The sequence below is a fragment of the Gossypium hirsutum genome, chromosome A10 (assembly GCF_007990345.1).
Source record: "Gossypium hirsutum isolate 1008001.06 chromosome A10, Gossypium_hirsutum_v2.1, whole genome shotgun sequence".
NCBI classification, from domain to species: Eukaryota; Viridiplantae; Streptophyta; class Magnoliopsida; order Malvales; family Malvaceae; genus Gossypium; species Gossypium hirsutum.
The window spans coordinates 95082720-95226898 of NC_053433.1; the positions used below are offsets into that span (position 1 = coordinate 95082720).

Genomic DNA, 144179 nt, shown 5'->3' on the forward strand with positions numbered 1-144179 from the left:
GCTTTCTTCCCATGTTCATTGTCTGGAGTGAAAATGAGATTATAAAAGTAGCAAAGGAGAAACAACAGTGCTTGTAACAACCCGTTTTTCAGTAGTGTCAAAAATAGTGGTTTCAAGGCCACAAATTCGACAAGTGAATTCGTAAATATTATTATTTAATATTTTTTATTAAATATTTTGAAGTGGTTATATAGTTGTATTAAGATTTTGGTTAAGAAATGTTAGCGTTTAAATAGTTAATTAGGTAAAAAAGACTAATTTAAAAAATATGTAAAAGTTCATTTCTATTAGTAAAAAGGATCAAATGATATGAAATCTCAAATTAATGGACTTAACGAGTAATAATACCATATCTTAAGTTGGTGAATGTCTATGGATTGGTTTTTTGTGTAATTTTGGTGTTTTTAAAACGTTAAAATTGTAAATAGGTAAATAGAAAAATTAAAATTAAAATAAAAGATGATAAAATAATATCATAATCTTTTTCCTTTTATTTTTGTTGCAAAACCGAATAGCGATGGGTAAGGGAGAAGCAAGTTTGGTCCAAGCTTAAATTCATAGCATGTATGGTATATTTCTCCGTTTTTAGTAATTTTTATGTTTTTGAACTCGTATTAGCTTAATTTAGCTAGTTCAGAGATCAATTTGTAAAGTTGTTAAAATTTTAGGGACTTGCCATGAATGATTTTAACGTGTTTTTGAATTTAGTTGGTGAACTATTAAAGTTAGTAACTAGATATATAATGACCCTATAGTCAGGGGTGTTGGAAAGTACATTCTCGGGACTCTATTCCCGTGAATTGGACTCGTAAATATTTATATCGTAAATATTTTTAATAAATATTTACGAAAAATATTTACGAAGTTAGTTGTGTAGTTAATTAGATCTTGGTTAAATGAATTTGCATGAATTAAAAGTTAATAAGTATAAGGACTAAATCGCGTATAAGGTAAAAGTTGAATTATGATTTAAAAATAATTAAAGGGATTAAAGAATCAATTATACATTTGTTTCTTTAAGTGTAATGATGATTATATATATTTATATGTTAACTTATTATTATATGTACATGTTATATGTTTTAATTAAATGAAATAAAATTTATATGTATTAGTTATAAAATAATAATTATAATTATAATAATAGAATAGTAAGTGGAAGCATGCAAAATTAAGAGAAAAAGAAGAAAGAAAAAAATAAAGAAAGAAATGAAGGCGAACGCACGAACATAAAGGTTCAAAACTTTTCAAGTTTAATTGGTTAGTCAATTTAGTCTCCTTTCTTGTCATTTTTATATTTTTGGAATCCAAGTGTTTAGTATTACTCGACCCATGTTGAAATTTTAGCATTGATTAAGATTTTAAATGTTATTAATGTTGAATAGTTTTAGTATTAGGGATTAAATTGATAAATTTGTAAGCTAGAAATAGAAAAGGATTAAATTGTAGAATAAATTGTAAATTTTGGGTAATATGGATAAATTGTGAAATTTTTGAAATTTAGGGGTTTAATTGAAAATAGGAAGCTAAATTTAGCTTAAAATGAAATTAGTATAAAATATAGGACTAAATATGAAGAATAAAATTAGTTTCGGTTTAGGGACTAAATTGGAATTTAAACCAATATTGAATAAAAATTAAAATATTCAATGTGAAATTGAATTGTATTGTATTGATGTATTTTAATTGTTTTAATTCCGTAGCTAACGTCGTACTGGAATCCTCGACTAAAAATGGGAAGGATAAAATCGACGTCAAATAGCTCGGAATCCACGGTTTGTATTCCTATAATCTGAACCTAGTTGTTAATTGTTGTATTTTGATTTAATGCATATGGTAAGTGATTGAGGTGAGTATTTTGGCACTTTGATAGTGAATTGAAATTATAGTTGATTAAAATGGATTGAATTGGTATATACATTATAAATGTATTGATTATTTGAATTGAAATGAATATATGTGTAAATGTGATAATGTGCAAATATGATAATTGGATATTGGTTATATTTGAAAAGTGAAATAACTGTATCAGGCTGAGTCGAATATAAATGGCATACCATAGGATAGGAAAAGTTTAGAGATTTCTTTGACTTCTAGTCGATGAGGAACTAGGTGCCAATTTGCTTTAGTTTAACTGATGAGACACTGGGTGTAACACCCTTAACCCGTATCCGTCGTCAGACTAGGGTTAAGAGGCATTACCGGACATATCGAAACGTTTAACGTTCATTTCACAGTCATCGTAGCATCATAGTCATACATCAATACAGAGTCTCTTACATAAGTCAACGAGACCTTAAACATGCTTTAGAAAGGGGTCGGGACTAAACCGAATGCATACAAAATTTTTCGAAACTTAGACATTTTTCAAAGTTATACAGGTCACACGCCCATGTGAACAGACCGTGTGCCTCACACGGCATTAGACACGTCCGTGTGTCTAGACCATGGCAAAACAGGGCATACATACTGACTTTACAACACGACCACAAGACACGCCCGTTTGCCTTGGCCATGGTCGAAACTGACGTGGGTTACTCGACCGATCACACGCCCATGTGTCTAGCTCGTGTACCCTTCGAAATGGCCACACATGCCCATGTGCCAAGGATGTGTACCTCAAATGGCCACCAGACACGCTTGTGTGTCTAGGTCGTGCTCAAGACTGACTTGTATAACTAAGTTACAGCAGACACATGATCGAGACATACGCCCATGTGCTCAACCGTGTGGGATGAAATTGGGCTTGGTTTAAGCCACATTTCCCACCTATCTCAAGCACATCAAAACCACAACATTTTTCATCATTTATAGGCAACCAATCAACCATTTCATACATAATCCATAACATCCAAATACTATCCAATTCACTACTCAATTCCACAACCTAAATATACCAAATCAATATACCAAAATCATTACAATTTATATGAGTTTCAAATGTATAAACTCATCATCTTATCACAATTTCATACCATAAAATTTATCATTTCAACATTTCATAATCAAACCATCACATAAGCAATACTTACATCATATAACCTATTTAACAAACACACCATTTAGGCCAACTTAAAAGGCCATACATATCAACTACTACAAGCTAAAACTCATGGCTAATATTCACATCACAAAACATACCAAAATGACACTAGCCTATACATGCCATATACCATATATACATCTCTCAGAATGGTACCAAAATAGATGTCCGATAGTGTGATTTATGTCGATGATGATCCCCAAATTTGAGCTAGCTCTATAACACTGTAAAACAGAGAACATTTCACACAGTAAGCTTTAAAAGCTTAGTAAGTTCGTACCAAATATAATCAACAGTTTATATAATATTAAACATCATCTAATAATTACTTAGTAGTTCACAAATCATCTCTCAATTCTATTCCATCACACTTAACATGTTCATACAAGTTTATCAAGCTCCATACACATAGTATCATCTACCACATAGATATTATACATACCTGATCTTTTCCGTATTTATTCATTTCATTCTCACCTCCCATTCAAATACATTAAGTTATTCGGAAGTCTTTCCATGTTTTAAGAATTCGCACACTTAGTGCAGTAATGATTAGCCAAGCTATAAAGATATCGCACACTTAGTGTCATCTCAACTAACTGAAATTATCTCAGTATTGCACACTTAGTGCCTCATATAGCCAAAGCTATTTCAACTCGCACACTTAATGCTATTTATAGCCGAAGCTGTTTGAATCGCACACTTAGTGCCGAACATAGTCGATTTTTCATCATGTCCAAACCAAGCTCAAATATAGACAATTAATTTATTATAAAAACATTAAAACATAAATTGTATTATCATTTATCACGTACGAACTTACCTTGTACTCAGTATTGACGATTAGGATCGTTTACTCGATAATCTTCGATTTTCCTCGATTTAAATTCGAATTCCTCTTTTCTTGATCTATATGTATTCAAAATTAACCCTTTTATTCAAAAAAAATCATTCAATTCAATCCATATACACATATTTAGGGAATTTTACCAATTAGCCCTCACATTTTCACATTTTAACACTTTAGTCCATTTTTCATAAAAACACAAATTACACCAAATTTCCATACACACTTGCTTTGCCGAATATACATGGTGTTCATGTAAGCCCACACATTTCATTTATTTCACATTTTAATCCCTCAAAATCTCATTTTTACAGTTTTGCCCAAATTACTCAAATTCATCAAAAATTCAAAGACAAAACATGTTAACCCAACATCAAACTTCCATATACTATCATCAAACTTCATAAAACTTATAATATCAACAATGACACAACTCAAAATCATCAAAAAAATCAGAAATTGAGACATGGGCTTGATAGTTTACTAAGCAACGATCACAAAAACGTAGAAATTATCAAAAATGGAGCAAAACTCATACCTTAATCAAAATGAACAAGGGTCGAATATCAAAACCTAGCTTTGGCTTCTTCTTCTTTTAATTTTCGGCATGGATGAACACAAAAATGACTAATTTCATGCTTTTTTTTTATTAAAAACATAATAATTCATCATTTACTAATTTGCCCTTTATTAATTAGCATACAATTCATGTTAATTAAGGCTATTAATGTCCATTAAACATGTAAATGGAATATTAACCATATAAGGGCCTCTCAATTAAAGAGACATAGAAATTAAGCACTTTAACAAACAACAGGCAACTTTTACATTTTACGCGATTAGGTCCTCTTATAAAATTAAGCATACAATTGATAAAATTAACACATGAAACTTTCACACATGCTTAAACACATACTGTAAACACGAAAAATAATATTAAAATATTTTTTTGACTCAGATTTGTGGTACCGAAATCACTATTTTGACTAGGGTCTAAAACGGGCTATTACAATTCTCCCTCTTAGGGATTTTCGTCCCCGAAAATCTTACCAGTGAATAGGTTTGGATATTGTTTTCTCATAGCATCCTCGGGTTCCCACGTGGCTTATTCAACCCCATGCTGATGTCACAATACTTTCACTAATGTAATTTTTTTATTTCTCAACTTTTTTATCTCACGAGCTAAGATCTGTATCAGTTCTTCATCATAAGACATATCATAATGAATTTCAACCTCAGTCAGGGAAATGACATGCGAAGCATCTAATATGTATCTTCGTAGCATCAATACATGAAATATATTATGTATCTTTTCTAACTCAGACGGCAATGCTAGTCGATAAGCTACTGGTCCAATTCACTCGATAATCTCATACGGCCCGAAGAATCTTGGACTCAATTTGCTTTTTCTGCCGAACCGAAATACTTTCTTCCACGGGGATACTTTCAAAAACACTTTCTCATTGATATCAAATTCAATGTCTTTTGTTTTCAAATCTGCATACGATTTCTGACGATCCGTGGTTGCTTTCAGACTATCACGTATTACTCACTTTTTTTTTCTGTTTCTCTGATCAGATCAACCCCGTGAATCTTATTCTCACTAAGCTTTGTCCAGTACAATGGTGTTCGACATTTTTGACTATTTAAAGCCTCGTAAGGGGCCATTTTGATACTCGATTGAAAGCTATTATTATATGCAAATTCAATCAATGGCAAGTATCGTTCCTACGTACCTTCAAACTCAAAAATACAACATCTCAACATATCCTCAAGCATCTGAATAATCCGTTCAGATTGACCATCCATTTGTGGGTGAAAAGTAGTGCTAAAATGTAGTTTCGTACCTAATGCATCTTGCAGTTTCTTCTAAAACTGTGATGTGAACCTCAGATCTCTATCCGAAACAACAAAAATAGGTACTCCGTGCAATCTCACAATCTGAGAAATATACAGCTCAGTAAGCTTATCAAGTGAATAATCTGTACGAACCGGAATAAAATGAGCCGATTTAGTCAATCTATGAACAACAAGCCATATTGCATCATTCTTACTCGATGTCAGAGGTAAACCCGATACAAAATCATTCGTGATTTGTCCAATTTCCATTCAAGAATCATAATTGGTTAAAGTAACCCAAACAGAATCTGATGCTCAGCTTTAACTTGCTGACAAATTAAACATTTCGAAACAAATTCTGAGATATCTCGTTTCATACCATGCTACCAATAAAGCTATTTCAGATCATTATACATTTTAGTACTTCTTGGATGAACAGATAGACGACTGCTATGAGCTTCATTTAAAATCATCTGAATTAACTCTGGAATTCTCGGAACACAAATCCGACCTCGGAATCTCAAACAATCATTATCATCAACTCGGAAGTCTAAATCAGTATTCAAATCACATTGAGCTCGTTTTGCTAATAATTCATTACCAACCTTCTGAGCTTCGTAAATCTGCTGAATAAATAACGGTCTCGCTTTCAATTCAGCTAAAACCAAACCATCAAATATACACAACTAAGCATTCATAGCACATAATGTAAACAATGATTTCCAACTTAAAGCAGTAGCAACCACATTTGCTTTTCCTGAATGATAATCAATAACAAGCTCGTAGTCTTTTAACAGTTCTAGCCATCTTCTCTGTCGTGGATTCAAATCTTTCTGAGTCATCAGATATTTCAAACTCTTACGATCTGAATATAGATGACATTTCTCACCAAACAGATAGTGGTGCCAAATCTTCAACGCGAACACAATAGCTGCCAATTCCAGATCATGTGTCGGATAGTTCTTTTCATGCGGCTTTAACTGTCTCGGTGCATAAGCTATGACTTTGTCTTCCTACATCAAAACACAACCTAAACCATTCAAAGATGCATCGTTATAGATCACAATTTTTTTACCCGATTTTGGTTGTACTAACATTAGAGCTTCTGTCAATAGAGCTTTCAACTGATCAAATCTTTTCTGACACTTTTTTGACCATTCAAATTTTCACATATTTCTAAAGCAATTTTGTCAACGGAGTCGCAATTATAGAAAAGCCTTTTACAAACCGTCGGTAATAACCAGCAAGTCCAAGAAAACTGCGGACTTCAGAAACATTTCTCAGAGGTTTCTAATCCAAAATAGCGGAAATCTTGCTCGGATCAACTCGTATACCAGATGTTGATACAATATGGCCCAGAAAACCAACTTTGTGTAACCAGAACTCACATTTACTAAACTTCGTAGATAACTGCTTATCACGCAAAGTCTGTAGCACTATTCTCAAATATTCGATATGTTCGGTTTCATTATGTGAATATATCAAAATGTCATCAATGAATACAACAAAAAATTGATCTAAATACGGTCTAAAAATTCTGTTCATCAAATCCATAAAAACAACAGGTGCATTTGTTAATCCGAAAGGCATAACTAAAAACTCATAGTGGTCATACCTCATTCGAAAAGTAATTTTCGGAATATCTGAATCTTTTACTTATAACTGATAATATCCCGATCTGAGATCTATCTTTGAAAACACGGTATCTCCTTTCAGCTGATCAAATAAATCATCAATTCGAGACAGTGGATATTTGTTCTTGATAGTCACTTTGCTCAACTGACGATAATTAATACATATTCTCACCATACCTCTTTCTTTTTCATACAGAACAAGAGCACCCTAAAGTGAGAAACTCAGTCATGCAAATCCTCTATTGGAAGCTTGTTGGATTGGAAGCTCAACGGAGATCACTCATACTATCCATCGGCCCATGTCGGTACAATATGGTAAATCAATTATGGTTGTAATGGCATGTAAATGTTATATTGGCCATATTGGCATGTAAATGTAAATGATGCTTGTAATCTAGCCATTGGAATGGCTAGTAATGATTTATTTTAATATACTTGTAATGTGATGCTATGGTAGCTATATATATATGTTAAGTAGTTGATCAAATCATGTTTAACACATGGATTGAACTAAGGTAAGATTGTAAACATGTATGCATGCAATGATATGCCATGTTAAATGATGGAAATTGATTAATTTGAATGCTTGAAATGGTTGGAATGTGTTTGGTATGACTTAGTGCAGGAAAATGGTAAATTTGGGTGACAAATGAGGCTAGGAAATGGCTTTATTTTGTCTACACGGGCAGACACACGAGCGTGTGTAATAGCCCAAATTTCAGTGATGTCAGAAATAGTGATTCGAGACCACCAAATCCTAAAAATGAACTCGTAGATTATATTATTTAATATTTATGAGCCAAATGTAGCTTTTAAAAGATTTTTGAAATAGTAAATTGTGTTTTATAAAGATTTATTTGGTCAAGAAATTGAGAAAAAAAGTATCGAGATCTTGGTGTTATAAACCGAGCCATAAATATTTTTATAAATATTTACGGAGTTTCAATAAGGTAGTATTAGAATTTCGTTAGAAAATTTTGATGTTTGGGTGATTAATTAAATAAAAAGGACTAAACTGAAAAAGGTGTAAAAGTTGCTTGAAGGATTAAATAGCTCAATAGTCAAATGAGGAAGGACCTAAAGTGAAAAGAAGCCCAAAGGAAATATTTTGGGCAGAAATAGCTGAGAAAAATCAGGAAATGGGTGAAATAAGGGAAAAATTAGAAAATTGCCAAAATTAGCTAAATAAAAATGGGACCAAATTGGAATATCTAGAATTCTCTTCATTTTCTCTTCATTTTCATCAACTGGAAAAAATCCATGGAAGAGAGTTCAATCTGGTTTTCACACTCTAGCTTCATGTAAGTTTAATTCTTGCTTTCTCCTTGAAATTTCTAAGATTTTGGACTTTTACAATTGGGTCCAACTTACTATGTCATTAGTTTATGATTCCATGGCTAATTTTTAAAGTTGCTATGGATGAGTGCTGGAAGAATATGATGAATAAATATAGAATTAAAGCTTTAATTTTGATATATGATGATTTTATCAAGTAAAATTGATGGAAATTGATTTTAGGACCTAATTATGAAAGCATTTGGAATTAAGGTCTAGTGCTAAATTTCTGGTTTTCAAGGGTTATGAAGTAGTTTAAAATGATAGAATAAAGTATTAATTGAGAAAAATTATCTCAATTGAGGGGTTAATTGAGCAAGGACTGAATTGTATGAACTGTGAAATTTGGGGTAAAATGAAAATCAACATTATGCATTAAAACTTTTTGGACAGCAGTAGTAGTCTAACTTTAAAAACTCACCAGAAATTGTAGAAATCGAATGAGAGGATGAATAAAATATGAAATTAAATCTTATTAAGTCTAGTTTCTTATAGAAAAAACGATGTAAGTAATGGAATTGTAAATCATGAGATATAATAAATTTCGTGAGACAAGGTCAGAATGATTTCGGGTTCCCCTATTCTGATTTTGGAAAATCATAAAAAATTTAAAAAAATAATTAGGGGCTTAAATTTATATGTTTAGAATCTTGAATGAGTCTATTTTTAAGAGAAATAAACAGAAACATTATTTGAATCCCGTACGAGGAGATAATTAATTTTTAGTTAAAAAAGGTCGGAATTGTCAGACAGCAGAATAGGGGTGACTTTAAAGAATAAACTGTACTTATTGACTAAACCAAAAATTCTGAAAATTTTATGGTAAAAATATATGTAAGTCTACTTTTAGGGAAAATTAGCGGATCTTAATTTGGAGCTCCATAGCTCAGGTTAAAAATAATTTAGTGACTATGACACGGATGAAAAACTTTGGAATATAAATATAAGTAAATAGTGAAATTATAGATAATGTTACGTATAAGCGTGTTATATACATTAAGGATGTGGAATGGAGAGGAGGAGGAGGAAAATATGTGAGTGACTTATGCATAAATTGATCACATGCTCGATTATATTTGGTAAATGTGAAACTTTGTTAAAATGAAAAATGTTATAAATTCATGTTTGAATTAAATGTCATATATGTTAAAGAATAATTTGAATATTTGATATTGCCTAATAAATGAATATCCGATATTGCTTAGTAAATGTCAAGCCAAATATAAAAAAAAATATGTTATAAGTGGAATATGTGTGAAAGAATGTGGTAAGTATTTTCATGGTTATTATTGAGCTCATTCACATGAATTTGTCATTTGAAATTGTGATACATAGGAAGAAATAGTGAATGACATGCTTATGTATGGAAATATGTATTTATCTGAAACACAAGAAAATGATGGTTATATATTTGATATATGGAGACATGAGACTATGATATATGAATATGGAATATATTTTATAATTGTGTTCGTTCATAATTATAGAATTGTGCAACTCAAGTGTACTATTTGTATAAAGATAGTATTTCAAATGATTTGATGAGTAAAGCTCCAATATGAGATAGTCTGAAATCAAGACAAATTGTTATGAAAGCATATTTAAAATACATAGATATGATTGTTATAAGTTATGTGAATAAATGATGTGTAAAAGTATATGCATATGAGAAATTTAATGAAAGTTGAGCCCGTACATGTTTCTTGATATTTATATAAATTATATGACTAACAATGTGATAAGAATAGGTATTAGGGCTCATGATCAATTCGAATAATTATGCTTTGCATAATTATGTTAAATATAGAGAAGCGGTAAGTTAATTACCATGTTATACGAATTTATTAAATATTACATGTTTACTTTATTTTACTTTTTCCCCTAATTAATAATGATTCGATAAGCACCGGTAATGCCTCTACCCTATTCCGATAACGGATACGGGTAGGGGGTGTTACACGTGTGTCTAGACCGTATGTGACACGACCTAGTACATGGGCATGTGGTTAGGCCGTTTGTCCCTTACACCTTAATTTTGAGAAACAGAATGCTCAAAATTGAGCACATGGGCAGAGACACAGGCGTGTGTCTCAGCTGTGTGTGCTACACAGTCTAGAACACGGGTGTGTGTCTTGGTCGTGTGAAACCTGCACCTAATTTCGAATTGAATTAATTAACCACATGGCCTAGCACACGGGCGTGTGGCATGGCCGTATGCACAAGTCAAAGAGGTACATGAGGTTGAACACCGCCTCCAGCATGGGCGTGTCCCTTGGACCACACGGGCATGTGAGCCCTGCACCTTGGAAAATTTTTGAAATTTCGTGAAAAATTCTTAGAGGTTCTGATTAAGTCCCAACTCGATTCTAATGCTCATAATAGACTTTGAGGGTCCATTTAAAAGACGTTATGAAAGATCTCAGAAAAATGAATAGTAACTTGCATGATTTATCTGTAAATGTTTCTGAAAGTTCTGGTAATACTCCAAAACCTTTTTTCGATGATGGATATGTGTTAGGGGCATTACAACCATCACACTATCCATTCGTCATATTGGTAATTTTGGTTTCTTTGGTTAACGATTATAAATGGCATATAATAGGAGTTTATTTTATACTATTTGCCAATGTGATGTGGTTTAAGTTTATTTGCCTATATGCCTTGATGTTGGCTTATAAATGTACATATGTAAGTATAGGTTTTGGTCACTTGTGAATGCCTTGTGATTTAGATGGCTTTTGGTTCATTGAAGTGTGAATGAAGTTATTAAATGGTAGATGCGTGATGAAGTTTAAAGTATGAATTTATGACATTGAGTTTGAGTTGATTTGGATATTAACTTGTGGTACCAATGAGGGTACACTGGATAGACATTTAGATTAAATGATATATGTGTGCTTTGGCATGTAATAGGGCTTGAATGTTGATTTGATAACTTGGTTTGTTTTGAGTTTTTGCCAAGCTTATATGTGTCTTAATGTCCTCAGTTGATAAACTGTAAATGCAAGTGAAAATATATGGATGTGACATTTATGTATGTTCATATGAAAGTAGGTAAAATATAGTTGAATGGTATGCTTTGAAATGGTTATTTGGTATATATGATTTATACTTAATGAATGAACTTGAAATGTTGAATTGAGTCAAGTTGATGTGTTAAATTGTGGTGTCATTTGAAGGTATATTGGTTAGGTGCCTAAGTTGATTGATTTTGGTATTTTTTTTGTATGTTTTAAAGTGTTTTGGTCATGGAAATGTTTGGAAATGGTATGGTTTGTTCTGCAAGAAAAGGTTATTGTTTTGACTTGTTTTAGGGGCAACTTATGTTGCACACGGTTTGGGACACGGGCTGTTACACAATCGTGTGTTTTACACGGTCATCCCACACGATCGTGTGATTCAAGTCATATACGACACGGTCCGGAACACGGCCATGTGCCCCTATTTCGAACATCCACAGGTTGACACACAGGCTGGGGCACGGTTGTGTGTCCAGACTTCGAATGTCCACACGGTTTGGTCTATATCACACGGTCATGTGACTCCTATTTTAAAGTTTTTCTAAAATTTTCAATTTTGTTTCAAAATGACCCCCAGAATGTTTTCAAACTATTCTTAGGACCCCGTCAACTCGATTTAAATTCTATGAGTGTATGTTTACTATAATTAAATTGTGTTATCGAATGTTATTTATTAAATTGCATGATTGTTTCTATTGTAAGATAGATGTTCTGATTTGTATTGTAATACTCTGTAACTTTAATCCGATGATAGAAATAGGTTAGGAGATGTTACATTTAGTGGTATCAAAGCTACGGTTTAGTCAGTTCTCGGGCTGAACGTAGCATGTATGGAGTCTAAAAATACATGTCATTTTATAACTTGTGATAGTGTGATGTTTCCTGAATTATGTGGATTTTGTTTTTTCACATGGATGTTTCCTGAATTATGTGGATTTTGTTTTTTCACATGGATAAAATATGTCTTCCAACTGAGCTAATTCCAATGAAGCTAAGAGCAATGCTCAAGCCTTCAGTCAAGTGACTATTTATTATGTGCTGAAATTTAAGAGTCCAAAAAAGAGGTTCATAGTATTTTTCTTAATAATGAACAATATGTTTAACGCGAATTTGAGAGTTAATCTCGTAGCTCAATGACCTCCATCCCCTCGTCCTCAAAGCTTCATATGACAGAATGTTCACAATCTTTTTATTGATAAAATTCGAAAATGCGAGACCGAAAAGCTTAAAGGTAAATTTAGTGATGATTTAGTCAGAGCCGAGTACTGGTTAGCAAACTTAGAGAATTTAAGATGAAATGTTATGTCTTTTCAAAGATTTTCTAAAGTGTGTTGTGTCACTGTTAAAAGAAGAGGCTATTTGCTAGTAATCGACTTTAGCTACTATGGTATCGAAAGAACAGATTAACTGAGATTTCTTCTGAATTGATTTATGAAAGAATTATGTTAACAAATGATATTTAAACAAGAAGAAAAAAATAATTTCTTGAGTTAAAGTGGGGAATCAGATCAGTTGCGAAATATGCGTGAGAGTTTGTTCAGATCAGAAAATACGTTTTTAAGATAGTACCAATTGAAGAGGAATTATGTACTTGTTTCAAAAATGGATCAAATAATGAGATTAAAATGTTTAGGAGTGTAATGAAATTTCAGGAGTTCATAATTTTATTTGAACGAGCTCAGAACATGGAAAAAATTAGTTATTATAAAAAACAGAGTGAGACAAAGTTCGAGACTTCAATAAACAAAATGTATCCAGAACATTTTCTACTTTCTCGCCAAAGAAAATGAAAGAATTGAGTAGCCATTTTCAATGCCATTAGGGTTTTACGTCAAAGATAGAATTTAACAGAATAGTATGAGATCACCGATGCATTAGTAGTTAGTGCGGTAGTGTTCGAAATGTAAATAGACTTGAATGCAACCATTGTGGCCGAAATCACTCGGGAGTGTGTAGTTTGAAAGATGAATTTTGTTCTACTCGTGGATTCCCCTATCATTTTAAAAAAGATTGCACGAATCAAACTGAGTTAAATAGAGATCAAAATGCAAAAACTTGTTGTTATTTTTTTCTAGAGGCAAACAACCAGGAAGTAGTGGTACGGAAGGAGTCAGTAGAAGTGAGACCAAGACATAGCAGTTCGATTTGAAGCTTAAGATCTTCACAGAACTTATACGATCCATACATACGAGGAGGCCTCAGCTCCTAATGATATTGTTGGTATCTTTTCTATCTTTGATATTACAGTATATGCATTAATTGATTCTGGGCTGAGATATTTGTATATACATGCACTATGTTAGTAGCAGAAAAAATTTATAGGTTGAATCATTGGATAAACAACCTGATTTAAAAATAGTGTCCATTGAAAATTCAAGGTTATGACTTTTCTATTAATTTGATGTTACTGTCATTTTATGAATTTGACGTTATTCTGGGAATGAGTTGGTTGACTGTCCATGATGTTATAGTGAATTGTTTTCAGAAATGGATTAATTTGAAATGCTAGAATGGTGAATTAATTTTCATTGAATATGTTATGTATGATTGTTTCGAATATGATTTTAGTGATATCCGCACAAAAATTTATACGAGAAGACTATGATATATTTTAACTTATATCCTGAATTCTGGAGAATCTGAAATGAAAGATGATCAGTTACTGATAGTTTGCGAGTTTACATATGTTTTCTTGCGGAATTGTCAAGTTTACTACCAAAGTGAGAATTTGAGTTTGTTATAGAATTTGTGTCACGGGCTGCTTCAATTGTGATTGTTCTGTATAGAATGACTCCAACAGATTTAAAGGAATTAAAAGTTCAATTGCAAGAATTAATTGATAAAGGTTTTATCCAATCGAGTGTATCACATTGAGGCGCACCTAATTTGTTTTTGAAAAAGAAAAATGGGGATAAAATTGTGCATAGATTATCAATAGTTGAATAAAATTATAGTAATGAACAAATATTTGTTGCCTCGTATTGATGATTTATTCAATCGACTATAAGATACTACAATGTTTATGGAGTTTGATATCAGATTTGGTTACTATCAGTTGCAAGTTAAAGATATTGATACATCGAAAATAGTGTTTAGAACTTGTTGCAGATACTAAGAGTTTATAGATATGTCTTTTGGATTGAATAATGTTCCAATGACATTAATGGATCGAATGAATCATGTTTTTCAACCACTTTTCGACAAATGAATTATTAAGAATTTCTCGATAATTATACTACTGATGATGAAGCTTTTATAGGGACACGTTGAATTTGTTTGATCAGTTAAGTGTTATTAGAGTTTTGATTAGTTGAAACTTTATTGACAAAAGCTTCGATACTGATTTAGTTTAAATCCAAAAAGGAATATATTATTTATAGTAATGTTCTAGGCTGAATGCTGATGAAATTTTGTTGCCAAAATTGCCTTTACATAGGCCTTATGTGATTAGTGCATCAAGTAGACAAAGACTACACTTATTGTCCAAGTTTGTCCCCCTCATGATATCAGTGTCACAATACCGAGAAAAGGATATGACAATACCCCAAGCAATTTTGAACTTCGGGGTCTTCTTTAAGAATGGATATTACAATATCAAAAGTGGATATCTCGATATCACTGAAGGGCAGTCTCTAATCTTCAAGCTTGTTAGAGCTATCGCGATTCCAAGGTATATATATCACAATACCCTTTCTTTTGGTGTTATTTTCGCTCATTTCAACCTCCAACATGTCCCTACGCCATTCAACCACACGTTAGGCCCCCCAATGGCACTGTTAACCAATTTGGGTCAAAATATGAGTAAAAACGAGAAATTTACACTTATTAACTTAAAATCTAAAAATTATGAAAAACTACAAAAAAAAAAACATTACTTTGCTTGAGAATAAGCTCCTTAAGTATACCGGGACAGCCTAATTTGCCATATCAAATTATGGCAAATCACTAGGCATGCAAACTATTTGTCACACCCGAATTTCTTTAAGGTCCTGAACTATTTGTCACTTATCTATTTATTCACCTAGAGTTGTCAATTCCAAGTTTATATGTTTATTCAATTTAGTCTGAAATATTCCAATTCAGTCTCTAACCTCTAAATTAATTAATTAACATTTCAATTAATCAACTACTATATGAATTTAATTCATGCCCATACTCAACAAACAACACCCAATCATTTTTATATTCATTAAAATAATTAAATCACACAAACTGATAGAGTTTAGAAATGCTCAGAATTTGTGATAAACTTCTTGATTTATTTGCTGAAATTGTGCATAAAAATAATCCATGACTCCAATCATGCAATTGCAAGATTGGATTAAGAAACCAATTAAAAATCTATTAAAGTTTTATGTAAGAACTCAAAGATACAACACAATCCTTGTACCTTTGAGTGGAAAAGACAAAATTGCAAGGAAAAAGATTATAAAAGCCACAACCACTAAACCTAAACTAACCTAATGATAAAGCTCTTCCAAAAAAATGTTTTAAAACTTATATAGGTTTAACCTAAAATGGAAAAAAATGCCCTTATTTAAGAGTTGGCTTGGCCTGTTTTGACTAAGAAATGCTCTTGTAGAATTTGTCCCATCAAGCTTCAATGTCGTGGCACCAAGACTTTGGTGTCGCAACACCCCCAACAACTTACTCCCAGGGCTATTGATGGCCTTGATGTCGTGACTCTAGTTCATGGTGTCGCAACTCTGACACCTTGGATGGCTGAAATTTCTCAACCTTGGTGATTGCCCTCGATGTCATGACCTTAGAAGCCTAATATCACAACCATAGAGCTCAATGTCGCGACTTAAACCCTTCAATGTCACGACTCCATCACCAACTCACTTTCAATTTTTTATTGTTGAAATTCATGTCCTCATGGTGATGGAATGCTTTGATGTATCGACACTAAAGATCTGATGTCAGAACCATGGGCATAGTATCGAGACTAAATATATTGGACTAATATATGTAACTTTTGCGTAGTTATGGTACCACCTTGGTCTAAAAAACCATAGGTACCAAATTAAAAAAATCGTCAAATTCATGTACTAACTTGTATGTTAAGCCTAAAATAAATTCAAAGTTGACTAATTAAAGTATAATCCCTTGCTTAAAGCACATAATTCTTTGAACCTAAATAAAAATATAAAAAAAAATTCTAAGGTAACCAAAATCCTTTTCAAAGTTGTATTTAAAAAAAAGGAGGGGTCAAAGTGCAAATTTGTCATCATACTATATTTGTTATTATATTTTGAAAAATATGAGTAAATTTAGCATTTGATTCTTATGTGATTGAATTTTACTACTAAGCTTTAAATTTTATTAAAATTTGCCACCAACTTTGAGTTTCAATTGAATTTCACCATTCAATATTAATTTTGATGATTTGAAAACATAATTTAATAAGAAAATTTCTTTCTAATAATTTATTTTAATAGTTAACAATAATTTAACTTATAAATATAAATAATTAATAATTTAAATTAGAATTTCTATTTAATGAAATATAAACTTCAAAAATAAAAAATACATATATCATATAAGAATAAGTTTATTTTATAAAATAATTGTTTTTATTTAATTTTAATAATGTATAAATTAAATTATTGTTGTTTAATATTAAAGTAAAGTATAGAAATTATTTTTATTAAAATTTATCTTCATATTATTTTAAATTAAAGTTGAATAACAAAATTCAATATAAAGTTAAAGTATAATGGTAAATTTATATTTAATTTATAAAAATAGTGCCATATCAATGAAAATAAATTTCACTATATAAACTATTTTGCTTATTTATCCAAAATCTTTTAAATTAATATCAACAATACACATTTTTTATTTTTTTTTCACGGTGTTGTTACTCGTTAATTAGGTGCGATTTATTATTTGGCTCAGGTTTATAACCCTAAATATATTTCTCCTTTAATATATTATTGGTTACATGAGTTTGACATTTTTTAATGTGATATTTGTGTTATTTTTTTCCAATTTAATATATGTATTTGGTAAAAGTTACCTACTTTGGTATCTAAATGTAGTAATATTAATTTTTTAGTGTTTAATTTTGATTTTAAGATTTTTTTAAAATTTAATTGCTAATATTATTATATTTTAATTTTTTTATGATTTTATTAATAAAATAAATTTAGTGTTATTTGTGAATTTATTTAATTTTACTTTTAATTTATCAAATACAATATAATAGATGTGATTTTATTCGAATTTTAAAGTTGTTAATTATAAATTTTTATCAAATCAACTCTAAAACTTAAATTAAATGCTAAAAATATATAAATTTTATCAATAAACAGATACAACATTAAAAATAAAAAACAACGCAAGTGTGACATTAAAAAAAGTATGAAACTAATTTACCAAATTATGCATTAAGCGCGTTTTCCTTTGATATTATTTTCTAGGGATTTCTAGTTGCAATGGATAAAGGGGAGCTCGATTTTTCGAACCAAGATGTGTTTTTCGGTGGCAATAGCATGGGCAAGATTCCAATCCGTGATTTTTCAATGATTCTCGTGCAACTAGTTGTTTTTAAGATTACGATATAAGTTAATAATTTAGTGACTGTAATAATTTTTTTATAAATTTTAATTTTTTGGAAAATTTTGAATTCAAGGGTTTTCTCAAATTGGGGAATAGGTTTGCATTTGAGGTGGTTTTTATTACGTAAAGTTGGGTTTGGAATTATTGTATTTTTAAAATATATATATAACTACTCTTTAATGTTATATCAATAAAATTTTAATAACATGTAATTTGAATTCAAATTGCAGTTGAGATAGTAAACCTCCTAATTATCATACTGAACAAAATTTTCGAATCTTAATGTGCGTAAATAGATTAAAAATATGGTTAGACAAATATGTGTATTAATAAAATTTTAATATAAAAAAGTTCACCTCTTTATTTATCATAATGGCCAGTACACGACACAGATGATATATAGCAGCTGTTATCAATGTGGGAAACAACAATACATGTAATGCCTGCCTTCATCTTTACCGCCGAACAATAAAAATAGTTTAAAGGTTGGAGGAGTGGATTGGGGGTGTTAAATACAATGATTATTAATTTTAAAAAGTTATCTCAAAAATAGATTGAGTGTTAGTTCGATTAACATGGGTATTATTGTTAATGCAAGAAAACGTGAATTTGAGTGTGTTAAAGCACATTGTCCTCCTATTTATGAGTTCAGGAGGGACTATATCTAGTCTTAGATATTATGTTAAAAAAGATAGATATAATCAAAGCCTATAATTAAATTATTAAAAAAGTCTCTAAAAATATGTTATAAGTCCTTGTGCTCTTTGTAAATTTAGAATTTAATTATTATATTTTTTATTTTTAAGAATTTAGTTGCTCTACTTTTTAGATTTCAAAATCTAGATTCAACTGTTAAAGTTATTTTATTAAATTCAAATTCATTACAATATCATTCTTTTAGTTATATTGCTAAAAACTATTTTTTTTTATTTTAAAATGTCACACCAACAAATTTAACAAAAAAATTAAAAATGTTAACAATTTGATGTAAATTTTAAAATTTAAAAAGTAAATTGACTAAATTTTAAATTTGTAAAGAGTATGGGGACCTATAGCAATTTTAACCAAAAAATTATCTTTGAAAAGGTAATATTTAAATGAAAAGACAAAATTTACCATTTATAATTTCTGTTATTCAATTTACTTCTTTTTTTTTTTGAATTTTTTAAAGAAAAAGTGTTTTGATAATAAATAAAAAAGCACTTACAAAACATTATATTTTAAATAATAAAAATCTAATTAGTTTTTTAAATTATTAAATTGAATTATGATCAAATTATATTCTAATATAAACATAGGTTAAATATGATGTGTTTTCAAGTTAATATATATACAAATTTATTTTAATATATTTTTAATGATAATTAATTTTATTTTTTTGTGTTCTTTATTCTTTATTCTTTATTTTTTTATTCAATTTTTATATAAATACATTTTATATTTTTAAGCTTAATTTTAATTCAAGTATTCATTAAATTTTTTAATTTAAAATAAAATAGTTAAATATCTTTAAAATTTTAATGTAAAGAGGAAAATAATTAAATAATATGTCTATAATTAAAGTAAATTTGAATAATTATTAGTTCGATTATTAAAGTTTACTTTCAATAAAATGTTATCTGTTATAATTGCAATTTCATTTTTTATTTTTCTCGTTTATTTTATTTTTTATTTTTCTCGTTTATTTTATTTATCATCATTAAATTCTTTTACATACTAACTACATGAATTAAGTGAGAAGACAAAGATCTCTCTTATCTTAACCAGTGGTTGAGGGTTCAATCTTCAACTTGGGTATGTAACAGTTTTAAAACTCGTGACCAGTACCTTCTTCCATAATGGACCTATAGATTATAAAAAATTAGTTATTGAGCTCGCTTCGATAAATATTTTGAGAAATAAAAAAAAACTACATACTAATAATTATTTTAATAAAAATAGTTTAAAGGATTCACCTCCAATTTAATATATCATAAAATAAAATTTAAATTTAACTTAAAACACAATTTAATTCGAATTTTACTTTATAATACTTCGATGAAATATTATTTTTAATTAAAATAAAGAAAAGAATAAATATAAATTGCATGATTAATAAAAAAAACGAAGGTATAAATGTCTTTTTATTAAAAAAATTATTTAGTGTGTGTTTGATAAACCATTGAAATTTTTTAATAAAAAGGTGTTGAAATAAATAGATAGGTCACTGTTTATCACTTAATGTAAAAAATATTAGATTAAATTGATTTTATTTTATTTTATTTTATTTTATTAAAAATTAAAATAAACTACCCTTTTTAAAAAAATGACATTTAAATTATTATATTATCCAAATAATATAAACTATTATATTAATAAGGTTAAAACTAAAAAATAATATTCTTTTAGAAATCAATATTTACTTTAGTCAAACAACATAACTATATTCAGTATTTATATTTACTAATTCACCAAACAAAATTTTAATATAAATTCAATACTTATAAAATTTAACAATAAAAATTCAGTACTTAATTTTTCAACACTTAAATTTCCAGTTTATCAAATATACCCTTAGGTAGTGTTTATTATGATAGAAAATAGTCACTTTCCTATAAATTCAATTCGTTGGAAAGTGATTCTAACGTTTAATAAGTTAAGTTTTATTTACTTTCGCTTGAAATCTAACTTTTTATTGGGAGTTACTTTCCATTAAATATGATAATGTGATTCCCATGATAAAATGTGATAAATTTACTTTTCCACATAGATTGAAAAGTTAAAAAAATTGAGACAAATTTAACCCTATTTTATATTGATTTAGGATATTAGTCTATTAAATTTAAAAAAAATCAGCATAAATAAATTTTTATTTATAACATTATAAGTTGATTATATTCTCTTGACCTTTTCTTTAAAAAAAATCACTTTTTGATATCTACTCGAACAAAAACGACAATTCTTTTATGAGAATTAGATCATAGGTTTAATTCATTGTAAAATCGAGACTTCTTTGAAACATCTTCATTCTTTTTTAAATTTAACCACCTTCAATTTTGAAGAAAGAACAATAAGAATCCAAAAGAGGCCAACCAACTCTTCTCACCTACAAAATTGATTTAATACTTGTATTTGTATGAATACTTTTATATATATATATAAAATATGGGTATAATTGTTCTATTTAGGTTGTGCAAGCCACCTATGATTTTACATTCGTACAATTTAATTATTTGTAACTTTACTCACACTAATACCTAGAATCAACTATTTTTTTATATATTCCTATTAGTTAGCCTTTAATTAAAACAAAACATGATTCTAAGTAATTTTTTTAATATATGCAAAATAAATTTGAAACAATTTTGCTTTCAATTAAATTTATAAATTAAAAAATAATTTAGAAAATAATCAATTAAAATTTATTATTAAATATTTAATCCAAAAATCTTTTAAGAATAAAGTTTATCATAAAAATTAAATATATAAAAATTATCTTTTATTCAATAAGGGTAAATTCGTAAATTATCATTACACCCTTAGAAAAGTATTTAGTTAACCAAATATAATAATGTAACTTTGGATTTTAATCTATACCTTCCAATGTATGCCAAATGTTGTAAAGTAAATGTCTCAACAATCACATTCCTAACAATCATATTCCATTAAAATCAACATGAGAAAATACCAAACGCTACCTTAATAAATAAACGTAAAAAGAATTTGATTTAAGTTTCGTCAACCTTAGGGGCAAATGGATATTTCTCAAACTATAAAGGTAAATGTTTTTAATGAAACCTTACCTTAAGGGGGTTTAGTGATTTTTACCCTAATTTGCACTATATTTTTGTACTTATATAGTTGACATAAATATTATATATATAGAGAGAAATATAACATGTATATACTTATTAGGATAAAACATTGACCATAGACAAACATTAGCCTATGAACTAAATACAGACATAATCCAATGATTTCATGCAATCGTAACTCATTAAAACTGGTATCAAATACCATGTGTTGCCATAATTCTCTATTTGCTTTTTATCAATCTGCATTTTCAGTCCAAGCATTGGAGATCAAATATAGAATAGAGTCAGATAATACAAATTTCGGCTAGACCATTACTGCTTTACTCTTTTTCGTTTTCCGGACAATCCAAGTATAGGAGAAAGGTTGTAGGAGTTGTGATTCGAATCTCAAACTAACTGACAATCACCTATTAAAGGTAAGTGTATTAACCAAATGAGCTAAGCTCCGTGTTTTAGTATTAATGTCAAGAAATTCAAGCAGCTGGCTTGGCTATTGCCTAGGAAAAAAAAAAGCCCGGAGCATTATCCTTGTAGGCATACCAAGATTCAAAGAATCAAAAACTGAGGCAAAACAAGAAAGGTAGCTTAATGAAGTAAGCATGGTGCAGAGTTTTACCTCCCCATCTCTTTACATATAATTTTGAAGATAACTATAAACTACTATAGGTTTCATGCTCCCTGCAGATAATGGCATCTACATTGATTGACAAATGGGTTTAATACTGAGAATAAAATGAGCAAGGAGGAGATGAACCAATTTCAGAAACAAACAGAATCTTCGTAAATTACATCCTCTTTCTTTGGCCTAAAATTCTAAAAAGCAGGCAACAAAGCAAGAGGCTAATCGAATTGTTGAATGAGATTCGACGATCATTGGTTTTTAAATATTGCAGTCTCTTTGAAACATTAGGGGCAGGGTATGGTGCCCACAAGAAATGGGAGTCCAATGCAAAAAAACTGCTTCTAGATAAAAGTTATCTGCAATTACTTCTAACTAACCAAGCAAGAACCTGAAAACATCCGTAAGCGACACGACGCCTTCTACACGGTTACTGCCGGCTTCCACAATGACAAGCCGTCGAACACCTGATGGGGAAAATATTATAATGTCATACAGTGATATATATTCAAAATTATAGTACATGATTTATAGGACTTGAAGGCCAATACGTGTCCATATATATTTCAGTGCTACATTTAAAAAAAGACCCATCCATAAAATCATCATCCTTCTTTTTTAAATGGAGTTTAGAATAAATAAAAAAATGAGAGAAAGTCACCAGGGTTTGCCAATTGTTCCATCACTTTAAGCAATGTATCAGTGCGCAAACACATTTGACATCTTTGACTTCTCATCTCATAAGGAGTGTTAGAATCTTGTCCCAATTGCAATGCCTAATGAGTACATAGAGAAGAAAAGTTAGGAAACAAGTTTTCTGCAAAATCAGAAGATAATGGTTTTGAACCAAATAAGATCATCTGAATTTGAGTAGATCTAATGTACGTTACTTAAGAAATGACAAATATTCTTACTTTTCATTTTTGTAAGAAAGTGAAATGGATTCATATAATCAGAGAAAATCTTAACCTTCGCTTGGTAGGGTGGCTAGCCAAAAACATAAAGATAAAAAAATGTTGGAAGAGAAAAGTGAAAAGATAGAATATACATATTTCCATAGGAGTGCAAGATGAAAAAGTTAATATTTACTTTCCATCTATTGCTTGGCAGGTTGAAAATTGAAAAGAAAAAAAACAAAAACTTGTATGATTTTAAGCACGGAAAAGGTCAATTTTAAACATGATGGACAATCTTGTAGATATGCAAAAACTTGACTCACTACTCTACCATTTTCTCTCCTCATATGTTCCACTTTCGAATAATTTGTTTTCCGAAAAAGAGAGAAAAACGGTCATCTTCTTTATTTTCTTTCCTCTAACTATTCTCTCACACTGAGCAAACTCAAAATGACCCAAACAAGTAATCCAAAAGATCAAACTTAAATTATGTATAATTCTTTTAAAAAAATAATTGATTAAACGCAATACTTACAACCTAAATTATTAATTTGTTTTATATTTTTATTATTTAATTTGTAACTTGAAATTGTATTATCATTATTTATTGTCATAAAATAGACTTGTCCATGGGTCAGGCTGTGCAGCAGCTCAGCTCCAAAAAAATTTCTAAGCCAAAGGCTTGAATTCGGCCCAGCCCTACAATACATTTTTATAAGCAATTACACTGCAAGACTTTAGTCCAAGACTACAGATAGAAATTGGGGTAAGAAGTCTTAAAATTTCTACCTCTCTAAGGATTATCAGCTTCAAAGCATCCTTGACACATCCAACCTTGTTTTGGTAGCCAAATGCATAAAACAGATACCAGGAAGAAGACAGAACCTTACCTGATAAACGGTCATTTCGTTTAGATTATGCGTATAAGCTCTGCCTTTTGCCAAAGCCGTTATGTCACTGAAAATAAGACAACAAAACTGAGAACAATTACCACCCTCAATCCAAGATCACAGTAAGTTCTGCTTGCGAGAAAGAAAATCAATCGAGAATGACGCCTTACCTCCGACTATATATGTCCAGTAACGAGTCATTGTCATCAACTATAGGTATTGAACTTACTCGAGCTGTGAAGACAAAGGGAAAAACCTTATTATACTACATATAAAACATAAGCACATTATTATCTCTTATCTTTTTAGGTTGAATCTCAAGGTATTAAGCTTAACCTTGTCCACAACTTCAAACAAAACCAGAAATATCTTCTCTTTCATACCTTGAACTAGCATATTTAATGCTGAACTAAGAGAAGCAGTAGGTCTCAGCATTGCAAATGGCCGACTGCTGGATTCGCCGATTCTTGGAACCCATGTACCCAGAGGCATTGCATAAATAGGTAATTGCAGTACGGGCAAAGAATCAGAACAATGTTTAAAATACCTGCATAAGCCTAGAAAATCAAATTCCATTGGTTAGGAAAATCATTTACTTCCCAACAAATAAGTAAAAAAACATATATATTATTAATAGAAAAATAATAAAAGCCTCACATTTTAGTATTCCAGAAAGAGAAGCAAGATGTAATAATTGGGGAAATGAACCATCTTCTGAGGGTGAATGGATAACAGGAACTATAGCTACTCCACTTTGCAAAATTTTCAAAGTTACATCCTTCAAATTATCACATGACCCAGCCTGTATGATCAACAAGGGCCCTCGTAAACACAACTATTAAAAAATATGCTTTTTCTCAAATGGCACAGAACAAGGGAAACAAGAGATGAAGCAGAAAGCCATGAAATTAGAACATATAACAGAAGGGAACCCAAAGAGGCAGCCTTCTCAAAACACCAACCAAAAGGGAGCATAGCATGCAATAAATAGGCATTGGCAACCAAAGATGGGAAAAAAAGAAAGGAAATGATAGGGTGTTCTTTTTCCTAATGAAGACCATTTTACTTGCACACAGTTGTCATATGAGGAGCATGATCATTGATTCTTTTCCATTGTCATTATTACATAGAATAATCATTACTCAAATGGTTATTGATTCATTGTTATCATTACATAGAACAAGGTTGCCTCGGGAGGAGCATCGCTGCATGGAATTACTCCAACCTTGCCCTAATTCTTTCAACAGTCTCATTATATACTTCAGGCTGAAATTTTCTTTCTTGACATGATTGCCAGATAATGTTCCAAGGAGCACTTTACTTATGTTTTGGCCAGCTTTGTTAACTCATAATGAAATGTGCTTTCCATGTCACTAGAATTCTTGCAGCTATATAATTTCCATTCCCAGAATATGACTGTAAACTTGTTTTCTCACTTAATATAATTCTTAAAATGCAGTATAACCGCATTGGTAGTTGAGCCAAAACAAGAATCAGGAAAACATAATAGCAGAATAAATATCTAGTTAGGCCGGTCACCATCCATACCTCACACTACACCTAGATGATGTATGCATGTCTATACTAAAACATAAACATACAAACATGAATGGAGAAACAGCTCCGCTCATTTGTACAAACAAACAGAAAATGCATCTGCATGAGCATAAAAATAACATCTTTCGTGATTTATCATCCAAGGCAAATCACCATATTAAACACTAACATAGATGAGATGTTTTGGAATTGGTCTCCCATGCCCATCAACTTGCCGGTTCATGTATGCCTTTCCCTCTTTCCAAGCAGAAATAGTGTGTGTTTCAAGCTCTTCCTCTGTCAGATTTGATCCATGATTTCCAAGCTGCATAATTAAAATTTTTAGCATTAAGAGAAATATACAGGACAGAAGATCCATCTACCAGACTATCTAATATTAATATCCTGAAACTTTCTAGTTATTTGGAATTAGAGTAAAAGGAAAATTCTTGCTAAATTTTTGAAAACTTGATAGTACCAAAACATTTATTTCTGCATTGGAAACATACCTCTCTCAGAATCAATATAAAATCCGAAGCACTCAGAACTCCAACAAACTTCCCCTTGCAATTGTCCCAAAGCGGAGCCAAAGCAATACCCTAATAACAGCTAGACTCAGAAATACTATGTATCCAAACTATTAATAAGCAACAAGCAAATATGCATGAATGTTACCAAAAACATACATGATGTCAATATCGAGAGTAAACACATCTATGGCTGGAAAAGGCTCTAAGAAGCATTAGCAAAAGAAAATTACAGAGGTTTCTGCTTCTTTCTTTCTTTCTTTATTTGTTTTTCTATGGTGGCTAAGTATAAGGCTATGCAGAACATGTATCTCATCCAGAAAAAAATTCAGGAAGCATTAAATGAAAATAACCATATTCATTCCTCAGACATCCCATAACTGATACCTGCTCAGACAGAATATGAAATGCTTGCTTTACAGGCAAATTAACATCCAAGGCAACAACCTGTAAGGCAAATCTGTCTAAATTAGCAAAGTGGATTAACATGCACTGATCAGAATCAAACATGCAGGGAATGTGTAAATTGTGAAGGAGGGTCAGTAGGAATGCATCCAAACCTTGCCTGACTCGGGGAGTAGCTCATAAGCAGTATGCGCTGCCAAGAATACAGAGATGCGATGACGGCAGGCCTGGACATCCTCTTCTGAAATCCTTGGCATTGCTTGATTCAATGTAACTGCAGAGATTCGATGCTGCATTGCAGAAAGGTATCAAAATCCACTTGCACGAGAAAGTTAAAGGAAATAAAAACGCATTAGTGAATGAAAAATATACAAGGTAATAAAAAGGCATTAGTGAATGAAAAATATACAAGGTAATAAAGAGGCATTAGTGAATGAAAAAGTATACAAGCTGCATGATGAGCATGCATTAAGAACAAAAATGCAGCAAGCACCAATCATAAGCAGACTACAGAGTTTGCACAGGCAACTAGATTTGTGACAACTTAAACTAATATAAAAAAAGTCCAAATCATTAGACTCCATTTGGTATTTCTATTGGAACTGCATTTGTCTGCAAATGCAATGTCAAAGTCAAACAAGGTCACATTTTCAGTAAAAAAAGAACCTCAATTGCAATGAGCTGTTAGCAATCACAAAAAGCAACTTCCTACCTGCTTTTGCAATCTACTTTTGCCAGTATTATGAGTTTTCATTTTATACCAATTTTTAAACTCAATCACAAACCTAAACTAGGCCTTAAAACTAAAAATATTTTCAGTAAGTCATGTACACAATTATGGAATATAACTAGCGCTTACTGTGAGACCGGTATCCACTTCCATGCTATTCAGTACATCCAAACGAGGTTGCACCTGAGCAACCTCTACAGGTACAGGTAAAGCTTCGAAAGTATTAACTATTCCATATTCACCATTCTTGTGAGGTTGCCGTTCATCATGTCGCCATTCACCATCAACGAGAAACTTGTACTGCAAGGGAGAACCAACACAAACCTAAAATACTAGGATTGACACGTTCCATAATAGCTTGACAACAAAGCCATCCTAAACTAAATCTTATCAACAATAGTACTTGACATGCTGAACTGATAAAACTTACCACTGAGCGAAATAGAAATTACCCATATAATATTTCTAAAAATTTTAGAATTTCCAGTTCCTATAGAGCAAACTAACTAACCTCATGGCAACCATGTGATACGGCACAAACGGCTTGAAAGACATTGGGGGCACCTTCAACCTGAGACATTGGCACCAACTCGGCCCACCTTAATTTTCAAACCATTAATCATTAATCTAAATACTAATCATAAACCTAAACATTATAGTTTTCATATCAATAACAATAACATTTTTTTTAAAAAAAAAGGTCTCACCTATTGAAAGAACCAGAAATGAAGACACTTCTTCCACCATATGGCCATGTAAATTGAATTGGAAACAGCATCATACCGGCAGTGGTTACTCTGCTGGCCTCCCGGACTGAATTCATATCCGAAGCAAACATTTGACAGCTGTATATATAATTCTATAAAAAAAGTTCCTAGCAATCAGTGTTTTTGAAACTTTTCTTTTCCTTTAACCACCGCAGAAAAACCTATTAAAAAAAAACTATCATAAGATCAAAACCTTGGCTTTTTAGTACACGCAAAACCTAACTTTAAAAGATTTTGTATTTTGAAAAAAAGAAGAAGCGAATTTGACACTCACCAAAACAAACGAATTTGCAAGTCACCAAAACAATGGAGACAAAAAAAAAACTTTGAATTTGGTATGACAAATTCAGTTAAATGTCGAATCCCTAAAAATGGAATTGGAAAATAAAAAAGAAAAGAAAATTACTTGAATGTATAGAACATAGGTTTAAAGATCGTAGGGTTTTTCCGATATGATCGAATCTGTTTTTCTTTTTTAATAATTTCTTTTTAATTTTGAGAACCCTAATTAGAAAATAGATAAATAAGTCTCTGAAAGGGACGTTGAACGGTAATTATCGTCTTTGTGTCGGCGTAAAATAAATAATAAGGAGATTTGGAAGCTGAAGGGCATTTTTTTACCGTGGAGTTTGGGGGTAAGTTAACGGTGTTTTCAACTGTCTAACCTGTAAATTGCTTCGGTTAATGTCTCATGTTTGTTTTTGGGCTGCTAACCACGTGCGGTTACTTGGTAGGACCCATTATTCATAAACACCAATCAAATTTAGTACATTATTATTATTATTATTATTATTATTACAAGAATATAACACACTTATGATGCTCCGTTAACATACTTATAAAAATGTTATAAGGATAAAATTGAGATAGTAAAAATCATCATATTTAAATTTATTATTTTAGTTTTTATATAAAAAGATAAAATAATATTTTCAAATTTGTATTTATGAATTTTTTTAATTTAACAATTAGACTAAATTCGATTAATAGTGATATTAATTTTATAAAAAATTTAAATAAAAGTACAGATATAATTTTTAATTTTTTTAAAATATTAAGAAAATAAATAATACTTAATTTATAACCTATACCATATATATTAAAACTGTCCCTAAATGGATGAGGGATTGACACCTGGATAGAAATATATGGTTTGAGCTGATGAGTTGTTTACTATTTAATTGAGTTTGGTATCTTTTCATCGTCGGTTCTTTTATGAGTGTTTCTTTTGAGTTTTTTGATGTATTGAAAAACTTTAAAAAAAAATTAGAAAAATTAAGTTTGCGTTTGATTCAATGAAATTAACTTGATTTTTTGAAAAAGTTTTCAATATGTGGTTTTTTCATAAAATATTTTTTACGCCTAATATAAATATATTTGTTACAAAATATTATAGTAACATTTCTTTTTAATAATTAAAATTTATTTGATAATAAAATAATATTTCATCATAATTAATATCATATATATACATTCTTTTGGTTATCATATATAAACTAAATAATAAACAATGTTTAATTAAAATTTAATTTAAAATGACATGTATTACATATATGAGCGTGGATAGTGACACATTAGAGTTGGAAGAGATAAATAAAGATAAGCATGATTTAAATAGATACTCATATTTATATAATTAAAATCTTCATATTTTATACTAATATTTATAAATTTTAATATATATTTATTATTAATATATTAATATTTTTTTAAGAATACCATTTAAATTTTATTAATTCTTTTTCATTAAAAAACTATTCAATAGTATAATGTTTTAATATATTAAAAACAAAAATAAAAATATTTATAAGAAAAAGAGACGTTGAATTTTGAAATTAAGAGGAGAAAGTAAAATGCAAAAAGACATATTTTGGAGTTGAGAAAAACGCATATTTCTGAAACAAATGTGAAATGGGTAGGAAAAAAGGAGAAATAAAAAGAGGTAAACCACGACTATCATGCAACTCATTTGCTTTAGTTTAGAGGACACATGTCTTTTTGCCATCTTTTAGGATTTCATGATTTATTTTCTATTTGATATGTTTGTTTGAAAATAGTAATAGAGAATTGCTCTTCATGTGGGTATTATGGGTTCACTCTACTTTTTATTCTTCTTTTTTCCTTTCTATTCTATGTATTATGAGCTTTTTTATCCTTTATTTTTATTGAACTTGTGCTTCTTTCTACTCGGGTTTGGTTCTTCTTCTGCTTCATGCTCATATGTCCTGACAGTCTAGGAATCTAATGGGAAGGGTACATTTAACTTAGACAAAAGCAAGTGCTCTTATGGATACTACCCATAGTTACGGAGCTCTTTATGTTTGCGAGTCCCATAGTTATGAAACTTTTTAAATGAAGCATTATTGCTTTTCATTATTACACATTTTTGTTTTTGTCTTTAATCAATCTCGCAAAGAAAAAGTTCAATCTACCAAAACAAGCTTTACCTATTTGTTAACTAGATGCCCACTAAACCTATAGAACCTTTCGGAATGTCATTCAAGTGGATATAATTTAACTATACCTCATTGCTTTTTATCTCCATTGTTGCTTGCTTTAATGCAAGTATCTGTCTTTTCTACATCATGTTCTTTCTTTAGGGGTTGTTCATGCAGTGAAAGAAGGTACGAAGCATTGTAAATGCTCTCATTACATAAATCATCCCTCCTAAAAGTCTATTACTTTTCTTTATTGTTAGATGAAAATACAGTGTGAGTGGTACTTGGTAGTGCCCATTATTATTCATCACTGCGAAAATAAAGTAAAATTTCTCGTATTGGTAATATTGTGAAACAAAATCTTTGAGCTATTTAACTTTGATGATATTTTGAATAAATAAAAGTGAAAATTAAATCATTGCTATGTGAAAATTGGATTGGATTAAAAATTTATAACCTTTGTAATACGGAGAATCATTCGAGATCGAATTGTTGTTTACCTTGAATATTGAATTTCCATTAGATTAGGTTTTATTGGACTCTATTACTATTTTATTTTTGCTATCTTATAATGGTTGATTTTAAAGGATTGAATTGTATTCAATCACTAATATATTAGTAAGTCCATATTGATATATATTTTCAAGGCTTGTATAGTTTATGCAAGAGAACATATTGAGAGAATTTTATTTGTTCATAGTGGAATTAATTGTGCGAGTGTAACGGAAGTGTAAACTTTTAGTGTTTACCATCTAAATTTTTAAGTGTATGATTTGGAGGTGAGTCTTCTACTATTTACGTATAAAAATAATGAAATTACACACTAAACTAAAAAAATTAAACTAGGAAGAATTTGTTATTTTATTTACTCAATTTTTGCAGAGTTATGTCGTAACAATCACTGCAATCAAACATGTATATTTGAGCAGTTGACAACTTAAGGTTACAACATTTACCTTTATACAAATAAGCTTTTGTCTTATGCCTTTATGAGCAGCCAAAAAGAAATCATTGTAAACTTCTATTAAGTGACAGAATATTTAATTGTATTCTATTGATTGACATACAATTTGATTTATAATTTTAATTGAAGTGATGTCATATTGGATGCTTCAATTATGTTTGGGGGTACATTTTGGATTTTTTTTTCCATCAAAAGGTAATATATTCGATTAAAAAAAACTTACAAATATCAGAACAAAGAAACCTCATAAAAGAACCTAAGTATGAACACTGAAACAAAAGGCTTCATCTCCTAAACAACTTAGGAACAAAGTTCAACAAGGAGTAGGAAGTCCATCCTTATCCAAAATGTGGACTAGAAAAGATGGCAAAACTTTCATCCAATTCAAGTTGATCATCCCATTTTTATACCGAGTAGCAACCCAGTCTGCAGCCATATTGGCAAATTTTTTCACAGCCTGCATTCGAACCTATGGCATTTCTTTCAGAACAAATCCAATTTATAAAGAAGAGGCTTCAATTTCCATATTTTCCTTCTGTCTTTTTGCAGTGCTTCCTTAACAACTATTTGTGAATCAGTTTCCAGGATACCTTATTGATACTTTTTTTTCAATATCCAGCTTCCTCCATAAGAAAAGCCATTGCTTCAGCCTTCAGCCATTTAAGGAGAATCAGCATAGAATCTTCTCCCCATCCCACAAACCCTGCTCATTCTTCACGACAATACCAACACCAACCATTCTTTCCTTCTGATCCCAAGCTACATCACAAATAATTTTAAACCAATTTTCCTCATGTTTGCTCCAAGTTACCTCTGCTGGAAAACAAGAATGAAAACCTTTGTTTTTATCTCCTAAAGCCTCTTTACTATTAATGAACTCCTTGGAAGCAGATTTGATCTTGCAAACAACTTTAATGTCAATCTGAGTTCCATTCATGACAACTTTATAGCGCATCTTCCATATATACCACATAGTATATATCACTCAAATGCCAATTGTCTCCGTTTCGCCCATTTCTCCAATATCTTGAAATTTTTCAAACAACCAGTCTGCAACAGTTCTAACTTGTTTTCTAAAAATTCTTATTCCAAAGCATGCTTCGAATCAAACCCCTCTAACCCAATCATAGCCAAATAAGATATGTTCTACCGATTCCTTAACTTTATGGCACAGATTACAAATAGGATCAAGCAAACACTTCTTTTCTAAAGACGTACTCTTGAAGGAATAGCATTTGTACAATATTTCCAAACAAAGATTTTATTCTTACTTGGTGGATTCATGCTCTATGTAATCTTCCATATTTTTTCATTTATCACATTCAAAGATGATGGCCTGTTGCTTAGAAAATTTTCCCAAAGTACTTTGAGGCCAAATCCGTTTATCTTCATCATCACCATCCAACAGCGAAATACTAAGAATTGCAATTCTGGTATCCTATTTTACTTTATTTCTTACTTGGATCCCATATTATTTTAACTAGTATCAACTTGAATTTTTAATAAAAAAATTAAATTAAACAAATGTTTAATGTTTAATTTAACCTTGCTATTTAAGAAATTAAATAAATCTTTGAAGATTAAATTGATAGTGTTATTTTACGAAATTAATTAAAAAACTTATTTTTTTTTTAGTTTCTTTTAGATCTTTGCTTTAGTTAAGCGAGCTTGCCTATGAGTGTGGATTAAAGATTGTTGCAACAAGGCCAATGTATCAAAAGTGAGAATTTGGATATATATATATATATACACTGCAAAATTGGCATGCTTCATTAATATTGCAAAAAGTACCGGTCCGATACAAAGATAATTATAGTTGTCGGGCAACCAAAAGAGTAGAATAATAAATAAATCAGACCTTCCTCTTCCCAGCCTTAAAAACCTCAACATGCCAGTAAACGTTTCAGATTGATGAAAAAATCGATGAACCGCTCTTAATCTGAATATTTCATACCTCTTCTAGCTTCTTACTGCCCCGTGAACCTAAGTTGGGGTGATGCCTGGTCTGTCTTTCCAGTGCCACCAGTTCTTGAATCGTGGTCGGAGCTTCCTCCACCCACCAGGCATCCCGTTTTCGACTGAATCTTTCTCTAGCCAATAGGTGAGCTATTCAATTTCCCCCTTTTTATGTGTTGAAACTTAATCATTTCGGGCCCTATTGAGAATTGTTTCACATCCCGAAGAAAATTGCTAATCTCTGATCTGTCGGTGCATGTCGCCTTCAGCTTCTTTATCACCACCGTGGAGTCACCTTCGACCTCCATAGACTAGAAGCCTGTTTCTTGAGCAAATCTGAGGGCTTGGATGCTCGCCAAGGCCTCTGCTATCAACACAATTACTGCATCCCCAGCGTACCAACATCGGAAGTGAAAATACTACACTAAATATATGAATTAAGGTAATGTCCGCAAGCAGTATATATATGTTAGGTTGTAATATAGTTTGTTTACAACGAAATATTTAGTAAGTATTTTGAGGATCGTTCCTTAAGGATTGTAATTTGAGAAAAACTACTATTAAGTCAATTACAAAAAATAATTACTAGTCTACTTGAGTCACGAGTTAATAGTGTTAATCTGGAACCAAGATGATAATAATAGTAATAATAAACTAAATGAATTGAACTAAACCTAAATCTCCTCCTAAGTTCATGGATCGACTTCTCCTATCTTTTGTTTCGACTATGCGAGTTCCTTTAGTTTAGATACAATTGTTTTACCTGTTTAATTATTAATGTAGGATTCTAAATAGTTGGTTACTAATTAACCTAATAGGGTTTTTCAGCCTTCTACTAACTTAATTAGTCGGAAAGAACTACTTACCTCTCAATGACACAGTTCAGGTTGGGGCAGGGTAAGGTTTCCACAGATAGACAATGTCGATTTCGGGTTAATTCCCACCTATATGACTTCTTAAGGTCGGTAAGTTTAGGGTTTAATTTTTTCCTTTCCTAACTACTGATCTGCTGAGTGATGCTTGGTAGGAATATCGATTTCAGGTTCATTCCTACCTAAATGACTTCCAAGGATCATCAATCCTAGCATTTAATTGCACTCAACTATATCTAACCAATCTACATTGAACTCTACCTGTCAATCAATTAATTAGATTAGTACAATTAAAACATGCGAAATATGTATAAAGTATAAATTGATTCTAATTTTTACACAAACATCCATTTAACAATGTTAAAGAAAAAAATATAAAGAATAGAATAAAGGAAAGAGATGCTCATGGATTTATCGATGAAAGCATAACTCCAGAACAATATCCGCTTGTAAAAGTCTCACTTCGAAATAGGATCTTCAGATTACAAGAACATAATGTAAACTAAGTAAAAATTAAGAACGAGAATAAAAACCTAAGAATCGTCATTTCAAGTAAGGACGGCTAAGCATGTTAATTTAGGTTGTGTAGACGAAAACATCTTTGATTATTAAATTGGCCTCATCGTAGCAATGTCATGACACCCTCAAGCTTGTGTCGTGACACTGTCTCGCCTGTGACGCTACATCCTCGGTAGACTGCTCTTTCGGTATTTTGCTTATTGTGTTACAATATCCCAGCTCCGTGTTGCAACATCGGGAGCAGTCTATGATCTTTTTGCCCTCGAATGATATGTTGCACACTTAATCAACATGTTAGTATCCCTTTTATGCCCAAATTGGCCTAGAAGGTCATAAAACACATAAAAATGCTTCTTTTGTTCACTAGGTCCTAAAAAGGGATACTTAATAAAAATTATATTAATTTGCTATAAGACTGGCACATTAAGTATAGAATTGGGCCTAATCTGCTACAACGAATTGTGACAAATCAAACCCTACCACATTTAAGTCATTGCTTGTCCTCAAGTAATGTAATCATATACTTAAAAGTAAATAAAAAAAGACAAAAGAAAAATAACATGATGACAAAAAGGAAAAAAAATTAGTTGCAAATAAAAATATACAAAAAGAAAAAAAAATAAAAAAAATAAAAGTTAGTAAAGATGGATGTAAATAAGAACCTCAGACCTAAAGTCCCCTACACTTAACTTTTTACTTGTCCTCAAGCAAACCAATTCTAAACATAGTATGTAATAAGAAAACGCCCATTGGATTTTATTACTACTAAGAACATGATTGTCAAATATTAAAGGTATAATGATTCTTATCGCACATGCAGCTTAATCTTGATAGTTCAATGCCTTGAAAACTTTTTAAAGTAAAATTAAATTAGTTTACAAATTTACATTGCTAACAACTTAGAAATAATTTCATGACTAAATGTGTAACAATATCACCATTAATATAAATCAAACACATATGTAGCAGACACAATCATGTGAATAATAAAAATATTCATTAAAGTATAATTGTTAGTAATTCCAGAAAGTTATGCACAAAGAACATTTAAGTCACATTGGTCTTCTAGACTTCTAATGTTCTGAGGCATAGGACAATATGAGTTTAAAGGAAGACATGGTTCAAACACTAGAAATAGTTAGGCACATGAAATTGTTCCCTCTCTTCCCCCTAAGTGTCCCTTCCAAGCTCACACATTTTATCTTCTTCTCCCACCTTCCTTATCACTCCATGTAGGAAGGCACAATACAATACTAGCAACTATGGCAAGCTAAACGAGTTTTGGTGCACTGATGACTTATTTTTTTCTCAGTCTTGTGAATTTTTTTTTGTCACATGACTTTTTACTCTTTTCTCACTCACAATTCTTTTGTTTATGTTCTAAACTTTTTCTTCTCATTTTTACTTTTGACTTTTTATAGATTTTTTTTTTGCACATTTTTTCTTGTCCTATAATTACTGTATCACATTGTTTCTTCCTTTTTTGCTCTAATATTTTGAGACCACCATGGTGTATCTACCTAAACCCTCAATATCTATGGCCTGTCGTTATTTCGTAATGTATTAAAGGACCAAGGATAGGGAAAGTTCAAATTTTCAATTTATGTTTGGTTTTTGGGTTTCAATTTCGTTGGTTCATCAAAAAGGAGTTATTAGACTCACATAAGGAGACTAGGGGTTCATAACATTAAGGTATGGTCATTTGAGAACTGGCTATTCAAATAACGCCTTAAGTTGTCCCTAAGCATCCCGCCATACATAGCTTATTTCATGCTTCAAATTAAACCAAATAAATAATAATCAATTCAAGCATTCATTTTTCTACGACTATCTATAAGATTTATATCTCACATGGCATCATCAAACATTTTTACTTATGTGCTTCTAATTTATTATGCAATTTAACTAAGTAACCTAATCATTTTCCCTTAAAAATAATCAAATTATCTCATACCAATAAAAAAAATTCTTGACAAAAATCATTACATGATTTATTACGTTCAACCGTTATTCACAACATTAATATAATCCAAGCACCATGCAACAAAAACAAAAACTTTTTTTTTTGTAAATAATCAACTAAAACAAAGTAAAGACACAAAAGATAACACATAAAACTAATCCTATGTTCTTTCCCACATACTTTAGAACATACATTGCCCTAAATGTAAAATAATTAAAGTGCAAACAAGAAAATTTCCTTGAGTAGGCCAAACCCTTATTGTTATGATAATCTTAGAATTTGTGTGCTCCAAGCAGACGTAAAAGTATCTATAAGAATTCTACGGAAAAAAAAAACTATAAAGTATAATGTAAAGAAAATAAAAATAAATATAAGAAGATGAAGAAGTGTTGATAATAAATAATATAACATCTAAATAAAAGAATTTAGATAAACTTGACCTTTTAATGTTGCGATGTGGTGTTCTATCTTGGATGTCGTGTAACACCCCAAAAATGAGTCTAGAAATTTCGAGGGTATTTTAGGAATTCTAGCCTATATGTGTTCGAAATTTTGTAAGTTTGGTAACCGATGATGTTTTCGACAATAACTACTAGGAAATTAAGTCAATTTCTGAAAATGAGTATTAAATACCTTTAATTTTGAAAATAAGACTGAATTGTAAAAGAGTCAAAACTAAGAGTTTGGTTGTAAATGATAAATTTCAGATTATGGATTAAAATGTGGTTTGAAAGTGTTTTTCAACTTGTTTTAACATGATTAGAAGACTTTTAAATTTATTTTGAAGTTTTGTTAAAAATTTCTCAAGTTTTAATGAATTTTCAATAGCCAAAACTTGTCAAAAAATGTCGATACCATGAACTGAGTAGTTTTGTATAGTTTAAAAGTTGAGAACTAGTAATAGATGACTATGTAGAGAATGGAATTCATTTTCTACGAAAAGATTAAGTGTAGGCCGAGATATTCGAATTTAAAGTTTCTATGTCGAAGGTTTCGGTGAAAAGAGAACGTAGCTTAGGCTATTGTTTTTTACTGTTTAAGATGAGTCAATGACTGGTTGTTAATTTTATATTTGTGTGGTTTGTCTTGTTGAAGTATCGGAGTCAATAGGACCTTCAACGTATAGAAAACAAAAGCTTGCTTGAGCTTTCAATTTTTCGATGAAAGCATATTTCTGGTGAGTGTTTTGGAATAACTACTCATAGATGATTCATTGTGTAATTGGGAATTTAGAGGTTAGCCTAAACTTCTACTTTAAATTCCAAATGTAAGTGTTCTCACACCTATGATTAAATGTGATATATGTGTGCTTGTGCAATTGTGAAAATATGAACATATATAATATGCTATGACATGTGCCATAAGCTTGTGATAACTATTGTGAAAGAGAATATGTCGGTATGTTATTCATGTCATGTGATAATAAAAATATGGGTGTCCTTTGATACCATGTGATATTGATTAAAATGTGCTAATGATGTGAATATACAATGAATATGTGAAAAAAATTTGTAAGTAAATACGTAATGATAATATGGATATTTTGGCCTTATGATTTTATGAGATCGTTGGATACAGTTGGTATGTCCTATGATTGTGAGTACTCACCTTTGTGATGTGATTTTGGGGCATTGAGACCCAAATACAATTTTCAAAGAGATAAGTGAATATGAGTTAAGCTCTATTCACCGATATATGTGTGTTTGGTGTGTTGGAGAGTGTTAGCTATATGCTTCATTTATGGGACATGATCGAATCTATGAGTCATTTTGGTGTGTTAGAGCTCTGTGTATCTAATGTGTGATGATAGAGTCCACATTATGTTTCATAACCTCAAGAGCAAAACTATCATAAAATGTGACTGAATGTGATTAAATGTGATTTATATATGTTGTGATATATACTTTAATAATAATGTGGTTAATGTAATAAATGTGTAATAGTATAAATAGAAGATAATTAAACGAGTGAAAAATGATATTAAAGTTAAATATGTTATGAATATGTGACATGTTTGCTTAGTCGATGCATAATGAATTGTTTGCATAGTGGTTGTTCTGAGCATTCACTAAGCTTGTTAAACTCACCTACTCATTTTAAACCATAAAATATAAGCATTGCTGGTATGAGCTATGTGGTCTCAAAGGGTGATCCAAGCTAGAAATTTTAGTTGCTATTACTAGGTGTTATTTGAATATTTTTGTTTTGGGCATAAAAAGGCAATGTAGTAGATGTTACGTTGGCTTTGCTATGATTTTTGGTTGTTTTCATACCTATTGTGCTTAGGAACTTTGTGGACTTTAAATATGATGTTTGGGATTGTTATTTGAGACATTTAGATGTTTATTTTATGAGACAATTGATGCATGATGTTTTGATCTAGTTTGGAATGATCTATGTAATGATATATGTTATGTTTCCATTGTTTGGAATAGATGTATCGATATTCAGGTTTTAAAAACAATGCCTCTGCAATTTTTAAAGTGCAAGAAATCAGTTTCGCTAGTTGGTATTGATATTTTGCCACAAGTATTGATACTCGAGGTAAAATTATCGATACTTTTTCAGTGGTACTGATATTTTCTGAAATTTGGATTTTTAAGACGAGAAACAGTAAGCTAATTTGGCATTGATTTTCCAAGAGGTAACGATACCACCTGAGAGAATTATTGATACCACACTACCAATTTCGATACCTACGTAACATATTTGGGAAATTTTGCTAAGTGCTAATGCATGTTGAATACCTATTTTATGATTATTCAATGAATGTTTAGCATGATCCAACTTCCTTAGAGTGTGAATGACTTACGTTTCATATGAATGCTATTATATTAAAAAATGATGCATGTATAATAATGTGACGATTGTGATAAATACAAGTGGGAGATAGTGGTGTAGCGTCCTAGTATTCGGGCTCGGTGACCAGGCTGGGTATAGGGCGTTACATTTGGTAGTATCAAAACCTAGGTTCAATAACACTCAAACTTAGGTGATTGTTGTTGATATGCTGATTGGGGTTTCGCAACCCATTGATCTAGAAATCCAAGTGATTAAATTATTCTGATTGCTTGAATTGTATAAGATATCTCTTGTTTGTAATGTATGTGTGGTAAGAATGGGAATACATTGCCTTTAATCCTAAATTTTGCTTGCAGGAATGAGACTTGGATATTTTCAAGTGAAGAAAGATTACACCCAAGAAAGTGCACACTTAAGAAGAGTATGCCCTAGAGTTTTGTTTGAGCACTAAGAGCTTGTCGAGTGTATGAGGAAGTTCTAGGAAACTTAATTGTCTTAAAGACTGTGCTGAACGTGAAACATTACCAAAACATAGTGGATCTTTTATCAGGTTTAGTTAGGAGTTGTTAGGATTCTACAACAATAGAAACAAAGATCGAAGTAAAGAGCACAATAGTAAGATATATGAAAGATTGTCTGTACACTAAAACAAGCCAACTAAACAAATCATCATAGCAGTATGGTTGGTCACTTATGAACAAGAGTCAATTGGATTGATTTGACCCTCCTTATGACTAGTTAACAGTAAGTTAAACCTTTTTTGGATTTGGTAGGGAAATTAGGGGGACCTAGATTATATTTATAGGAATGGGATATTTTGGATGGTTTTCCTATCTTCTTAATGTTCAAGTTCTTCTTTCTAACCTCAACATTTTATTTTTCTTCTTCGTTAAGATTAAACTAAGATCTCATTTAATGAGTATATGATTCAACCTTCTAATAAGTCTTAAAGCTTTGCACGTTACGATTATAGAATGGAAAGGTATTACAGGAAGACCCTACTTGTGGGTCACATGTAGTTGAAATTGTAAGGACTTAAAAGTTAGTGGAGTCAAAAATGATGGTTTCGGAATGTCATTTTTTAATGATAGAGTTTGTGAATATTATTTATTAATATTTACGAGGGTATTACAATATTATATTGAGGTTTGGTCTAATAATTTTAATTATTTGGAAAGTTAGACAAGGTACAAGTGTATTGGTTCTAAAGTCAATAGTTTTGGAAATTGCGGTATCAGTACTTTGTTTCTGTAAACTGAACTCGTAAATATTTATAAATATTTATGGAGTTATACTAGAGGCGAATTGAGTCTCGGTTAGGTAATTTCGTAGAATTAGTGTTTAATTTAAGTACAGGGACTAAATCGCGTAAGCGATAACGTGTGATTTACTAAAGAATTTTAATTATAACTTATTAAAGGGGACTTAAAAGGTAATTATACCAATAGATTAATAATGGATGACTATGTGGCTGTTTAAAATGATGAATTGTGTTATAAGTGTTAATAATAAAAATAATAATAAATGAAATGAAATTAAACATATTTTAATTAATAAAATAAACTAGTGGAATAAATGAAAGACATTTTCATATGTTCTTTCATGCAAAATTGAAAAGGAGAAGAACAGAAAAGGGAAGAATGACAATATGGCTTAAAATTTTCAACTTCAAATTGGTTAGTGTAATTTAGCCATTTTCTCGTCATTTTTATGTTTTTGAAATCCCAACACCATAAACTAGCAGACCCATGTTGAATTTTTCAGTACTATTAAAGCTTTTAGATGTTACTATTGTTGAGTAGTTAAAGCTTTAGGGATTTAGTTGATAGATTTTTAGGTTAGAAATGAAATATGACTAAATTGTGAAGTTAACTGTTGACTTTGAGCTATAGGGACCAAATTGAGAAAGTTTCAAAATTTAGGGGTAGTAATGAGAATTATGGAATTAAATTTGACTTAGAGTGAATTTTACCTTAAAATTTAGGGTTAAATGTGGAAGTTAAGTTAGTTCCGACTTTAGGGGCTAAATTGAATAAAGTGTAAAAGTTGTATAATTTAGAAATTAAATGTGAAATTATTTGTGTATTAATGATATGTATGGTTTATTATTTTTGTATCTATTGTCAACTCAAATTCCTCAAAAAATAAGGAAAAAGGCAAAGTCGTTGATGAATAGATTAGAGGTTATGGTTTGTGTTTCTATAATCTAAACTATTTTAGAACGTTGCTTTTATACATTGCATTATTTGGTAAGTATATATGTATATATAAGGAGAGTTATTCCTCTGAAATAATTTCATGAGATGTGGATTTGATATGAAAATAAGATGGTTGGATCTACATGTCCGAGTCCGAGCCACGTTAATAGAGGAAGTAAATGGTAAACTAGAGATAACTGTAACACCCTAGAACTCGGCGTATAAGTTTAGACCAAATCCTAGAGGTTACATTGACCATCGAAGTGATCTAAAAGCGATTTTACAAAAAACGAATTGTTAGTATCTCGTTTCGAACATGGTTTGCTAAATTTGAACTAAACCACTTAACCATTTAAGATTCAAAATAGAAAGTTAAGTTACGTTAAAAATGTTTGAAAATATAATTCCGTAGTTTCTAAAATTCAGTCCAAAATAAAAATTTATTAAAATCCAGAAATAAAACTTAAATCATAGTCCCTATTAACATGTATAGTCCAAAACAATTCGAAAACTAAAAAAAAAACTAAAATGAAACATTTTATTTTATAAAATTAAATCTTATTCGTCTGAAACCTACGATCACCTAGTCCAGCTCCAGAACATGAGAGAACCTGAAAGGGAAAAACTAAGGGGTGAGCTACACGAGCTCAGTGTGAGTTTGAAACGTAAATAAAAGACAAATGATGAAATTTCATAAACACCTATATTTCAGTTAAGAATACACGAGCAATGTATGAAAATCTTACACTGGAAGTCAGACACACGAACCATTTCCATAAGTCATTCACAGAGACAAACACTCTACTCTATACACATCGAAGTACTAAACACATCAGATTATTATAACGCAACAATTTGAGGCTTTCACAATAAAAAATAAGCATGATGTTCCAACAAATTTTTGTCAAACGAATTTCAATGATACAGTAAATGTAATGAATACAAAACCCACCCAAACCATCCGAACACCACTTCAACCACCCTGCATACCACTTATGAGCTATATCAAAGCCCATCCACCCTACACACTACGTAGGACCATGTTAGGTCTATCCACCCTACACACTATAAATGGTGGAACTAAGCCACTCTGATAACAATATGCAGTTAAGCTGACATATGTTTCTTGTGGACATACTGTTGTACAGAAATATTGTAGTTAAACTGCTCAAACAGAATCCCTTTTCTTCACAACCAAAATCCCATAATTTTTATGCAAATGCAAAATGCACACTATTTGTAGATAAACATAAAGAAACGGATGGCAGAATTAGAAATACTCTTACTCAATTACACATGCTCAGTATCAGATTAACTAGATTCTATCATTAGATAGTGTTTCAATTCATGAATCACATTACAAACATAAATCACATTACAAACACGTTTGAACAAACAGTAAAATTAACGCTATAGATACGAATAATCGCATGACTCTAAGCAGTAACAGAGTCCCAAACACTTATATGGAGGCCTCAACGGATGTTAAATGACACAAGAATTGGAACGGGTCAATTAACGTCACAAAACAAAAATATGTGAAACAGGGTCACACGAGCTGTGTGGAAAATACCTAGGCTGTGTAGAGGTCTACACGCCTATGTGGTGGTCTACACACCTGTAACACCCCTAACCCATATCCATCGCCGGAATAGGGTTGCGGACCATTACTGAACTTAATACTTAAACAAACATACATTTTTCATATCCAAATAAAAGTCATTCACAATCAATCATATTGTCCCTAATACTAGCCCTCGAGGCCTAAAACAAACATTAAAAGTGGTTAGGGACTAAACTAAGAACTTAGTGAAATTTTGGAAAAAAAATAGAAAACTTTCAAAGTATAGGGGACACGCTCATGTGGCCAAGCTATGTGTCTCACACGACCAAAAACACGCCCGTGTCACAGGTCGTGTTGACATTCCAAATGGGATCATATGGCCGTGTCCCAACCCGTGTCTGACCCTATGTAAAACTCTGACTTGAGTTCCACGGCCAACCACACGCCCGTGTGACTAGCCCGTGTACCTTTCGAAAATGGCCTACACACTTGTGTATCAGGCCGTGCAAAAACTGGAAGGTATATTGACTTATGCCACACGGCCAAACCACATGCCCGTGTGCTAAGCCTTGTGAAGCTACTGACTTAATTTCTAAATAAGTACCAGGATACACACGACCGCGTCACCTTGTCATGTGTCACACATGATCGAGAAACACGCTCATGTGGACAAAAATAGGCTATGTTTCAAGCTACATTTCTCACCTAAAAATGATGTCAACCTAGGTTCAACAATGCACAAACAACCAAATGCATAAATAGGCACTTATAACCAACCAATTTCAAGCCAAAATCATATACTACCCATACCAACAACCAAGATGCTCATAAGCATCCCAAATAGCCATTCAAATTCATACCAATTTCATATCCAAAAATCACCTAAATGATCAAACTCACCTATTAGACTTAGTGCCTAAATCTACATGCATACCTCATTCTCAAATTTAATCATTTTGTACTCAAAATACCAATTCACAACAAGGTATTCACATAGCAATTATAAACCAAATATTAAAAGCCATTCACTCATATATACATAACCAAGTATACCAAAATAAGCCAAATCACATGGTTATACACATAACCAAAACATACATGTAACATCCCGAATTAGGGCCTAGTCGGAACAGTAGTTTTGAGACCATAAATTCAAAATAGAAATAAATATTTTATGATTATTACGAGGTTTATGATATGATCCATGCTTGTGTGAAAATTCTATGAAGAAATTTTATAAGTAAAGTGTCCAATTTGACTTTAGGGACTAAATTGAATAAGTGGCAAAGTACGTGTTTCCAGAAGCTTTTAGTATGAAATAGCTTTGGATTATTAATTAGAGATTCTTAAATATCAATTTTCCCAATTTCTATTTTTATGGACAAAAATGGGAATGCATGGATAAAATTTGAAAGTTTAGTAAAAAGGGAATTTTGGTCATTTGGTTAATAAAATAATAAAAAGGGAAAAATCAAGTAAAATTTGCTCATCTTCTCTATACCATAGCCGAAATTCTCAAACTCTTCATAACTAGGGTTTTTTAACTTTTCAAGCTTGATTGTAAGTGTTCCCTAGCCCCTTTTTTATGTTCTTTGCATTTTTGAAGTCATTGAAGCATGATCTATCCATTTCTAGCCATACTTTGAGCTAGAGTTTATGTATGAAATTTGAACCATGTATGACATGTTTGTATTTTGATGTTTTATGGAAGAATATGAAAGTTTGATGTGTGTTTAACATCTTTTACTAAGTGATTTTGATAGAAATTCATGGAAATGACTTGTTTGTAAAAAGGTATAAAAATGAGTAGTAAAATGTAAAATAAAGGAAAATGTGAGCTGATATGAGCATGGAATAGGTTCAGCTAGGCTTGGGTAACAAGGAAAATGAACACATTTCATTTTACGAGCCTAGGGACTAATTTGTAAATATGTGAAAGTTTAGGGGTAAAACTATAATTTTGCCTAAATATAGTTTTTGGACTGATTTGAATAATGTGATAATTAAATGAGCTAAATTTTCTATTATAGATCAAGAAAAACGGAGTCCGAACCTAGACAGGGGAAAGAACAAGATTTTGGACTAAATCGAATTAATTGTCCATATTTTGTACAGAGGTAAGTTCATGTGTAAATAATGCAATGTTGTATCAAGTTTTAATGCTTTATTATTGTATTAATTTCTATGTTTAATTGTTATGATGAGTGTATGAATGACATAATGGTCAATGAGAACGACTTTGTGAACAAGTTCGATGAATATGTGATATCGAGAAAAATCTCGTTTGAACATTAGGAATAATTTAAGATATAATGTGACATGTCACTAGGAAATATCTGATTATGAGCTCATGATATTATGTGTATATGTGACTATGTGAATTCGGGTGCTAGTCTTGTATGTTCTACCGGTGGCTAGGTAGCCTAGCAAATGTTGCGGGTACTTGTCAACTTGTATGAGCAGCCCGAGTGGTTACGTCCTAACTGTCAGCTTGTGTGAGCAAGCCCGTGATTAGCTCGAGAGCGAGCAATGTGTGATTGTGATATGTGGTAGCATGTGGCTACGTTTGAAGCACTATATGCAAGTCTTCCGTGTATCCGATAGTATTCTAAGTGTTCAAAGGGTAAACCTGTGAGTTATTCGACAAGTAAGTCAATGATGAGGAAATGTGACAATGTGTTACGATTTGGTACAAGTATGTACGAAAAAATTATATGAATGAGCTCGGTATGTGATGAACTTTGGGTAAGATTGAAATTATGTAAGTTAAGCCTATGAATTTATGATAACACATAAGTAAACTATGTTATGTCATTGGTATTATATATATACTATTATGTTGCTATTTATATGCATGTGAACTTACTAAGCTTTATGCTTACTCCCCTCTCTTTTCCATTTTCTTATAGTATCACCAAGCTTGCTCAAGGATCGAAGGACGTCGTAGGCTCGATCACACTATCAATTGGATATTTGGGTATAGTTTGTTTCAACATTTTGAGTATGGCATGTATAGGGACTTGGTCTATTTGTTATGTGTCATATTGATTAGTCAAATGTGTTGGCTCATGAAGGTATTACGATTATTTTGTATATGGCCATGAGAGGTGGCTCGTATTGATTATTAGGTTGTAACCCTAACTATTGGTATATGCATGCAAATGTGCTTAGGCTTTAACGTGGTTATGGTTGCTTATGGCTAATGAATGTGATGGATGGCATGTATGTTTGGTGTATGAAATATGATTTAATGTGCATGACAATAAAGATGATGCAAGAGTGTAACTTAAAAATAGGTTAGTAAAGATGATAAACAAATATGAAATTGGTGTGGAATGCCATATGAAAGCATGATAGCTTGAATAGGTGATATGTAGACATTACCAAGTCATAATTTAACCATGAATGTGAATGCTTGAGTAATCAAATGTGCCATGTTGCATGTTATGAAGTGAGTGTAAGTATGTGAGTGATTAAGGGTGGCAAATGGCTTGGAAAATAGCCTAGAAATTGTCCATACGGTTAGACACATGGGCATATGTCTAGGCCATGTATGACACACGGTCCACCCAATGGTCATGTGATCCGGCCGTGTGTCCCCTGCACCGTAATTAATGCAAACAAAATGCCCAGTAGTAAACACACGAATAGAGACACGGCCGTGTGTCTCAGCTGTGTGGAGGACACAGCCTCAGGATATTGGCGTGTGCTCAGGCCTTGTGAAGTCTATACTTAATTTCGAGATTTTAATTTGCCACACAGCCTAAGCACATGAGCGTGTGACGTGGCCGTGTGACCTTATTTTTTTGATAACGTCATAGTCAAAGAGTTAAACGGGCTGAGGACACGGGCGTGTGTGACTACATGACCTACCCTTACGGGCGCATGACACTCCAAAGCATGAGAATTTTCTAAGTGTTGTAGAAGTTCCGAAAGTTTTCGGCTTCGTCCCAAACCACTCCCAACGTATGTTTTGGGCCTTGTAGGCCTTTATAAGGGATAGTTTGCATGTGATTGAAAAGTTTTAAATTTGGATGAAATTTTATGGCTCGGCATTGTATGTTAGTTTACGTTTAAGTCCGGTAATGCCTCGAACTCTGTCCCGGCGTTGGATATGGGTAAGAAGTGTTACAATACATCATTTACAAGCTAAATCAATTGGCTATATACATTACAAACATATGGGCCATATTAACCACAACACTTATACATGCAATATAACCAAGTACACAAGTTCAAAAGTACCAAAACGACGGTTGGAAAGTGTGATGAGATCTCTGACAACTCCCAATCTGAACAAGCTTCAAAATAACTATAAAACACAGAAAATTAAACAGAGTAAGTTATTAAGGTTAGTAAGTTCGTATAGCAATAAACTCAACTAACCATATGAACACAATTTAAGTAATCAAACATATCATAATATAACTCATATTGATCCACAAACCTATCACATATTCATTCACAAGGTTAAATATGAAATTCACAAGTTTCATAGACTCAAAGCTTATATGATTCATATACATACCTGTTATGATACGTATCAATCACTTATTCTTTCATACTATCGATATGCCCGTTGAACCATTTGGAATAATATCGCATACTAGGGAATCTCGCACCCTAAGTGTCAATATATGGTCTAAACCATCTCAATCTCATATCTCATATGTAAATGCTCATCTCGAGCTATCACTGAGTCTGCTCACACAAGCTGACAGTCAAAACAAAGCTACATGGTGCTTCTCACACAAGTTGATGAGTAACCGCAACACATGCCAGAGAACTCAGCCACCGGTAGAACGTATAGACCAGCACCCAAAACACAATAACCCCTAATGACATGTTATTTGTATTCTATCTATTCTTAAGGTTCAATCTGGATTTCACACGTCGCCAAATCTTTGTCAAATATTTTCGTGAAGTTGTATTTATCAATAATGCAATAATAAAGCATTTAAAACACAATTACATTAATGTTTATTGACATACAAACTTCCCTCGATCACAAAAACGTCAGAACAGGATCGACTAGTCTAATACTTTATCTTTCCCTCGATCTAGATCCGTACGAGGCTTAACTTGATCTAAATAATCAAATTCAATCCAATTAGATCTCATTCTATTCAAGTCAATCCAAAATAGACATTTTTACAAATTTACACTTTTGCCTCTTAAATTTTGAATTCTTTACAATTTAATTCCTAGCTCATAATGCAAATTCATGCAATTTAATCCACACCCATGCTAGCCGAGTTTCACTAATGCCCTTAGCAAGCCCTACATTTCCTTTATTTCACAATTTAACCGTGAATATTTTTCTATTTTTTTAATTTAATCCCTACCTGACAAAATTCATCAAATTTCCTTTATTAAAGTTGTTCAACTATCATCAAGCATTCATTTTCATCCATAAAACATCAAAAATAAGTAACATACATTCATGGTAAAACCCTGGACTTTTAACAATTCTGCAAATTAGTCCCTGGGCTAGCTAGATTAAGCTACAAGGATTCCAAAAACATAGAAACCAAACAGGCTCAAAATCACTTACAATGTAAGGAAATTTCTTAGCCAAAACTTCCTCCTTAGTTTAACAATGGTAGCTAGTTCTCCCTAGTTGATTTGAAGAAGATGATCTTTTAATTTCCATAAAACTATGTCATAGATGTCCACTATCCATTTAAATGGTCTAATTACCTTATAAAGACCCTTACATTAAAATTATATAGCTATTTAATACCTTTAGCTAATAGAACACAAATTTTGTACTTTATGCGATTTAGTCCTTTTAATCGAATTAAGGATGCAAACTTTTAAATCTCTAAACGAAATTTTATACGTCATTATTAGCATGTTATAGAAATTAAAATATTGATAAAATAAATATTTTAACCTCGAATTTATGGTCTCAAAACCACTATTTTAATTTGACTGAAAACAGGCTATTACAACACCCATGTGCAAGTTGCACATGCCCGTGTGAAGGGGACACACCCGCGTGACCTAGTTACATGGTCGTGTGAACAGCCCATGTAACTCTTTGTCTGAAATTTCTAAAATAAGGTGTAGGGCAGACACGGCCATGTGGAAGTCTCACACGCCCGTGTGTCCAGAACACACGCTCGTGTGAATATCGACTAAATCGTATGGCACCAAAAATTGCCCAAAAACCTTAATTCCCAAATTCATACGGCCGTGTAGATCGCCCATGTGGCCACCTGTACGGTCACAAAATCACCCTAAAACAGCTTGAAAATTATGAATTGGCAGCTACAATGCAATCCCTAATTACTTAGGGTTCAGAAACACACCTGAAGGACGCTCCTTGACGCACCCACGATCTACCAAAGTGCTTCAATTCCACCAATACTGAAAACTAGAAAACCAACTTGCTAATTTATAACTAATCCAAATCGATACAGAGAATCCACTAGGAATCAACCTAAAACTCTGAAAAGACAACAAACCCAAAATCAAACTTACTCAATACTTTTGTCAATGAAGGCGTAACCGAAAATTGACCAAAAAATATAAATGAAACAATGAGAGTAACACAAAATTGGTGTCAAGGGAAAAGATTCTTAGAAGCAAATTTTCAATTTCGAAAATAGAGAAATGGAAACGGAACTTAATGCAAAAAGAAAGAAGAAGAAGAATAAAAACAGAAAACATGGGATGAAGAAAAATAAAACGTGCAACTTTGTGAGATTTTCTATTTTCAAAACAAAAACAAAGCTAAAAAATGAATAAATAATTTGGCAATTTAAAAAAATCTAAAATAAATTACTCCCCCAAACTCATATGAAGATTCGAACCCAAAACCCAGAGGTAAACTAACACACATCAAACCACTGAACTAGCAGGTTCATTTTGACATTAAAATGCAAAAATGAACCCAGTTGTTCGACCTACTCGCTGACCCTCACTACAAACCTCAAAACTTCTAACCCCAAAAATCTGAGGTGTTACAATAACGACTTGAGATGGTAATAATTTGAAAATGGAAATGTTAATAAATAGCAAATGTGATAGAGTAGAGTGAAATATAGAATGAAATGTGAATTGGAAACTATAGTAGTGAATGGATATGTATTTAAGGAACGATGTTTAATTAAGTATGAAATGAATTGAACTATGATTGAGATAATATTACATAACATTTTTTATGATTTGAACATATAATTGTATTGTATTTTATGTCTATGTTCAGATTATAGAAATACCGCTGAGTTATACTTAGCGTACAGTTTTACTTTCTGTGCACATGTTAGGTACTTATCGGTTCGATAGTCTACTTAGCATCCAACGACCATTCCGAACTCAACTGTTGGTGAAATGTTCTTTGATCTTGGCATGTACCTAGGATGTTCTAGATATATGTAATGTTCATTTTGTGTCTTGATGGTATTTGAGTTCTTAGTTTGCAATTATTATGTATATATGTGCGGTTGATAGGAATAATCATTTTGAAGATGTTTTGCTAGAGTAATTTGGCGATATGCATGATGATTAGACAGTATAGGTGTTGTTAGGTTGAATGAGTTTTTGGCTAATGCATAGTTGTGAGAATGATAGTTAATATATGGTTTGATCTCAATATATGACAATGCTTTGGTGTATGCTTTATAAATGAAATTGAATGCTTAGTTGTTCAAGTTAAGGTACGTTAATGACTTAATGGTGAATTATTTATGTTGGTTGATCTTAAGAATATATATTTGGATTAGATTTTGATATATTGAATTGAGTTGTACATGGATAAGATGTTTAGATGATGATTTGTATGCCTTTATTTATGTTTAGGCGTGTTATTTGAGTTTAGACAAGTTTTGAGCATGAGTGCATTAGTTTTCACCATTTCTGAACTCAAGTATCTATATTTTTACATCTAGTATGGATACTTAACCAAATGAATAGTTTTAAAAGAAATAGAATACATAAATGGTATCTATTTCTGTTTAAGTATCGATACTTTTTCATAGAATATCGATACCATAAAATAAATATCGATACCCTTATTTTGCAAAGAAAACAGAATTGGATTTTGGTATCGATTTTCAATAAGGTATCAATTCGGTATCAATATCAACTGTGAATTTTCAATATTGATTTTTAAACTTTAAAATTTTACAATTAAATCCTATTACATGCCTGAATTTCACAATTAAGTCCTTGTAGAATTCAATTTTTTTAATATGTTTGATTATACGTGATTTAATGATAAATAATTGAGATCTTGTTTGTAAAATATTTGTTGATTATTGGATATTGTTATAGCATCTTATTACTAGGGTCTGGCGATCAGACCAGGTAAGAGGTGTTACAGAAATGTTAGTAAAATGTCTGTAATGGGGATTCTAATGGAAATCTTATGATATTTTAAGATGTTGTTGCTACTGGATTGAGAAAGATAATCGAAACAGAAACTCTGAGACAAAGTAATGGTGAGTCTTCGATGAGCCTCTAAACTCAAATTTTGTACACTATATTATAATGATTCCTTGTATGGTCGATGCACATATCTTTTTGAGAAGTTGTTGTGTGTATGGTTATATGTTCTCTGTGAAGTATTTGCATGTATGCTCTAAAATGCATGATGCATTGCATGAATATGAAAATATGTGGTAAGCATGCATGGGAAGTTATATACTAAGAAGTATGATTCTGTTAATATTATGAGTGAAATCTACGTAGATGTATCCATTAAGTTATTTTAATGGTGCATGACAGTGTATGTTGGTGTTTAGGGGGTTCAAACGGAGTGTCGAAAAAATATATGATATAGTAACTGACCCCGTGGTGGTGCTTTGATGACATCTATCGGGACAGTAAACATGAGAAAAAGCCAATGTGGCAATCATTGTGAAAAGACAATTGCCATGGCATATTCTGTGAAGCCTTAATGGCAAACTATCTATGAAGCCTTTGTAGCGAACTCACTGTGCAGCCTTTATGGCGAACTCTTTGTAAAGCCTTTATGGTGAACTCTCTGTAAAGCCTCTGTGGCAAACTCTATGTGAAGCCTTTGTGGCGAACTTTCTCTAAAACTTTTGTGGCGAACTCTTTGTGAAACCTGTGTGAATTCTCTAAAATCTTCTTGGCGTATTACTCAGAAAGCCTTAGTGGCGAAGTAATATAGAGAATACTTGTGGCAAGTTTTCTAGAAGGTCTGTATTATAAATTCCATAATGCCTAAACGAAGAGTTCATATTCCATCCTTGAGGCAAGACCTGGGCATGTCTATGAGTCATTATCTAAAAGATTTCTTAGCAGTGTACCCATTTAATGATTCAGCCATCATGATCCTCCATGTCAGGGAACTTTGTGTATTTGGAATATTGGTGGTGCAAGTGTCTGTGCAAACTTGAAATTTCTTAAGTTCTGTATTGAAGTCATCTAGGATTCTATTTCTTAAATTAAAACATTATATTCTTTTAAGCAAGTCTAATTATTTGGAATGATTTGAAAATACGACATAAATGGTGTTCTGATAATTGCTAGATCCTATAAAGGAATCCGTCAAGAGTAGAACCTATTGGGTATCATTCTGATAAGTGTATTCAACTACTATCTGTAAAGAAATTGTGTAATGTGATTTGGAATATGGGGTGAAGTCTGTGATTCACCAATTGGGTGAAATGTGTAAAATATGGTTAAATGTAGAGATTGGCGTATGGTTATCCGCCAACTAGGAATCAGAAATGTATTCATCAGGGTCTGAAAGGAAGTCTAGAATCTGAAAGTCAAGGATTTCAACATAACATTAAAAGTAATATTGGTTGAGACTCATGAACTTTCATTGAACTTATGAGTGTATATTTGCAATGCAGGTTATTGGGTTTGAACCAGTTCTCTAAAGGGGACCAAGCTAGGAATGCGCCAAAGTAAATGATTGTAGAGCAATATTAGGAATACAGAGAGCACTTTTGAGAATATGTTTGCAAATGGCCAATAGTATTATACGCCATGATTGAGTCTATTTTAATAAAATTTTAAGTGGCATTGTGTAACGTCCCCAAACTAGGCCTAAACGTTATGGCCGAATCTAGTGATGTCACATGATAGCATGTTGGAACAACGCTGTTACGATAAAATCGTTTTTATTAGTTTACTCTTATTATTCCGAAATCGCTTACTGCTTAATCGGTTGTTAAAATTCAATTCGTTGTGGAAGCTTAAGAAATCATTTAATTTATGGAAAACCAAGTAATTAGGTAAATCTGTCTATTTTATAAAAAAAACCCTTTTTTCTCTTAGAGAAAATCGTTTGTTCGTTGAGTTTTGCAGTTTAAAACCCATAAACAGTTTAAAACCCAACATAAAATACAATATTCTAAAAGTCCAAGTTACATAAAAAATTAACCCAGAAAATAATTAAGAATCAAAATACCAAAGCTGTAGTTATAACAGTTTAAAATGCGCATGGCCACCGTCGAGTCCTCCACTGCCCAATCCGTCAAGTCGGGGGATTACCTATATAGATAAAATAAAAGGGGTGAGTTTACGTAAACTCAGTGTGTAATCCCCATGCAAATAAATAGACAAACACAGTCTGGGCTTAAGCCCTCTTCCATTATAGTGTTAGTCCAGTTTGGGGCCTTAGCCCGTCTCAGTACAGAATCAGTCATATAGTAGGGCCTTAGCCTATCATAGTATTAGTAGCAATATCAGATATGCAGTCATAAAATCCTACCCAACTAACCTCTACACACCATCTCCATCCAACCCTACACTCCATGTGGGGATATAATCAACCCACAATCCCTACATTCCATATAGTACCGAATACGGCACTAGACAGTAATTTGCAGCTGTGCTTCCAGTAATTTAGGCTTGAAGCCTTTGAGTACATTTCCTTCGATCAATACCAACCCATCCCCATGCAATGCATCATACAACCATGTCATGCCAAATCATGGTATCATGCATATATTCAGTATAGTATTAACAGCATGCTCAGTATACAGTCATACATATATATATCATATATGGATATTACAGTCATTCAGTTATTTCATTCAGTTAGGGGTTTAGGTAAGCTTACCGACCCTACAGAAGGTTCACAGTCATTTCAAGCGACCCATGCAACCTTAGCTACAAATCAGTAGAATTGGGCTCACACGCCTATGTTGTATGCCCGCGTAGGCCCACACGGCCTAAATTGCCCTTGGCCATGTAGATCACACGGCCTGACCCAAAATCTCACACACCCGTGTGATTTACCCGTATGGGTCCACACGCCCGTGTGGTCACACGGGCCAAATTGGTTGAGCCCGTGTGTCACACACGGCCCACCTGGCCATTACAGGGCTGTGTCTGTTACGCACGGCCTGGCTCGTCGATCAAACACCTGTGTACTATCACATGGCCTACCACATGGGCGATCACACGCTCGTGTGGCATCGACAGAATAGTTTTTGGCTTTTGTCGAAACTTCATTTTTTGCGTTTCCAGGTACACACCTGATATGTTTTGATGCGACCATTATCTTGAGCCTTCCAGAACCTAAAAGTAACGTAACAAACAGTGATTAAGTGACTACACTTACTAACTATTCAATCATAAACCGACCCAAAATCACAACTTACCGACGACGAATTACACTGTTAACACCGATTTATGAATGAAACAAAAGTCACTGCTCGTTGATTTCTCCTACTCTATAAAAATATACCAACGTTTTGACCTTTAGAAAAACGATACGAAAAAAACCAATAAAAACTCACTTACCGACTGCACGAAGAAAAGCAAGAATTCCCGACAACCCAACAGCGAGATTAACAAGAGAATCGAGAACGGAGGAGGATTTTTGGTTTGGCAGCGAAAAGAAATCAATCCAAATGAAAATAGGGATTTGTTTCCTTGAAAGGGAAGTAACGTCAAAAGCAGAGAAAAATTGGGAAAAATAAAATTCAATTTTTAACAACAAAGATATGATGCATATCCTCTGATTTCCTCCCACTAACCCCACTTCTCAAAATTCAATTTCCACTGAAACACCCTCACAAAAATGAGCAAAAATTACTACCCTTGCTCACGCAGGGATTCAAACTCAGAACCATCAGCAAGTCTATACACCATTTAACCACCAGACCAGCAAGCCTATTCTGAAATGTTTCTCTCAATAATTAAACTTAAGCCCTATAAGCCAGGTTAAGGTTTTACTTAGAAAAATAAAAAAAAAAATTCCCCAAGACAAGGCTTGAACTTGTAACCTCACACACACACACCCAGAACACTTAACCACTGAAGCAAATACACAGTTGTATCATATTTTAACAGAATATAGATAAAAGATTTTTGGGGTGTTACAACTCTACCCCCCTAAAAAAATTTCGGCCTCAAAATTTTACCTGATTAGAACAGGTGAGGATACTGCTGACGCATTGCATCCTCAGGTTCCTACGTAGCCTTCTCAGTGCTATGGTTACGGCATAGAACCTTAGCCAATGGGACGGATTTTCTCCTCAGAATCTTTACGTCGTGATCCAATATCTAAACCGGCTCCTTTTCGAAAGTCAGGTCTGGCCGAACCTCGATCTCCTCCACTGGAACAATATGCGTTGGACCAGAGCGGTAGTGCATCAACATCGAGACATGGAAAACATCATGAATCCGATCCAACTCTAGAGGTAGCTTTTACTGGTAGGCAACCGGTCCTACTCGCTTCAGAATGTGGTAGCCCAATAAATCTAGGGCTCAACTTACCATTACGACCAAACCTTAGTACTTTCTTCCATGGTGAGACCTTGAGAAAAATGAAGTCCCCTACAGAATACTCTATCTCTCGATGCTTCAGATCTATATACGAATTTTATCGATCAGATGCCGCTTTCAGTCGATCTCAAATCAATCTAACTTTATCCTCGGTATCATAAACCAGTTCAGGGCCCAGGACACGACGCTTGCCCAACTCAGTCCAACATGAAGGTGTACGATATCTATGACCATATAATGCCTCGTAAAGTGCCATCTGAATGCTAGACTGATAGCTGTTGTTATAAGCAAACTTTGTTAGCGGCAAGTACTCCTCCCAACTACCACGAAAATCAATCACACAACTCCTTAACATGTCCTCCTGTATCTGAATCACCCTCTCTGACTGACCGTCCGTTTGAGGATGGAACGCAGTACTGAAGTCTAATCTAGTACCTAAAGCTTCATGTAGCTTCTTCCAGAACCGAGACGTGAAGCGAAGATCCCTATCAGAGATGATCGAAATCGGTACCCTATGCAGTCTCACTACATCAGACACATACAATTTAGCCAGCTTCTGTAGAGAGTAGTCAGTACGAACCAGTATGAAATAGGCAAACTTGGTCAATCTATCCACGATGACCCATACAAAATCCTTTTTAGTGGGCGTGAGGGGTAACCCACTAATGAAGTCTATAGTCACTCGCTCCCACTTCCAAAGTGGAATCTTAACTGGCTACAACAACCTCGAAGGTAACTAATGCTCAGCCTTAACTTACTGGCAAGTCAGACATTTACCCACACAATTAGTAACCTCTCGTTTGAGTCCTGGCCACTAGTATAACTCACATAGGTCTCGGTACATTTTATTTTCACCAGGATGCATAGCATAGGAGCTACTATGCTCTTCTCTTAGTATCAACTGCCTCAATTCAGTGTCTTTCGGTACACAGATTCTCCCACGGAAACAAAGTACCCATTCTCTATTCAGTCCAAAGTCTCCAGTATGCCCACTCTCAACCTGTTGGAACCGAAAGACTAAAGATTCATATTCCAACTACTTACCCTTAATCTGCTCAATCTACATAGGCTTAACCTGAAGCTCAGCTAGCAGACTTCCGTCATCAAATAAACTGAGAGGAGCAAGCATCACCCTCAAATCAGTCATAACCTTACGGCTCAGTGCGTCGGCCACCACATTGGCATTACCAGGGTGGTATTCAATCGTACAGCTGTAGTTCTTAAGTAACTCAATCCATCTATACTGCCTAAGATTTAGCTCCTTCTGAGTGAGGATATACTTGAGGCTCTTGTAATCCGTGTAAATGATACACTCCTTACCATACAGATAATGCCTCTATATTTTCAGTGCGAATACCACTACTACCAACTCTAGGCCATGCGTCGGATAATTCACCTCTTGAGTCTTAAGCTGGCAAGATACATACATTACCACCTTACCCTCTTGCAACAATATACATCTCAAACCGACATGTGATGCATCACTGTAGACAGTAAACTCTTTTACAGACTCTGGCTATATCAAGACAGGGGCCTCAGTCAGAATAGTCTTGAACTTCTCAAAGCTCCCTTGCTGCGCATCAGTCTAGTTAAATGACACACCCTTACGTAACAGCTTAGTCAAGGGTGCTGCAATAATTGAAAACCCTTCTACAAATCATCGATAATACCCTGCTAGTCCCAGAAAACTGCGAATCTCATATACAATCTTAAGTTGTTTCCAATCCAAGACAGTCTCAATCTTTCGAGGATCGACCCTAATCCCCTCAGCAAAAACCATATGTCCCAGAAACGCCACTTCACGTAACCAGAACTCACATTTACTCAACTTAGCGTAAGCAAAATGTATTGGGATCTAATGCCTTCAATATAGTTATTTCATCATATATGTTTTTAATTTTTCGAATAGATTAGTTTAATAAAATTTCATCATTTAAATTATTATCTTTTGTATATGTCCTCAAGGGTTTTTATTGGATCTAGTGCCCTAAGTGTAAGATTTTTGTCTGTGCATACTTGTATTTTTCAAACAAAGTGATTTAATAAAATATCCATTGATTGCATTAATATTTCTTTTATATAGTCCATAGTAATTTTTGTACATAAAGCAAAGTGGAAGAAAATATTGGCTTACTGATTATCTAATGTTTAACTAATAGTAAACAATATTACATGGTTGGATTATAATATGGGAAGACAACTTGTATTAGTAGATAATCTAAAAATGTGATTAGTCTACTCAGAAAATAAGCAAACCAATTTGAAATTCTAATATGTCATCTATCAAGTCCAATTGGGGAGATGCTTTGTCTTGAGCACCGGAGTGGATGACTCCCAAAAGATAGAGACATAGATGTGACTAACTGGAGTACACTGGACATGACCCAAGTAGAATAGATTCTAGATCCATTTATGGATTTACTAAAATTTATTCACTTGTGACATTTATAGTGTGGCATACCTTAATCCTGAGTGGATGATAAACTATATATGTATAACTTGTATACTTTGAGGTAAGTAAAAACCTGAGTTCAGGAACCAAAAGTTGGTACGTTGGGTATATGACCTCTACATTATGTAGCATTATTCCATAATAATAGAATTCACAGTCAAATTAAAGGGTAAATGATATCCTCTCATTGGCATTACATGATAGATGAAAAGTAAACGTGACCACGATTCATTTATCTTTGTGATAAATGACTTGATTACTATTTGATAGTAATTGACTTTTCATGAATGAAGATGTAATGGTTACCATGAAATAAAATAGGATCATATTGGGAGAACAAATTTATCCCAAAGAGATTAAGGATATCCTATGAGGGTAACACATTTATGAAAATCTCATTGAATGAACACTTATTTAGTAGTTTTCGTAACGGTATATAATTAGGGAGAGCTTTGTCACGATACTATAGTGGAATGATTTCATGACTTAATAGATTTATAATTAATAGGTGAAAAGATGGAACTTAATTATAAATTATTTAAAACCTAATTATATATATCCAATCTATCCCTTTTCTAACTCGTTAAAACGATAAGTGAATTACATGTAGAACCAAATGGATAGAAATGAACAAAAATTAATGGAAATGATGATGTAAGAGAAATGAGTCGTATTCATAAATGAATATGTTTTCTCGCTAAGTATAAAAATGACTTGAGAATTAATTTAAGGTTTTTTAAATTATTATTTCATTAATTATGAATCCGTTGAATAATGAAAATATATTTTCTCATAGATTTTTTACTGTAAAGTTCTCATGGCTTTAACATAATTAGAATTGGATTGAGTAAAATATTTAATTGAGAAATTAGTTTAGTTAATTTAATTAATTGAATAAATAATATTTATTTTGGGAAATAGAAAATAAGTATTGCGTTGGATTAAATTATAAAGTATTTGATCGAATGTCCAAGAAGTATATATAATTGACTCAATACCTGAGATGTCAATCTGCCTTACATAACATATGAAGGGCAACAACCTTAAGGGAAATTAAAAGGGTCTGTCACCCCCTCTCTTTCAGTTACACTAAGAGAGTGTTTTCTAATCATAAGTTTGATACACTGTTATTCTGCTAGAAAATAATGAAATTTTATTATCTAATAATAAATTCTATTTTTAGGAAATTATAATATTTACTGATTTTTATTAGGAGAAATCACTTTCCTTATGAAAGTAATTACATTGTTTCTTTTCTATGTTTAGTTTGTGTTGCTCGAGCCTACACTCGATACAATTCGAGGTACGAGGATAGTAGATAAGGTTGTTTGGTTGAAACCCAAGATTGACTTGAATCCGTTTAGCACAAAGCAAAAGTACTTTTCGATAAGGGTTTATTACTATGAATATAAAAAAGTGGCTTGGTTTTGAAAATTTTTAAACTTCTCCTATAACTATTAAACTGTTTTCTTAATCGATTTTTCCAACAGCTTTTGCATGCAAAGAAATATGTATAATCAAATATAGGCTTATTGATTACCTAACGTTTAACTAATATTTTGTTGCATCATGTGGTTGGGTCATGATGTAAAAAGATAATTTATATTATTAGGTACTCTAAATGATCCATAGTCTGAAGAATAGAAATTGAGCAAATCGAATCAAGGGACTATTATGTCATCTATCAAGTCCAATCCGGGACATACGTTGTATTGGGTATTGGAGCGGGTGACTCCCAAAATATAGAGACATAGATGTGAATGTCTAGATTGACAATAAATTAGACAGAAGCCAAGTTGAATTTATCCTAGATCCGTTTACGAAATTATTCACTAATGATGTTGATAGCGTGACTTACCTCAATCTTGAATATGTAATTGCCTATGCGTATATAACTTGTATACTTTTATATATTGAAAGTTTAAGTTTAATTGATACTAGAGCCTAAAGTTGGTATGTTGGTATATAACTTGTGTATGGCATAACTTCATTTACAACAATAGCATCATAGCCCAATAAAAGGTAAAAGCTATCCATCCTCTCATTGGCATAGCATGGTTGATGGAAAAGTAATTTGGCCACAAGTCATTTATCTAGGACGAATGATTTGATTACTATATGTTAGAAATTTACTTTTTCATAATAAAAAAATGTAATGGTTACCATGAGATAAAATATGATCATATTAGATAGACAGATTTACCATAAAAAGATTAAAGTATGAGGGTAACACGCATATGAAAAAATATCATTGGACAAGCATAAAATAAGTTGCTTTTGTAATGGATATAATAATGGAGAGTTTAGCCATTATACTTTTAGTGGATTGACTCCATTTCAAATTTAATTACAAATTATTTGAGCCTTAATTATATATGTTAAATCAATCCTTCTGCTAGCTTAGCATAACACTATACAAATTGCATTTGAACTGATATATTGAATGAATGAAAATGATGAATAGAGAAATAGATCTCATGTATCACTATTCACAATAAATGCATTTTCTCGTTGAGAACAAAAGATGACTTAGAGATTAAATTAATTTCTTGGAATTATTATCTAATTTATTGTAATTATATAATTAAAGTTCGAAGTGGTAATTAAATTAATTAGTCATTTTAGTTTTACAGAACAAGACAAATTTATTTACTCATAGATTCTAATATGGTAAAGTTGTCATTACTTTAACAAAATTAGAATTGAGTTGAGAAAATAATTTAATTAAGTAAATTTATTAAATTTATTTTAAATAAGTAAATAAATAATATTTTTGGAATAGAAAATTTGTTATTGGGTTAGATAAAACTATATGAGTCGATTTAAAGTCTAAATAACGCAAATAATTATACCTAATACATAAATGAGCCCAACAAATCCACTAAACATATTATGGGTGACACCTAAGGTTCCAAGAGAGGGAGAGTCGTCACCCACCACATAGTCTATTAAAATATTATTATTTTATCTCTTCTTGTTCAAGTAGAAATCTTGTGTTTTTTCCCTATAAATAGGGGCTATAGGCTAGGTTAAAGTATACTTTGTTGAGCGCAGTTACTCTATCGGATTATAGTGGGATTTATTTTAGAAGTAAATTCTATTTTTTGTGAGAGCTCGTATTAGATTTTTAACCCATAGAGAGAATTAATTTTTTTTATTGGAAAATTAATATTTTCCATTATGTGATTGGTTTGTGCGATTAGAGCCCACTCTTTAAGCAAACCGAGGGTTCAAGAGTAGTAGAGAAGATAGTGTTGGTTGAAAGTCGGGAAATGACTAGATCGTTTTGCCGAAAACATAGGTACCAATTTTTGTGAGTTTTATTACTATAAATAACACAAAGACTCGAGTTGCTAGAAAAAAAAATCTCTACTATGCAACAAACTTTTTAGCCAAATTTTTTTAACATAACGTGCCCTAGTAAACTTAGTGAAATAATATAATACAATTGGTATGTCATAAGGATTACATGTGCTTTTAGTTTAAGATTATAATATATATATATATTAAGTGTTTGTTGATGTGGCAAGTACTTTCAATTGATGATCTGGCTTGTATGTCATGTATAAAAACCTCATAGGATAACATCTCATTTTAATAAGGCTACGAAAATGGACTAAAATGTGTGATAAAGTTAAATTTGAGTAATAAATTAAATAAAGAATTTTTAAATACTTATTTAAACCTTAAAACTAAATTTAAGTATGAATAAGTATTTCACCTTATAATGTATTCAGTAATCTATACTACTATATATAAAGTGATGCCTTCCTTTCTTGACACCAATCATTGCTTTTTGTTTTGTACTATTAACAATAATGGTTAAATTTTAATTTTATCCATATATTATACTCAAGTTTGAGCTTTCATATTTATACTTTAATTTTTAATATAATTTCGTACATTAACATTTATAATGCCATTAGTTAATATAAATATTTGACTCTAATAAAAATGTTGACGTAAATAAATGGTTAACATCATTAAATTTTTTATTACAATACCATTTTCTGTGACATGATTATCGAATGAGTAATTTTTTAAAATTTAAAATGCCACACCAACAAATTTAATAGAAGAATTTTAACAATGTTAACAATTAGACTTTAATTTTAAATTAAAAAATAAAGAGACCAGGTCCTTAAAAGATAAAACTATGAAGACTAAATTTGAAATATGCAGAGAATACAAAAACTTGAAATATATTATAACTTTTAAAATTGATTTAAGGTGTAAAAAATCTTCAAATTTTTTTAAAAAAGAAATTAAGCCCCTCCCTTCTTTTTTGCACTCAATTGAACACTTGAACTTTCAAAATGCATCAAAAAGACCACCAAAATTTTTCAAAAAAGCAATTAAGCCCATGCTCTTATTAAAAATTAGAAAAAAATGATAAAAAATAATAAAATTTAGAAAAATTATTAACTTTTAATAAAAAATTATAAATTTAAAAATTATTAAAAATTAGAATTTTTTAATAAAAATCATAAAAAAATTGTAAAATTTTATAAAAATCATAAAAAAATTAATGACCTCTAGTTTTTTCAATTAAAGTTATCACATGTTACAACACAACGTAGCATAAAATAATAAAAAAAATAAAAATCAATAAAAGTTATAGAAAAAGTATAAAATGCTTCTTTTGGTACGAAAATTTTTATAATTTTTTTACGAAATTTATATTTATTTACATTTTGTATAATTTTCTTACGACTTTATAAAATTTAATAATTTTTTATATTTCTATATATTTTATAAATTTTTATATCATTTTTCTAATTTTTAATATTTGAATTTTTATTAAAATTAATAATATTTATAGCTTTTTATTGATTTTAATATTTTATATATTTTTAAATTTTTAATAAAAGCAGGAGTTTAATTACTTTCTTTGAAAAAGTTTGAGGGTATTTTTGATATATTTTAAAAATTTAAGTACCCAATTGAATGCAAAAACAATGTAGAACTTAATTACTTTTTTTTGAAAAGGTTATTTAAAATTGAAGTATTTAATTAAAAAATAATTAACCTGGGTGAGAGTTATATTAAATGGATTTGGAATATGAGTTTTTCCTTTTTCTTGTTGATGATGCACTATATTTCAAACGATAAGCGATAGGAATTGAAATTTATAGCGAAATAGAAACTAGACTTGGGTGTTCCACACAAATTGAAACAAAACTCTTGACATGCATCATGGTTTGCATTAATAACTATTTAACACATCTTTACTATTTCTAACCTAAACTCTCGAGCAAATTTGAATTCACTAATTAATGGAAAATAATTTAATTTTAAATATATAAAATAGGTTAACAATTTGAGTCAAATCTGATTCAGACTAAAAATATCCATGGTCGAGTCATATTTCATGCATATTTATTCAAGTCTGACTAGACTCGAAATATTGACATCAAATTTTATATAAATTTGTTCATATTTATAAATGAGTACCACCACTGGTTAAATTAATTTTTCAAAAATATATTATTTTTATTTAATACGTAGTAACTATATATGCAAATTTCTGTTATCGTTATATATTTTTTCATTTTTTAAAATTTTAAATATAATAAACTCAACATATTTTTGGGTAAAAAGTATCATAAAGACCCTTATACTAGGAGTTAGATTGCATTTTGTTCCCTCTACTCAAAAAATGCGAAAATTAATCATTGTACATTAGATTAAAGAGCAAACTTGTTCATTTGTTAAAAATTTCATCCATTTCTATTATTAATAATTGGTCCCTATAAGTGAACATGAGGTAATCATAGCACGTCACGTATTATTGTTTAGTTATTCCATCAGTCATATCAATTTTTATCAGTACAAATGGATAAAAATTTTAATTGAAAAGACCAAATTTCTTTTTAATATAATATACATAGACTAATTTGTCTATTTTTTAGTAAAAAGGACAAAATGCAATTTGACTTCTAGTAAAGGGGCCTCTATGATACTTTTACCCATATTTTTAATATTTACATTATTTTATACTATATATTAGAACTAATCATGGGTTGGGTCACCTGACTCGACCCGAAGGCTCGCTCGAAAAGTGGAACGGTTTGGGTAAAAATATAGGGCTTGAAAAATGGGCTTGGGCAAAAAAAAAGACTCGTTTAGCAAATAGGTCAGGCCTCGAGTAAGCTTTTTTTGCCCGAGCCCAACGCGACCCGAATTTGCAAAAAAAAAATTGATGTGTTTTTCCATTGTTTTGTTGTCATTTCAATATTATATTACTATTTTTATTTTTATTATTTAGATATTGTATAACTCTTATTTTGCTAATATTTTAGATGTATTTGCTTATTAAGTTACATATATTTTAGTATTATTTAAGTATAAATATATATTTCAATATATTTTAAATTTGTTGGGAAACATTTATTTTAATATTTTTAGTGTAATTGATGTATTAGACTTTTAAATTTTTATATAAAAAAATTAATATGGGTGGGCCTGGTTGAGCTCGGGTTTTAGCTTTATTATTCGGGCTGAGTTTGAGCAAAATTTTAAACCTATTTTTTGTACTCAAACCTATCAAACAGGCCTGAAATATGGTTACGACTCGGACAACCCATAATGACATCTAGTATTTATAATATTCGTATCAGTAAATTACATAATATATAAAATAAATTTATCACGTGTTTAGAGAGGTGTAACTAATTTTGGGTTTAATATTTTTATGCAAAGAAGATTTTAAGTTAGGCCGAACAAAGTCTAATTGAGACGAAACATTTTAGGAAGTTGATGGTACTTCATCCGGCCCGATCCACCAAGATCTTTGCCCACAAGTTCATCAACGAAATAATTTATTTACTTTGTTACATTCTGTTTGGGCTAAATATTTATTTATTTTTGTTAGAATTAGATAAATTCACTATCATCTGAATATATATATAAATATATATATATATATAGACGAAAAGGAAATAAAGGACATAATAGAAAAAATATACATATATATAAATAAATAAAAGAAACCCAAATAAAAAAGACCCACAAGAACCACAACAGCTCTTTGTTTCTGCAGTTTTGTTTCAGAGGAAAGTGTGAACAAATTTCTGGAACCCCAAAAAAACCAACTCGGCACCGCGACACGGAACGAGTCAATCCGGAGTCGGCGGCACTCGTCGATCGATTTCAACCCCCATCATTTGATCATCAATATCTCTGATAGTGAGTTTAATAAAAAAATAGAAAAAAAATTGAAATATTAATAGACAAATTTTATCAAATTGATTGATTAAAAAACCTTGTTTATTTACTTTGTTTTCCCCCTTAATTTGGTAGGATCCAATTCGGTTTTGGGAGATTTTCGTTGTGGGTTTTGGTGGTTTTTAGAATATATTTTTTATCGGATTTATTTTTATTTTTAAAATTTTGGTGATGTTGGATTTCCGGGAAGGTGGGGAATTGGAGGGGTGAGGGGCCAAGGTTTTTTGGTAGGTTAGGATTAGGGTTTTTGGAGGGCGGGTTTGGAGATGGATGAAAATTCTGAGCCTGAAGAAGGAGAAGCTTGCTATCACAGAGATGACGACGGCGACATTAACCCTGATACCGCTTTCTCCTACCTTGTAAGGGTTTAATTTTTTTATATATTTTTTAAGGAAAATTCTATAGATTTTACATCCTTTTTATGTCTAAAACTTGGGAATATGCTTTAGTTTATGCAATTTGGGTTTATTATTATTATTATAGGAATTATTCTGAATCCTGAGTTTGATTAAGCATTTATGCCTCTTTGTAGGCAATGCAGTTCTATTGAGCTTTGTTGCAAGGAGTGGCTAATTATGTTTAATTTTGGGGTTATTAGACTGAAAGTGTAAATTAACTAATTACTAACTAGAACAAGCTGTGGCTTAGATGAATTAGAACCCTAGAAGGCTTTAAGTTTGTGGTGTATGATCATCGATTCACTGAAGTGTTGAAGTTGGATGTGCGAGGATGAAGTTATTTGCTTCTTAGTGAACTCGGTAGAAAAAATTGTTATTTTGATATACTTAGATAAATGCTTAGTTTAGGTAGGTTTGTTTTCATCACTAGGAATATAATAGAACAACAAGAAGAGTATGTATTAAAGCCCCATTTTGTGTCTTTGTTCACTTTTATAGTTGGTGATGCAATGTGATAGTATTTAAATATTGTCCTGTTTCTCAGCTATAATTTGGTGCATGATAGAAGCTTCTTTGCCTGGATGATCTTTGAAACTTATTCAACATTTAGAATTTTTTATGTTGATGATAGTGTTGGTTTGAATGCACAATGTGATAAACTTTATCAGTTCTCTTAATTTATTTGGTCTATTTCATATTTGCAATATTAAGGTATAATTAGTTTTGCGTGTTATTATTGAGCTCCTGAAAAGAATGGACTTCGAGATGATAATAATACTGGTCAATATATCAGCTTTAACATACATTTTGAACATTCTCTGTGCAATTCCATTAGTAATGTGGGAATTCATTTCTTAAAGGATGAAAAGATCAAAAACATTTTGGGACATTTTCAGAAAGATTTTGAAGGCGGTGTTTCTGCAGAAAACTTGGGTAAGTGGTCATGGTTTTGACGAACTTCAAATCTTATTGCAAGCTTAATGTTTGAAGATGACGAGCTGGACTAAAATATTTAAACAGGGGCAAAATTTGGTGGGTATGGCTCATTTTTGCCTACCTATGAACGGTCTCCGACAAGATTATCATGTCCAAAGACACCACAGGGAAACTCCAGCACACCAAGGTCTACAAACAATTTATCCATGGAGGTATATGAACAATATCCTTTATATATTTTGGTCATTTCTTTGGAAGATAATGTACTTAGCTGTTGCCTAGACAGCTTCTGAAATCCTAGTTTACTTGAGTGCCGTGGATTCTGTTACCATACAGGGTGCATTCCAGAATTTGAAAGCTCCTCCAAATGCACCCCCATCTGGGAGACCTGGAAATGCTACCTGCCCTAGTGGCAGTATTGCAGCTAAACATGACTTACATTTGTCTTTTAATCATGTTGCTGAGAAGCCTGCCTTAAAGGATGATAGTTTTAACAGAGCAGAGATTCCTACTGACCAGAAGACCCTAAAGGTCCGAATTAAAGTGGGATCTGATAACAAAGTTCAAAAGAACTCTGCAATCTATAGTGGTCTTGGGCTTGATGATTCTCCATCTTCGTCATTGGGAAACAGTCCTGAGGAAAGTGGAGGAATGGTAACTGGCTCGCAAGGAACCACAAATGAATCACCCACGAAAATTCTTCAGGTAGAGGTTCTCTTGGTTGTTTTCAATGTCTGCCTATGAACTAAGAAGGATGTGTTGATATTTTATGCCTTTATACAGGTTATGACTTCCTATCATGTCCCTGGTGGTGTACTCATATCTCCTCTTCATGAAAGCCTGCTATGCTTGTTAAGAAAGGAGAAGGAAGGTCCTTCTAGAGAGAGTAAATCTATCCCCTTGCTTAAGGCATGTCCAGAAAATTCTTCTGGGTTAATAGATGAGTCCATTTTGGGTAATGGAAAACAACTCAGGGAGAAGAAAACAAAATTTTTAATTGGGAAAAGCAAAAAGGTGGTGGAGTCAAAGCAAGGGAACCGCATGAATGTTGAGAATGATAAGAAGTTGCTCATAAAAAATAAGTTGCAAAATGAGATTGCAGGAGGGAAGGAGTTGTTGTCCCATGATTTGAAACACACAGCTCTATCTAATTCAGTTAATGTTGCTGACTCTGTGGAATCCATGCCTAGGGTATGTGATCTTTCTGCAGAGGCTAATCAGGATGGATCAAGAGGTGGAATATTTTCATCTGACTCATCAAAGAAGGATTCTTTGGAGTCAATATCCAGAAGGAGTAGAGCTAGTGGCAAGAAGAAAAAGAAGGATATACAGCGTAGTTCAGTTGAAAAGGTTTGGGAACAGAGTGTAGTAGATACCAGTAAGAATGCTTCAGTTGACCTTGGGGATAATGTTGGGAGTAAATGCTACCAAAATACTGCCCCTTTAAAGTGTAAGGAAGAGTCAAAAACAAAGGTTGGTCAGGAAGCTACATTTCCTGTACAGAAAGAAACAAATATTCCATCTGAGATGGAAAACACATTGTTTGTGGGCAAGAAGAAGTCAAAAGGTAGCAATAATGCTGGACAAATTGCTGATTCAATGAAGGATAGTTTAAGGCTCGATGTGAGCGGAACACCTAAAGATACAACCAGTTCTAGTCAGAGTTTTTCTTCAGGTAAAAGTAATATGAATAGGTTGAAGTTGCAGAAGGATATTAATAAGGTCCGAGATAATCATAGAGATGCATTGGACACCAATTTCAAACAAAAACGTGACAAAATGGATCCATCAATGAGGCCTTTTCACAATAGACCAAAAGATGCTGGACCTACTACAGATTTTGAGAGGGGGCACAATGGTTATTTGGACAAGTCAAAAGAAATATTTAGTGGTGGAACAGTTGATAACCAGCTGTTGGGAGTGGATGCTCCAGGTGTGGTTCCTCACCTTTCTGACCAGACACTTGCCTCTCAGACAACAGCATTGGCAACAACTGCTTCTGTATTCATAGAAGAAAACTGGGTTCAGTGTGATCGTTGTCACAATTGGCGACTTTTGCCTTTTGATACTAGACCGGAACAACTCCCTGAGAAGTGGCTGTGTAGCATGCTTAATTGGCTGTAAGTTCCTTAGATGAGTGTCAAATAACGTTTTTGTAGAATATGCTTTTCCTTTGTTTGAGTACAAGCCATATGCATTTATCTGCTAGTGCATCTGATGCTTCTTGACATGCAAATAAATAGAAAAACCTGGTGAATAATGGGTGCATGCATAGGTACATTGTCTATGTTGTGAACTGTGAACATATGCTTGTATATTTTTCTTTTGCTAATTTTTATTGTCGAAATTGTTGTATAGGCCTGGAATGAACAGGTGTGACATCAGTGAGGAGGAGACAACAAAAGCTCTCAGAGCATTGTACCAGGTTCCAGTAGCTGAGAATCAAAGTAATCCAGAAAATCATGCAAATGGAACCATGCCATTGATCACTTCAGCTCATCTACAGCATCTTGATCAGAAAAACTCTAGTTTCAATTCTCAGGTGTCATCTATTCAAGGCAAGAAGAACCATGGCCAGAAGGAACTGTGCAAAGCAGGAAGCAGTGGCCTGAGTCAGATGTCAAACTCTAAAAAGAACCAACGGCAGGAACCTTTGAAAAGTAGGCGCTTAAAGAACGTGACCCAGATCCCTATCGAATCAAATCTCACAAAGAAATCCAGCTTCCAGCAAAAAGAAAAGTATCCAGCTGCAGGTATTTAGTCCACTTGGGAGCCTAAACTATCTGTCAAACTTTTATATTGAGAAACCCTTTTTTTGTTTATGTTTCGGGAAATTGTTTGATTGTAGGAGTGACCATGCAAGCAAAGATGAAAAACAAGAGGGAGTCTGGTCTATATGCGAATGGAAGTTCAAAGAAAGTCAAAACAGAAATTGTATACACGACTGATAAACATCAGAGTGCTAACTTGGATGTCAGAACGGTGGGCCTTAATTCAAGCACTGGCTTGCCAACTCAAGCAAATGGAAGAAGTATGCAAAAGTATAATGAGTGCACTAATTCTGGGGATCTAAAGCATGATTTGAAAGAAAGATCAGTAGTTTCTGTTAGAAAACTTGTGGATCAAACTCAGGTCTCATCAGATGGTGTGTCACTAGACATGAAAAAATGTGATGAAAAGGCTTTTGTGAAGAAAAGAAAATTGGAGGACCGGGAGGACAGTGAAAATGGGAATGAGTTATATATTAAGGAAGAAAGTAGTGAGAGTGGGTTTAGGAATGGAAAGAAATCACGAGTTTCAAAGATTGAGGGGGAGCAGCCCCATAGAAATGATGTTGATGGTATGATGTACAGGAAAAGCATGGATCATTTGATTGGTAGTGCTAATGAAGTCAGGAGCATTGATAGGAACCAGCAACTTAGAAAACACAAGAAAAAGTCTTTTAAGAAAACGTTGGATGGCCTTGATTTATTGAGAAGGGATTCTGAAACTGGGCAAAATTTGAAGGCAGCAACCTCTAGCTCTTCTAAGGTTTCTGGTTCTCATAAAACAAGAGTGAACTTTGAAGAAGCAAGGGGTTCACCAGTTGAGTCAGTTTCTTCATCTCCCATGAGGACCTCATATCCGGAAAAGCTTGCATCAACCAAGGGGGAAGGTTCAGGGTATGCTGCTGCTGCAAATACTGGCATTCCCCCAAGTGGCAATTCTCGATCTTGGGATAGAGAAGGTACTGTTGAGCTTGCTCAGTCTGTTTCAGAAATGAAAGAGAGAGTATCAGGTGATTTTAATCCTAAATCACATAAAATTTCTACCGTGGGTTGTCAGGATAGAGATTCCATTAGCAAAATCAGCATTAAAACTAAACCTTCTTCTAGATTGGGGAAAAGCCATTTGCACAATGGTGATACTCATTTTTCAGAAAATGGGCTGAATGCTCTAGAATGGCCCCATGGTGAGGATAGAGTGAACAAAGAGTGCCAGGTTGTGCTTCCTCAGAAATCTGATAAGGGTTACATTTCACAGACAAAGAATAACGGAAGAAGTTCTGCTGCAGATAAAATGAAGGTTTATGATCCAGCTGATCGACAGGAAGATTTGTGTTCTAGAAAGAACATGAAGTATCAATCAGATGTCGACCCTGAGGGTCATGCATGTCTTCAAGAAACAACTGCTGATTGTAAACTCAATCTGCCAAAACCTAGCAAGGATGGGAAGAACAATGTTGGAAGGAGGGATCCTTCCGGTCAGTGGTCAAGTGACAATAGAATGGAAGCCCAATCAAATAAAAAGCATGAAGTTGATGCAAAAACTGCTGCTGCTGCATGCAGCACAAAGGGGAAGACTGCCCCTCAGAAAAATGTGATTCAGGATTTTGATGGTCAAACAAGGCAAGTAGAGACAAGAAATGGAATTTCAAAATCATCCATGCATTGTGAAAATGAAAGTCAGAAAGAAATAGCAGGCCATCTAACAGCACCAGAAGCCGAACAAGGAGTTGTTTCTGATGGGTTTCCAGTTAATGGCTCTGACAATGTTGATTTGTCTAAGGCTATAAAGCTGCCTGGAAAAGCTGGCACCAAGAATGGATCTAACCACAGTTTGGGGAAGCATATACCTGATTTGCGTGTGGCTCACAGTCCAGTGAGAGTAAATTCCTCCAATCAGACGGCAAATGATGCCCTGAATGATGCTGAAAAGCTTAGAAACTATGCTGATCGTCTTAAGGTTTCTTTTCAGATTTGTTCCGACATAAATATGCCTCTTTGTAGAAGTTATTTGAAAATGTTTTTAACTGTTATTGCTACCCTTTCAATGTCTTCTTTCAGAGTTCTGGTTTTGCTTTTGAAAGCAATGAGATTTACTTTAAAGCTGCTCTCAAGTATCTTGGCGTTGCTGCCCATCTAGAGACAAGCAATAGCGAGAGTGGTAGACATTGCGACCTGAACCAAATGCAAGTGTATAACACTGCCACTAAACTTTGCGAGTATGTAAATGTTTTCAAAGTTTCAGGAAACTATTGTTTCTTGAACTGCAATAGATTTTTTATAGATTTCAATATCTTGCACAATGCTGAGCTTCTCAAGTTCACAGGATGTGTGCCCTCGAATATGAAAGACGTAGAGAAATGGCTGCTGCTGCTTTGGCCTATAAATGCATGGAGGTAGCATACATGAGGATAGTTTACTGTAAACAGTCTACTAGCAGTCGAGACCGGAATGAGTTACAAGCAACTCTACAGATGGTTCCTCAAGGTAAGCCAGGTTTGTTTTTCTGTGATTGATTGCACGTATCTTGAGACAGTTCTATTTGGTAATGTCTACTTTTTTAGTTCTAATCATATGCAATAAGTGCTGTGATCATGTTCCAGAGAATGTCATATCTAGTTCCTTGGCTGGTTTAATTAGAGAATTTACCTAATTATATAACTTAAGGACATCAAACTACAGCATGAAGGTGGTTCTCTTTCTCTCTCTGGGTGGAGGAGCACCAGGGCTTTGGTTATATATTTAATTGCAATCTGCAGTGCATGTGGCTGGTTTAGGTTCCATTGAAGCTGCCACGTCTGGATATTTCCTGGATGGGCTGGAGCCCCAACTCTTGTTGCATATCATGCTTTAATGGATCCAGCATAAAATATTTATTGTAACAGATGCTTTTTGTTTGGTTAAGATGCAACCTTAGTTTTTCTTTTTCTGGGATGGCTTCTTTCAGGTGAATCTCCATCATCTTCTGCATCAGATGTTGATAACTTAAATAATCAACAATCAGTGGAAAAGGCTCCATTAGCCAAGGGTTTAGTTTCACATGGTGGGACCCATGTCATTGTTGCTAGAAACCGCCCTAGTTTTGTCCGGCTGCTTGACTTTGTAAGTTGATTCAGACTGACTGCCATTTTTTTCCTCTTCTCTCGCTTTTGTATATTTATTTATTATTACGCAGTGATCACTGATTATTCACTTCAGAAATCGTATGTTTTTATCAGGCAGTGATTTTATATGTTTTTATAAAATATGCTTTACTCCAAGAGTGTTCCTAGGTAGATGAACACCAACTATTATGGTCAGACATCCCTAAAGTTGTTATGAGGTAGTTGGATTTGGATATATGTGATTTTGGTGGAATGAAAATGATACTCTGAAGTATCCAAAAGGCTAATGAGTAAATACCTAGTCACTGGCCCTGCAGTACAATTTGCATTATCCGACTTGTGTTCAAGGTAATCTAGGTTCTTTCCCAAGCTGCTGTTGGAAACCAAACTTTATGACCGCTTGAAGAGTCCTTGGATGGTTAAGAGAGGGAATTGAGAAGCTTGTTTTTCTTGACTGTTCAATTGGTTGATGATATCTGCATTTTGAACTTCTTGTTGACTTTATAGGCTTATCTGTTTTCCTTGGTAAATGTTACATTCTGATTTACGATGGATATCTTGAGGATTTGCCTGTACTGAAAATTTTTGAGAAAATTAATTTAGGACCTGACATCTGCGGAGAATCTTTATTGAAAATAATGCTAGACATCATGCAGTAGTTGATAAGAATACCATGTCTCTGGACGTCTATGTTAAGAAAATAAGGTGGTTCAAGTGGGTAAATGTGTGCATATTTTCTGTTTTGCAGACACAGGATGTAAGCTTTGCTATGGAGGCTTCAAGAAAGTCCCAGAATGCTTTTACAGCTGCAACTGCATCACTGGAAGAAACACAAAATACAGAGTGTATTATTTCTGTTAGAAAGGTGATTGATTTCAGCTTCCAGGATGTGGAGGGACTTATATGCTTGGTTCAGCAGGCTATGGAGGCCATTACTCGTGCCGGTTTAGCTGGTGCTAGAGATTAAGTTACTCGTGTATATATACAGTGTCTTTTTCGGTTTGGAGAAGAAAGGGGGAAAAAGATGCTTGCTTAGACCTGCAATTGGAAACACGCAAAGATGTCGGGTCACCAACAGCATGTTGCCTCTCTGTACATGTGTACAAAGTGAGACTAATCTGCAAATTTTGGTAATGTATATTTCTTATTTTTCACCTTCTTCTTGACATTTTTTTAAGGAGGCTCAACCTTAGGTATTATGGGTTGGCAAAAAAAAAAAAAAAGAGGATGAAATTCTAGCCTTATTGGGAAAGAGATTTGGAGTTCTATGTAAGATATCACTTCCATATAGGATCTAATTTTTTGCTCCATTTTATTTTGGGGCCTGAGGAAAAGGAATATACATAGAGATATTGTTAATCATTTTTAGGCAACCATTTTTGGGGAGGGTTGAATACTGCCTGATGACACTTTTCTTTTTATGCATTAATGCCTCGATGTTCTCTTCACAATTTTGGAATGGAAAATGATCATTCTTTTCATTTTGGAACTTTCATTTTACTTTCAATACAACTTTAACAAGCAATCTCTTCATTCATTTTATGCAATTCCATATTATTATATTTATTTATTGGGAATGCAGGCAAGTTCCTTGTAAACTCTAGTTAGCTTCATTCTAGCCTGAAAAACTGTGAGCTGCATTTTATGTTCCATCCACTTTGTTAATCAGATTCAATCAATTTCCTCACAAATTTTTGTTCTTTTTTAAAAAGTAAGTTATTAATCTTGGATTAAGACCAGAATAGAAATGTAACCCTTTTATGAAATTTTCCAGTAGAGGGTGAAAGTACCTTGGTAGTTTTTATATTGTATCTGGGTTTGAATTTTGATGCTAGCGGAAAAATAAAATGAAAAAACTAGTCCTACATTTTGAATATGAACAAAATATTCCCTCCATTAAAAATGATTAACTTCTGCCCTTATGTTCTAGCATGGAATTTTAAATTGTTTTTAATTAAATAATGTGGAAATTAATGTTGATTAGGGTAAACAATTATTTTATGTATTAATATTTGATATATTAACATGTTTTTTTTTAACTTCACATACAAAGTTCAAAAATTATTGTCTTATTTTTTATCATATATTTATTATCACTCTAATTTTACTTGACCACCAAATATTTTCTCAAAATATATTTACCCATTTTTGTCTTTTAACATTTTCTCTAAATCTCTAAAATGATGGCACTTCTACCAGGAACTTGTCACGCTAGAAGAACACCCATTTATTAAGTTTAAAGAAAACCCACCGTGTGAAATTGGATGAAAATGTAGCGAAGAAAATCCATTTATCCCCTGTATTTATGAACGATATACAAGTATCATCATAGGGAAGTGAAAAAGGTGGAAAAGAGAAGACAAAGCTCTACTCATGAATTGAAATATGCATCAATCGCCATAAGGACAAGAATTGGTGTATTATTTGTATGCAAAACAGCTTTTTGTAGTAACCTCCCAACCTTCAGCCGAAAATGGCTTCTTTTTCTGTATTCCTTCATCTACTTAACTTTCTCTTTTTCAAAAGGCTGGACTTTTAACTACAATTCAGTAATGTAAGTTACTCTTTTCTTTTTCCCAGAAAAGAACAAATTTTACTGATTTCCTTTCTTGGATTTTGATTTTGAAGAAAGATGCTTTGTGTTTGGAGGAAATGTTAAAAAAGAAAAGATACATGGGTAAGGGAAATGTATAAAATATATGTTAAACTTTAATCAGCATTAATTTCTGCATCATTTAATTTAAAAAACATATTAAAATTCTATGACCAAGCATATTCGGAAGAAAATTTTAATAGAGGGACCATTTTGTTGATCTTTGAAATATTTAAACATTAACTTACTTATTTTTCAGAACACTTTTACTAATAGAGAGAAGTGTCTCTCACGACGAACCATCTTTCTTTAGTTATCTACAAAAGATTACTTGACGTGAATAAAAATAAATAAATAATGACATATATTAAAGATATTGGCTTAAATTCTTGTTAAAATAAATATTATGGTACAAGTTGCACAAATGAAATCCGTATAGAAGTATACTACCTCTATTTGATCTTGGTTAGAATAATGTGTTTTAACCTTATTGCATTATTTCTATTTGATTTTAATTAGAATATAGTTTTACAAACTTATAAATAGACATTTCTCTTCTTGAACCATTTAAATTTGACATAGTAAATTTTATTTTCTTCTGCCCATAATTTTTTCGTGAAAAGGGTTTCACGTAAAATCTGTATATTCTATTTTTTTTGTGATATATTACCCTTGTTGACATTCTATTATCACAACATAAAAAAGTAATGTAAATATAAAAGTATATCAAAATCTATATAGAAAAATATAGTTTATTAACATATTAAAATTCATATACAAATAATATATTTAGGAAAAAAAGTATAAAAATAAAACAAATATAGAATTAAAAGATCAAACACTAACATGAAAATATATGGATGATAAAAGTAAAAAGTATTATGAAAGTCTTATATTTTGTTTTTTCTATTCAAAAATTGAAAAAATTAATCATTGCACATTATATTAAAGAGCAAAGTGGTCTATTCTATTAAAAATTCTATTCATTTACACTATTAAAAATTGGCACGTATACCTCGTGTCGACGTATAAGGGTAAATTTTTAACAGTAAAAATGAATGAATTTAAAAAAAAAATTACTCTTTAATCTAACATATAAGAGACTGCACGATAGATTTATCTAACTATAAACTACTTATTTGGATGTAAATGATATGACATTTTAGATAATTAAGTTAAACCCTTACAACCAATTTGCAAATTTTACATGTTGGTGAAATGGATATATATATATATATATATATATATGAGATAAGGAGTTCTAGTGTGGACTAATTAAAATTATTGAATTTGTTATAATCTTGTAATGTTTTCGGAAATTTTGACTAATTAAAATTATTGAATTTGTTATAATCTTGTAATGTTTTCGGAAAATTATTAAAAATTAAATAGTTTTGAAATATTTTTTTCAAAATTACTAAAAGATTTGACAAGTCAGTCTTTTGAGGTGGACAATAAGCTTTGTATAGAAATTTTCATGTATGACGGAAGTGTGAGGAAAGGCAAAATTTTCAAAAAGAAAAGCATCATAATTTTGTCCAACAAAGAAAGCAAGCAAACTAACCATTAGGATTTAAAAAAACAAAGGAAAAGATAGAAAGATTTGGCCCACCCTAATTTGCTAGATATAATCATGGGCTTCCTTGGTGCTCTAAATTCCCATTAAAATAATATAAATGATTTATTAATCCACTATTCATTTTTTTCAAAATTTTTAAAAAATTTAATTTATAAACTCCATCATATTTAACATGTTTAAATTTGAATTCAGTTGTTCATCATATTTTAAAATTGCAATTTTAATTTTTTTACTAAAGGGAAAAAGGAGAGTAATTTGCACTAAAGAAGAAAAAGGAGGAACAATAAATCTTGTTTGGAAAAAGGCTTTTTTTTTTCTTTTAGTTCATTGGCGCTGAATTTAGTACCTTTTATAAGTACTACTTATGGGCATAGGATCCACCTTTAGATTTTGATAAACCCTAGTCTACCTCCACTTTCACCTCTTCTCAAAAAGAGATTTCTCTACTTTTTCAAAGTTTCTCAATTCTAATGCTTGAATTTGTGGATAAGAGACTCAGTTTGTGGGCTCCACTACCTTATTTATCTTATACGAGTTCAATTTAGTTACTTTAAAATTTGAAGTCTTAATACTAAGACTTCTATATTAAAAAGTTAAATTAAATTTTTTTATTTAAAAAATGAGTAAATTAATTTATATTCGTTAGATTAAAGAATTAATTGATATTTTCTAATAAAAAAGTTCTCAATTTTTTTGTTAAAAACTAGTCTTACTGATAAAATAACATGACAACTTGTAAAGGCTAATTTTTAATAAAAACTAATTTGTCCATTTTTTGAGTGAAGACAACAAAATGCAAATCGATTTCTAGTACAAATAACTCCATGGTGCATTTACTCAAAGTCTTGTCATGTATAAGTTTAATTGAACTTTACAATCGATTTAGAATTTCTCAAGTTCTTAATGGAGTCAAGAAGATAAATAAAAAGCCACTGATACATTCAAACCCCTGTTGCAAAGTTCTAGTTGCTACTTGGTAGCCTAGTTAATGTGGATCAACAACATGCAGGAAGTTTCAATAACAAGTGTAAGTTAAATCGTTGTTTTTGAAATATTCATGTTGGGCACATATTCGAATATGAATGTCCTCTATAAATTTAGACACTGAGACTTAAATCCGAATAACGTAGAGTTAAAAAATGTTACAAAAAAATTATACTAAAAACTAATGTATTAGTGCCTAAAAGGTTAAGTTAGGATGATCAAAAGATACCAAAATAAAAAACTAAAAAAAGAGGGGATAAACAAAGGCAAATTGACAAAAATATCACTAGATTTGGTCTGCAGAAAAGGGGACATGTTAACTTCACCACAAAATGAAGATGGCCCCTACGGGTACTACTGCCACTCACTAAGTCTGAAAAAAAAACTGCAATGATACACAATTTTAGTGTACCATTTACCCACTACTAGATTCCATTCCCTTTTTTTTTTAACTCTTTTCCTTTTCTTCACATGTTCCATTTCATTCACTCATCATCTGATGCAAACTTACAATCAAACAAATTCACAGAAACACGCATGCATGCATGTTATGCTATGTATGTATGTAAAGACATGAAAGCATTTAAGCAGGTCACTTGATTGGGAAAGGCCAATTCAAGAGTGACCATTTAGACTACCCAATGGTGTGTCGAGTTCTCACATCAAACTGTTGCAATTCACGCCTGTTTTTTTCTTTTCTTAAAGAAAATACAGACGGTGAACTGTTAACAAAATGGGAAAGTAAGGACCACATTTTAAAATGAAAATGAAGTAAAGATAGGGACCATTGATGGTTCATGTGGTGGCTCGAGTTTGAGTTTTTTTAGATAAGAAGAGTCGGTCTCAATCTTATCCGAAGAAAATTTGAAGCTTCGTTTGCATTGATGGAGACTTGGGTTTTGTAACTGAGATTTTCAATATCTAACTTTTGAACCTTGGGCTTACCCAGGTGGGTTCATATACCCAAGGTGAAATCTAAGCCAACTGTACCGGAGTTCCAATGATTATTGCAATGAAAAATCTAATATTTTTTGTTTGGTATAATTACAAATGTGATATTCAGATAAAGCTTGATCAATAATGAGGAATTTAATATTTGAATTTAGTTCAAATGTTGAGAGAAAAAATTCATTTTCACTTCTTTCAATTATTTATTAGTACGAAGAGTTCAACATTTCACTTACAAAATCATGATTACTGTATAAATTTATTTAACAATGTATGATGATATTTAAATTATTCAAAAATATTTGGTAGATTTTCTTTCTAAAAAAAGTAATCCCACTATATCATATAGCCTATTTATTATGCATGTAATAATGTGTCACACTTTAAATTTAAAAAAAAAAATATTAAACCGAATTAACATGTAACATTGAACCCATGGTGATAAGATATTTTTCTGAAAAAAATCATAATTTTTAAAAATATATTATTTTTATAATAAAATACAAAATCAGCCTACTATTAGCTCCACAAATCATATTAACACTGCAACAATACAATGTGCACAACTGCTGATTTACTCCATCTGTAAGTTCATCAACCTGGGGGCGTAACCAAGTTCGTTCGTAGGGCTACAAAACAAAAGTGACATCACACAACTGTTAGCCCCTCAACTCACATTAACACTACAATAATGTACAAAACTACAGATTTTCTCCGTCTATAAATACAGGCTCCATCTGAGAGAACTTCCAAGTAAACCTGGTTACATATTTACCAGTCTTTCAATTCTATAACATGGCTCCAGTGCCTAGTTTACCAATTAAAGTTGGACATATTGATGATGTCCAAGAACTAAGAAAAGCTAAACCAGCCACGGTTCCTGAAAGATTTATCAGAGACATGGCTGATAGGCCAAAAGTTGTTCCAAATCTATCATCATCTCTTGACATTCCCATCATTGATCTTTCTAAGCTCATGAAAACAGACAAAGATGAAGTTATGCAGCTCAAAACTGCCTGTGAAGAATGGGGATTTTTCCAGGTACTGAAACAGTCAGATTGTCTTTATTTTGTTTTAAGTATGGAAGCTAATGACTGATTGCATTTCAGGTACTGAACCATGGGATTGATCTGAATGTTGTTGAAGACATCGAAAAAGTAGCCGAGGATTTCTTCATGTTACCTTTACAGGAGAAACAAAAGTATCCAATGGCTCCAGGGACAGTTCAGGGCTATGGTCAAGCTTTTGTGTTCTCAGAGAACCAAAAGTTGGATTGGTGCAATATGTTTGCTCTTGGTGTTGAGCCACCTTGTATAAGGAACCCAAAACTCTGGCCATCAAAACCAGTTAACTTCAGGTAATCACAAATAACACTAAATATGAACCTTGAAGTATACAGATGTAACTCTCTTTTTGTTTTTCAGAGAAGCTTTAGAAATTTATTCAAGAGAAGTGAGGAAACTTTGCAAGACACTTCTGAAGTATATAGCAGTGAGCCTTGGACTAAAAGGGGATGTTTTTGAAGAAATGTTCGGAGTGGCTGTGCAAGCAGTAAGGATGAATTATTATCCTCCATGTTCAAGACCTGACCTTGTTTTAGGCCTTAGTCCACATTCAGATGGAAGTGCCCTTACAGTGTTGCAGCAGGGAAAAGATAGCTCAGTTGGTCTTCAAATCCTTAAGGGCCAAACGTGGGTGCCTGTTAAGCCTATTCCAAATGCACTCGTCATCAACATCGGTGACACTCTAGAAGTAAGAAACCCGGAACCATTATGGATAAACACTCTGTTAATAACAATGTTCCAATATCAGTTCTGAAATTTCTTGTTGTACAGGTACTTACAAATGGAAAATACAAGAGTGTGGAGCATAGAGCAGTAACTCACAAAGAGAGAGACCGCCTTTCAATCGTCACTTTCTATGCTCCAAGCTATGAAATAGAACTTGGTCCAATGGCAGAACTGGTGGATGAGAAGAATCCATGCAGATACAGAAGTTACAATCATGGAGAGTACAGTAAACATTACGTAACCAACAAGTTGCAAGGCAAAAGAACCCTGGATTTCGCAAAGATCCAATCCAAGACCTCGAATTAACAAGGATTCCACTTTGGTCTCCCCCCCCCCACTAGATCACTATTCTTGTACTATTTAACTGTAAGAAATGAGCTTCTGTCATGGTGGACTGCGCTGTTTCTTCTGTAACAAAGTTTTCCCAAATGCATATCAGCTTATGGAAGCTTGGTGGGACCTTTGTTTAGTAAAGCTTTCTTGTCAAATTGTGTGCTTTGTCTCTAAACAACATTTTCAAATTAGTACCTGCAAGCTGATTGATAAAATAATAATGACCTGGTATCTAAGGAAAGAAATACCCGAACTTTATTGTCATCAAACAAGTAAATCAAATGTATTAAGCTCAGTATTCATCAATCATGTCACATCTAATTGTGTAAGCCCATTAGAATAATCCGCTAAGGAAATACAAGTTTAAGTACAAAATAAAATGTGTATAGTTTGGGGTCAAAATTACGGATTAGCCCTAATAAGTAAAGCAGGAAAAAGATGCCACTTTTTACTGTTTCTCTCATCACATTCATAATAAGCAAAGAAACATGGCAATCATATTAGTGAAGGAATCAAACAGGAAATCTGACAAAATACCATGGGTGTTCCATTGTTCAAGGGAAAAGAGAACCCCTTTTTTGCTTAGTGGCAAAGACAGGAGAGCCCACGCTCAATGATTTTTATATGCATGTATTTTAATGTGCATATAATATATATTATTTCTATAGGTGTGAGGGAAGCAAGTTGTGATGGATGACTTCTAAGCTGAAATGACAAAATTGCTAACACCAAAATAAAGCACAAAGCAGAATTCCATATATTCATATGACATATGATGTGAGGTAAAGGCTGACGATGCTTGTATGCATGCTTAAAAATAATATGTTGGTGAAGGCTAACCACAAAGTTCCATGAACCGTAATATATGACTTGATTCATTCATCTAGCCATAGCATCCTTAAGAGATGAAATTCGAGCCCTGATATCAGTAATCTCTTCCACTGTTGCAGACTGAGGCCTCCTTTTGTGTTACAAAATGGTTCCATGATATACTGAAATCATGGTTCAAATTGGTTAAATGGCCTCAATTTCCCATCAATCCCCCATCCAATGGGAAAAAGAAAGCAAGCACTGAGCATCATTTTCTACAAACTAAAAAGTTTTGAGTGAGAAAATAAAAAGGTTTCTTTTGATATTTCACCAATGAAATTAACCATGGATTATTTTGTTAAGAACAGCTGGTTTATGACAGGAGGTGCAATTCACATGTCTTTATCACAATCATGCTAAAGCTATGAACTCTGAAGAAAACAAGGAAAAAGGGAAAAAAAAATGACTTTATCATAAAATTAAGTTATTTTTTTGGGTAAAAATACCATCTATATTAAGAGGTGAATTGCATTTTGTCTCTTTTAGTAAAATAATAGAAAAATTAATTATTATATGTTAGACCAAAATACAAACTGATCCTTTAGTTAAAAATTACATTCATTTTTACTGTGATTAATTTTCTCCTTTTTTTTTAAATAAAAAAATGCAATTGACTCCTAATATAAATATCTTCATGATAGTCGTACTTATTTTTTTACGTAACAAATAATAAATTAAAAGAAAACATTGAATCCTTAATTAAAATTTTTACTTTTAGTGAATATTCTCTCAACCTATACTAACTTAAATATTGTAATTTGAGCCCTTAAAAACTCACCCAACTCTACCAGAAAGACATGAACAAAGTTCATCAAGCAAATATTGAAACCTGAGCCAAATTATAGTTCACCAAAACATCCCACAACCAAAATCTACATATTCACCTATATATATATATATATATGCAATCTTAGTTAATTCTAGAAATGCTTGAACAAAACTACAAACACTGGGCATACTGATTTCTACAAAGTCATATATAAACTAATTATAATGTTCAACAACAATCCCCTTTTGCCAAACTGATGAAATAAACAATCTTTTCAAAGAAAATTTGTCTGTGAAGTGGAGAGAGAATGAGGAAAATGATATAAGCAGTAGGGCCCCGTTCAAATTGCAAGCTTTTTGGAGGACTTATAGGAGAAGTTGCAGACTTGCAGGGTGTCAAGAAAGACATGATTATAGAAACAAATTGGTTCAGAAAAACAAGACTGAAAAAAGTAAGCACTAATTTTCACTGGTAACGGGAGAAAGTTTTAAAGTTTCAAGCTAACAAGGCAAGTATGTATTGGAGAGGGTCCCGGGGCCAATATTGGCGACTTTCATGGTGCCATTTGCTCGTTTTTCATTATTTTCTTTATTCTTTGTAACACAAAACTATAAAAAGAACCGTTGATTTTGCTTCCATTTACCCCTTTTTCTTAATATATTTATTAACAAAAATTTGTTTCCAGTCTTTGGTCCTTTATTATTTGGAAATCTATCATTTGGGTAAAAGAAAAATTAATTTGAATTTGGGTCAAAATTTGGAAAAATTTTTTATAAAACTTAAAATTAATTGAAATCTAAATAAAAATTTGAATTATGCAAACAATGAATTTAGTTGAATTTCAAATATTTTAATTCCCAAATAAAGATTTTGGAAAGTCCAAGACCAAAAATTTATATTCTAATATTCAAACACTGCCTTTCATTGTCATATTGCACATATCTTTATCATATTTATACTCATATCCAACACCTTTACTCAGAGTCGGAGTAAGATACGTATATTATGGAATTTGGAAGCAAATACATTGAACCTCTTTGAAATAGTCAACTTCCTGAAACCCCTCGTGCTTAGAATGGACAGAAACAAGTTCCATTTTGGTACGTTGAAAAAGAACGGCTCGATGGTGAAGTCATTTTCGGTGGACAATCCACTACCATCAACCTTAATGAATGCTAAAATGCATTTCTTAAATAATTAAAAACCACGTTAATTACAGTGTTCATACATCAAATATGTAACAAACTCTGGAAGAAAAATATAAGTTACCAGGTATCCCCAGTTAGGACAAAGATAGTAGATTTAGAAAGCTTGAAGTTGAGACAACACCAGCAATCATATATCCCATTAGTTTCCCTACAATGATTTCAGATTTCGGAAGAAGGTAATTTTCAAGATTCACGAGGTTCCATCTATTTGTAAGTTAGATGGAATCTTCTTTTTTTTTTTTCACTATTCGTATCATATTTATATATTTTATTATGTTAAATTGCCCAGATCAAACTCGACCAATGAACTATATAATTCTTCTATTAATATATATTATGTCCATATTGTACTCTGGTTGTAGTGCTTGGTCGTTGATGTGTAGAGCACTCTCACAAGTGTAAAAGTGGTGAGCCTACCACAAAAGATTGTTCATAATAAAACGCATTGTTAAATAAGACTTTAAACACTATTTCCAAAACACCAAGTCTGAGCTTACGTCCAACATAAATATGCTCAAACTTTTACTCATTTTCTTTACACCCTTAGCTTAGACCAATGAAGGAACAACATAAGAAGGGCATAACATGGTGGTTGGATTCAAGCAGATCATCACCCAACACTTCCCAAACTTAAAATCATAATGGAGCTTTCAGTATATAACTAAAATTACGCATTTTTCTTTCTTTTGATGGGGCAAAACAAACAAGCATCAAAGTCATCTTTGCAGTAATAAGAAACCAGATACCCTGTGGTTTCTCATGCCACACCGGACCATATTATGAGATCAATCACAATTTGTCCGGGTTGATTTCATAAGTTAATGAAATTTGCCATACCTGGCTCCTACTGTACAAGTATCTTAGCTCCTGCTCAAGCACTCATTAGGTGGCATCTCATTATGCTTACGCCACTTTCACCACTGACCAATCACATCCTGTCCTTTTGAGCTCTATTTGCTCCAAGTAATATTCACCACTTCATCAGCATAATGACTAGGCAAAATCATGCCAAGTACCTGAATACGTTGGGGTTCTCCTTGTCCCTCTCAAGATAATCTCGAGTAATCAGGTCCTCTATTCGCTTTTTAATTGCCTTGAAATCAGGCTGCAAATTTCAAGTTTTACTTAGCACAGCCATGTAAAGAAATAAACAATTAGCAGACACCCTTGTGTGGTGCACATGCCATACAAGAGGAAACGAGTCATATAAATACCTTGAACATGCGACCTAACTGCTCGACACACTCCATAACTAACTGCTGGTGACCCAGAACTTTCCTGCTCTTCATGATGCGCACAATTGAAGCATCAATGGCATACCGTCTATCCTTATCAACATCTTCAATTACTTTCTTCTTCTCATTCACAGGAGGAAGAGGTATCTGAACAATGAACAAAGAAATGCATCAGAAGAAATCATTTAACCAAATGGAGAGTAAAATCAGATATTAGAAGGGTTTTTCGTTAAGTGCATTGATCCTCCTCATTTTATCAGTAAATTCGGAGTTGAACTCGAAATGATCAGTGGAAGAGATGGTTTTCGTGCTCGGTTCCTTGTTAAGAATTTTATACTTTGCACATGACAACGAATGAAGAAGTCTAACTACATCATCGTCAGTTAAATTCAACTGTGTCATGATCTCTGAATAGCTGAGCCTATCCGAGGAATTGAACAGCAGTAAGGCAGAGGCCTACAAACCATGAAAGCTTGGTATTAGCCAAAAAAGTCCTTCAACTCCATTTGGCTATTTAATAACAAGAAAAGAGACTAGAAATTATATTTTAGACCACATTACCTGATATGTTGTAACAATCAACTCCATAGTTTTTGGCTCAAACTTCCCGATAAGGTTACAAGTACCCAAAGAATATATCCAAGTAAGTTTTCTATGTTTGGTTTTCGTCTGATAGAAGTCCCTAAAAACTTCAACACACTTGACCTAAAGAGATTTTCAAGGAAGAAGGGAAAAAAAAAGAAAGAAAAATGGTGTCAGTGACTTCAGTTAACTTAAACTGGCAAGTTATAAATGAAATACGGTTCTTGTTTGCAACATCTATGTGCGTACCATCTCAGCAGGAAGGTTGAGATCAAAAGACTTGTAACTTGGCCAGAAGCCAGTTGTTAAAACAGTTACCGTCAAGTCGATCCCTGGATTTACATTTGGATTATTGCTCAAGTACTCCTCAAAATTTGTCTGGTTTTCCCTTGCCAATGTCAAATCTGTGACCTAAAGAACACAGAAGCAATTTCCAAAGAGAGCTATTTGAGACATTTAAGAACATTTGCAGACAAGAACAGAAACTTTCAGTTAAAAAGTAACTGGCAACAGACCATTCCTTCCATCTTTGAAGTGAACTGGCCACCACACTGCTGTTTCTGCTTTGTCAATATACTTCTCTCGTGGTCATCATTCGCACTCTTGTCAAAAAGAAGTCTTCGAGCAAGCTTTTTCCTACCGAAAATAATTCAAGGAAACAAAATGAGCAGAAATTTATGAGCTAAAAATCTTCAAATAAAGCAAAACATCTACCTATAGAATTCGGCAAACAAGTCCTTGTCACTAATATAAGCAAGTAGCTTCACAACCTGAAAATTTAGAACAATAAGATTATGAAGTCCAAGTTTAACAAGACTTATAAAGAGTCGAAAGAAGTAATGTAGAGAGCAAGGCAAACTTTTTCTAGCATTTCTTCAATTGCTTCATCACTCAATTTCTCACTTCCACCTTTCTTGAGAATATTATCACAAAAAGTGGCAAGTAGCTCTGCACTTGAGCTTCCCGCAACACCCTTGTTGCAAAAGACTTCAAAAGCCTCCTTGAGAGCCTAAAGGAAGTAGATAATATTGATAACATAAAACATAACAAGATGGGAATTATCTTGAAAACTTATCTTCAAAACACTATCTATTATGGACCTTGTGAAAGAGAGTATGATTCTGAAAACAATCATTCACATATGCTAGGTACTTGTCATGAAGCTCAATCACTTTCCTCACAAAAACCTGAAAACCAAAAACAAAAATCAACCTTTATATCTTGAAACAGTCTAGTGAGACATAGAATAAAACGCACAAAAAAGATATTTTACCTGTTCTTGCATCCCAACCATGTCCTTTTTATCTGCCTATTTAAGCGAGAAGATATTTTGGATATCATTAGAGATAAAAATATCAATATTAAATTCTTATTCCAACACAAAAAGAAACTTCAAATATTTTGTATACTATAAGCTAAAAGACAATGTCAAGTAGAGTACAAACCTTCTTGCTGCTAGCGGCATCCTCAGCATGTTTGACCAAAGCTGTGCCTTCAGCAGTAACATGCTGAAGTAGAAAATGATACCATATTTTATTTTACACAGTGAAAGACGGGCAATAATATGCAAGGGATGAATAAACAAACATCCAAGTGAGTGTAATAAAAAAAAAAAGGTATGGTCATACTTGAGCAGGCTGTTAACATAATTCAAATATAAACAATTAAGTAATAAATTAATCAGTTGGCAAGCTATGAATGACTAACCTGTTTGAAGATGCTTGACACTGGTTCTAAACCTCGAGGAATTTTAGAAAATAGTCTAAACATTCTTGACAAATCCTCCACCTAAGAGTTAAAAGAGAAAGGTGATTAACTGCAAATTAGGAAAACAAGTAGATAAATTATTGTGCAGTAAGCACCTTGTCATCTCTGAGCAGCGCGTGGCATCCAGAGTGCTCTTTATCAAGCAGGCGGGTTGCAGATACAGCCAGCAACTCATGTTGAACTTTCTATAAATGAAAAAAAAAAAAAAAGAACATAGTGAGAAACAACATTTTAGAAAAACATTTACCTTGAGTATAAGAGTATCTCCAAGGCCAAGGGTGGGTTTGTATGACAAAAGCAATTACCAACCTCAAGTAACTTTGGTTCACTACTAGAATGCATGTTATGCGAGACCCTATCTTTCTCTCGTTTTAAACACTCCTCTGCCTGAAATGAGAAAAAATGATTTTTTTAGACACCATTTGAGTAGACAGAAAAAACAGTGCAACGTAAAATTGTATGGTACACATACTTTCAACATATAATCCGGACAAGAATCATCTAGAATCCAATTTGAAGCCTTCCTAGAATAATAGGCAGCCGTAGCTTTCAGCATAGCGGCCTCAAAGTCATTCTCATAATAATCCATTTGCCCCATCCCAATTTCCACAAAAATATCCAAAACATTCTTCAACAAAGCTCGATCAATCTGCTCACCCTCACGTTCTTGATCAATCTGGTTTAAGATTAGGGTGTTTATTATCACTATTTGGAAGAAAAAAGAAAGTGCATAATGAATTTGAAAAAGAAAACTAAACTTACAAGAGAAATTACTGCATCCCTCACTTTTGCATTTAGCTCTAGGTAGACCTAAAACCACAAAGCATAAAGATGCCAAAATCACTCTACATGCAAGATAATACAATGGAGTATCAGGCAACATTCAATATACACGTACCAATTCACGGAAACATGTGAGTCCAACTTCATTAAGGGGAGGTAATGACCTCCGGGCTATAAAGTAGCGGTCAAGATAGTAGAAGAACCGAGAAAGCCACCTGACCATTACTTTATGATTAGCCCACCTTTTCACTAGCTCTCTCAACATAAACTCATCATGCTTTTCTCGTAGAGATGGAAGTACCTAAGGAGGAGATTTTATGAATTACATTACTAAAGAATCAAAGGAAAATATATAGCAAGTTCGCCACAATGCTCAACAAGGAACAAGAATATATACAAATGCCTCTGTATTATACCTTTGAAATGAATTTGCTTCCACTAAAGTCTTTTCTTAAAATCATACAACTATAATTAATACATGTATGATTCATGTGCCTCCAAAGCAAGCATATATGTTTCATTAAGATAAAGGAAAAACTGGATTTTGGGTGGGGTTGGGGCGAGGAGTTGACAAGGCACTTGCTACACTAGTAAATAGAAATAAATGCATAAGTGATCATCCCTTTTAAACAAATGAGACAGAGAACAAAGGAGATTTAAAGCCTTTGACTTATCTGATACACAAATCTCTCAACTAGCTTATGCTTACTCCAACAGATTAACCCCTTGAAGTAAATTTTGATACCAAAAGAAACAAAAAGAAAAAAATTGCCACCAATTCTAAGTTGAAACATAATGTAAACAACTTGAACGTCAAAATTGCTCACCGTTGAAGTGATGTATTCTTCAAAAGATTCTCGATACTTATCATACAACTGTTGAGAGTAGTCGTGAGGAGGCTTTTGGGTACACATATTGTAAATGGTTCTACAAAATAAGGGTTGAGGGGCAACAAATGAAAACACTTGAAACATATGAAAAGGGTAATGTTTGCAATTATAAACATTATTCCCTTAAAAACGATAAAAACAATTAAATGTACGACTTTGAATTGGATACGTATAAAGCATCATATAATCCTCAGAGCTAAATTGCGGCTCAGGTAAGCCTTCAAGAATATTCTTCAGCTTTGTAATTCCTTTTTGCATGAACTCCCATCCTTGTTCAAGGTCGATTGTCTTCCTCTCACTCATTGTCATTGAGCCACGTCGTCCCTAATTACCAAACCCTAACCGCCAGAATCTGCCAAATTAAAGATTTTGATCCGAATAATTAGCTTAAAAACATCAACATTACATAAGTCATGGTTCAATTAACAAAAACCAAGAAATGCAACAAATCCCCCAAAAAAGTGACTTAAAAACCATAACTTAAAGCAATGCGGTAACTTCAAACAATTACATCGACTTTCAGAGAAACCAGACAGATAATTGAACATTTTTCAGATAACCCTTTTAAAATCAAAGCCAATCGATTCAATCTCACCTCAATAAAACGAGATATTTGTCAAATTGAAACAAAACAAAATCACCATGAGAAATCCAGAGCTACTCAAAAGAGAAATAGATCAATAGATAGCCTAAACAAACAAAAAAGAAACACTAGTTAATAAAAAAACCAAAAATTTGAGCCCAGTTCCAGCAAAACATTGAAGAAAGAAAGATTTTCCTTTTCTTTTGGCTAAAACATCCTTTCGGGTTTCGAACCAACTTCCCATTATTGTTTTTGTATTATTAATTTGTTATACTATTGATTACTATACATTTAATTTTTAAAAGTACTAATATTTTATTTCATTCCATTTTTAATTAAGAAAATTACTTAAAAATAATATAGTTTAAAATTAATTAATAAACATTATATTGAAAATAGGGGTGCAAATAAACACAATGCTCGATGAACTGTTTGTGAACCGTTCGTATAATATTTATTTATGTTTGTTTATTAAGTTAAATAAATGAGTATTGAATAAAATTTGTATGTCAACGAATACAAACAGATGTGTATTCTGTTTGTTTATGTTTATGAATAAACTCGTTTATTGACTCTTTTATTTATTAATGATATTTTCTTATAAAAATTTTATTAGTATATATTAATAAAATTATCTTAAAACTAGTTTATTGTTCCATTAGTATATATTAATAAAATTATTTTGGTTTGTATTTTTTTATTTATAATATAATTATTAATATTTATATTTGACTATTTTATATCTAAATAATATATGTGTGTATTTATTTATTGTTTGTTTATTATTTATTAACATTGTTCGTGAACATGTTTAATGATATGTTCATGAACATATTTGTTTAATATTCGTGAACATGATCGATTAAGTTAAATGAACATTGTCGTTAACATTAAACAAATGAATATTTAAATAAACGAATATGAACAAAATTTTAAAATTTTTAACGAACACAAACCGAACATGAATAAGCTTAAAAATAAACAAACGAACATGATTGTTCGTTCAAGCTTGATGCATTTACATGCCTAATTGAAAATACTAAATGAATATGATCATTTCTCATGATATAGTCATAATTTTATATTGGTGTCGAGTTAATTTGTGATACCAACTCAATTAACATAATTATTAATATATATAAATATTTAACAATTTTATATAATGAATATATTTTTTTAAAGTTTAATATTAAAATTAAAAATAATTTTAGTTCAAATGGAAAAAGAAGAAAGTTTATGTGTACTTGATTCAAGTCTTATAAATAAATATTTATTTTTTAAAAAATATAAAAAATCCAAAACACCCACAAACTCAACGAAAAATACTTTATAAATAGTATAAATAAAATATTACGTTTAATATAATTTGTAACATTAATCGTTAATCACAAATTACACGAAAGATGTGAGATTAAAATTGTATAATATTATCAATCTTATATTTATATTTATTTTTAAATTATTTATAGATTGGCAATTGTAATCCGAAAATTTAGATGACCTAATTTTGGGTATTTTTTTTACAAAATTTTGGGTTATTTTAAATATGAGAGTCGTCGTAATTTTTTAGTTAATTGTAAGTCTATTTATCTTAGAATTATTCTTAAAAAATATTAAAAAAATATATGTCTAAGTTGAAAAGCTGAACTACATGTAAAGAGCATTAGCACTCCTGTAACGTCCGTCCTAAAACAGTACTACCTTTAATTTTGTGACAATTTTATTAGGACTTAAGTTCTAATTATGCTAATATTTGCTCTAAATTTTACTTAATTTTAATTCTAATATACATCCAAATTATTTACCCATCACATACAAGTTAAAAGAATCATGCTTAGATAAAAAAAAAAAAAACCAACAACATTCAACACATAAAAATCACTCTAAATGATTAAAAATAAAGAAAACTACATAGAAATAACAATATATATTACATGGGTTATTTGAAAGAACTAATATTTTAAAGTTTTAAAAAATTTATAACTATAATAAAATTTAAGAAAAAAGAACTTAAAACAAAAAATTAAAGGATTCATTAAATAATTTGAAACAAGTAATTTTTCAAAATTTTAAATAAACGTAGAATAATGGGAATTAAAATTTAAAAGAGGTACGAACCTTAAACATAATCTAAGTTTAAGATACTTAAAAATTATCTCAAAACATCTCTCAATCATGTAAACACATGATAGATCAATAGAATGCATGGAAAATACCAAAATTCATCAACAAATCATACTTTAGCATGGAACTAGCTAAATATATCATTCAACAAGTTACAACCATGAAACCATGAATCATACATGCAAAAATAAGTTAAGCAATCATTCAAGAGATGCCTCCAAGGCCAAACATAATAATGCTTATGAAACCAAATCAATAAATCAACACTTTAATCTCAAGACTCTCAAGTAGCTAATATATATCCATAAGAAATGAACTTTCTAGCACATGCCACTACCACTATCTCATAAACACTAATTTCATACTCTTCAAGCCTCACAATAGTATAGTGTTTCAAGAGATGAGTTGAGCTTAATTTTTTCACACAAAATTTACGAGCAAAAATAAGCATAAAAGCATAGTAATTTCAAATGCAAACATTCTCTTAGCTTACATTGCTCAAGTGAGAGATTAGCCATGATAATAGAAAGAGAGATATACGAGTCTATAACTAACAACACACAATCAACTTAAGTGAGTCCAAAAATTAATATATTGAAAATTATGAAATTGGCCTTAAGTACCAGGGAAGTGCCCACTTCCTTAGGACTAGAGTTGTTGAGTGACAATTTTCATAATTGAGTATTGACAATTTATTGAATGATTTGAATGGGTTGTGTTGATTACTTATAGGATATTTAGCCCTACAAATAATGACATATTATTTAGGAAACTCATATGGAAGATTGGATTGAATTAAATCACCCAGAAAAATCCCTTGCTACACGGACATTTTGTTAGATCCAGTGCCCTAAGTGTAGTATATTTGTTTTGTATACTTGTATTTTTTGAACAAATTGGTTTAATAGTATTATCCATTAATTACATTAGTACCATTTGTATATTGTCTTCAATGTTTTTGCATGTAAAACAAAATAGAAGTAAATATTGGCTCAATGCGTAACATCTTCAAGTCGATTCAATTAACTAGATCTAGATCTTGGGTATTACCACACAAATACAAACACAAGCTTAATTTACTTATACGATTTATAGATAATGACAACTTACTTAACTATAAAATTGCAAACTAAATTACATAAGTAGATACAATGAGTAATTACAGCTACAACACGAGATAATTAAATTACAACAATATCCGAAGTGTAGATTTCTAAGTAACATTTTAGTCTTTAAACATGCCGCCAAACTTGCTCTTGATGCATAATAACCTGATGCGCCACTTATTGGTATAATCTTGACGTCATCCCTCCTGGTGCAGACCCACATCAATTACCTGGAACATAACATACATAGATAAGTTCATGAGAACTTAGTGAGAAAAACATCATTTACCTGAGTCAAATTTGCATGATGCAACTGATAATTTATATAGACGATTTCATCGTTCTTGACCTTCAACCTTGTCTCTGGTGAATACTTCCTCAAGTTCTATTCCTTGATTCTTGTCCAATATTTATACCTTACTCTGAAATTATTCCCCTTTCTTTGACAGAATGTCTTCGATACATCACTTATGTCCTTCAAACTATGAGTGATCACCTCATCATGATTCAATAAGACATATATACATAGACGACAAATACTTCTTTGAATTTACAAAGTTCACATATTTATTCAGAATACATTTTCAATACTAACCCATTACATCTCTATATCTTTTCAACTCACTATTTACAATCGAGTCTTATTCTCATGAAATGCCTTACCACATAGTCCATAGATACGTTTTGTCCTTGTATTATGTTAATAACGTTTAGGAGCTATATAGAACTTGTCACATGAGAAATAAAGTATGCCATGAAGGTCTTATCATGGTACACCACTAAGGTAGTCTATTTAATGTACGCTGCAAAGACTTTCCTCTCAAGATTTGCCATAAAGGCTTTCCTTTTTTTAATTCGCCACAAAGGCTATTCTTTTTATGATTCACCATAAAGGCTTTCCTTTCTATGAATCATCACAAAAGCTTTCCTTTTTATGATTCGCCACAAAGGCTATTCTTTTTATGAATCACCATAAAGGTTTATCTTTTTATGAATCACTTCAATGACTTCCCTTTTTATGAATTGCCACAAAGTCTTTTCTTTTTATGACTCACAACAAAGGCTTTCCTTATCTATAGTGTTTTTCCGATATGAATTTTCCTAAACTCACTTATGTGAGGTTTGCCCATCATTGCATGGGACACGCAGAAAACCCTTTTGGGTAATAACCTTCCTTTAGGTTTCTTTAGAGAGTGCCATGGCCATGGACTTTTCCTTTCAGAATTCATGTTTAAAGTCTCAACAAACCCCTTTAGACAATATCGCGATGATAGACATAGACTCTTAGCAGAACATACCTCAAAGCATATATCTAAGACACATAAACATTCCAGACCTTTGGATACAACCATGTTCAGACATTAATACTTATATATCATCCATTTCACACTCACGTGTACGAAATTTAGCATAACAGTTACTCATACACAATTCACCATGCATTTAGTTCCATTTAACCTTTTTGTCAAACATACAAACAATCATTTAAATACCTCAATCAGATTACCAAATCATAGCTCATAATGTACTCACTTAAGAGAATCGTAGACGTTCACCTTAAGGGTTTGCTTAGAAAGTTCATATATATTTACATTTAATATTTACCTGTATACTCATTATTCCACTGTTAAGTCATGAAAATTCTGCATACACTATTCCCATTCTTACATCATTTCCCGTAAGTTTTACTAGACCGCAAAATACTCCAGGTCTGTTATTTGATAAACCGTAATTTATACATATTTTTACCCTATGTTTAACGTATTTTATGGATGATTTCCCATTAGAATTGGTGAATTCGATGCTCCTAATGCTTTAATTTCATGTTTTATACTTAGGAGAGCATAGGAGAGCGAAAGAAACGAGAAACGGGCCAAAATGGAGAAAATGGGCCAAAGTACGAAATCAACACGGCCTGGACCTCCTTACACAGGCAGACCACACGGCTGTGTCAATTTGGCAGGCTCGAGCACGGCCTGAAGTAATCGTACATGGGCGTGTCACACGGGTATGTCCCTGCTGAGCCCAAGTTGAGTCCAATTCGGAAAAGGCTAATTTTGAGGGCTTTTAGGCATTCCAAAGCCTATAAATACACTCTAGAGGAGGAAAAAAGGGGCACACAAGGAGGGAGTAAGAAATTACTCTGAGGAAGCCGATTGATCCATCTCAGAAGCCGGATTCATCATCAAGACTGAAGATTTCTCCTCAATTTCCCCTTCAGGAGTTTTGGGTTTTCTTTATGTTTTGTATTCTTTCTTATTCTGAGATGTTTTCTTATTTAGTTATGAATTAAAACCCCTAAATACCTAAAGGCAATGAAACCTAAGACGAACCTTGTTATTATTTTCTGAATTGTATGATAAATATTTAACTTGTTCTTAATTATGTGTTTTTAATTCTTGTTTTGATATCCCAGGATACTGATTCAAGATAAGCTCTTATTCAGAGGAGGAATAGACCCTGTATAAGAGTACATTTGTCATAATTAAGCGGAGTTGTTTGCACGCCTAGACATAGGGTGACAAAATTTTACCGAATTAGGGTAAAACCTAATAAGGGGATCCATAGATCGAGTTAATGTAACCCTAGGGTGTTAATTAGAGAAAGGTTTATATTCAATCTAGGGATTGACGTTATTAGTATTGAATAGGGATAATAACATAACTTAGGGATCTCTACGGAACAAGTTAAATGAATAAATCGTTCGATTCAGAGCCAGAATAACAAGTACAGTCTAGGTGGATTTTTTCCTAGGTATTGTCTTAATTCAATCGATTTTTCCAAAAGAAATTCCCAATTTTATTCTCTGTGAGTTCTTAGTTTAGATAATTAGTTAGTTAAAACAAAACCTCTTTATTTTTAGGCTAGATAATAAAAAGACAGTCATTACTAATACTTTTAGTTCCTTTGGGTTCGACAATCCGGTCTTGCTAAAACTATACCACTGTTCGATAGGTACACTTGCCTACATCGCGATAATAGTTAGTGTCAAGAACGATTAATTATAAATATTTAAAACCTATCACGAAATCACATGATCAAGTTTTTGGCACCGTTGTCGGGGAACTAAGATATTAGGAACGCTCAATTTTTATTACTTTAGCCATTTATTTTTCTTGCAATTTAATTTAATTTAATTTGTTATTATTATTTATTAATTTACTTTTTTTCTTTCTCTTGACAAGTATTTATAGTTTATGACTAGAAGAAACCCGTCAGGACCACTACTTTTTGACGAAGAAATCGATCGTACAGTTCGCAGACATCAAAGAGAAATAAAGCGAAGCTTAAGATACACAGAGAAATAGAAAGAGGACGATACTCAACCCCTAACCGAAGAGATGGCTGAAAACCAAGATAATCAGCTACCTCCTACAATTGCGGTTAATCAAAATCCTGCTCCACGCACTATGTATGATTATGCTAAACCTTCTTTAAAAGGAACTGAATCGAGCATAGTTAGACCTGCTGTAGCTGTAAATACTTTTGAACTAAAACCTAACACTATTCAAATGATACAACAATTTTTTCAGTTTGATGGTTTGCAGGATGAGGATCCCAACGCTTACTTAGCAAACTTCTTAGAACTATACGATACATTTAAAATTAATGGTGTTTCTGATGATTCTATTCGTCTTCGGTTATTCCCTTTTTCATTGAGAAATAAAGCTAAACAGTGGTTAAACTCGTTACCACGGGGGTCAATCACTACTTGGGAACAAATGACCGAAAAATTTTCTATTAAAATATTTTCTGCCGGCTAAAATGGAAAAATTACGTAATGATATCTCTTTGTTCGTGCAGATGGACTTAGAAACTCTTTACGATGCATGAGAGAGATATAAAGACTTACTGAGAAGTTGCCCTCACCATGGGTTACCGTTTTGGCTACAGGTTCAAACATTCCATAATAGCCTGAATCCTTCGACTCGACAAATGGTTGATGCAGCTGCTGGCGGAACCATCAATAATAAAACACCTGAAGATGCCTATGAGTTTATAGAGGAGATGTCACTGAATAACTATCAGTGGCAAGTCATGAGGACTAAGCCAACTAAAATAGCAGACATTTATAACATCGATTCGGTTACTATGCTGTCAAACCAGGTTCTACTCAGGTACTTCCAGTAATGAGGTGCGAGACGAATGGAGGAGAAGCATGCACAGAGTATCAACCCTTCAACCCTAGCATTGAGGAGGAACAAGTCCAATATATGGGTAACAATAACTCTCGATCCCAAAATAACCCATATAGTAACACTTACAATGCAGGTTGGAGGAACCACCCCAATTTCTCGTGGGGCGGTCAAGGAAATCAAAGACCACAACATCCTCCGGGTTTTTAACAACCACCCTATCAATAGGAAAAGAAGCCGAACCTTGAAGAGATGCTCCCAAAGTTTATATCGGTGTCAGAAACCTATTTTCAGAACACTGAGACAGCACTTAAAAATCAACAAGCATCGATCCAAGGGCTCGAAACTCAGATAGGCTAGCTTTACAAACTAATCTCCGAACGACCACAAGGTAGCTTGCCAAGTAATACTGAACCCAACCCAAGGGAACAGCTGAACGCAATTAATATTCAAGATGACGAAGGAGTTGTTGATCCTGAACCAGAACCGAGGCAAGAAACTGTGGCAAGCAAAGGTCAAGGTGAGGTAGGTCATAATAAAAACAAATCAGTGAATGTTGAATATAAACCTCGTGTGCCATACCCCAACACGACAATGAAAGAGCGCTTAGATGAACAATTTGGTAAATTCCTTAAGCTCTTAAAAAAATCACACATTAACTTACCGTTTATTGAAGCTCTATCGTAGATGCCAAACGCAATAAAATTTTTAAAAGAGCTTTTAGCAAATAAGCGGAAGTTAGACGAGGTGTCACATGTAGAGCTAAACGCAGTGTGCTCAGCTATTCTGCAAAATAAGCTACCGAACAAATTAAAAGATCCAGGGAGTTTTACGATTCCTTGCTTAATTGGTAGTTTAGATGTTAATAATGCATTAGCTGATTTAGGGGCTAGTATCAACGTCATGCCTTACAAAATGTTTAAGCAACTAGGTCTTGGGAAACCCAAATAAACTAGGATGAGCATTCAATTAGCAGATAAAACTATAAGATTCCCTAGGGGTATTATTGAATATGTGTTAGTTAAAATCGATAAATTTATATTTCCCATTGACTTCATTGTTCTAGACATACAGAAGGATAGCAACACTCCTTTAATTCTAAGAAGGCCCTTTTTAGCAACTGCTAAAACAATTATTGATGTTGGCATAGGTGAACTCACACTCCATGTGGGAGACGAAACAATCACCCTTCAAACTCGCAATTCCGGTAACACATTAGAAATTGAAGGTGATCGTCTAAACCATTCTACTAAAACTGACAATATAGTGCAACCTTCTTTGTAGGAAATGAATCTGAAGGAAGTACATGAGCCATTCTCAAGCAATAGTAGAGGACCTAATCATGAAGATTGAAGGCTACAAATCGAGGAGCTAGATGAATAGTGAACGCATAAACTGAGAACACCCGACAAACCGAATCTACGATGGAACAAGCTCAATACCTTTCCAAATCAACTTAAGGTCGGAGATAGAGTCTTATTAGATGCCGCAGATCCCTACATTGTCGCTACCACACTGAATGAAGAAATCCCTCTCAGGTACACAACATTTTCCCATTTGGTACAGTCGAGGTGAGTCATCCCAAGTTTGGCACTTTTAGGGTAAACAACACCCATTTAAAACCTTATTTTGATGAGATTGATAGCAGGAATGAGGAGTATAAACTCCTCAAACTACCATGATCATTCAGCGGAGAGGTAAGTCGAGCTTAGACTATAAATAAGTGCTTTTCGGGAGGCAACCCGAGCACAAACTGTATTAACTTCTTTAAAATTTAGTCTTCAACACCTAACTTACTAACGAAGCTCTTGAATACAAGTTTTCCACATAGACACGGCCAAGCACACGAGTGTGCTTAGGGCTATGTAAAAATAGGGCAAAGATTTCCCTAAACATGGGCTACGATAAAACGCCACGGCCGTGCGACATACCCGTGTAGAAGAACCATGGGTGAACCTGTTAAAACAGCACGGGTGTGTGACACACCTGTGTCTAGCACCCATGGTCGAACCTGTTAGATTGACACGGGCGTGGGAGAAGCGAACAACGCCGGACACGACCGTGCGATACGACCGTGTGCTCCTACAAGCCCAAGGAACATAGGCGTGTACTAAATGTCAGACGCGCCAAAATTCAAAATTCGCGAATCACACGGGCTAAATTGGGGAACACGGGCGTGTTGCCTGGCCGTGTGCTCTAAAATCTATAAATATTATAACGCCCCAAAAGTATGGGGTCTGTAATTTTACGTGTTTTAGCATATATTCCATACTTGCTTGTGTGGTTAGTTGATATAAGTGTGTTTGGGGGTATCTGGGTAGTCCCCGGTTCAAGTTTTGACTTTTGCAGCATCTTTGTTTTGCCCTTAAAAGAGCGTAAATACTGGCACTTAGGCTCTATAAATATTTGTGGTTGATGGGTGACACAAATGAAGCATGTGGTCAGGTGGCAATGAGGCGTTAAGTGTGTGCCTGTGGTCATGGGTTCAAATCTTAGTTAACGCAATAGGGGGCTTTATTTTACATTTTGGTGGCGCAAGAGGTGGAGTTTGACTCAAATTCTACAGAGGTGGTTGGAGACTTGGTCAAAAGGGAATTTGGTTTGAATTTGAATGGGAGGTTGGTGTGGTTGTGGAGGGATAGGGGGAGAGAATCATAGAGATAATCAGCGGATATGGTATTGGTAGGAGGTTGTGGCCGAATGGAACACTAAGGTCCATTGGTTTCGGTTTGGGGAAGGATTGTGATGTTTTTGTGTAGTGTGGAGTGGCCCAATTCTTCAATTTCGGTACTCTGCTGTGTGGTGGCTCTTTTGTTGGCATATTTCTCTTCTCTTTTTCTCTCGGTGGTATCTTTTTGTGTTAGTCAGGCAAGTGTCCTCTCTCTTTTGGGTCTTATTCCATTTTGAGAAGCACTACTTCCCTTATTTTCTGTGATGGCCGATTCTCTCCTTTCCCCTCGGTTCTTTTCTCACACTCCGTTACCATTTGCCGATTTGATCTCTTTTCCCTCGTCACTTTCTCTTTTTGGTTTTCTTTAGCCGAACCACTCTTGCTAGCCAAACCACTCTTGCTTTCTTCTCTATTCATCTTCTTCCTCTAATTTCCCCCTCTTAGGCCGAATGTTGTGCTGCTTGTCCCCGTGCACTCGATTCTTTTGAGCAGCAAGCTCTGTCAATCGTACGTGGTTCCAGCATCTTTTCTTGCCTATCGTTTGGTTTTTGGGGTAAGTGTTCCTTATTGTGCTTTTTAGCCTTTCATTTCTTTCTTTAGTGGTATGTTCGTTGTAGATGCTTACTCTCTACTCCTTTTCGTATGTTTGGATCTCTGGTTTCTAACTCTCGAAGGGATAAAGGGATCCTACAGAACTCAAAGGTGTTCAAATCCCTCTTTCGCGTTCGATCTAATCACTGGGGTAAGAAGATGGAAAATCTTTCTAACTTTAGTTTGGAGATTGTTTTGAACTATAGATACCATGCCTTGGATGCTATATTTATTGTTAATAAAGTCAGTTATTCATGCAGTAAATCGGCAGGAGTTGTGTGATCGTCTTCAATTGGTAATCTATGTGTTATTAATCGCATATCTTGAGACAAGGTTGGATAGTTGAAGAACTTGAGTGGTTTCGTTAACAGGTGTGTAACCGCACCCCTTTAAAATATCGATGAAAAGCCGAAATTGTAGCATGAACGGTTACACGAGCATGCGAATACTTATGGGTAAACCGAGCCATGTACTACGGGTGACCATCGAAGAGGTCACCATGGCAAACTTGTGGACTTGGGTTACTTTGGGCCTCATAAGGGCCGAAACGAGTTGTGTGGGCCGAAGGGTTCGCAGGCCCACACGATAAAATGTACGGTAAGTACCAAGATATAGTTTGGGTTGTGAAATTGTCTAGTCGCGATCGGGAAAAGGGGCTAGATGGGCCACGCGAGCGGATGGACCCACTTGGGCCGAGTAATGGGCCTCGACCCACTAACACTGTTTTGGCCATATAGAGTATTTGAGTTATTCGAGATGATTGTAGACCCTCCGGGAGGTTGTTAATGATATTGAAACCTTAAGATTGGTTAGATGACTGAAATACCCCGGTGAGGGTAAGAATTACGATTATACCCCTAGCTGAAGAGATGATTACTATGTCCTAGCAATTGGTTAACTGGTATGTGTTGATAGTTATATGACTAGTTGTGGTTACAACATAATGCATACACTTAATAATTATGACATGACATACTGCATAGGTTTGGTATATGACATGGAGGAAGTACTGTACTGGTGACTATGTCACGATGATTATTACTGGTAGTTTACCACACATACTGTTACTGGCAGCTATGCTGCGATATTATTATTACTGGCAGTTTTGCTGCGATATTGGTATGCTGGTTGGGTGGGTTGATTGATATCCCCATAGGTGTGTTGGTTAGTACGGGTGGTGTGTTGGCGGGTAAGGTATGGGTTGCATTTTGCATTTATACTGATAATGTATTGGGCTTGGGCCCACATTGCTACTGTTTAAGGGCTAAGGCCCAGACTATATTGTTACTGAATAGGGCTTTGGCCCAGACTGTACTGATACTGTGCTAGCAACTGATTATTTGTTTGGGATTACACACTGAGTTTTCGTAAACTCACCACGTTTCTTAATGTGCAGGTAATCTCTAAGCTTGTTGATTTGGAGCTGCGAGGGACTAGGAGACAGCCACACTACTGTTTCTATTTCTTTAGTTGCAACTAGATTTTGTTTTGGGTTTTTCTTAATTTATGTAATAAGGCCGTTGGTGGTTTTTTAAGTTTTAATTTGGTTTGTGATTTCCTATACTAAACTGCTAGTCTAGGAAAACTCGAGATTTAAAAAAGGCATGGTTTTATTTTAAGGAGCACGAGCTCCCAACAATAAAGTTTTCAAAATGCTTCCGCGGTTTTAAATGAGGTAATACACCAAAGACAATCAAGTTGGTAAACGTTTTGATGAGAACTTTAGTTTATGAATATTAAAAGAATGTAGATTTAGTGATGGATTTTCACCGAAAAGTTTAAATTTAGAAAATGGTTTGATGTGACTCACCAGATTCAGTCATAACGTCTAGGCTGGGTTTGGGGTGTTACATTTAGTGGTAGCAGAGCCAGGTTACAAAACTTGGCTGTGGATTGGGTTTTAAAATTTTGGTAGATAATAAGACTGTTTTCAAAGTATGTAAGGTGTTTTGAAATATAGTTCAAGAAAGTGTGGCACACCGAGTCTCCGGCGCCAAATCTGTAAGTTCTCTGCTATTATTTGATGTTGTAAGAGTAATACTGGAAAACTGTTATAGTTGATAGCATTAAATCTTTGGTTAAAGCAAACTGAGGCTGTAGAAGACCGGTATTGGTAGCGAAATTTTGATTCACGAGAAGAAAAATCTGAATATTGCTTATCATAAAATATCTTTTAATAATAAATCGAAATTATAAACTGATAGCATAAAACTTATAATTACAGAAAAAGCGTATTTCGTTATGAGCGCTAGAGGTACTCGTGGAAGGGGTACACGAGGCCGTGGTAGAGGCCGAGTGAGCGCTAGGGCTGGGTCTTCAGCATCGGGTCACATGTCTGCGGGGGAGACACTGGCTTCACTAGTAACTGAGATCGGGTCTCATGATCGAGTAGTGGGAGATGACGCCCTATCTCAGGCAATGCCGCGGGTTCTTGAAAGGGTTGCTGGAGCGAGTACGGGGTTAGTGGCCCAAGGGTCAATTTCTGAGCGACTCCGGTCCAATGGGGCAGAGATTTTTAGAGTTGTTTCTGGAGTAGCCCCGAACGTGGTAGAATATTGGTTGGAGGCTACAGAACGGATAATGGATAATCTAGACTGTACTGTGGAGCAGAAATTGAAGGAGGCAGTGTCATTGCTGCGAGATGAGGCATACCAATGGTGGCTTACTATGAGGGAAGGTACACAAACTGACCGTCTGACATGGGATTTCTTTAAGGCGTCCTTTCAAGGGAAGTATGTGGGCGCAAGTTATGTGAACGCCCGAAGGAAGGAATTTCTGAACTTGACCCAAGAGAGTAGGACTGTGGTGGCATATGAGGTAGAGTTTCTACGGTTGAGTCGTTATGCTCGTGGGATGGTAGCGACAGAGTACGAATGCTATGTGCATTTTGAAGATGGCCTTCGGGATGAGTTAAGAGTTTTGATAGCTCCGCAGAGGGAGCGAGATTTTGCTGCCCTTGTTGAAAAACTAAATATTGCTGAGGACGTGAAGCGCTCTGAGCGCCAGAATCGGGAGAAAGATAGGGGCAGAGGAAAAGGGATTCTGGGTTCTAAAGTGCAGTGAGTAGGCCTAATAAGAGGGCCAGGTTTGATGGGCCAGTTTGAGTTGGAGATCCTGTTGTTTCTGTAGGACCGCAGCCCTGTGCTGAATGTGGGAGATCTCACTTAGCTGAGTGTTGGAAAAAGATTGGAGCGTGTTTTAGATGTGGGTCCAGAGAGCATCAAGTTAGGAATTATCCTCAGAGGCCTACTCAGACGCAAGCTGCAGGACAGGGTCTTGTTCAGTCGGTGAGAGGTGGTCAGCTACTAAGAGGTCGTGGCCAGGCTAGAGGTAGAAATGGGTTTGGACGAGGACGTGGAGTACCGGGCAGGGGCATAGATAATACTGAGGCGAGGCAACCAGCCTTGGTTTATGTTGTTCGTTACCGGGAGGAGGGTGACGCCCCTGACATCATAACCGGTACATTTTTAATTTATAATTTACCTTATGTTGCCTTAATTGATATTGGACCCACGCATTTGTATGTTACGTGAACTGTGTCTAGGTTGTTGGGTATTCCATCGGAGAGCACTGCTAGTAAAATGATGGTGTTGAGCCCGCTAGGGCAATTGGTCAGGGTGGATAAATTGTTCAAGGATGTGCCATTAGAAGTTCAAGGGGTCGTATTTCCTGCAAATTTGATGAAGCTGCCATTCGGGGAATTTGATATTATTTTAGGCATAGATTGGCTAGTAAAGCATCGTGCGAGGTTGGATTGCGCTGCTAAGCGGTTGGTGTTGAGGTCTTCAGAGGATGAGGAGGTGGCTGTAATAGGGGAGCGAAGGGATTATTTGTCTAATGTAATATCGGCGTTAAGAGCCGAGAAGCTGGTTCGCAAAGGTTGTGAAGCTTTCTTGGCGTATGTTAGTAATTCTGAGACTAAAAGTCTCACTGTTGAGGATGTTAGAACTGTTAAGGATTTTACGGATGTTTTTCCTGAAGAGCTTCCAGGCTTGCCTCCAAACCGTGAGGTCGAATTCAGAATTGAGCTCCTACCTAGAACAGCTCCGGTGTCTATCGCCCCGTATAGGATGGCACCAAAAGAACTAGTGGAGTTAAAGGCTCAAATTCAAGAGCTGTTAGACCGAGGATTCATCCGACCTAGTGTGCCTCCGTGGGGAGCACCAGTATTGTTCGTGAAGAAGAAGGATGTGTCCATGCGCATGTGTATTGACTATCAACTACTGAATAAGCTGACCATCAAGAACAAGTACCCTTTGCTGAGGATTGATGATCTATTTGATCAGTTACGTGGAGTCGCTGTGTTCTCCAAAATATATCTTCGATCTAGGTATCATCAGCTAAAGGTTAAGGAAGCTGATGTGTATAAGACAGCGTTTAGGACTCATTACGGTCATTACGAGTTCCTAGTGATGCCGTTTGGGTTAACGAATGCACCAGCTGCTTTTATGGACATGATGAACCGCGTATTTCAATCTTATTTGGATCAGTTCGTGGTAGTATTTATAGATGATATTTTGGTGTATTCGAAAACCTAGGACGAGCATGATGAACATTTGCGGACTATTCTTCAAATTCTGAGACAGAAGCAGTTGTATGCAAAATTCAGTAAGTGCGAGTTTTGGTTGCAAGAGGTAATATTTCTAGGTCACGTGGTGTCTGTCGAGGGGATTAGGGTCGACCCTTAGAAAATTGAAGCCGTGTTAGAATGGAGACCACTAAGGACAGTATCTGAGATTCAAAGTTTTTTTGGGTTTAGCGGGTTATTATAGACGTTTTATGGAAGAATTTTCAGTGATAGCTGCACCGTTGACTAAGTTGTTGTGAAAAGGAGTGTCGTTTGTTTGGTCCGATAAATAACAAGAGAGTTTTGAGCAACTGAAGAAAGTTCTAACTGAGGCCCCTATTTTGATTCAGCCAAAGCCTGGAAAGGAATTTACTGTTTACAGTGATGCGTCACACATTGGACTAGGCTGTGTGTTGATGCAGGAAGGAAGGGTGGTTGCTTATGCGTCGCGACAGCTTAAACCCCACGAGGCAAATTACCTCACTCATAATTTGGAGTTGGCAGTGGTGGTGTTTGCACTAAAAATCTGGAGGCATTATTTATATGGGGAAAGAACGATTATCTTTACGGACCATAAAAGCCTCAAATACCTCTTTACTCAGAAGGAGCTGAACCTCAGGCAACGAAGATGGATTGAGTAGCTTAAAGACTATGATTGTTCAATTGAGTACCATTCAGGCAAAGCTAACGTGGTAGCTGACGCACTGAGCCGTAGAGTGGTCTCTGATTTAAGAGCAATGTTCGCTCACCTTAGCTTGTACGAGGATGGTAGCTTGCTAGCTGAATTGTAAGTGAGACCGACTTGGATTGATCAAGTTAAGGAAAAACAGTGGTTGGATGAGTAATTAATTCCTCATTTTCAGTGAGTGGAGAAAGGTGAGACTTCAGATTTTGAAGTGAATGGGGAAGGGGTGTTATGTTTCCATGGAAGGGTGTGTATATCGAAGGATTCCGATTTGAGGTAGGCTATCTTGCGAGAGGCGCATGGTAGTCCTTATGCCATGCATCCTGGTGGGAGTAAGCTGTACCGAGATATTCGTGAGTTGTATTGGTGGCCTGGGTTAAAACGCGAAGTTACTGATTATGTGAGTAAGTGCCTGACATGTCAGCAGGTTAAGGCGGAACATCAAGTACCTTCTGGATTGCTGCAACAAATTAAGATTCCACTCTAGAAGTGGGAAAGGATGACCGTGGATTTTGTGAGTGGGTTACCCTTAACGCCATCTAAGAAGGATTCGGTTTGGGTAATTGTGGACCGACTGATTAAGTCTGCTCATTTTATACTGGTCTGCACTGACTATTCATTGCAGAAGTTGGCCAAGTTGTATGTGGCTGAGATTGTAAGACTGCATGGGGTACCAGTGTCTATCGTACCAGACGGAGACCCTAGGTTCACATCTCGATTTTGGAAAAGGTTACACGAGCCTTTGGGTACATGACTGGATTTCAGTACTGTGTTTCATCCGCAAATGGATGGACAGTCTGAGAGGGTAATTCAGATATTGGAAGATATGTTAAGAAGTTGTGTATTGGATTTCAGGGGTAGTTGGGAGGATTATTTGCCGTTAGCAGAATTTGCGTATAACAACAGCTATCAGTCCAGTATTCGAATGGCACCATACGAAGCTCTATATGGTCGTAGGTGTCGTACCCCTACTTGCTGGACTGAACTGGGTGAACATCGAATTCTGGGGCCGGAGTTGATTGCTGATACAGAAGACAAGGTAGAGCTGATTCGAGAGTGGTTAAAGGAGGCATTCGATAGGCAGAAGTCCTATGCAGATTTAAAACGCAAAGGGATAGAGTATTCTATGGGGGATTATGTCTTCCTTAAGGTGTCGCCGTGGAAGAAAATTATGAGGTTTGGACGGAAAGGCAAGCTGAGCCATAGGTTTATTGGGCCTTATCGGATACATAAGCGAGTAGGACCGGTTGCGTATCAACTTGAGTTGTCCCCGGAGCTGCAGAAAATTCACGATGTGTTTCAGATTTCAATGCTTAGGCGGTATCGTTCTGATCCTCGCATGTTGTACCAGTCGAGGAAATTGAAGTTAGGCCTGATCTAACCATCGAGGGGGAACCAGTGCAGATATTGGAGCGTGATGTTAAGATATTAAGAAAAAAGTCTGTGCCACTGGTCAAGGTACTTTGGCGTAATCACGGCGCTGAAGAGGCCACTTGGGAATCAAAAGAGGCGATGCGATATCAATACCCCCATTTATTTTGACTAGGTAAATTTCGAGGTCAAAATTTCTTTTTAGGGGGTAGAATTGTAACGCCCAAAAAGTATGGGGCCTGTAATTTTACGTGTTTTAGCATATATTCCATACTTGCTTGTGTGCTTAGTTGATTTAAGTGTGTTTGGGGGTGTTTGGGTAGTCCTGGGTTCAAGTTTCAACTTTTACAGCATCTTTGTTTTGCCCTTAAAAGAGCCTAAACGCTGGCACTTAGGCTCTATAAATATTCGTGGTTGATGGGTGACACAAATGAAGCATGTGGTCAGGTGGCAAGGAGGCGTTAAGTGTGTGCGTTTGGTCATGCGTTCGAATCCCAGTTAACACAATGGGGGGCTTTATTTTTCATTTTGGTGGTGCAAGAGGTGGAGTTTGACTCAAACTCTACAGAGGTGGTTGGAGACTTGGTCAAAAGGGAATTTGGTTTGAATTTGAATGGAAGGTTGGTGTGGTTGTGGAGGGATAGGGGGAGAGAATTATGGAGATAATCAATGGATATGGTATTGGTAGGAGGTTGTGGCCAAATGGAACACTAAGGTCTATTGGTTTCGGTTTGGGAAAGGATTGGGACGTTTTTGTGTAGTGTGGAGTGGCCAAATTCTTCAATTTTGGTACTCTGCTGTGTGGTGGCTCTTTTGTTGGCATATTTCTCTTCTCTTTTTCTCTCGATGGTATCTTTTTGTGTTAGTCAGGCAAGTGTCCTCTCTCTTTTGGGTCTTATTCCGTTTTGAGAAGCACTACTTCCTTTATTTTCTGCGGTGGCTGATTCTCTCCTTTCCCCTCGGTTCTTTTCTCATACTCTGTTACCATTTGCCGATTTGATCTCATTCCCCTCTTCACTTTCTCTTTTCAGTTTTCTTTAGCCGAACCACTCTTGCTAGCCGAACCACTCTTGCTTTCTTCTCTGTTCATCTACTTCTTCCTCCAATTTCCCCCTCTTAGGCCGAATGTTGTGCCGCTTGTCCCTGTGCACTCGTTTCTTTTGAGCAGCAAGCTCTGTCAATCGTACGTGGTTCCAGCATCTTTCCTTGCCTATCGTTTGGTTTTTGGGGTAAGTGTTTCGTATTGTGCTTTTTGGCCTTTCGTTTCCTTCTCTAGTGGTATGTTCATTGTGGATGCTTACTCTCTACTCCTTTTCGTATGTTTGGGATCTCTGGTTTCTAACTCTCGAAGGGATAAAGGGATCCTACAACACTCAAAGGTGTTCAAATCCCTCTTTGGCGTTTGATCTAATCACTGGGGTAAAAAGATGGCAAATATTTCTAACTTTTGTTTGGGGATTGTTTTGAACTATAGATACCATGCCTTGGATGCTATATTTATTGTTAATAAAGTCGGCTATTCTTGCAGTAAATCGGCAGGAGTTGTACGATCGTCTTCAATCGATGGTCTAGGTGTTATTAATCGTATATCTTGGGACAAGGTTGGATAGTTGAAGAACTTGGGTTGTTTCGTTAACAGGTGTGTAACCGCACCCCTTTAAAATATCGATGAAAAGCCGAAACTATGGCATGAACGGTTACATGAGCACGGGCGTCGTCAACACTCATGACGCCTATTTTTTATGGTGTATGTCGCACGGGCACGTCATTGACCTTGCCTATTTCATCGCCCTCGCGATTCAGCACCAGACGGAGCGGTAGAGGAAGGGGGTTATCTCCATTGGCCCCTATGTTACTCGGTTGGCTCGAAACTTTGGGCTCCTCAACACCGCAACCCAAGAATCATCCTTAACCCTCATTGGCTAGATGTCTCCACAAGACATCTCGAGCATGCTTAGCATGAGGATGATTAAAAAGCACCGAGGAACCTACCTTCCTCAATATCGTCTCGCCCAATCTACCGAGGAGGAGGCCTATGAGGACATTCCTGATGATGTCTCTCCACAGCACGAGGACCCACCGACTCAGCCACCACCACCCTCTCGTCTAGTTTATGCGGCGGTTTCATATGCTGACATTTCTGAGCGCCTCACTCGATTCGAGCAACGGTGTTTTCAACGATTTGACAACATTGATGCTACTCTATAGCAGATTTGTCAGCACCTCCACATCTCATCGCCAGTCCCACCTTTCGAACCATCCAGCGATGAAGATGTTTAAAAACATTTATTTATTATTTTATGTTTTTAATTTTTATTGAAACTACTTTTTATTTTTATTAGATTTTCGAATTTTATTTTTAATTATCAATTTCGGTTATTTCTTTATGAGTAATTATTCTTCCTAATATCCCCTAAAAAGTTCCTGATTTTATCACAGTTATGTAGAGCTCTTAAGCTCATCATCGTATAAGAACTAAAAACTCCACCGGGAAAGGTTCTCCACGACTGCCATGTCCTAATCGATCACGACCATAGCTACCACTAGATATAATATTCTTTTGGCGCAGGACTTATGGACTAATGAACCTCTACCAGTTCAAGGAATTTATCATAGAAGAAGTTTCACTTCTCTCCCTATCTTATTTTTATATTCTAATATCTATCTTTGTACATTGAGGGCAATGTACATCTTAAGTGTGGGGGGTATTTATTTCATTATTAGAAAAATCCTTGAATGACTGCCTTGTTCTCTTGGAAAGCTCTCATATCGTATTTAGGATAAATTTTGATTGATTTATGACGTTGATTGATATATCTTGAATTAAAACATAGGCATTTATGCATTGATTTTTTGAAACCTTAAGACATTAGAGAATCAAGCATGATAAGTTGATTTTTAAGAATTTAAAATTTTAGGTTGTTTCCTCAAGAGTTTAGGTATTACTTTGAGTTAGAATTCACAAGTTTTAAACATCAAAAAGCCATAATTTTTGTGAGATTCTTGAGCCTTTTGAGCATCTATTAATTCTTTCATGCTCACTTTTATTATTGCTTTTAGTGCGTCAGTATTGAACTGTTATTCTAGAACTTGCTTGATTATGCATGTCAAGACCACACCATTTGATTTGATATGTCAAAACGATTAAGGCACTTAGGATTAACCCACTCATGCCATTAAAAGCCTACCTCCATGATTAACCCCTACTAAACCCCCTTGAGCCTAACAAGCCATTTCTTGTATTATCTTTAATAGTAACCCTTAACCCATTATCGTTGAAATCCCCTAAATTAATCCCTATTTTTGTCGAGATTTGAGTTGAATAATTTGCTTAGCTATGTCTTGTTCTTAATAGTTAGTCTATGTTATTTAACTTGTTCTTAAAAAAAAGTATATATATTAGTAGTGATCTTCTGTTTGTAAGCTTCAGTATTTAAATTCCATATTCAGAGAAGGAGTTATATTGTACGTAAGTGATGATTAAATATTTTTCTAGTTAAGTAATTTTTCAAACTCAATCTCGATTCTAACCTTTTCTTTTAGCTTGTGACCTTACCCCCTAACCAAGTCTTATTACAACCCTCTAAAGACCTTTTGATTGATGTATCATCTTAAATTATAGTGGTGGAGATTTGATTTTCATGCAAGCCTATGATAATGACTTTTCATTATTGACTATTGAGTGCTCCATTTATTGTCCTTAAACACCTCGAGTGATTTGAGTGAATCTTTAGTGAGGATGTGAAACTCTGTGATATTCTGGATCAAAGGTAATTACTTAGATGAGGGGAGACACCTATGTTTGCATGATTAAATACTCAACTTGGAATGTTTGAAACTTTTATGTTCTTTTAGTTGAATTCTCAATGTATGATTACCTATGGATTATTTTGAGATATTATCGATAGAAATTATAAGTTGAGAAGAATTTATTTTGATCATGAGTTGAAAATTTTGCTTGAGGACAAGCAAATGCTTAAGTGTGGGGGTATTTGATAAACCGTAATTTATACATATTTTTACCCCACGTTTAATGCATTTTATGGATGATTTCCCATTAGAATTGGTGAATTCGATGCTCCTAATGCTTTAATTTCATGTTTTATACTTAGGAGAGCATAGGAGAGCAAAAGGAACGAGAAACAGGCCAAAAATGGAGAAAATAGGCCAAAGTACAAAATCAACACGGCCTGGACCTCCTCACACAGGCAGACCACATGGCCGTGTCAATTTGGTAGGCTTGAGCACGACCTGAAGTAATCGCACATAGGCGTGTCACACGGGCATGTCCCTGCCGAGCCCAAGTTGAGTCCAATTCAGAAAAGGCTAATTTTGAGGGCTTTTAGGCATTCCAAAGCCTATAAATACACCCTAGAGGAGGAAGAAAAGAGACACATAGGGAGGGAGTAAGAAATTACTTCGAGGAAGCCGATTGATCCATCTCAGAAGCCGGATTCATCATCAAGACTGAAGATCTCTCCTCAATTTCCCCTTTAGAAGTTTTGGGTTTTCTTTATGTTTTGTATTCTTTCTTATTCTGAGATGTTTTCTTATTTAGTTATGAACTAAAACCCCTAAATACCTAAAGGGAATGAAACCTAAGACGAATCTTGTTATTATTTTCTGAATTGTACGATAAATATTTAACTTGTTCTTAATTATGTGTTATTAATTCTTGTTTTGATATCCCAGGATACTGATTCAAGATAAGCTCTTATTCAGAGGAGGAATAGACCCTGTCTAAGAGTACATTTGTCATAATTAAGCGGAGATGTTTGCACGCCTAGACATAGGGTGACAAGATTTTACCAGATTAGGGTGAAACCTAATAAGGGGATCCATAGATTGAGTTAATGTAACCCTAGGGTGTTAATTAGAGAAAGGTCTCAATTATTCAATCTAGGGATTAGACGTTATTAGTATTGAATAGGGATAATAACATAGCTTAGGGATCTCTACGGAACAAGTTAAATGAATAAATCGTCCGATTCGGGGCTAGAATAACAAGTACTGTCTAGGTGGATTTTTCCTTAGGTATTGTCTTAATTCAATCGATTTTCCCAAAAGCAATTCCCCAATTCTATTCTCTGTGAGTTCTTAGTTTAGATAATTAGTTAGTTAAAAAAAAAACCTCTTTATTCTTAGGATAGATAATAAAAAGACAGTCATTACTAGTACTTTTAGTTCCTTTGGGTTCAACAATCTGGTTTTGCTAAAACTATACTACTATTCGATAGGTACACTTGCCTACATCGTGATAATAGTTAGTTTCAAGAACGATTAATTATAAATATTTAAAACCTATCACGAAATCACGCGATCATTATTATTCAGTACATCTTACCTATACTGTTTATAAATAGGAGCCAGAGTGAGGACTAACCTGGCACTCACAAGTAACAGCTTGAACTCTAGATTCAACATCCAACAAGAAACTGCAGCAACTACTGCTTATAAAACATAGATACACCATTAAAATTCATTCGTATAACCTTTACCAACATCACAAACTCAGAAAACCCTCATATAAGGCCTTACTTTTCCATCTTACTGTTCACGCACTCTCATAGATCTAATTTTTCATAATGTGACATGTAAAGCCATAAATCTTACCTTGACAGGAAGTAACCATTGGTAAAGATCCAGACTTATAACTCTGGTTTGAAGGAGAAAGAAATACTTTAGGCTCTTTAAGATTCAGATAACAATATTTCTTGAAGAAGGAAGAGGAAAAGCTTCCCATTAATCTAACCTTAATATCCATATATTTAACATAAGCCCGTATTGGAGCTTGGCATGTGTCATAGCTTTCACCACTGCCTTTATAAATGGTTTACAACTTAGAGAAATGTACACAAGAATCCAACACTATATATATGTAACATCCCAAATTTTAGATTAATGAGAATGCAAAAATATTTCAAAAATAAGGAAATAGCCCAGTGGTTAATTGATAATTGTAAAAGCATTGAAATTAGATTAAGGTTCCAAGTTTGATTCCTTTCCCTTGCAAAATAATTAAAATTTGCAAAAATCCCCCTTTTTTTTAGTGTGTGCCACCCATTCCTAATTAAACCTAGGTATAAATATTATTTTTAATTAATTTGATCAACCTTTAATCATTCTTTCACCACCATAGCCATCCCTCTCCTCCTTTTTCTCTTCAATTTTTTCTTTCTTTCTCCCTTGTTGCCGCAGCCCAAACAACCTTGGAACACTATCTCTTTTTCTTTTCTTTTTCCACAAAATCTTGCATCATTATCCCCTTTTTCTTACTGCCATTCTTCCCTTAATTTTCCAGCCCAAATATGAAATCTTGAATCTCCAAGAAAAATTTTTGTTGTCACACCCTAAAATAGGGCCTAGGAGTTTTAGGGGTATTTTTGGAATTTTAGCCTTAAAGTGTTTGAAATTTTGCGACATGGTTTACTGATAATATTTTTTACCATGATTTTTAGAAAACTAAATTAATTTTTGAAAATGAGTTTTAAATACCTTTAATTTTGAAAATAGGACTAATTTGTAAAAGAGTTCAAAATTGTGAGTCTTTATGAAGCAATTAAACCAAATTTTAAAATCCAAGCTAAATAACCTCTCTTCACCAAGTTATTTCATGTAAAAACTACCTAAAATTTGTGTTTGTCATCCCTTGATTCTCTCTTATTATTTCAATCAAATTTGAACTCAAAATCCTAATTCCTTTTGATTTCTATCATCTCTTAAGTTATAAACCACTATAAAAACTAAGAAAATCACCCAAAAACTTCATCATCTACACCATCTTATCCAAACGTGGGTTTTTTTTATTTGCTTCAAAGCTCGATTTTCTTCCATCTAATGTAACCATTCATCTTCCTATTAGTCTTAAATGTTATTCATTCTTTAAAACCAAGTTTTTAGCTATTAAATCGTATGTTTTAAATAAAAGTCAAAAATTGGGTCTTTAATGGTGAATTTTGAGTTTGTGGATAAAAAAGTGGTTTCAAAGTGTTTTTCAATTAGTTTTAACATGGTTAGAAAGTTTCTAAACTTACTTTGAAGTTTCGTTAATGATTTTTTGAGTTTTAATGAATTTTCAGAAAATAGCCATAAAACATGTCGAAAAAGTCGATACTATGAGTTTAGTATTTTGTTGTAGTTTAAAGGTTGGAAATTAGTCGTAGGTGAATTATAAGATGAACAAAATTGGTTTTAGGCGAAAAGATTAAGTATAGATTGATATATTCAAATTTAAAGTTTGTTCTGTTATAAGTTTCGATTACATGAGAACTTAGTTTAGCTTATGTTTAATATGCTTGTAATCAGTCATTGACTAGTTTTTGGATGTATTATTGTGTGAAATTTTTTTTTGAAGTTTCGGATTTGATAGAACCTTCTACAAGTAGAGATGAAGGTAAGGAAAAGCTGGTTTGAGCTTTTGGCTTTTCGACGAAAGCATAATTGGTGAGTGTTTGGAATAATTTCTTGTGGACATGACTCAATGTGTTATTTGGGAATTTAGTAGTAGCCTAAACCCCTATTATAAATTCTGAGTGTAAGTTTTCTCATACCTATGTTATCTTGTGAACAAAGTGCTTATGTGTTTGTGAATATGTGAATTGAGATGAGATGCTATAACATGTGATATATGGTTATGATAATTGTTGTGAAAGTGCAAATATGTACATGTTATGTATATGTTAAATGAGAGTGACAATGTTTTATTAAAGATGCAAATATGTAGTGATTATGCACGGATAATCGGTAAGTGATATGTGTTTGACTTCGAATATTTTGGCCTAGTGATCTTGAAACTATTAGATATAGTGATTTTGGGCGTTGAGGCCCTGGGACATGTTGGAGGGATAAGGGAATGTGAGCTAAGCTCTATTCAACGGGACATGTGAGGGGAAATAATGAGAGTGTTAGCTTTATGCTTCACTTATGGGACATGTTTGACTCTATGAGTCTATGTTTGGTGTGTTAGAGATCTGCGTATCCAATGAGTGATGATATAACTCAATTTTATGTTTCACAGCTCAAGTGCCAAATTATCTTAAAATGTATATATGTTAATGCGATGTATGCCTAAATGGGTGTGTGACCATTATGTAGTTTATCTATAAGGATGTTTTGAATATTGTGATATATGCTTGAATGTTAGGTGATTACATGTGTAATAGGATATATGCTTAAAAGTGAATATGTTTACCATGTAAAAGAACTAATAATAATGCACAAGTAAGTATATTATGACACTAAAGTTGGAACCGTTAAGGCTATGCTATACAACTATTTCGTTAATGCTTGAAAAACTGTTTGCATGATAGTTGTTCTAGGTATTTATTGAGCTTGTTAAGCTCACCCACTCCCTTCTTTAACCATTGTAGATTAGTCGTGTGCCGGTGTGAGCGGTGTGGTTCTGAGAGGTGATCCAAGCAAGACTTTTGCATTATTTCGTAGATGTTCTATATTTATTTACATTTTGAGGAACGAGGCAATGTGGTAGACTTGTTTATAGCCATGTTAACTTCTAGACATTTTGTTGGTTTTTGGTTCGGTTTATTCGGATTAAACGTTATTTTTATGCTTGAATTCATGAACATGAGAATGGATTGGCATTAGTTGCTTGGACATGGTTTTGTGATATTGAATTGTTAAGGAGATCATTGAATGATTATTTGTCGAAGTAATTGATGTATGATGTTTAGAAACTAAATTGGAATGGATTAATTACATATGTATGCTGCATTTTTGAGGTCTAGAGCAGAGGTATCGGTAATCAGGTTTTAAAATCGATACTTTTGTGTTTTGAAACTTACAAGAAGTAGGAATAGAGATTTGGTATCGATACCTTTGTTCAAGTATCGATACTTGGGGTAAATTTATCGATACTTCACGACTAGTACCGATAATTTTTGAGACTTTGATTTTTAATCAAGAAACAAAATGAAAGTTTGGTATCATTTTTCCAGGTGGTATCGATACCACTTAAAGAAAATATCGATACATTGGTGTTAGTATCGATACCTATGGACCTGGTTTTAGAATTTTGCAGAGTGGACCTTATGCATGTTTTAATATGTTTATAAGACTATTTAATGTAAGTTTTGCACATGACACTAATAACTAGCTAGTATAATTTACTTAAAACCTATATGGACGATAATATGAAAGACGTTTCTTTTAGAATAAAATTTTATTTGTTGAATATGACATGAGATGGTGGTATGGCATCCTGTATTCAGGCTTGGTGACTAGGCTGGGTATAGGGTGTTACACCGTCCCTCTATTCTAGCTTATGTAAGTTTTTGTTTTCTTTCAATTTCTTGATGGATCTTGTAAGTTGAATACCCAGATCTCCAGATAAAAAATTAGGGACATTTTTAAAGATTTTATTTATACTTGGTTATAAGGTATGTGCGGCACAAAAATAGGGAGAAGGAGAAAATTTTGCAAAATTAAGCTATTTTACAAGGGAAGGGATTCGAACTCGAAACCTTGATATATTTGCACTGACTTCTCATTTTTCTTTTATCCACTAGGTCACTTACTCATCTTTGAAATAATTCTATATTCATCTTTGAAATAATTCTACATTCTTTTAAGCTAAAAATTGGGATGTTATAGAGCCGGTTTGAGATATTTATAGCAATATTTTTTTCCTTAAAATATGTAACACCCCTAACCCGTTTCCATCGCCAGATCAGGGTTATAGAGTATTACCGAACAATTAGAAAAATTTAACATCATAACATTTAATTAAATTAATATTATTACAAATCAATCAATCATATGCATTTGGTCCCTAAATCGAGCCTTCGAGGCCCTAAAAATAGCTTAGAAGCAATTTAGGACTAATTTGAAACAAATAAGAAGATTTAAGAAAAAGTTAAAAAAGTTGAAAACAGGGGTCACACGGCTGTGTGACACAGCCCAGGCCGTGTAACATTTGAACAAAGAGACACACGACCATGTCCTAGCCCATGTCTTCACCCATGTAACTCACTGAGTTGGGTCACACAGCCGTGTCGCAGGCCGTGTAACTCTCTGACTTGCAACACACAACCGTGTTGTAGGTTGTGTGCTAGGCCATGTAACTTATTGACTTATTACACTAAGGATTTACAAATGAAACACGACCATGTAGCCAGGCGTGTGTGTTACACGGCTGTGTGACAGCCCGTGTCTCAGGCTATATGAACCATAAGTTGACTCTAATTTCAAGCCATTTCAAAACCAAAACACACATAACCAACCATCCCATTTGTGCACACATTCAAGGGATTTAAACATCATTCAAACACACCTAAACATACCATTTCAAACATCCTATATCATCTAACCAATATGTCATTCAAAGGCACCACATTTATACCAAAAGATCATTGACCAAATCAAAGCAACGTAGCCACATTTCAAGCATAGAACCTAGTTCTTTTATCTACCAAATGATATCATATATGAACATTTACATGCCATCATGCAAAAATGACCTAACTTGGCAAGTTTCCAAAGCTGACCAAAACAAACATAAACTTTAAAATCATATACAAACAAAATCAACCATTACACATTCAAGAAAGACCATATATAAATCTTATACATGCCATCTATAACCTTGGCCAAAATGCACCCAAAAAATGCCGAAATGGTTGCTGGATAGTGTGATTGATCCCTGACAAACTTCTAATTGATCGAGTTTCTGATAATCTATAAAACAAAGGAAAGTAACTACATAAGCAACTAGTGCATAGTAAGTTCATATAAACTCAAACATAACTTGCTATTTCATTAGCACAATTCATATATTAAGCACAATATCATTACCAGGACCATAAACTGAGTAAAAAACCTATATAAACATCATCAAACTCACAAGTTAGTAAGCTCATCCATCATACATATGAATTCAACCATCATATAAGTAGATATCCATATGCACATCATTTATTACATTAACCTTTTCATAGATCGTGATTCAATATCACATTGTGTACTTACCATGCCATTCATTTACTTACCTGTTGAACCATTTAGAATTATATTGGATACTCGGGAGTGCTCACACATAGTGTGGATTTCTATATAACTGTAACCTTTCTTTTCTAATGGTGCTAACTAAAGCTATGAAATGGGCTAGCTTACACGAGCTATGGGTTGAAATGTTAGCTACACGATACTGCTCACACGATCTGTGGAAAACCCACAACAAATGCAGGACCTCATCCATTGGTAGGACATTCAAGACCAACACCCGGAACATGAAATCCTTAATTACATGTCATTCGTATCCTAAGATTCTTAAGGTTCAAAAGGGATTCGTTATCCGTCAATTATTCATACATCGATACATGTAAAATTTCAAGTCTGATTATATTAACACAACATAGCAAATAATCAATTTAGCTAACATTAATACGATCATAATTAATATGAACTTACATCAATAACTAGGGTCGTAGAAGTAGAGTTGCAAACTAATCCGAAGCTTTAGCCTTTCCTCGATTTAAGTTTGGTTGTTGCTTATCTTGATCTAAATATATAATTTCATTCAATTAAGTACTTCAAGTATTCAATTTAATCCATAATTCCTATTTATATAAAATTACCTTTAGCATTTTAATTTTTCACAATTTAGTCCTTAAGCTCATAATTTGCAATTTAACCATTTTAATCCTTCATACAAGCCAACCAAATTTCTTAGGGATTCATATCAACCCAATTAAATCATCATTTCATAATTTTACCATGAAATTTTACTAATTTCACAAATAAATCCTTAAATACAATTTTACCAAAAATCACTTAACAAAACATGTTTATTTAACAACCAAGATTAATAATCTATCAAATAACTTCAAAACCTATTCAAAAACAACCATGGCAATCCCTTAACCCCTAACAATTTTGCAAATTAACCTCCGAGCTAGCTAGATTAAGCTAAAATGACCTCAAAAACATAAAAATAATTAACAACGGGCTTGAAAACCTACCGTGCATGAAGAAACTCAAAATCGAAGCTCTTTTCCCCTTCAATGATTAATTTCAATTACAAATAGGTAAAATAAAGAGGATGATGACTTTGTTTCATCTTTTCTTTTCTTAATTTTCTTTTAATTACTAAATCACTACTTTACCCTTATCATTAATAAAAAATTTCAATAAAACCTATCCATGGACATCCACTAACACACAGTATGGTATATTTACCAACTACATCCTTCAATTTACCTTTCCATAGCCATTTAGCCCTTTTAACTAATAGAATTTAACTTTTACACATTTTACAGTTTAGTCCGTTTTACCTAATTAACCATTTAAACTTAAAAATTTCTAAACTAAATTTTAATATGACCTTAAAATAATTTTGTAGACATTAAATAAATATTAAAATAATAAATCACTCGTCAAAATTGTGGTCTTGGAACCACTATTTCTGACACCATTGAAAAAGGGTTGTTGTTAAATAGTACTTGTGTTTGGGCTAGATGGATCCTAGGTGTTCTCAGATTTCAATCAAATGGCCTTCTCTGCTATTCTCATACTAACAATTGCTTCGAATGTGGCCTTAAACAATTTCGAATCAAACACAGACCCATAAATAGTTTCTTTACTTTCAGTGGGAAAATAAATCTCTCTCAACAGAAACCAGTAAAATTGTTATTCCCAGAAAGTAGAATTTATACCCAATACACTAGCTTTCAGTTCCTTATTAGTATAATGCATTTAATGTCTATTTAATAGAAAACAATCCCTTAGTTGAACTAGGAGAGAGAAGGGCTAATAGGGTGTGCTTCCTCTTATATGTATCATGATAGAGATTTAGGTCTCTCTTGTGTTAGGTCCAATTATACGTACTTGTTGGACTTTTAATAGAATACTTTATAATTTAATCCAACCTAGTAAACATTTTTCTATTTCTCAAAATAGACATTCTTTTTTAAATTAATTTTTCAATTAAATAATTTTCTCAACCCAATTCTAATTTCATTAAAATCATGACAATTTCGCTGTAAAATAATCTTTGAGTAAATATATTTAATTTCTACATTCAATGGATTTCATAATGACCAATTAATTTTATTTCATTTTCGAACTTCAACTATTTAATTAAGTAATAATTCGAAAAACTTAAATTAATTCACAGGGCATTTCCATACTAAGTGAGAAACCACATTCATTTTCAAATGTAACATTTATCTAACTTTATCATTTCTATCCATTTCTGTTCATTTGATTCATCATGAAATTTATTTCTAGTTTCAATGAGCTAGTGGATGGACCGATTGAACATATGTAATTAGGGCTCAAATGATTTATAATTAAGTTTCAACTTTTCATCTATTAATTATAAACTCATTTAGCCACGAAGTCATTCTAATGTAATATCATGACTGAACTCACCCTAATTTCATACCATTACAAAAGCTACTCGATCAGTGCTCGTCTAATGACCTTTTCATAAGTGTGTTACGCTTATAGGACATCCTTAATCTCTTTGGGATAAATCTGTTCTCCCAATATGATCCTATTTTATCTCACAACAATCATTACATCTTCCATCATAAAAAGTCAATTACTATCATACAGTAATTAAGTCATTCATCACAAAGACAAATGACCTGTGGCCACGTTTACTTTTCATCTATCATGTAACGCTAATGAGAGGATTTCAGTTACCCATGTATTGGGCTATGAGTTCCACTATTGTGATTGGTGCTACATACTGTAGAAGTTTTATACCCAATACACTAGCTTTCGGTTCCTTATTTATTTGAACTTAAGCTTTTACGTACATCAAAGTATAGAAGCCACACATATATAGTTTATCATCCACTCAAGATTAAGGTATTCCATACCATGAACATAACAAGTGAATCAATCCATAAACGAATTTAGGATTTATTCGACTTGGATCTTGTTTGATGTACTATCAATCCAATCAATCACATCTATGTCTCTATCTTCTAGGAGTCATCCACTTTGATACCCAAGACTCTCCCTAATTGGACTTGATAGATGACACATTAGACTTTCAATCAGTTTTCTCATTTATGATTAGACTAAGGACATGTTTGGGTCCGTCTACTAATATAAGTTGTCTTTCCGTATTATAATCCAACCACATAATACCGCTTAGTATTAGTTAAAAAAGTAGACAACTAATGAGCCAATATTGACTTCTATTTTGATTTGCATGCAAAAATAATTGAGGAAAATATACAAAAGATATTAATGTAACTCATAAATAATTTTGTTAACTAATCTGTTAAAAAAAGTTTACATAGACGAAAATACTACTCTTAGGGCACTAGATCTAATAAAAAGAACCTAAAAGAAAGTAACACTGATACAAGCCTTGAAGCCTTTATTAATTTTTCATAAGTTTATTTTAGCCCCCTACACCAATAGATCCATAATAAATTTTTTTTCAATGATTTCAAACTTTTTTTAGGTCACATCTACTTCCACTAACCTTGCATCATTACTAGATCAGGTTGGAAAGTTTAGTGTTCTCTTCATATCCAAATAAACACTTTCTTATCAAGACATCAGCTAAAAATTATTTTCGCCCAAAAATTAAATATCTTTACCTTTATTACATATATATCACCTAATTGATAATCCTTTCCAAATTTTCATGCTTGAAGATTTTACTTCCACGCTTTCAAAAAGTAGTACAAATAACGACTTAGCCTTGGAGGATGTTAATAGACCAGAAGGCTTGAATGCTAGTGTGAACCTAGATGGCCTATTTGGTCACTTGTTTGAAGCATAAGGCATTTTAAAGAATAACAAAAAATTCACCGGGTTGGAGATTTCTATTGCAAAGAAAAAGAGACTCTTCTCTGAAACTGAGCTATTTTGTAGTGATAGCTAACAAAAATTTTAGCTTTAACCTCTTGGAGGGGAGGTTACACCTTGCTTAAGAAAACTTATCATTCTTCTATCTCATCAGAAAGCTCAGTGGTCAAATGGGTCAATCCAAGAAGAGTTCAAAGGGAAAGGTATTAAAGCTAGAAAAGGAAAAGATCCTTTAATTTTAGGTAAAAAAGAATTTGAAGCCATTTGTGAAATCCTATTGGCTATTGAATATGATGAGGGTGCCTCTATGAATGAATATGTGGAGTTTGTCGACTGTGATATAGTGGATGGGTTTGATTGTATTCAATACTAAGGTAAATTATTACTACTTTCCCTTTTATTTTATTATCGCCTTTAAAGTATTTGATTGAAATTGTTAGAGGGTATGAAAAACCCCGTTTTGATTGATTTATTAAGGAGTATTGTTAGGAGCATGACATGGATATCTTAGTTGGTTTGAGACTAAAATTAGTAGGAAACAAGTTTGATCAGGTGATTTAGAGCTTTCGATTTCCATTATTATACCGTGTTTTAGCTTGTGGCTTTGTAGGTGGAATATGCATATGCTGGAAAGATTCTATCTCTATAGAAATTAATAAGAGAGACATGCAAATTAGGCCTAGATATTCAGATTTGGAATGGTGATTAGGTGGTAGTGGAACCAAATTCCTTTCTATTTCAAACAATACCTATCTCCGAACAAGTAAAGAGGAGGATTGTTTATCTTATACATCCAAGTTACCAGGTGTGAAGATCATCTCTTATACGAGAACAACTTGAAAATAATTGGCTGAATAAATTAACATATCACATTTTTTCAAGCTCTAATGGGGTAGATATGTAACACCCGTAACCCGTATCTGTCACCAGAATAGGGTTATGGACCATTACTACAAAAATGTAGCATAAAAACTTACATTTCTGAACGTTGATATAAACATAGCATAAACCATTTATATACATGCATATCGTCCCTTAATTGAGCCATCGAGGCTTTAGAAACACTTTAGAAATAATTTGGGACTAAATAAAAAACATTTGGAGCATTGAGGAAAAAGTTAGAAATTTTTAAACTGCAGGGGTGACAAGGCCGTATGGCTAGGCCATGTGACTCACACGGTTGAGACATACGTCCGTGCCTCAGGTTGTGTAACAATTGAATTAGGGACACACGCCTGTGTCCCAGCCCGTGTCTGTGCCCGTGTAACTCACCAGTATGCCAGGCCATGTAGCTGCCTAACTTGAAACCTTTAAAAACCTAAAGGGACACACAACCATGTCGCATGGCCGTGTGTCACACATGACCGAGACACACACCCGTGTCTTATGCCGTGTGGACAAGAATTTGGCCAAAATCAAGCCAATTCCTTCATCCATTTCAAGCAAGAACCTACAAGCCATTTGCACCCTTGACCAAGGCATCAAAACATATTGAAACATACATAAAAGTGACTAATTCAAATGACCAAATTCCATTAAACCAATATGCCATATAGGCACCTCAATCATAATCAAACTAACATACTTAAACATATGAATATTTGATCGCATTGCTACTATTTCAAACATACCAGACTTGATCTATACCATGTCAATATAAACTTATCATTTGGACCATTACTCACATGCATCAAAATCACATAACTGACAAAACCAACCATTTCCAAATGGTACCAAACAACCAACATATATATATATACATACCAAAATCAACATTTAACATTCAACTGAAATTTAAACATGAGTCCACTTATACATGCCATCATAACCTTGACCGAAATATCAAAAACTACCGATATAATCACTGGATAGTGTGATATATCTCCGATGAGCTTCCAAACTGGTCGAGTGTAACACCCCGAACCCGGGACCGTCACCGGAGTCGAATACGAGGTGTTGACAGACTTTTAAAAAAAATTTTCCAGACACTGCCCAGTCTGAGTACTAGTCGCTTCAAAAATCATATCTTGAGTTTCACAACTCGAAAATCAGTTTTGTGATTTTTCCCTGAAACTAGACTCATGTCCCCACCTATGTATTTTTTTCTAGAATTTTTGGTCGGGCCAATTAGTACAGTTTATTAGTCAAAGTCACCCGTGTTACAGGGATCGACTACCCTGACCTTTGCGCATTACGACTTGGATATCTCCTTGTACAGGGCTCCAATACTGATGCCATTTGTTTCTATGAAAACTAGACTCAGAGAGGAATCCATACATATATGGTATGACCCCTAATTATCTCTGGTCAATTTATAGTGAATTTCCAAAGGCGGAACAGGGAATCCAGAAACTGTTCTGACCCCGTCCCACAAGAACCCGAATATCTCTTACTGTACTGTTCATATGATTGTTTCGTTACTTCCATATGAAAGTAGGTTCATCAAGGTTCGATTACATAATTTATTCACTATTTAATTCTACTCCTACGAATTTATGTGATTTTTCAATTCTACACCACTGTTGCTGACAAAATCTGTTTTCAAGATAAACTTTACCTATTTTGTGGTTACCATGGACCAACTAGGGTTTTGCCATACATAGGTCCACATGTGATCATATTTAGCCATTCCAATGGCTGATCATTAGCCCAACACTTCCATTTCAATCCATAGTCACATCGTGAAACCATATATACATACATAAACACAAATGGTCTAATGCCATACTCCACTTCCACGAGCCATTTTCGCATGGCTTTACACACATACATCACAAAGAACTTAAACAACAGGGGGTAGTCCTATACATGCCATATCCAGAGTTCAACTAAAAGAGTACCAAAAGAGCTTGATAGTGTAGATGACTTCGACTTCGCTGATCCCGAATCCGATAGCTAACGAACAAAATCTATAAAACAGAGAGCCAAAGCAACCGGGTAAGCATTTTAAGCTTAGTAAGTCTCAAGTAATGAAATCGGCTTTGACTACAGTATTACATTCACATAGCTAACTAAATCACTTTATTAACACACATTCTCATAATCATACTTACTTCACACTTCATCAACATAGATACACAAGGTATCAACCTTTCTAAAAGCCGAAAATTCGTTAGCCGATCGCACAAATACTATTTAAAACGAACCGACTTTTCCAATGCACATGCAAACATACCTTATCATTCGGGTTGGTCAAGCATAATTATTAAATTAGTTACAGCACAAAACGCTCACATTCAAACCCAAGTTTCTTCGGTATTTAACCGAATACAGCCACAAACACATTTGCCTTCGGGTCTTAACCCGGACATATCAACTCGCATAATTGCCTTCGGGTCCTAGCCCGGATATATCATCTCGCATAATTGCCTTCGGGTCACAGCCCGGATATATCAACTCGCATAGTTGCCTTCGGGTCTTAGCCCGGATACATCAACTCGCATAATTGCCTTCGGGTCTTAGCCCGGATATATCAACTCGCATAATTGCCTTCGGGTCTTAGCCCGGATATATCAACTCGCATAATTGCCTTCGGGTCTTAGCCCGGATATATCAACTCGCATAATTGCCTTCGGGTCTTAGCCCGGATATAATCCAATGCTCATGCACACATATATAAATAATCATAACACATCCATATCATTTCTTCGTTACTAAGGCTCAAACACAAAACATTTATTAAACCTTTCAATTTTCGGCTCAGTAGCCACACACACAGAGCATGATTTCAATTGGCTTTATAAGATAGTCTCTAAGCACATTCGACTATCCGTCATAGTATAACTATTCATTTCAATATAATTCAAGTAGGGTCATTACTCGAAGACTTACCTCAAATGTCGTCGAACGACTTCAACGGCTATTCAATTACTTTTTCCTTCCCTTTATCGGATCTAGTTCCCCTTTGCTCTTGAGCTTAAGTTCAACAAAATTTAAAATAGTCATTAATCGACTATTCAAGTATTACTTTCAGAATAATATATATATATTGATCCGACTTTCACACACATAGATTATAGTAAGCTTTATAATAATCAATAAATAATTCATCGGCAAACTTTCATTAATGTTTACAACAAAATCACATATTCACTACGAGCTGTTTTCCTGAGCAGTAGTTACTAAATTACTTATAACTGGAGCTACTAAACTCCAAATCACTTGCCGTTAATTTTCCCTGAATATAGACTCGTATAACTTCCATCCATAAAATTTTCAGAATTTTAGGCTTGGCCAATCAATACCAGATTTTTCTTAAAGTTTCCCCTATTTCACTGTTTGACTATTCTGACCACTCTTCACTACGAATCCAATTTCTCACTTTACAGAATTCCAAATGTATTGTATTTAATCTCATTTGAAACTAGACTCATTAAGGAGTCTAAGCATATAAATTTTATCTTATAATCATTTTTGTACAATTTATAATGATTTTCTAAAAACAGAACAGGGAATCCAGCAGTCATTTTGACTCAGCCCCACAATACTTCAAATATCTCAAGATCGGTAACTCTTTTGTTTTTATAGTTTCTTTTGTAAGAAAATAGACTCTTCAAGCTTTAATGACATAATTCACTCAGCTTATAACTCAACTCCCACAATTTATAGTGATTTTTCCAAAATCACTTTACTGCTGCTGTCCTAAAGAGATTATTGGCAATTCACTCTTTCACACATTCTTTGTATACATATTATTTAATTATTTATCACCCTAGATATTATTAGCTAAATAGATCAATTGTACATATATACCGCCAAGACCGTACGTAATAATCTTACTTATACATAACACTACTCAAATTCTTCGAAAGCATACTAACAAAATATCATGTACTATGCCGAACCTTTAGGAAATCAAGCACCTAATTTATCCATTTCAAAACACCCAATCGGCATTTGCTCAAGGCATTAAGCAAGGTCTAGGTTCGGCTATTACACACATGAGTATTAGAAATTATAGTTTTTAACAAGATCAACTTCTTTCATCAACAATTTCTTCATCAAAACTTAAAGATAAAAATCAAATTCCTTCCTTATCTACCATAACCGAATGTTCAATTCAACCATCCAAATTCAAAGTTTTGGCATGGGCTAAGTAAGTAGCATGATGAGTAACCTAAAACAAACTAGAATTTCAAAAAATCTAACTTGATTCACTAACCTTCCTTAGGTTTCAAATGGCCGAATGTTTGCTCCCCTTTCTCTCCCTCTTGGTTCGGCTAAGAAGAACAAAGTTAAGACTTTGTTTTCTTCCCATTCTTTCTATTATTCATTATGTCTCCAATAACCCAATTTCCTATTATAATATCTAATTCAACAAATAAATTGCCCATCATCAATCCATCTTGGCCGGCCACTATAAGGGAATTGGGCAAATTTGACATGCAAGTCCACCTTTGTGTTGACATGCACTAATAAGCCCTTTAAAATTAGCCTATCATATTTCACCATGTCTCATGTTGATCCCTATTTAATAATTCCTCATACAATTGGCAAAATTAGGGAATGAAATTTCCACATATGCATGTACACACATAATAAGCATAGAATATAACAATTAATTATTTTCTTAACTCGGTTTTGTGGTCCCGAAACCACTTCCCGACTAGGGTCAATTTAGGGCTGTCACATCGAGCTTCCGATTATCTATAAAACATAGGAAAGAAAACTATGTAATCACATAATGCTTAGAAAGTTCGTAAAACATGAACATAATTTTCAATACATAACATTAAGATTAAGCATAATATAATCCCACCATAAGCTTGGCACAAGCCTAAGCACCAACAACAACACATGTTAGCATATTCAAACATAATCCACATGAATTTAACATAGGTAAACCATTACACATGAACATAATTCATTTGAATTCATCATTTTCCTTAACATATCATGCTTTCAATGAAAGTTACCATTTCAACCCTTTTCATAAATACATGACATAGTTCCTTTCGAATACTTACCATTCCTTTCCTTTTCATGCCTATTGAACCATTTAGAATATTATCGGACACTCGGAATAGCTCACATGAAGTGTGCTAAACATATAATCATAACCTTTCATTTCCTTTAAATTATTGCTCACAGGAGCTGTGAAATGGGTTTGCTCACACGAGCTGTAGGTCAGAGTGTAAGCTACACAATGCTGCTCACACGAGCTGTGGAGCGTCCATAACAAATGCAGGAACTCAACTATCAGTAGGACATTCAAGACCAACACCCAAAACATGACAACCTTAATGACACATCATTTGTATCCTACGAATTCCTAAGGTTCAAATATGGCTCGATAATTATCGTGACATCGTTGGATTTACATCATACAGTTACATAGACATCAATATATTAACATATAGATCAATAAATAAAATTAAAATGATATATAATCATACAAACTTGCTTTGATAACGAAGATGTAGAAATGAGATCAACAATCCGAGGCTTTTGTTTTTCCCCGATTTAACTCCGTACGAGGTCTATCTTGATATACAAATTTAATCCATTTAATAACTCTATTATTCAATTTAGTCCACATTTCATATTATTACAAAATTATAATTTTACCCCTCATATTTAACCTTTTTACAATTTAGTCTTTAAGCTCAAAAATTGAAATTTAAACATTTTCATCCCTAACACATGCTAGCTGAATTTATTATGAACCCATATCAACTCATACAAATCATCATTTCACAATTTAACCATGATATTTTACTGCTTTTATAAATAAGTCTCAAAATGATAATTTCATCAAAATCATTGTACAAAACTTGTTAATTTAATAACAAGGACTCATAATCTTTCATTAAAATTCAAAAATCATGCAATAACATTCATGGAAAAACCCTAAACCTTTAACAATTTTTTAGATTAGTCCCTGGGCTAGCTAGATTAAGCTACAACGATCCTGAAAACATAAAAATCATTAAAAACAGGACAAATGTCACTTACAGGTAAGCAAGCAAAGTGACCGAACCATGAAAACCTAGCTATGGCCTTTCTCCCTTCAAATTTTTAGTGGATGAACAACTTAGGAAGATGATACTTTTTTTTGTTTTATTTCAACTTTAACTAATTTACAAACTTAACCTTCATTTAACACCAAAATTTCATTAATACATAGCCATATACATCCACTGTAACACCCCAAACTAGGCCTAGACGTTACAGCTAAATCCAGCAATGTCACATGAGAGTGTTTTTGGAAAACTGTTTAAATACATAAAAATCGTTTCAATTATTATCTTTTACTTAGTTCAAAAAAATTGTTAATTTATTAGTTGGCGCAAAAACATTTCTTAATACACGGAAGCTTTAAAATCCAAACAACTCTTGGTACCGTTTTACTTACGAAAACCTTAGTTAATTTAAAAAAAACACGTTTAGCCGTTGTAGTCTATATTCCAAATCACAGTTCAAAAACCTAAATTAAAACCAAAAGCCTAAGTCCAAAATTACATTGAAATTCCCCCCAAAATAATGAAAATAATAGATAAAACAAAAGTAGTAAATTCATAAACCAAAATGTATGTAGTCGTGGTCACCATCGAGTCCCCCACTGCATGGATTCGCCTACTGCTGGGGATTACCTAAACAAATAAAACAAATAAAGGGTAAGTTTTTGCAACTCAGTGTGTACATCTCCACAGTTCAGCATGCATACAGTCAGATAATAGAATACAGTCATAAATCGGGCCTGAACCCTTTTACAGAATCGATGTGGGCCTTGGCCCACTCAGAAACAAAATCAAATATAACTTAGGCCTTAGCCCATCTCAGATATAGCATGCATACCAAATCGGAATAATAGAAACATGCCCACCAACCTTGCACACCAACTCTGACCAACCCAATACACCATGTGGGGATAAAATCGATCCACCCATCCCTGTACACAAAATATAGGGATAAAATCAACCCATCCAACCTTACACACCATAGAGTACCGTAAAGCGGCACATGACATAAATATGCAGCTTAGCTGCCAGATAACAGGCTTAAAAGGCCTTTCAAATACTTCCTTCAACTGTATCAAACCCACCCCAATGCAATGTATCATACAAGAATGGCATGCTATAATGCAGATTAATAGACATATTTTCATATTCAGAGCATACAAATATACATGCTAAGTGAAACATGGTAGTACAAACATCGTAATATCAGATCACAAAATCAAGGGTCTAAGTAAGGCTTACCGACCCTACGACAGTCACAGTCGACTTGGGCAACCCGTGTAATCTTACAGAACATTTCAGAAAAATAGGCTCACACGCCTATGTGGCCTGCCCGTGTGGGCCCACACGGTCCAAATTAGCCTTGGCCGTGTGGATCACAAGGCCTAAATTAGCCTTGGCCGTGTGGATCACACGGCCTAGCCCAGAATTCCACACGCCCGTGTGGGCTCACATGCCCATATGGCCCACACGGCTCAATTGGCTGAGCCCATGTCTCGCACACGGCCTTGCTAGCCAATACACGGTCGTGACCGTCGTGCCCGTGTCTCGTGTGCACGGCCTGGGTTGTCGATCACACGCCTGTGTACTGCCACATGGCCTACCCAACGGGCAGCTACACGCCGGTGTGGCGTCGACAGAATGCTTTTCGGCTTTCTCTAAATATCATTTTCTATGCAATCGGAGTACACACTTAGTTTAATTTCGACACGTAAACACTCTAGAGTACTCCAGAACCTATATTTGACAATTGAAACCCCAATTTTAGTCACTTAATCTAAAACTTAAATGAAGTTATAATGGAGTGCTCATCACTCAAACAACGAAACCTTACCTTTGATCAAAACGTGAAGTTCACGCTCTTAACCCGTCAATGGGAATGATTTGCAGACTCTAGATCAATTCCTAAACCAGAAAGAACTTCTCTTAGTGAAAATATATTCAGAAACAGATAGATAAACAAAAGCCGAAACTTACCAACAATGCCTGAAAGGGAAGCAGAGATGACGAAGGCTAACGAGCGATGGAAAACAGAGAAAGAAATATGGGACTGTAGCAAAATAGAGGTCGGCATGGGGAAGAGGAGAGAAACGATTGAAATTTTTGGGAAGAAAAGAAATTTTCGGTTATGGGGGAAAAAACAATAAAGACTATCCTGATAGCCACTCCCCTAAAATCTCTTCAAATCTCTTTGTACAATCTCCCCACTAAGTCCACCACTTAGAATCTCATCCTACTCCAAACTCTCACACGGCTCGAGCAACAAAATAAATCCCTCGTTTGCATAGGGATTCGAGCACAAGACCTTCAGTAATTTAACACACCACTTAACCACCAGACCAGCAAGCCCATTTTTATAAGCTTTTACAAATAAACATATATAAGCCTAATGACCAAAGGCAAGGCTTTATTTAAATAAAAATCAAAATTTTTCCCAAGCTAAGGCTTGAACTTGGGACCTCTCGCATACACCCAGAACACTTAACCATTGAAATAGATACAAATTTTATGAAAATTAACTATGGAAGCATAATAATAAAATTTGGAGCGTTACAACTCTACCCCTCTTAAAGAAAATTTCATCCTCGAAAATTTACTTGATCAGAAAAGGTGTAGATACTGCTATCGCATCGAATCCTCAAACTCCCAAGTAGCTACCTCAGTGTTATGATTCCGCCACAGCACCTTAACTAAGGAGATAGACTTCCTCCTCAAAACCTTAACATCGCGATCCAGAATCTGAACTGACTTCTCCTCAAAGGTCAGATCTGGTCGAACGTCAATCTCCTCCACAGGTACAATGTGCGTGGGGTCAGAGCCATAGCGTCTCAACATTGAGATGTGGAACACATCATGTATGTGATCTAACTCTGGAGGTAGCTCCAACTGATATGGGATTGGCCTTACTCGCTTTAGAATCTGGTATGACCTAATAACCCGAGGGCTCAGCTTGCCCTTGCGACCGAACCTTAGAACCTTCTTCCAAGGCGAGGCCTTAAGGAAAACCATGTCCCCCATAGAATACTTGATGTCCTTCCTCTTCAAATTAGCATAGGACTTTTGTCTATCAGAAGCCGCTTTCAATTGATCTCAAATCAAGCAGACTTTATCCTCAATCTCCGATACCAACTCTGGACCCAGAATACGTAGCTCACCCAACTCAGTCCAGCATAAGGGAGTATGGCAGTTACGACCATATAGTGCCTTGTAAGGTGCCATCTGTATACTAGACTGATAGCTGTTGTTGTAAGCAAACTTTACTAATGGCAAGTACTCCTTCCAACTGCCTCGGAAATCTATAATGCAACCCTTCAACATGTCCTCCAGTATCTGAATCACTCTCTTCGATTGACCATTGGTTTGAGGATAGAAAGCAGTACTGAAGTCTAATCTCGAACCCAAAGCCTAATGAAGCTTCTGCCAGAATCGAGATGTAAAACGAGGATCCCTATAAAAAATGATCGAGACAGGTACCCCATGTAGCCTCACTATCTCAAAAATGTAAAGTTTGGCCAATTTCTATAGGGAGAAGTCTGTCCTAATAGGAATGAAATGTGCGGTCTTGGTCAATCGATCTATGATGACCCAAACAGAATCCTTCTTAGGGGGTGTTAGGGGCAACCTACTAACGAAGTTTATCTTTACTTGCTCCCGTTTCCATATTGGTATCTTAATAGGCTGTAGCAATCCTGAAGGTAATTGATGCTCAGCCTTAACACCCTGACCACCAGTACAACTTTCGGAGATCTCAGTACATCTTGTTCCCACTGGGATGCATAGCATAAGGGTTATTATGTGCCTCATTTAGAATCGACTATCTTAAGTCATCATCATTCAGTACGCAGATCTGTCCTCGAAACATAGTACCCCATCTCATTAATCCAAAAATTTGTAGTATCTCCATTCTTAATCTGACGAAACCTCAACTCAAGAGACTTATCTCCCATATTTTTATCCCTGATCTGATCAATCCATGTTGGTCTTACTTACAGCTTAGGCAAAAGACTCCCATGATCGAATAAACTGAGTCGAGTGAACATCGCTCTCAAATTGGTCATAGCCCTACGGCTTAACGCATCGGCCGCCACATTGGCCTTACTAGGATGATACTCAATACTACAGTCATAATACTTAAGCAGTTCAACCCTCCGACGCTGCCAAAGGTTTAACTCTTTCTGAGTAAGGAGATATTTGAGGCTCTTGTGATCAGTGTAGATGGTACACTTCTCACTGTATAGATAGTGACTCTAGATCTTAAGAGCAAAGACTACTGCTGCCATCTCCAAATTATGCATTAGATAATTAGCTTCCTGAGTCTTGAGCTAACGAGATGAATAAGCAACAACTTTATCGTCTTGCATCAGAACACAACCCAAACTCACATGTGACACATCACTATATACCACGAAGTCTTTACCGGGTTCAGGCTGAATCAGAATAGGTGCTTGAGTTAACACAGTCTTGAGCTTCTCAAAGCTCTCTCGCTGTATATCAGTCCACACAAAAGGAACTCTCTTATGCAGAAGCTTAGTCAACGGAGCTGCGATAAAAAAGAACCCCTCTACGAATCGTCGATAATATCCTGCTAGCCCCAGAAAGTTACGAATTTTTGACACATTCTTCTTCTGTTTCCTACTGAACACAGCCTCAATATTATGAGGATCCATACGAATCCCCTCAGTAGAAACCACATGCCCTAAAAAGGTTACCTCTCAGAGCTAGAATTCACATTTCATAAACTTTACAAACAACTGTTTATCTTGCAGAATCTGCAGAACTACCCTGAGATGCTCATCGTGCTCGTCCTCTAACTTAGAATACACCAAGATTTCATCGATGAACACTACCACGAACTGATCTAAGTAAGGCTAAAATACTCGGTTCATCAAGTCCATGAATGTCGCTGGTGCATTCGTCAACCCAAAGGGCATAACTAGGAACTCGTAATGTCCATAACGAGTCCTAAATGACATTTTATACACATCAGCCTCCTTCGCTCTCAACTTATCATAACCCCATTGCAGATCAATCTTAGAGAACACTGACACTCCTTTGAACTGATCTAATAAGTTGTCTATCCTCGGAAGTGGGTATTTATTCTTGATCGCCAACTTGTTTAACTAAATTTTTGGATCAAATGTTTCAAACTTTTACCTTTGCTTGAGTTAGGGGTGTAAATGAGACATTGGTCATCGTAAGAATTCTATTTTGACTAAAATAATTTGAACTCAGTTTGGTAATTATCAAGTTGAGTTCAAGCTCGAGAAACTTGAACTATCAATCTGTCATGTCCAAAATCCTGACCTAGTAGTTTTGGGTTAGTAGAATCAGATCATTAAACAGGAGGTTGAATCAGGTATCTAAAATTTGGGTCATAAGGGAGTAATTAAAAAAGTAAAGTTTCATATTCGGGTTCTTATTTTATTAACTAGCTTAAAACAAAATTTAATTTTGAAGTCTAGTTGGAAAAAATGGATTTTCATTGAGTTAGGACTTAATTGGAAAATAGAAGAATTAGGAGTGACCAAGAGGGTAAATTGCCCAATTTTTAAAAAATGGTCTCATACATAGAGCCATTCACGTCTTCATCTTCTCCTCAAAAACCCAAAATCATTCAAAAGTTTTCCAAAACCTAAAATTAGAGATTTCTTTTAAAAAAAATTCATTCTTTCAAATTTATTAATTCCCTAAACATCAAAACAACCACTGATTTCAAACAAAAATTGCATTTTCTTTTCAAAATTCTTCAATTTTTTTCTTGAGATCAAATACTGAATTAGAGTTTTAGGTTTTTGTTTTTATCAAATCAAGGTAATATTTTGACTTTCTATGATTAAATAAAGAGTGTTGTTAATTTGAATATGGTTTTAAAAGAGAATATTTAGATTTGATGTCTTTCAAACATGTTTGGATTAAAAAAAATGTAGATTTCAAAATATTGAGTAAAATTGTGTTTTTAAAGTGATTTTTGATTCATCTTAACCTAATTAAAAGGTATTTCACTTCAATATGATAATTCATAATCATATTTTTAAGAATCAAACATTTTCCCCTTTTACATGTTATTGAAAGCTTCATTTTTTGAAAAATGTAAGATTATGGATTTAAGTGAAATTAGTGGTTTAGATATGAAATTAAATGTTACTTTAGATGTTTCAAATGAAAATGGAGATTTAGAAACGAGGTTAGGGTGTCGAATATTCAATTTTGGAAAAACTAGCTAGTTTTCGTTAGAGAGAAATGAGTGGCTTGAATTGTATATTTCTTTCTATTTGGTTGTGTTCAAGGCTATTTTGATGAGTTTGGAATGTGTTTGTTATGTGCGGTAAGTTTCGAGTCAATCGGGAGCCACTACGAGCAAGTCTAAAGGCAAGGAAAAATTTGTTTGAGCTTTTAACTTGTAAGCGTAAGCGTAGTTGGTGAGTGTTCTAAATTCGTTGGTGCGCGATTCATAGTGTTCATTAGGAGCTTAATATTAGCCTAAACTGCTATCCTAAATTTAGAGAGCAAGCCTTTTCTATACTTTTTTCCTTGTTGTAGAATTATGCCTAATGCATGACGAGTTGTGATATGTGATACTATTATGATAGGTAATATGTGAGAATACTTGTATTTGATATATGATGTACTGATTTTAATGAATACATATGACGTCTGATATATGATAGCTCAATGAGCATTATTGTGGCACTTGAAGTGCAATTAAATGTGATTCTGATAAGCATGCATTGTATATGAGATTGTGATGTGAGTTAATGAGTATGAACAGAGGTTATGTGCATTAAAAAAGTAATTAAATATGTGTAATTGTGGAATTTGACCTTGTGATCTATTCAAACTGTTGGATGTAGTTGGCATGCCATAGAATTGTGAGTACTCACCTTTATGTTTTGTGGTTTGGGCATTGAGGCCCCGAGACAGAATGCAGAGATAAGGGAATGTCGAGCTAAGCTCCATTCATTAGGACATGTTGGTGTGTTTGAGAGAGTTTAGCTTTATGCTACACTTATGTGATATGTTAGATTCTTTGAGTAATTGGTGTGATGAAGATCCATTTATTCAATGAGTGGTGATAAAGCCGACTTTTATGTTTCATAATCTCAAGTTGCCAACTTATCATTAAATGAATTATATATATGTGTTATATTGTATGTAATTATATGTGAGAATATATGCTATTTTTATGAATTAATGAAGCATGAATACATTATTTGACTTGATGAAAATATGGTTGTAAATGTGATTTAGCATGCTCTTGCTTAACCTATGATATTGTGTATGCTTTCTGGTTATTCTGATATTCACTGAGCTTATTTAATCTTACACTCCACAATAATATCTTGTTGATAAGTAGCTTTTTCAATGTGAGTGGAGGGCCAAGGAAGTGATCTTAGCAAGGTAATAGTTTTTGAGTAGGTGGCTTTTATTCTTTAAACATTATTAGTAAAGGCAATGTGGGTTATAGTTACATTATTATTATGATTTTGGGATTAGGCTTTTGAGTTACTAAACTTGTTTTCGGACTTTGGATGAGATTAATTTTGATACTTGGTATTGATATTAGTATTGCATTCTTTAGTTGCTTGGTATTGACTAAATCGCGTAAAATGAAAAAGTTACATTCAAGTAGTTAAAGGTGTCTAATGGCTTTGGATTTTAATTATGGAGGCCTTAAATGGTAATTAAACCATTTAAAACATTGGCGGACATATATGGACTTATAATTAGGTGTTTTTAAATGTTTTACTAAAGGTTACTTAAGTAATTTGATTATTAATCATATAATAGATAAAACAAATTAAAACCATCACCTAATATCATCATCCTTAACCGATTTTAAAGAGAAGAGAACCATCCTTTTAGGTTTTCCATTCGGCTATGGTTCAATAGCTAATTAAGGTACCATTTTTGCTCGGTTTTTTTTATGATTTTTACGTTTTTGAGATCGTTGCTTCGTATTCTAGCTAGCCCGTACCTTTAATTTTGAAATTTTTATTATATTGTTGAATCTATGAGTTCTTTGATGTTTGACGATAGATTATGAATGCTTGATGATAGTTTTACATGTTTTATTAAGTGATTTTTGATGAAAATGCATAATAGGGATTAAATTGTGAAATATGTAAATTGAGTGGTTGAAATGTGAAATAAATGAAATTTTTGGGCTGCTACGGACCTATATGTAATTCAGCCAAGCTGAATTGTGTGAATTTTGTGTATTTGTAGAATAGGGATTAAATTGATTAAATGTGAAAGTTTAGGGGCTAATTTGTACAAATGCCCAAATGAGTAATTTTGGACTAAATTGAATGAGTAGATGAATAAATAAGTTAATTTTGAATTCATATAGATCAAGAAAGAAAGAATTCTGATTTAGATCGGGGGAAAAGCAAGGTTGTCAAATAGTCGATCCGATCCGCCAATTCCAAACACGAGGTAAGTTCGTATGTAACGAGCTTTATTATAATCGTATTTAAATGTTGTGATATTGCATAAATTTGAAATTTTAGACCACAAACTTGTTTGACTATGATTCGACAATGATTCGACAATGATTCGACAGTGATTTGAAATGATTCGACTATGATTTGGTATTGGAAATTCCCGGTTGAACCTTAAGAGTAGTCTAGGATATTAATGACATGTCATTAGGGTATTAAATTGGCTTTGGGCCATGATATTGTCACTTCGGGTGCGATTTATACCTTTATTTGGGTACGGGCCATGGTATAGGTACTCCGGGATAAGTTACCTTGAATTGGCTATAGGCCATGGTATAGGTACTTATCGATTGAGATCCTTAAATATCCGAATTCTATTCTGGGTAGTTCAATGGGAAATTGAAAGATGTGGATTAGGATGAGATTGACACGAGTTAGTACAGGTACGTACGTAAAGTTTACAAACATTGAATCCATGAAATGAATGAACTCTTGGTAAGCTATTGAATGAATGATTGAATGGTTTAAGATTTAATGTATTTGTATTATTTTGCATTTATATTGATTGAATTGTGAATGAGTGGTGAAGTTACTCATTAAGTTAATATGAACTTACTAAGCTGTAAAGCTTACTTTGTGTTATTTTTCCTATGTTTTATAGAGAATCAAGGCTAGCTCGGATCTGGGAGTTATCGGGAACATCATCGCACTATCGAACATCTATATTTTTTTTTTACTTTTGAAGTTATGTATATATGGTATATGACATGTATAAGTTAGATGTAGTATTTTGGTTGTGAATATAGCCATGAGAGTTGGCTTATAAATGTTGTTAATATTGATGTGTGTTTGGCAATATTAAATGGCTTGTAAAGATGTATGTTTTGCTATATATATAAGGTCCTGAGTAATGGCTTATTTTGGTATGTTTTGGTATGAAAGTTGGTTATTTATACGAAAGTTATGTATGTGTGAATTATGATAAACGAACCATAATGTTTGATTTTGTTTAGCATGTATTTGGTAAATAGTAGTGAATTGAGAATTGGAATAGATGAGAGTTTAATGGTATTAATTGTGCATTTGTTAGATGATTTTGGCAGCCTATTTGTGTGATGAAATGGTACCATTTGAGTGTTTTTAGGTATATGCAAAATGAGTGGAAAATTGGCCTTGCAAATGGTCTATTTTTGTCCACACGGGTAGAGACACGAGCGTGTGTCTCAACCGTGTGCATGGCCATGTGTCCCTTGGTGTTGAAATTGAATTGAAGTCAGTATGCCTCACACGTTCTCACACACAAGAGTGTCACTGGCCGTGTGGTATAAGTCAGTATACCCCCTAAAGGGCAGACGGACTGGATACATGAGCGTGTGGTTGGCTGTGTGACCCAAGTCAGTATACTTGCCAGTTTTCACATGGCCTGGCACACGGACGTGTCCTTGGCCGTGTGATCCAAGTCAGTATGTATGCCTTGTTTCCACACGGCCTAAGACACGGGCGTGTCTACTAGCCATGTTAAGCATACGGCTTGTTCACACGGGTGTGTAACCCTTATATTGTAATAGCCTGGCTTTAGCTTAAATCAGAATAGTGGTTTTAGGACCACAAATCCGAGGTCATAGAATTATTTTAATATTATTTTTTGTGTTTATAACATGTGATTATATATGTGTGAAAATTTCTTGCAATAGTTTTAGCGTTTCAGTGCTTAATTTGATGAAATGACTAAATCGTGTAAAATGAAAAAGTTGCATTCTATTTGATAAAGGTGTCTAATTGCTATCATTCATTAAATGAAAGGTACTTATGATGATATTAGACCGCTGGTAATGGAATTTGACATAAATGGGCTTTCACTAAGTGAAATTTTAATGTATTAAGTAAAGGATAAAATGGTAAACTATAAATTAATGAATATTAAACAAAACCAAAGTGATTTTATGTTTATCTTTTACATTTCTTCACTAAAAATTGAAAGGAAGCTAGGGCTTGGAACCTTTAACATTTTGGCACATTTTTGGCTTGATTAAGGTACGGTTTGAGCTTGATTTTTGATGATTTTTATGTTTTTGTGATCATTGCTTCGTATTTTAGCTAGCCGTACCCTAATTTTTGAATTGGTTGATGAATTTGTGAGTTTCCATTGATGATAGTTTGATGTTTTTGAACGTTGATGATGGAAAATGACTATTTGATGATAGATTTTAAAGTTTTGTTAAGTGATTTTAGACAAAAATGTAAAATAGGGATTTAATTGCAAAAGATGTAAATTTAGGGGTTGAAATGTGAAATAAATGAAAATAATGGGCTACTAGGAGTCTATGAAGAATTTGGCTAGCATGAAATTAGAAAGAAATTGTGTAATTTGTGTTTTTATGAATTGAGGAGTAAATTGAATAAATGTGAAACTTTAGGCGCTAAAGTGTAAAAATGCCCCAATATGTGTTTGTGGACTAAATTGAATAATTTGGTGAATAAATGAGTTAATTTTGAATGTGTATAGATCAAGAAAGAAAGAAATCGAATTTAGGATACAAATGTCATGACATTAGGTTACCGAAATGTGATTACATGTAAGACCATGTCTGAGACATTGGCATTGTATTGCGCTTAAGTGTAAGACCATGTTTTGGACATTGGCATCGTTATATGATTTCGTATAAGACCCTTTCTGGGATGATGGCATCGATATGTGATAACATGTAAGACCATATCTGGGATATGGCATTGTGCGAGCTTTATGTGATTTTCGAGTATCCTTAATGATTTCAAACGGTTCAATAGGAAAAGTCAAGTTGAGAAAGAATGTGTGAATAAGCTAAGTGACTCAGGTACGTACGAGATTTATACGAGTATTGAAAAGAGAAGTATTTGATGAATTCAATTATGATATTGAATATGTGTACAATGAGAAATGTTTTTGAACTTATATGTGTTTACTTATAGTTGCCTATTGATGAAAATGATATTGATTCATGTGGTAATTTTATTTGTATATGGCTTACTAAGCTTTTAAAGCTTACTTTGTGTGTTCTTTCCTTGTTTTATAGATAATCGATGATAGCTAGGACTCGAGAATCATCGGGAACATTGTTACACTATCGACTACTTGTTGGTATTTTTGGATGCTTTGTAAATATGGTATATGGCATGTATAGGCTAGTGAGTTGATGATTTTTGAAATATGTTATTAGTCATGTGTGTTGGCTTGTGAAATGATGTAAATGTTGGTGTGTATGGCCATTTATGTTGGTTTAAATTAGGAGTTTGTTAAGTAATACATGATGTATAAGTTGCCTTATGTTTTGGTATGCTTGGTATGGTTATATGGTTGCTTAAGTATCTAATTGTCATTTGGTGAGCTAATGCTTGAAAGATGATATGTTATGGCTTGATTTTGAGATGATGAAATGGTATGTTTTGAAGCATGAAATAGATGATGAGTAAATGCATTTAGAAGTTATGTAAGTTTGTTGATTTTGGCATATTAATTTGGTATGTTTTGGCTATGGATTTGAGTAGTTAAGAGGATGGTTTATAAATGGCATGAAATATGTATGAAATAGCATGTTTTGGTTGCCTATTATTGTATTGAATTGGTACAAATGTTATGGTTTAGGTATGCTTGAGAAAAGGTGAGAAATGTGGTTTCAACCAAGCCTATTTTCACTCCACATGGCCGAGCACACCGGTGCGTGGCTTGATCTGTGTGACACATGGCCTTGGTACACGGCCGTCTATCCCCTGGGGTAGCCCTTTCAAATTAAGTTAGTATAACCTACAGGTTTGGCACGGCCTAGACGCACGGGCGTGTCTATTGGCTGTGTGAAACACACGGGCTGACACATGGGCGTGTGGCTGGCCGTGTGACCCAAGTCAGTATACCCTCTAGTTTTCCCACGGTCATGGCACATGGGCTCGTCTCTGGCCGTGTCGTGCAAGTCAGTATTTATGCCCTATTTTCACACAGTCTGTGATACAAGCGTGTCTAGTGGCTGTGTGAGGTTCACGGCCTATTCACACGGGCATGTGATCTCTGTAAGCATGAAAATTTAATAAGTTTCCTAAAGTTTTCAAATGTTATTGGTTTAGTCTCGAACCTATTTCAAGCATGTTTTAAGGTCTCGTAGAGCCTTATAAGGGACAATGTGATTATATTTGATTGATGCTTATGTGATAATAGTTTAGGTGTGAGAAATGTATGATTTATGTTGTGATTTGTTCAGTAATGCCTTGTAACCCTATTCCGAAAACAGATACATTAGGGGTGTTACATGTATGATTGAAAAATTTCTAAGTTTTTCGAAATTTTTGTATGTTATCGGTTTAGTCTCGAACCACTTCTAAAGCATGATTAAGGCCTCGTAGGCCCTTATAAGGGACAAAGTGATTGTGTTCAATAGTTTATGAGATTGTATGTTTTATGTTGTGAATTGATAGGTAATGCCTCGTAACCCTATTCCTGCGACAGATACAGGTTAGGGGTGTTACAATATAGAATGGTTAATGATGATAGTAGGCTTGGTTGAAGTGGACATTTTTTGTATGTTAAGTAAGAATGTTGTTTGTATGTTTAGTAATACTTGACTCAAATGGCTCGCGAGCCTTATCGAGCTTTTCATATTTTTATATAATTAAATTATGATATTAGCCTTAATATATATTATTAACCTTAAGCTTAATCATTGGACCAAGCTTGAGCTTGAGGAAAAAAATTGGTGAACGAGTTTAATCGAACTCGAGCTCAAGTAGCTCAATTATATTTAAGTGAAGCTCGAGCTTAAAAATATATGCTCAATTTAGCTCAAACTGAGGATTTAGAAAGTTGAGCTCAAGCTCGAGCTTGATAATATCAAGCTCAGCTTCGCTCGATTACAACTCTAGCTTTCATTGTTTGGAATGATTGTAACATATCCTCTAGATGGAAAGATTCCAATATGCCCGGTATTTCTAATTGGACCCAACAAAACATTAAGGTACAAGAATTACTGGGTATTGAGAGACAGTTAGAAAAACACTGAAACTAATTGTTTAGCAGCAAATATATTGGAAGCTAATAATAAACAAATCGACTAATATATACTACGTAAAAATGGATCTATAGATCAACCCAGTGCTTCCATCTCAATAATTGTAAGTATGCCAAGTTGATGAATGTTAGCGTTAGGGATTGAATTTAACTAGAGATCTGAGCTTCTTTGTGGTGCAACATTAACATAATATAAATGATTGCAACATCTCTTTTCAACCAACGGTTGGCTCATTGTTTACATAGTTTGGCTATTCAGATAGCAAAGAAAGTTGCTATACTTAGTCTAGTTGGCATACTTATCATCTCTCTATTGTTTTTGTCATAACATTCAATTATTTACCAAATTTGTAAGAAAAAATACAGCACATTATTACAATTCTTAGTTAAGAATTTACATTACTTAAATACCAAACACTCTAACATAGTAATTATATAACTACTACATACTATTTATGTATTATAATGTTATTTTTTTTGCCTTTTTCTATATTTTCCAAAATAACTTTTGTTTTGAAAAAATAATTTCTTTTGTATTTATATACTTTATTACCATTAATAACTAAATATTGCCATGGTGTAAATACATGTATGGTATGTGTGAACACTTGCCTTTTATATACTTATGTATTTGTTATTTTTTTCTGGCATTACCGTTTATAAATTAATATATAAAATATTAATGATTCTTTTTAAAATATGGATAAAATATGTTATTAGTCTTGTACTTTTATCAAACTTAAGTTTTAGCCCTCGTACTTTAAAAGCTAAAAATTCAATCTTTTTACTTTTTCAATTTAAAAGTCCTAGTCCAATCATTATCATTGTTGGTAGTTTCCTTTAAAAGTTATCAACTTAACATGGCTATTTTTTGTCAATCATATACCACGTCACAGGAGAACAACTTAATCAACTTGCCAATTTGATAATCTTTTATGGAAAATACTTATGATTTTATTTATTGGACTAATATTTGTAAATAATAAAGTTAGAGGACTTAATTTTTGACTTTATAAGCACATACTAATTATGAAATTTTGTTTGCATAAGGACTAGCACCATATTTTTTATATTGCATGATTTCTATAAATTCATGATAATAAAAGTCACTTGTTTAATTGTTTTATGACTAAACAAGTTATTTGATATTATATGATTATAGTGTCAACAATTGCATTTTATTTTATCTTTTACAATTTGAGGTTGATATCAAGATCTCCCTTAGCTAGACTTATATACAAATTATATATTTGTCACTTCCATATATACATGCATATATAATAATTATTATTTATATACATAAATGATAAAATTCATTTTTATCGTTTTATAACAAACCAAATTATTCGATATTATAAGATTCATATAAATAAGTAATAATTTTTTTTGTAATGCATATGATGTCATCTTATTATTAAAAAATATATATATTTACATGAAAATTTAATCATGGAAAAAAAAACCTAACCCA

The 144179-nt window shown here is 33.5% G+C and overlaps 5 protein-coding genes, 1 long non-coding RNA gene and 1 other non-coding gene across 18 annotated transcripts; 3 read left to right on the plus strand and 4 right to left on the minus strand.

Annotated features, from left to right (window-relative positions):
- Window positions 1-22661: 22661 nt before the first annotated feature.
- On the minus strand, window positions 22662-29002 carry LOC107896709 (sucrose nonfermenting 4-like protein). 8 transcript variants are annotated; one of them, XM_016821951.2, is made up of 14 exons: window positions 28853-29002; window positions 28387-28538; window positions 28191-28278; window positions 27809-27979; window positions 27105-27239; window positions 26932-26991; window positions 26527-26616; window positions 26208-26342; window positions 25139-25283; window positions 24865-25038; window positions 24652-24715; window positions 24482-24548; window positions 23357-23471; window positions 22662-23162 (listed from the first exon to the last, which is right to left on the minus strand). In XM_016821951.2, exons 2-14 carry the CDS (start codon window positions 28515-28517, stop codon window positions 23071-23073), a joined length of 1467 nt encoding a protein of 488 aa, XP_016677440.1. In that variant the 5' UTR covers window positions 28518-28538; window positions 28853-29002; the 3' UTR covers window positions 22662-23070. The 8 variants fall into 8 exon arrangements, with proteins under 8 accessions (XP_016677440.1, XP_016677439.1, XP_016677437.1 ...); XM_016821950.2 differs by having other exon boundaries at window positions 28387-28607; window positions 28853-28952; XM_016821948.2 differs by having other exon boundaries at window positions 28387-28607; window positions 28721-28932.
- A 4606-nt stretch (window positions 29003-33608) lies between these two features.
- On the plus strand, window positions 33609-46922 carry LOC107896708 (uncharacterized). 3 transcript variants are annotated; one of them, XR_005903484.1, is made up of 4 exons: window positions 33633-33949; window positions 34074-34246; window positions 45753-45839; window positions 46632-46913. It is a non-coding gene; the product is annotated as an uncharacterized lncRNA (long non-coding RNA). The 3 variants fall into 3 exon arrangements; XR_001683850.2 differs by lacking the exon at window positions 45753-45839 and having other exon boundaries at window positions 33609-33949; window positions 46632-46922; XR_005903485.1 differs by lacking the exons at window positions 45753-45839; window positions 46632-46913 and adding an exon at window positions 40317-40675 and having other exon boundaries at window positions 33609-33949.
- An 18960-nt stretch (window positions 46923-65882) lies between these two features.
- On the plus strand, window positions 65883-74805 carry LOC107895528 (cysteine-tryptophan domain-containing zinc finger protein 7). 2 transcript variants are annotated; one of them, XM_041079074.1, is made up of 12 exons: window positions 65883-66082; window positions 66197-66480; window positions 67380-67452; window positions 67540-67667; window positions 67792-68160; window positions 68239-69575; window positions 69814-70208; window positions 70304-72180; window positions 72282-72439; window positions 72547-72716; window positions 73168-73322; window positions 74073-74805. In XM_041079074.1, the coding sequence occupies exons 2-12, from the start codon at window positions 66388-66390 to the stop codon at window positions 74289-74291; spliced, it is 4974 nt and encodes a 1657-aa protein (XP_040935008.1). In that variant the 5' UTR covers window positions 65883-66082; window positions 66197-66387; the 3' UTR covers window positions 74292-74805. The 2 variants fall into 2 exon arrangements, with proteins under 2 accessions (XP_040935008.1, XP_040935009.1); XM_041079075.1 differs by having other exon boundaries at window positions 65884-66082; window positions 72547-72707.
- Window positions 74806-80035: 5230 nt separating this feature from the next.
- On the plus strand, window positions 80036-81706 carry LOC107896707 (protein SRG1). Its single transcript, XM_016821947.2, has 4 exons — window positions 80036-80469; window positions 80538-80785; window positions 80853-81180; window positions 81264-81706. The coding sequence occupies exons 1-4, from the start codon at window positions 80224-80226 to the stop codon at window positions 81522-81524; spliced, it is 1083 nt and encodes a 360-aa protein (XP_016677436.1). The 5' UTR covers window positions 80036-80223; the 3' UTR covers window positions 81525-81706.
- Window positions 81707-85054: 3348 nt separating this feature from the next.
- LOC107896706 (cullin-1) lies at window positions 85055-90520 on the minus strand. 2 transcript variants are annotated; one of them, XM_016821946.2, is made up of 20 exons: window positions 90251-90520; window positions 89825-90007; window positions 89593-89692; window positions 88881-89066; window positions 88745-88792; window positions 88455-88658; window positions 88292-88369; window positions 88078-88167; window positions 87923-88003; window positions 87661-87723; window positions 87489-87524; window positions 87316-87402; window positions 87075-87224; window positions 86930-86985; window positions 86731-86851; window positions 86465-86626; window positions 86195-86338; window positions 85871-86089; window positions 85613-85780; window positions 85055-85503 (listed from the first exon to the last, which is right to left on the minus strand). In XM_016821946.2, the coding sequence occupies exons 2-20, from the start codon at window positions 89962-89964 to the stop codon at window positions 85402-85404; spliced, it is 2235 nt and encodes a 744-aa protein (XP_016677435.1). In that variant the 5' UTR covers window positions 89965-90007; window positions 90251-90520; the 3' UTR covers window positions 85055-85401. The 2 variants fall into 2 exon arrangements, with proteins under 2 accessions (XP_016677435.1, XP_040935010.1); XM_041079076.1 differs by having other exon boundaries at window positions 90384-90485.
- A 6718-nt stretch (window positions 90521-97238) lies between these two features.
- LOC121209256 (small nucleolar RNA R71) lies at window positions 97239-97346 on the minus strand. Its single transcript, XR_005904373.1, has one exon. It is a non-coding gene; the product is annotated as a small nucleolar RNA R71 (small nucleolar RNA).
- A 36211-nt stretch (window positions 97347-133557) lies between these two features.
- On the minus strand, window positions 133558-133902 carry LOC107895527 (uncharacterized mitochondrial protein AtMg00860-like). Its single transcript, XM_016820792.2, has one exon. It carries the CDS (start codon window positions 133900-133902, stop codon window positions 133558-133560), a length of 345 nt encoding a protein of 114 aa, XP_016676281.2.
- Window positions 133903-144179: the final 10277 nt, after the last annotated feature.

Bases quoted from the DNA above. Each gene is read 5' to 3' on its own strand.
- LOC107896706 (XM_016821946.2), bottom strand. From the start codon at position 89,964: ATGACAATGAGTGAGAGGAAGACAATCGACCTTGAACAAGGATGGGAG. The intron at 88,370-88,454 runs GTATGTGTACCA...TTCTCATTTCAG, and splicing joins GTCCGGATTATATGTTGAAA to GCAGAGGAGTGTTTAAAACG. The intron at 86,627-86,730 runs GTCTGTTGCCAG...TGTGTTCTTTAG, and splicing joins CTTCAAAGATGGAAGGAATG to GTCACAGATTTGACATTGGC.
- LOC107895528 (XM_041079074.1), top strand. From the start codon at position 66,388: ATGGATGAAAATTCTGAGCCTGAAGAAGGAGAAGCTTGCTATCACAGA. The intron at 69,576-69,813 runs GTAAGTTCCTTA...ATTGTTGTATAG, and splicing joins TGTAGCATGCTTAATTGGCT to GCCTGGAATGAACAGGTGTG. The intron at 72,181-72,281 runs GTTTCTTTTCAG...GTCTTCTTTCAG, and splicing joins ACTATGCTGATCGTCTTAAG to AGTTCTGGTTTTGCTTTTGA.
- LOC107895527 (XM_016820792.2), bottom strand. From the start codon at position 133,902: ATGGATCCTCATAATATTGAGGCTGTGTTCAGTAGGAAACAGAAGAAG.
- LOC107896709 (XM_016821951.2), bottom strand. From the start codon at position 28,517: ATGTTTGCTTCGGATATGAATTCAGTCCGGGAGGCCAGCAGAGTAACC. The intron at 26,992-27,104 runs GTTTGGATGCAT...TTTGCCTTACAG, and splicing joins TACTCCCCGAGTCAGGCAAG to GTTGTTGCCTTGGATGTTAA. The intron at 24,549-24,651 runs GTAAGGCGTCAT...TCTTATTTTCAG, and splicing joins CTGGACATATATAGTCGGAG to TGACATAACGGCTTTGGCAA.
- LOC107896707 (XM_016821947.2), top strand. From the start codon at position 80,224: ATGGCTCCAGTGCCTAGTTTACCAATTAAAGTTGGACATATTGATGAT. The intron at 80,470-80,537 runs GTACTGAAACAG...ATTGCATTTCAG, and splicing joins AAGAATGGGGATTTTTCCAG to GTACTGAACCATGGGATTGA. The intron at 81,181-81,263 runs GTAAGAAACCCG...CTTGTTGTACAG, and splicing joins ACATCGGTGACACTCTAGAA to GTACTTACAAATGGAAAATA.